Here is a 141,608-nt window from a genome sequence, read left to right on the forward strand (position 1 = left end):
CAGTTCTTCTGGATAAATACGCAGAGATGGGAATACTTCATCCTATGGTAGTTCCATTTTTAGTTTTTTGAGGAAACTCTATACTGTTTTCCGTAGCAGCTGCACCATTTTGCCTTGCCACCAACAGTATTCAATGGTTACAGTTTCTCACATCTTTCCCAAGACTTCTCTTGCTTTTTTGATAATAGTCATCCTGATAGGTGTGAGGTGATATCTAATTATGGTTCTGATTTGCATTTTTCTGATGATTAGTGACAATGAGCATTTTTTCCCCATACCTGTTGGACATTTGTATGTCTTCTTTGAAGAAATGACTATGCAAGGCCTTAGCCCATTTTTAAATCAGGTTGTTAGTTTTTTGTTATAGAGTTGTAGGAGTTCTTTGTGTATTTTGGAGATTTACCCTGTATGAGATATATAGTTTGCAAATATTTTCTCCCCATTCAGTTGGTTGTCTTTTCTTTCTGTAACCAGTGATCTTTTTAGTATCTCTGTAGTTTTGCCTTTTCTGGACTGTCATATAGTTGGAATCGTCCACAACAGCCCTTTCTGATTGGCTTCTTTCATTTAGTAATATGCAGTTAAAGTTCCTCCATGTCTTTTCATGATTTGATAGCACATTTCTGTTTATCACTGAATAATATTGCTTGTATGAAGGTACCAAAATTTGTTTGTCCATTTTTCTATGTAAGGACATCTTGGTTGCTTCCAAATTTTGGCAACTGTGAATAAAGCTCCTGAATGTTCACGTGGCGATATTGTGTGAACATCACTTCTCCACTCAGTGGGTACGTGTCAAGGAGCATGATTGCTGCATTCCGTGGCAAGAGTATATTTAGGTTTGTGAGAGACTTTCAAACTGCCTTCCAGGGACGCTATACGGTTGTGATTTCCCACAAACAATGAATGAGAGTTCTTGTTGCTCCACATCCTTTCTAGCATTTAATGTTGTCAGTATTTTTAATTTTAGCCTTTCCAGTGGGTGGGTAGTGGTATCTCGTTGGTTTTTAAATTTTGGTTGGTTGTTTACCTCGATTGCCTAATGACATATGATGTTGACCATGTTTTCATATTCTCTTAACAGTGTCTTTTGCAGAAAAGATATTTTTTATTTTAATCAATTCTAACTTAGCCAGTTTTCCTTCATAAATTGTGATTTTGGTGTTGTATCTCAAAATTTACCACCAAACATAATGTCATCTAGGCTTTCTCCTATGTTGTCTTCTAGGAGTTTTATAGTTTTGTGTTTTACATTTAGGTCTGTGATCCATTTTGAGTGCGTTTTTGTGGAAAGTCTAAGTTCTGTGTATGGATTCATTTTGTTTAGATATGGCCATTCAATTCTAGCACCATTTGTTGAATGGACTATCCTTTCTCCATTCAACTGCCTTTGTTCCTTTGTCAAAGATAAGTGGACAGTATTTGCGTGGATCTATTTCTGGGCTCCCCGAATTGTTTTTGCATCTGTTGAGATGTTCAAGGGGTGGAGTTCTTTTGTTTCTTTGTTTTGGTCTTTTATTCCCTCATATGATATATTCCATTGATTGATGTTCAAATGATAATCAATCTTGCATTCCCGGTTAGACAAATCCCACTTGCTCACGCTGTATTATCCTTTATGTATGTCGCAGAATTGGTTTTATGGTAATTTTTTATACATGTTATATCTATGTAGATAAGGGTTAATCGCTCTGTAGTTTTCATGTGTTGTCTCTGTCTCACTTTGAGATCAGAGGAATTCTGACCTCATAGAATGAGTTTAGATATGTTCCTTCTCTTTTATTTTCTGGCAGAATTTGTGAAGATTAGTGACATTTCTTGTAAATATCTGATAGAATTTCCTTCTGAAGACATTTGGACTTGGGATTTCCTTGTGGTAAGATTTTCAATAACTATTACTTAGTATAGTTCTCTGTAGATTTTCTCCCTCTTATGTCAATTGTAAGAATTTCTGCCTTTGAAGGAATTTGTACATTTCATCTAACTCATTTAAATTTGGGTAGATAAGTTGTTCATACTATTTCCTCATAATACTTTTTTTTTTGGTGAGGAATATTGGCCCTGAGCTAACATCTGTTGCCGATCTTTCTCTTTTTGCTTGACAAAGATTGTCACTGAGGTAACATCTGTGCCAATCTTCCTCTGTTTTGTATGTGCTATGCCACCACAGCATAGCTTGATGAGTGGTGTATAGGTCTGCACCTGGGATCCAAACCAGTGAACCCCGGGCTGCCAAAGTGGAGCATGTGAACTTAACCACTATTCTACTTGGCCATCCCGCCTTATAATATTTTTAATTTTTGTAGGGTCAGTAGTCAGGTGTCCTCTTCATTCTTGATTTTCTTAATTTCTCTTTTTTCTTATTTTTTGGTCGGTCTACCTACCATTAATTTCATTGATTGTTCAAAAGAAACACTTTTTGTTTCATCGCTTTTTATGGTATAGATTTTCTGTTTTCTATTTCAATGAGTTTTGTTCCACTCTTTATAAATAAAGCCTATTTATTCACCATCACCTGCATTTGGCAGAGACTCAAAGGCAAGCAGAGGATTGGGAATACTTTATAATGGAAAAAAGGTAAGAGGTCCACTATGCCCTGATTATGAAATGCTGGCATGTGAAGCAGCAGGGGGGCTAAGTAGAAGTGGGGCTCCTGTGTGATTCATTAGGAGTACATAGTTGGCTTTTTCTGGTTGGTCCTAAGTGGGAAGTGGCCAAAATTAGGGAAGATGCTAGGAATTAATCAAGTCCCTACCTGTCAACTATTTTATGATGTATTGTAAAAAGCTGAATGCAGGCCGTTGAGGGCATCCTGACAAAGGCAATATAGGAAGGAGGACCAACTCATTAAATACAGGTCGTGTCCTTGAATTGTGCCCGGATCTTCATATAGAGGTGAGTGAATGGCAATATGGAGATGTCTGGGACATTGAACGGGAAGTTGTGTTACTCAACACATCCCTGTGTTATGACTATTTTTTTCCCTGCTTTTTCTCCCCAAATCCCCCCAGTACACAGTTGTATACCCTAGTTGTGGGTCCTTCTAGTTGTGGCATGTGGGATGCTGCTTCAGCATGGCTTGGTGAGCGGTGGCATGTCCACGCACAGGATCCAAACTGGCGAAACCCTGGGCCGTGAAGTGGAGTGTGCGAAGTTAACCACTTGACCCCGGGGCTGGCCCCTTTATGACTTTCTTAAATTTACGTTTGTGAAGTGGAGCACAGGGTGCCAGATGGTGAGTTCCACAACAGACCAAGACCACAAGAGAAGTCGAAGTGGAGAAGTTTATTACTCACAGGTGGTGGAGGAAGTACATGGCACACCTCCAGGGGCCACACAGGGAGGTCAAGGCAGGGTCAGGCAGAGAGAGAGTGGCAGGACCTGGGGCACATGCCTTTCTTAGGGTTTGTGGGTGCAGTGCCTTGGGGTTCCCGGGATAAGTCCAGGTTGGTCAATTCATACCGAAAAGAGCAGAGTTTTGGTAAGCTCCAGGGGGACATGGGACACACAGGTGCTGGGAGGCAGGGAAGACTTGATCACAAGGGCTTTGGAAAGTCATGTCAGGAACTTAGATTTGCTTGTGACTCTGCGGGCTGCTGTCTGGGGCATGTGCTTCTGTGAGGGGGGTGAGTGTTGGTTTAGAGTCCCTGCAGGCTGCTAGGCCAAACAAAATGGATGCCGAGGCAGCGATACCATGGAGTAACTTAGCTAAACTCTTCACACCCTGCAAATGAGAGGCAGGGCACACCAGGGAGGCCCACATGAAATCTTGTCACATGGAGGAAGGAGGGGGCAGGGGAGAATCTGGGATTACGCCTTTGTGACTAAAGTGCCAGGGAGTACACAGGTGGTCATCCCCTAGGGCAGGAAGCCAGAACACATTAGAGTTTGTCCTTGGGCTATTTGTAATAAGTTTTGCAAGCCTGTGCAAGCTGACTTGCACGAAGGAGAAGTACACATCTTTGACTTTTAGTTTGGCCTTGTGATAAATGAATGCTAAATAGACCAATACAGAATCTAAGACGACAGAACAGTCCTTTATATGCAGGCAGCTGGCAACCCCCTTCCTGGGGTGTCCACTACTCCTGCTTTTGTGCCTGAAACCCAGAAGGTGCTCCTTGAACATTGCTTAGATCAGTAACTACAGCGCACAGCTTCCCTATTCATTTTCATTTTTCTGGCAAGTCTTTCAAAATATTGTTTCTATCCCACCAAGCATTTAACGAGCCACATTTTCAAGTATGAAAAAGAATCACATTTTGGAGACAAAAGCCTGAGTGTGGCCAAGGTTACAGCACAGCCACATCCTCAGCTTCATTCTCTGGCTTTTCAGACTTAACTGTCTCTTGCTAAAACTTGACCGAGAAAATGTGATCCCACACCTTTGTCTTGGGGACAACATGCTCCCAAGAGCACACACTGTCCTGGCAGAAGATGGTGTGTGATAAGTCACTATTCTTTTCAGATAGGTTTCAGATTCTTGAAAGATTGAAAATTATCTCATATGGAGTAAGAAATATTATTTGAAGAAATGTGTTGGTCACTGGTTTCAAACACGGTCACGGCTACAGGGACACAAAGATGTTTTTCTGGAAACTGGAGTCACAGCTTCATCCGTGATTCTGTGCCTGCTGCCATCCCTCCTCCATCTTTCCCGCCGTGGTTGTGTCTGGAGTCTTTTCTGCGCCACATATCGCAGAAGCTCATTAACTTGACTTCAGTCTACGTGTATTTGAAAGGAGACAAGATAGCTGAGGGCTGTGAGTGGTCACAGTGTCACTACAATAGGGTGGTCCCTTTGAATGTGTAACTTGCTGTACTTCATAGGCTCTGAAAGAAGTTTCTAACCTTTCGTTGACTTGCTGGACTGCTCTCCAAGAAATCTGGGTACTTTCTCTTTAAGAGCAAGCGAAATCCCGCTCCATTTTTGGAAGCCTGGAGCTCCCTGGCCCAAGACCCCTGGGCTTGCCACTTCGTCTTTATCCCGAGGGTAGGGAGCAACTTAAGGTCTAAGATTCGAGCGAGGTGCCTGTAGTGGAAACTACAATACCCAGAAGCCTCTACGGTGAGCGGCAGCAACTGAGCCAGTGAAAGGTTAGGAGTGGGACGCCTACGTGCGTTCGCATCGTGTAGGGCGGGACTTCCGGCGTTCCTTCTCGTGCACTTGGTAGCGCTCGGGTTTTTGGCCGGTTCAGGGCGTCGCAGGCGCTTTGTGGGCACCGAGGTGACGGAGCCGAAAAGCGCGACAGGAGACGTTGTCTCCGCTGCGCAGAGGCGGCTGTGAGGCCCGACGGAGCCGGTGGGGACGCGGCGGCCCTGGTCCCTGTTCCGCCCGTCCGCTGGTCGGTGGCTGAGGCAGCGCCGATGGCGTCGCCCGAGGTGGGTGGTGCCTCCCCGTGCCTCGCCCGGTCCGAATGCCGCCTCCGAGCGCTGGAGCCCGGGTGGAGGGGCGCGGCCTCGGGGTCCGGGCGGAGGGGCGGGCGTGGTGCAGTGGGAGCCGCTGGGCTGTGGTGGGGGCGGGGCTGCGGGGGCTCGGGAGTCGGCAGCCTTTGGACCGCCGGGGGCGTCCTGTCCGCAGGGAGCGGGGGTCAGGAGGAGTCCCGCCCTCAGTGGGGGCCTGAGCAGCTGGAAGCCCTGGAGGCTGTGAGGGGCGGCGGTCGGGAGACGCCCGCCTGGAGCTGGAGGTTGAAGCGGGTAAAACTAGGATGCGAATGGAGCCCAGTGTGGTCCCCGCAACAGACCGCGGAGATTTATGATCGGCTTGGACCAGGGTGGTTGCGGTCGAGGGGAGACGTGATGAGATTTTGGTTAGATCTCAGCAGTGGAGCCTATAGGTTGTCCTGATGCTTCACGTATCCTGTGAGCAAAAGTAGGGATTGAAGGATCGTCTCCAGGTTTCTTTGCCTGAATTTCCGAAAGTGTAAAGATGGGGAAGTCAGCGCAAGCAGCACGTTTCCCCGGGAAGATCATGAGTTGGATTTTGGACGTGTGATCCTAAGATGTGTCAAGATGGAGATGCCCTAAGATGGAGACATCACATGAGTTTGTGGACGTAAAGGTGTGGAGGCCCTGGAAGGGCCCTGGGATGGAGCTTTCAACGTGGTCGAGTGTTCGGAGTGGCCCGGGTAATGACCTGGAATTAGATTAAGGAGAGTGTCTTAAGGTTGTTACTTCTCATGGGTCCTCTAGTAAGTGTCAGGAGGGTTGAGACTTTGAGTGTCGGGCATAGGGGTTTCAGCATTCCTGGTGCTCCCTCTATAAAGGAGCATATCTGGCACAGGAGGTATTCTGGCCTGTGTCTGTGGAACAGGATGCCTGGATGTGATAAGTTGGTGGCCTGGATGGAGATAGAAGTGTAAGGTGGTGTAGACTCAGCCCTGCAGGTCAACTGATCTTCTGGGACAATCCCTGTGGGACAAAAAACGGTCAGGTTTGTGGAGCAGACAGATTTCAGACAAGGGCACTGCTGTCTCACCTCCACACCTCAGGGCAAGAGGAATGGAGTACTACTCTCAAGGGGCTGCTGCAAGTGCCTTTCAGAGGACTGTGTAGCAGACAGGCTTGTTTGCTGAACAAAAGTGTAGCTGAACTGCCTGCTCAGAGTCTCCCTACAACTCATTAAGTCCATAGTGTATGAAACACTTATTGATCAAAACAGCGTAAGCAACATCCTTCTAAATGTTTACGCATAGGTAGGCAGTTAGAAATGAACATCTTCAATAAATTAAATCTGCCAACACTTTATAAAAATTGATTGAAATGTTAATTTCTCTGTAATATTTTCTAACAGTGGATGTTATATATCCATTTTCTGAAAACCTTCAAAAGTAGAAGTTATGCCAACCCAGATTTTCAAAACCCTCTCCCTTCATTTGCACTGAAAACATACAAAATTGTTAATCCTTTAGAGAGTTACAGCTGATGGGTAGCGTGTACTGTTTATATTTAATACTATTATCAGCCCTATATGGTGGGAATCATTGTTATCCCCATTTTGCAGTAAAGGAATTGAGGCTCAGGGAGGTTCAGTCCTTATGCAAAGTCACACAACTGATAGTAGTGGCACTGAGGTCAAAGAAACTGAGCTTACACCATCAGGCTGAGATCATTTTGCTCCAGAGCAAGGCAGGGATGGTGGTCCAGCTTAGGCTATAGAATATTACCATGGTTACCCATTTCTCCTGGCCTCCCTCTTCCTGCAGGTTCCCATGACATTTGCAAAAATGCCTATGGACCCTGTAGAGGTGAATGGAAGATGTGTCAGACCTTCATCCACCCCAATTATCACCCCGATGGTTTTGCCACTCCCATATAAAGGGTGATGCTGTCCTGTGATTATTCACCTATTCCTTCTCCCTCCCTTGGGTCTGAAGTCCCTGTGGTCTCTCCAAGGCCCAGGGTCTTGAACTCAGTCCTGGATTCTATGGAGTAGTTCCCATTTCTGACAGCCATTGGGGTAAACTGTGGAAGGGTCCACAGCATCCAGAATTTTCAAATGATTGCAGGTGAGATAGCTGGATTGTTGAGGGAACTGAAAGTCTGATATCTGGTGGGAATACATGGCGGGGGGGGAGTGTTTGGAGGATAGGGGTGCACAGTTGTCAGGTCTAAAACTACAACCTGAGTTTCTGGGCCTCTAATCTGAGGGAAGTAGGAGCTAGGGAAGGTTTGGAGCAGAGGAGCCAGGTGATTTGACCTGGATTTTAACAGGCTATGTTTAGCTGCAGAATGGAGGAGATTCTCTGGGAGCCAAAGTGGAGGCAGAGTGACCTGGGAGGAAGTTACTGTGGCGGTGTGGGTAAGCATTGGTGGTGGCTGGACAAGTGTGGTGGCTATGGAGGTAGAGAAGTGGTTACCTTCTGGATGTGTTCTGAACAGAGCTGCCCCCCTTTAGGGACGAGGAGAGTGAGGGAGCTGGGAGATGAGATGGAAGGGGGAGTCAGGGATGGCCTCAAGGTTTTTGGCTTTCTCTGGAAGGATGGATGTCCTCTCAGTTGAGATGGGGAAGTCAGCAATAGGAGGGGTTTTCAGAGGGAATAGGAAGAGTCAGGTTTTGTCATAGATGTTCCAGAGACTCCGAGTGGAGGTGCCCAGTCGGCAGTTGGACACACAGGTCTGGAGTCCAGGGGATGTATTTAGGTTGCCGATAGCCACAATATAGTAGCCAGTGTGTGGAACAAAGTGTTGCTGTGCATCAGTTTTCAGAAGGGATGTTGTTAGGTTATGGCAGGCAGGGGAAGGAGGAGGCTAAGATTTGATTTGTATCTCTTGTTGGGATCCTGGATGGTAGTTGTTGGTGGACATCACAAAGACAGGTGAGGAAACAGAGTGGCTGTGATGGGGTGTACCTATGAGGGATAAGGGTAGAGGAGTCTGGAAGGCTTTCAAGGGGGGTTGAAGATAGGAGATAGATGTTGAAGCATCTCCATGAAGGAGGCCACATGTCAGGGCGTCTTGGGACTTAGAAATGTATTGTGGTGACTCTTGGTCAGGCTTGGATTATTTCATTCAGGCTGGTAGATTAGTTGAGGTGTGAAAGGATCAGTGAGGAGCATTGCTAGGTCTGGGCTGGGGATGGGGAGTTAGGCGTAGCTGCGCTTTTAGTGAGGGTCAGGTAAAGAGAGAATGTTCATGACTGCTTATAGGACAGCATGTGCAGTGAAGAAGGGGTGGAGGGCCAGGAGTCCATAAGGCCTTCATGTTAGGTTTGGGGGGCTGAGTGTGACACAGGGGACAGGGCCAGGTGGGGAGAACCACAAAGGGACCCTGGAGCTCTCTTGTGATAAGGAACATGGGCATTCTGGGGCAGGATGGGGCAAAATAGAATGCTGATTCCATTTGCAAAATACTGCCTGTATTCCATGTGCACAGTGGCATGTTGCGAGGCCACAGAAGTGCCTTTAGGGGCTGGCCCCGTGGCCAAGTGGTTAAGTTCGTGTGCTCCAGTTCAGCGGCCGGGGGTTTCGCTGGTTTGGATCCTGGGTGTGGCCATGGCACTGCTCATCAGGCCATGTTGAGGTGACATCCCACATAGCACAACCAGAAGGACCTACAACTAGAATATACAACTATGTACTGGGGAGCTTTGGGGAGAAGAAGAAGGGGGGAAAAAAAGAAGATTGGCAACAGATGCTAACAAAGGTGCCAATCTTTAAAAAGAAAAAAGAAAGAAATGCCTTTAGCATGGGCCATCGGGTCTCGGTAACCGAGTTGCGAAAGTGGAGGACCCAAATATGTAGAGAGGTTTAGTGTAAGAATGATGTGCAGGTGAGGAGGAATGTTAATGTTTAGCCGCAGGCCCTGGCACTGGATGCCTAAGGGAGAAAGATGAGTTCAAGTTTCCTTGTCTGGGAGGCAAGTTCTGGGGGACCTGAGGATATATACTGGTAAAAAGAGGGATAGAGCCCTCATTCCAGGCCCAGAGTTTAGATTATACTTTTCTGTGCTCTCCTCCATGTTTACTGTGTTCTGGACACAGTGGTCAGTGGAAATGAGGAGAGAGCAGACACCGGTGCCACCAGACCTGGCATCTCTTCCACACTGGGAAGTTGGGGTAGAGCGTGAGGAGGGGATGGAATTGTGGGGAGAAAGACTAAAGATCCTGGAGAGAGAAGCTGCACATTGATTGAACTGTCCTCATGTGGGCAGGGACTTGTGGTTTTTACAGACGTGGCCATACATTTCTCCCAGGAGGAGTGGGGCCTTCTTGATGAGGTTCAGAGAAGCCTGTACCGTCATGTGATGCTGGAGAACTTTGCACTTTTATCATCACTAGGTAAGGCCCTCATACCCACCCCAGTGTCCTGGACTGGGTCCTGTTCTTTCCTGCAATGAGACCATGGGTAGCACTTCCTTTCCTGGTTTGCTGGCATATGTGTTGTTGGTGTCAGGGCTGGACTGTGTGCACTGGACTTGCTCTTCCCAAGCAGACCCTTCCCTGTTGCTCTGAGGCCTTCCAAGACAGGGCTCAGGAGTGAGAAATCTTGAAGTTTGTCTGAGTGATCCCTCAAATCTGGCCTGTTCCTGCTTGGGTGACTCTGTTCAGATTGATGGAACCCAAGGCCTTCCCCCTTCTTCCTGACATCTCTTGGGGCGTGCTGGTGCGAAAAATTTCAGCCACCAATGTGGTCACTATTTGTAGAGACCACTGGTTCTGCAAGACTCTCCTCTCAAGTTCTTTTGATTTTAGATTGTGGGCTGTTGTGTGTTGGATTGCTCTGGGGGCATACTGGCCACTCCCTTGCCCTGCATTTCACCTAGGTTGGCCTCTTCCAGGTCCTATGTAGGTGCTCACCTTGAAGAAGGGAGAGGGGCCTGGGTGCCTGACAGGTGGACATTACCCCATCAGTGGCAGCAGGAAATAGCCCTAGAAGCTGGGAAAGTGTGTGTCGTCAGAGCTGGGTTCCAGTCACACTGGGAACCAGGCCTGTGCCGACCATTGCATGATGCCAGGGACAGTGGTCATACCTCATGTCTATCTTTTCTTTCTCATTGTCATTTCTAATCTTCCAGTCCCTGGGTCCCCAGCTCCTCAACTTTTGTGGCCTCCACCTCTCATCCTTTCCCTTCCATTGCTCCCTTTGTGGTGCTCTTGACATGTGACCTACACTTAAGGTGTTGTGAGGTCTGCCGATATCTTTAAATAGTCCTTGGACATCAGCTACTGTGTTGCAATCAGTGATTTCTGGGTCTGGACACATCTCCTATTCAGTGCTCACCAGTTAGCAGCAGCCATGACCTTGTTGAAAGCCATTTGCAGAGGAGTGAGTTGGAAACCCTGCCTCTCCTCCCTGCACTGTACCCCTTTCCTTGTGTCCTTCCCATCATGTGAGCTTCCCAGGCCCAGCTCCGCAGAGCAGGCCTTCCTCTCACTGGCTCTAGTTCCCATTACCTCTCAGCAATCCCATGGACTTATTTGTGGGTGTGTCTGACACATTTCTGGTGGGGGTGCCTCCTCCCACCAAGGTCAATGTGCACTTCACCAGCATTTATCTGCTTACAGGTTGTTGGCATGGAGCCCAGGATGAGGAGGCAACTTCAGAGCAAGGTGTTTCTGTGGAAGTGTCACAGGTCAGGACTCCAAAGCCAAGTCTATCCATCCAGAAGGTCCAGCCCTGTGAAAGATGTGGCTCACTCTTGAAAGACATTTTGTGCCTGGCTGAGCACAATGGAACACACCCTGAACAAAGACTGTACACTTGTGATGCAAAGTTGTACCAGCACCAAAGGCAACAGATTAGCAAGAAACTTTCTAGAAGGGACAACGGGAGGCCTTTATTTGTGAAGAAAAGCAATGTTCACATGACAGAGAGGACCTTGATGTGCCTCGAAGGTGGGAAGGGCTTCCCAGCTGGCACAGTCCTTCTGCATCCCCCAGCCCCTCACAGTTGGGGGAAGCCACACAGGGATACTCTAGGTGGAGATGCCTTTGAAAATAGACAAAATTATTACAAGTGTACTCAGTGTGGGAAAGCCTTCAGCAATAAACAGATACTTGTTGACCATGAGAAAATCCACAGTGGAGAGAAGCTTTATGAGTACAGAGAATGCAGGATGGTCTTCCTTAGAAAGTCCCACCTTGATCAGGAGCAGAAAGTCCACACTGAAGCCAGGCTTTATGAGCACCCAGAATGTGAAGTATTCTTTGAACAAATATGTGGCCTCAGTGACCACCAGAGAATTCACACCAGGCCAAGAAGGCCTTTTGAGTGCAGCCAATGTGGGAAGGCCTTCCTTAGAGTGTCCCAACTCACTGGTCACCAGAAAATCCACACTGGAGAAAGACCGTATGGTTGCAGTGAATGTGGAAAATTCTTTAGGAACCACTCCACACTCACTCGACATCAGAGAGTTCACACTGGAGAAAGGCCTTACAAGTGCAGTGAATGTGGGAAGGCTTTTACCCGCAAACATAAACTTGTTGAGCATCAGAAAATCCATAGTGGCGAAAAGCCGTATGAGTGCAGAGAATGTGGGAAAGCTTTTAGCCGCAAAGACAAAGTTGTTGAGCACCAGAAAATCCACACTGGAGAAAGGCCTTATGAGTGCAAGGAATGTGGGAAAGCTTTCAGACGCAAACATAAACTTGTTGAGCATCAGAAAATCCACACTGGAGAAAGGGCTTATGAGTGCAAGGAATGTGGGAAATTCTTTATGGACAGCTCCTCACTCATTATTCATCAGAGAGTTCACACTGGAGAAAGGCCTTATGAGTGCAGCAAATGTGGGAAATTCTTTAGGTACCGCTTCACACTCATTAGACACCAGAGAATTCACACTAGAGCAAGGCCTGATGAGTGCAGTGATATGGGAAATTCTTTAGTTGGAACTCCAGACTCATTAGACATGGGACAAATCACACTAGAGAAAGGCCTTATTAGTGCATCTAATGTGGGAAGTTTTTGTGCTATGAATCCAGACTCCTTGCACACCTAGAGTTCTCATTGATGTGAGTCCCTATGAGAACTGTGAGTATGGGAATGTCTTTACATACGACTCCAGCCTCATTAAACCTTGTTGAATTTGCAACACTGGAGAAATGCCTTATGAATGCAATGAATGTGGGAGCGTCTTTAGCCATAACTCTCACTTGTTTGGCTTCAAAAAGTTCATACCAGAGAAAGAACTTATGAGTGCAGCAAATGAGGAAAAGACTTCAGCCAAAGGTCTGCTCTGATTGGCACTGTGTAGTACTGCTATGTACTTTTGGATTTGTTTTCATTGTAAAATACACATACCTAAACCTTGCCATTTTAAGTATTTTTTTAGTGTATAGTACTGTTAAGTACACTCACATTTTTGTGCAACAAATATCCAGAACTCTTCATCTTGTAAAAGTGAAACTCTATACCCATTAAACAATGACTCCTCTTCTCTTCCTCCAGCCCCTGGCAAGCTCCATTCCGTTTTCTGTCTCTGTGAATTGGACTGCTCTAGCTTCCTCATGTAAGAAGCAGCATACAGTGTTTGTCTTTTTGTGAGTAGCTTACTTCAATTACCATAACCTCAAATTTCACCTATCATGTAGCATGTTTCAGTATTCCTTCCCTTTTAAAGCTGAATAATACTGCATTGTATATTTATACCACATTTTCTTTATCCATTCATCCACTGCTAGACACTTCCCCTGCTTCCACATTTTGGCTGTTGTGAAGAATGCCATGAGAATGAGTGCACAGATATCTCCTCAAGACCCTGTTTTCAATTCTTTTGGGTATGTAACCAGAAGTGGAATGGCTGAGTCACATGGTAATTCCATTTTTAATATTTTGAGGAACTGTTTTCTATATCGGCTGCACAATTTTATATTTTCATCAAAGGTCCACAAGAATTCTAGTATCTCCACATCCTCATCAACATCACTTTATTTTCTGTGTTGTTTGAAATCTCAGCTATCCTTATCCTTATGAGTGTGAGGTAGGATCTCACTGTGGTTTTATTTCACATTTCTCTAATGACTAATGATCATAGATTCAGCCATTTGTGTGTATTCTTTGTAAAAATGTCTACATTTGTCCATTTTTTTTAAATCCGGTTATTTTCTTATTGACTTGTAGCAGTTCTTTATGTAATCTAGATACTAACTGATTGTCAAGTATGATATGCAGATGTTTTCTTCCATTCAGGAGGTTGCCTTTTCACTCTAAATTGTGTCCTTTGATGCACAGAAGTTTGTAATTTTGATATGGTCCAATTATCTATTTTAGTTTCTGTTTCCTGTGCTATTGGTGTCATGGCCAAGAAATTATTTCAAAATCCAGTGTCATGAAGCCTTTGCCCTGTTTTCATCTAAGAATTTTATGGGTGTACATTATCCACTTTGGGTTTGTTTTTGTTTGGTGTAAGGTAAGGGTCCAACTTCATTCCTTTCAATGTGGATATCCACTTTCACCTACACCATTTGTTGAAAAGACTGTTTTACCCCCATTGAATTGTCTTGGCACTGTTGTCAGTTATTTGACTGAATATGCTGGCTTTCATTTCTGGGCTCTCTGTTCTGTTTCACTGATCTGTGTTTGTCTTTATGCCAGCACTACATGGTTTTGATGTATAATTTTATGAAAGTACTGTCTTGACTCAGTTGTGTTTTGTTTTTTGGGTTTTTTTTTTGCTGAGGAATATTCACCCTGAGCTAACATCTCTGCCAGTCTTCCTCTGTTTTGTATGTGGGTCACCACCACAGCATGGCCACCATCAAGTGGTGTAAGTTTGCACCTGGGAACTGAACCTGGGCCACCAAAGTGGAGTGTGCCCAACTTAACCACTAGGCTGCAGGGCTGGCCCCTTGACTGAGTTTTGAGTCCCTGGCTTGATGCTGGTCATTTTCTCTTTTGGAGCAGCTGATTAAGTCCATGCCCCCAGTCACTGTCCTTATCAGGCACTCACCCTCTATACATCATCCCTTATGGCCCAGAGCCAGATATTGGGTAACTAGGGGCAGCCCCTATGGCCCAGAGCCCCTGAAATTATTCAAATTAGACAATCCACAGGGAGCCTGGGGAACCTAGCTAGCTCCAGGCCACTTACAGTACAGAGGGTGCCCCCTACAGCCCCAGGTTGCTTACCATGACCCCCTCTGCAACCTGCCATGCAGTCCTGCCCAATGCCCTTCTCATTCCAAACCCTAAGTAACAGAATTCTGCCTTTTATCTATCCAAGTGTCTTTGTGTTGTGTACTGCCATCAAGAACCTTTAAATCTGCTAAAGCAGCCATCCACATGGGCCCGCCCCGTGGCCTAGTGGTTAAGTTTGGTGCACTCCCCTTCGGTGGCCCAGGTTTGGTTCCCAGGCACAGAACTATACCACTTATCAGGGGCCATACTGTGGTAGCAACCCACAGACAAAATAGAGGACAGTTAACACAGATGTTAGCTTAAGGTGAATCTTCTTCAGCAAAATAAATAAGTAAATAAAAATAAAACAGCCACACACCCAGAATAGTAGTATGTTGAGCAAATGAGCAGCAAATGTTGAGGATTATTCAGCCTTTAGCCTAACCTCAAACAGTACTAGTAATTTCAAACTAGAGAAAGACCTTAGGAGTGCAGGCTATGTGCTCTTTCGTTGTTCTACATAATAACATCATAGTAAAAGCTCTGGAGATTAGTCTTCGTGAAGGAGTTATCAGCCAGAAATTAAACCTCATACATCCAAACATCCTGGGGAGATTCTTTTAAGTACCAAGTATATTGGAAGCTTTCATAATATACCTTGCACTTTCCGACCTGCCTGTAGTCCTTGCTAGAATTAAGTCGCTGCTGGTGTCTATTACAGAAGCCTTCCCTCCTCTACCACATGGCCGGGTGCCACAGTGTGTATGTATCACCTTAAAGTGCTCTCAGGAGACAGAAAGCTCTGCTCTCTCCCTTCACCTGAAGGGTTCACCAGTCATTTGACTTTTGGGGAGCCTCAGTCCCTCCCTGCTGCCTGGTTTGGGTGTGGACATTACCCAGCTTTGGACAAGAGGACTCCCGCCAGCTTCTGCAGGCAGCATACGGAGATTTCCCTTCTTCGTGAGTATATTTGGTCATCTTGTGATGCTTGGGTAGATTTTTCCAGCCTCAAAGTCACCCAACCTGGGACTCCCCACCTCACACTGCTGGTTTTTGTGATCATAAAGTTCTTATTGATTAAGCTACATTTACTCATGGGGGTTTTATTCACTGTATGCTGTGGATTGAGATCAGCATTAGGCTTTGCCAGAATGAAAAGGTGAATGTTTTTTGTGGGGACCTCTCCTCTGTATTTGCTTTCAGGAGGGAATAGCAAGAGGATAAAGAATAGCTGTCGTCAGTCCATGTTTGGCCCAGTTTGCATTGCTGCACAGGTCCTCCTGGGAAAGTCTGAAGGACTTCTACACCAATTTCCTTGCTTGGGATATGAAGATTATTTGTTTCCCAGAGTCGGGTTGAGGATGGGGCAGTTGGCTTACTCATCTTCAGGACATTTGGCAGCAGCATGAATTGGGTCCCTTGTACACAGGGGATGTCCCATAGTTCTCAGCATAGTTGGGGGATCACTATCTCCCATGACCTGCCTAGGAGCCCTGTGTCCTGAAGTCAAGAATGTCCTTGACTGGGGCCAGCCCCGTCGCTGAGTGGTTAAGTTCGTGTGCTCCACTATGGCGGCCCAGGGTTTCGCTGTTTTGGATTCTGGGCACGGACGTGGCACTGCTCATGAGGCCATGTTGAGGCAGCGTCCCATGTGCCACAACTGGAAGGACCCAAAACTAAAATATACAACTATGTACTGGGGGGATTTGGGGAGAAAAGTCAGAAAGAAAAAAAAAATGTCCTTAACTGTAAGACATACAGGGGTCAGGAGGTAACCATATTCTGTACAGAAATAGTGATTGGATTAATAGGAAGTGGGAGAGACTGAAGTAAAGTGGAGTTGATGAGCCCCTTCTAAAGCAGCTTCCATTGAAGGTGTCAGTAACTGGCTATGTGTGATGAGAGTGCAGAGAAATTCTCCAGAACTACAGAGTTGTGTATTTCCAGTAGCCAAGGTCATTGCCAGAGCAACTAAACCAAAGGTTTTATGGATTCCTGTAGCCTCCCTGGGTTATTTACTTTAAACCATAGCTGCACAGGCAGGAACTTCAAGACTGAGGAAGGGAGATCTTAGAGTCTAGTGATGGGTCTTTTCTAATCTAGCCATCCTTCCTGGTGCAAGATGGACATGAGCTTCCTGGCTTTCCAGAGTTTGCTGCCTGGAATCAGAGTTGATCCACCTAAGACATGGCAAGAGTGTGATAATGGAGTCAGTCCAGCTTTGCAAGTCTTTTGATATTCCAAGAAGAATGAGAGATCCAAATTTTATACAGAGTGTATTTATAAAGTAACTTTGAGAGATTGACATACATTGAACTGCACATATTTAAAGTATAGATGATAATATACTGTGATACATGTATGCACATGGAAACCATGACCAAAGTCGTGATAATGAACATATCCATTGGCCCAGTAGTTCCCTTGTGCTCTTTTCTGATCTCTCCACCCCTCCCTTCCCAACTTTCCATCCCCAGGTATCTATTGATTTTATTTATGTCACTATATGCTAGTTTGCATTTTCTTGATTTTTGTATACTTGGAATCCTACAGTATACTCTTGCATGGCTGGTTTTCATTCTATTCCATCCTAGTTTTAGATAAATGGAATCCTACAGTATACTCTTAACATGGCTATTTTGAGATTTGTCTGTATTGTGTTCATTCCTTTTTATTGCTGAGTGGTATTCCATTGAGTGTACATTGCCACAATGTGTTCATTCATCTATTACTGGACATTTAGATTGTTTCCACTTTTGACATATTACAAGTAGAACTTAGGTGACTGTTCATAAATAAGTAAATACCTGGGAGTGGAATGTTGCTCATAGATGAATGTTTAACTTTTTAAGGATTGGCCAAACTGATTTCCACTGTGAATATACCATTTTATACTCCCACCAGCAGTGTATCAGAATTCCATTTGGAACACATCTTTGCCAGTGATAGGTATAGCCAGTCTTTTTTGTTTTTTCACTGAGGAAGATTGGCCCTGAGTTAACATCTGTTGCCAATCTTCCTCTTTTTGTTTGAGGAAGATTCACCTTGAGCTAACATCTTTGCCGGTCTTTCTCTGTTTTGTATGTGGGTTGCTGCCACAGCATGGCTGCCAATGAGTGGTGTAGGTCTGCACCTGGGAACTGAACCTGGGCTGCCAAAGTGGAGCATGCTGAACTTAACCACTAGGCCATGGGGCTGGCCCCACCAGTCTTTTTTTTTGTTAGCAATTTAAATAACTGTGTCATGGTTTTGTGGTTTTAATCTGCATTTCTCTAATGACTAATGATATTGAGTATCTTTTTATATGCTTATTTGTTATCTGTAATTTTTTTTTGGCAAACTGTCCAAATTCATTAACTTTTTTTATTTTTTATTTTTTATTTATTTATTTTTTTTACCTACTTTTTTTTTTTTTATTAATGTTATGATGGATTACAAGCTTGTGAAATTTCAGTTGTACATTTTTGTTAGTCATGTTGTGGGTACACCACTTCCCCCTCCGTACCCTCCCCCCACCCCCCCTTTTCCCCGGTAACCACCGATCAGATCTCCTTCTCAATATACTAATTTCCACCTATGAGTGGAGTCATATAGAGTTCGTCTTTCTCTGACTGACTTATTTCGCTTAACATAATGCCCTCGAGGTCCATCCACATTGTTGTGAATGGGCCAATTTCGTCTTTTTTTATGGCTGAGTAGTATTCCATTGTGTATATATACCACATCTTCTTTATCCAATCATCAGTTTCTGGGCATGTAGGCTGGTTCCACGTCTTGGCTATTGTAAATAATGCTGCGATGAACATAGGGGTGCAACGGACTCTTGAGATATCTGATATCAGGTTCTTAGGATAGATACCCAGTAATGGGATGGCTGGGTCATAGGGTATTTCTATTTTTAACTTTTTGAGAAATCTCCATACTGTTTTCCATAGTGGCTGTACCAGTTTGCATTCCCACCAACAGTGTATGAGGGTTCCTCTTTCTCCACAACCTCTCCAACATTTGTCGTTCTTGGTTTTGGATGTTTTTGCCAATCTAACGGGGGTAAGGTGATATCTTAGTGTAGTTTTGATTTGCATTTCCCTGATGATTAGCGATGATGAACATCTTTTCATGTGTCTATTGGCCATATTCATATCTTCTTTTGAGAAATGTCTGTTCATGTCCTCTGCCCATTTTTTGATTGGGTTGTTTGTTTTTTTGTTGTTAAGCAGTGTGAGTTCTTTGTATATTATGGAGATTAACCCTTTGTCGGATAAGTGGCTTGTAAATATTTTTTCCCAATTAGTGAGCTGTTTTTTTGTTTCAATTCTGTTTTCCCTTGCCTTGAAGAAGCTCTTTAGTCTGATGAAGTCCCATTTGTTTATTCTTTCTATTGTTTCCCTCAACTGAGGAGTTACAGTGTCCGAAAAGATTCTTTTGAAACTGATGTCAAAGAGTGTACTGCCTATATTCTCTTCCAAAAGACTTATTGTCTCAGGCCTAATCTTTAGGTCTTTGATCCATTTTGAGTTTATTTTGGTGTGTGGTGAAAAAGAATGGTCAATTTTCAATCTTTTGCATGTGGCTGTCCAGTTTTCCCAGCACCATTTGTTGAAGAGACTTTCTTTTCTCCATTGTAGGCCCTCTGCTCCTTTGTCGAAGATTAGCTGTCCATAGATGTGTGGTTTTATCTCTGGGCTTTCAATTCTGTTCCATTGATCTGTGGACCTGTTTTTGTACCAGTACCATGCTGTTTTGATCACTGTAGCTTTGTAGTATGTTTTGAAATCGGGGATTGTGATTCCGCCGGCTTTGTTTTTCTTGCTCAGGATTGCTTTAGCAATTCGTGGTCTTTTGTTCCCCCATATGAATTTTAGGATTGTTTGTTCAATTTCTGTGAAGAATGTTCTTGGGATTCTGATTGGGATAGCATTGAATCTGTATATTGCTTTAGGTAGTATGGACATTTTAACTATGTTTATTCTTCCAATCCATGTGCAAGGAATGTTTTTCCATATCTTTATGTCATCGCCTATTTCTTTCAAGAAAGTCTTGTAGTTTTCATTGTATAGATCCTTCACTTCCTTGGTTAAGTTTATCCCAAGGTATTTTATTCTTTTCATTGCGATTGTTTGAACAGTTAATTTTAGATTGTTTTAGAGAAAAACTGCTAAGATAATACAGGGAGTTTCCATATATCCCACACCCAGTTTTCCCTACTGTTAACATGTTACATCAATGTAGTAAATTTCTTGCAATTAATGAGTATTGATCAATTATTAATAGCAAAAGTCTATGCTTGATTCACATTTCCTTAGTTTTTACCTAAATCCAGTTTCTGTTCCGGGCTTCCTTCTAGGAGACCACATTACATTTAGCCCTCATGTCTCCTTTGGCTCCTCCTGGTTGTGACAGTTTCCTTGTTTTTAGTAACCTTGATAGTTTTTTGTTTTTTTTTTTTACTATTGTGATAAAATATATATAACATAAAATTTACCCTTTTAACCATTTTCCAGTGTACAATTCAGTGGCCTTGAGTACATTCACAGCTAGGATTATAACTAGGATTTACAACTAGGAAAAAACTTGGCATCTTTTTTAAATATTCACAATGTTGTGCGAGCCTCACCACTATCCATTTCCAGAACTTGTTCATCATGCCAAGCAGAAACTCTGTACCCCGTAAATAATCCTCATTCCTCACCCCATCTCCAGCCTTTGTAATCTGTATTATACTTTCTGTGAATTTTCTTATTCTAGGTACATCATAGAAGCAAAATCATACAATGTCCTTTTGTGTCTGGCTCATTTATGCATGTTTGCAAGGTTCATTCCTGTTGTAATGTGTGTGAGACTTTCCTTCCTTTTAAAGACTGAACAACATTCCATTGTATGTGTGCAGCATTTTAATTTTGCATTCATCTGTTGATGGATATGTGAATTGTTTCCACCTTTTGCCTATTGTCAGAAATGCTGCTCTGAACTTTGGTTTGAGTCCCTGCATTTATTTCTTTTGGTATATACAAAGGAATGGAATTGCTGGGAGATAAGGATCATATGGTAATTCAGAATTTTCAAGATCCACCAAAATGTCAGCACCAAAATATTAAGCTTAAATATTTTTCTTATGTCTAGTGCCCTCACATTATTCTTGGTTTTCTTTTGTTGTGCTTCTCAAACTTTAACTTCCATCAGAATTTGATGAAAGGCACAGATTGCTGGGCTGTACCCCCCAACGGCTCTGACTGAGTCAGAGGTAGAGCAGAAAATTCATATTTCTAACAAGTTCCCAGTTGATGATGTTGCTACTGTGGAGCAACCACATTTTGAGGACTACTGTCCCATTTTTATAAAATTGCACATATTCTCTATATATTCCTTGTTTCCATGTATATGTTCTATTCTGTAGTCCTTTTCATTTCATTGACTAATTTCTTCCAGGATTTACAACTAGGAAAGAAGTTGACATCTTTCTTAAACATAAATCTTTGCAAAATAGCAAACCAGAGTCCCCATGAGGCAGTTGCACACTGTATCCCTTGAGCCCTTTTCAGTGCAGTTCCTGTCTAGCTACTTACCAATGTGTAATCTTGTATGAGAATGTATTTTAGTAAGACTAAACTAAATTTTAAGGGATTTATGTTAAAGCACAAAACAGAGCAATTAATTTACTTATGCACCTGCCCCCCTCCTTGGCAGTCATATCCCTCTCATTGGAATGATGAGCTCTCACTGGCTTTGCTCTTCTTCTTCTTGACACTTCCCTGTCTTCATGTGTAATTTCCCCTGACCTTACCTGTTAATGGGTTCTACGGCAGCAAACAGAGATTATTTTATGTCCAAGTGAAATAGAATCTATCAGGTAGGATTTGTGTTGCTGTGAATAATTACACAAAACTGTAAATTATCTCATGGAATTTGGGGAATTTGATTGGGACACTCCCTTTGGCTATTCTAATAAAAAATACAGCATCAACAGACAAGTTTTAGTTTTCCAAGAATAAGCAAGACTGCATCATGTATTAGAGCTGCATCGTGTATAAATGCTAAAAGAGCTTTTAAGTGTGGACAATAACTCTGAGCATAAGAGTTCTTTAAAGTGAGGAAGTGAAGTATAAGACAAGTCACTCAAATTTAAGTTACATATGAAGAGATTGTCCATAAAACTTTATGAACTATCTGCCTTCTACACAAATATCCACCAAAGCATCATTCTAGAATTTTCTCTTCATATTTGAATACTTTTTTTTAGTGTCTTCATGTTACGCCTTTGGGTCATAAAAATTCTTAGAAACTTTTAAAATAGTTTATCATTTTTTATAGTGATATACATAATATAAAATGTACTATTTTAATCTCTTGTTAAGTGTTCAGTTCTGTTGTAATTAGTCAGAATTATCCAGAGAAACAGAACAAAACTGGTGTGTGTGTGTCTATACATACGTATATAGAGAGATTTATTTATTTTAAAGTATTGGATAACATGATTGTGTTGGCTTGGCAAGTCCAAAATCTTCAGGGTAACCTGGCAGGCTGGAGACTGAGGAAAGAATTGCAGTGAAAGTCCAAAGGAAGCTAGCAAAAAATTCCTTCTTGCTTATGTAGATCACCTCTTTTCTATTAATGCCCTCAAATGATTGGATGAGGCCTACCCACATAATGGAGGTAATCTGCTTTACTTAAAGTCTGCTGATTTTATATGTTAATCTTATCTTAAAAAAACCCTGAAAGAAACATCCAGAGTAATGTCTAACCAAATATGTGGGTGCCATAGCCTAGCCAGGTAGAAACACAAAATTAACCATTGTATGTGGTGTTTAGTCCATTGATGTTATACAGTCATCACCACCATCCATTTCCAGAACTTTTTCATCTCCAACTGAACCTCTTTTTTTTTTTTTTTTTTTTATTAAAGATTTTATTTTTTCCTTTTTCTCCCCAAAGCCCCCCGGTACATAGTTGTACATTCTTCGTTGTGGGTCCTTCTAGTTGTGGCATGTGGGACGCTGCCTCAGCGTGGCCTGATGAGCAGTGCCATGTCCGCACCCAGGATTCGAACCAACGAAACACTGGGCCACCTGCAGCGGAGCGCGCGAACCCAACCGCTCGGCCACGGGGCCAACCCCTCCAACTGAACCTCTTTTTGTACCCATTGAACACTATCTCCCCATCTCCACTCCTCCCGACCCTTGGAAACGATGATTCTACTTTCTCTGAATTTGGCTAGTCTAGGAACCCCATATAAGAGTAATCATATAATATTTGTCCTTTTGTGACTTGCTTATTCCACTTAGCATAATGTCTTCATTTTGGGCATTTTGACTATGAGTGTTAATTTCTCTTTTAAATAATATATTGCATAGAAAAAAGATCTTGAATTAAAAGATTATTGTTACTTCATTCTTTAAGGATATTATTCTAGACTTGCATTCACTGTTTTTGATCAAAACTCACGGCTCACTCCCATTCTTCTTCCAGAAGTCTCTCTTACCTTTAAACATTTGGAGACTGATGAACATAGACACAAAAATCCTCAACAAAATGGTAGCAAACTAAATTTAACAGCATCTTAAAAGGATTATACACTATGATTAAATTGGATTTATCCCTGGGATGCAAGGGTCGCTCAACATATGCAAAACAATAAATGTGATACTCTACATTAACAAAATGAGGGATAAAAATCATGTGCTCATTACAATAGATGCAGAAAAAGCATTTGACAAAATTCAACATCCTTTCATGATAAAAATCCTTAAATTAAGTATAGAAGGAATATACCTGAACATAATAAAAGGCATATATGACAAATGCACCGTTGAATGCATACTCAATGGTGAAAAGCTGAAACCCTTTCCTCTAAGATCAGGAACAAGACAATGATGCCCACTCTCTCCACTTTTATTTAACATAGTACTGGAAGTCTTAGAGCAATTAGGCAAGCAAAAGAACTAAAAGGCATCCAAATTGGAAAGGAAGAAATAAAGATGTCTGTTTGCAGTTGACATGATCTTATATAGAGAAAACTTTAAAGGCACTACCAAAAAACCTTAAAACTAATAAACGAATTTTGTAAAGGTTCAGAATACAAAATCAACATAAATTAGTTTTGTGTTTCTATACACTAACAACAAATTATCTGAACAAGACATTAACCAAAAAAATCACACAACAGCAACAAAAAGAATAAAATACTTTTGAATAAATTTAACCAAGGAGGTGAGAGATCTGGCAGTAGAAAGTATAAAACGTTGGTGAAAGAAACCAAAGACACAAATGGAACGCTATCCCATGTTCATTGATTGAAAGAATTAGTAGTTAAAATGTCCATTCTACCCAAAGCGATCTACACGAGTGCAATCCCTATCAATTTTTCCAATGACATTTTTTCACAGAAATAGAAAAAACAGTCCTAAATTTGTATGGAACAACAAAAGACCCTGAGTAGCTAAATCTTGAGTAAGGAGAACAAAGCTGAAGGCATCAAACTTCCTGACTTCAAACTATATTACAAAGCTACAGTAACGAAACCCAGTCTGGTACTGGCATAAAAACAGACACATAGACCAATGGAACAGAAGAGAGAGCCAGAAATACCCCCATATATAAAGTCAAGTAAATTTTTTACAGTCACACCAAGAATATACAGTGGGGAAAGGATAGTCCCTTTAATAAATGATAGGAAAATGATACCTACATGCAAAAGAATGGAATTGGACCCATATCTTGCACCATATAGAAATGAACCCAAAAATGGATTAAAGACTTAAACTAAGACCTGAAACAGTATAACTCGAAGAAAACGAGGGGAAGGCTCCATGACATTAGTCTTGGAAATGATTTTTTGGAATTGACACCAAAAGCACAAGCAACAAAAGCAAAAAGAAACAAATGGGACTACATCAAACTAACAAGTTCCCGCACAGCAAAGGAAACAACAAAATGAAACGGCAACCTACAGAATGATAGAAAATATTTGCAAACCATATATCTTAAGAGGGGTTAATATCCAAAGTATATAAGGAACTCATAAAACTTAATAGCAAAAGTAACAAAATCCAATTGAAAAATGGGCAAAGGACCTGAATATTTTTCCAAAGAGCAATCTGGTTTTGCCTAAGGGGCACAAAGAGCCCCAAACAACCAAATAGATGTCTTTTGTTCAAGTTCACTGTTAATAATATCCTGGAGGAGGCTTTCCATCCTTTGAGAACAAAGGCCTCCCAACCAGCAGTACTTACAGTTCAGAGAATGAGGAGCAAAAATTATTTGAGTGGGTTAGTAGGTATGATGAGGAAGAATAGGATGATAAGATTTAGTAAGTAATATTTGGCAAAGTTAAATTTGATTATTTCTAATTCCTTATCCGTATGTACACTAAGATCAAAAGAAAAATATTGCATAGGATATATTTACAAAGATTACTTGTTGTTTATCTGAAATGAATTTTAAGTATTTAAATGCTTTCTTTAGTTATATTTCTCTAATAGTTTGCCTCTCCTTGAAAGTTCCTTGTTTTGCAGAATTTGCTTACCAAACTCCTTGCAGTTATGGTTTACATTCCATTTACATTGTCACATAGCTTCTGCAGTAGTCACATCCATTTTGTTCCTTTGTCCACTGAACATTTTTTTTAAAGCAATGTTTAGAAGTTATCTATTTTATTATTTTTTTTCAGTGAGGAAGATTGGCCCTGAGCTAACTCTGTGCCAGTTCTCCTCTGGTTTGTATGTGGGATGCTGCCACAAGCATGTCTTGATGAGCCAGGTGTAGGTCCATGCCCAGGATCCAAACCTGCAAACCCTGGGCCCCCAAAGTGGAGTGCACGAACTTCACTACATCACTGGGCCAGCCCCCCAGTGAACATTTCTTAATGAGACACGCTCAACAGTAGCATTGTGAGCTGGAGGAGTAAGGATGATATACAGTGTGGAAGGCTATTAGAATTTCTGTTATGGTTATATTTTATCTTCATCAAATTTCTCTCAAAAGTATTATTTTAATCATTTTCTTTGCTATTAGTTGAGGAAATCATACATTTCTTATGTTCAACTCGGTATATGCTGGTTTATATCTGATTAGCCATCATTTTCAATGTTGAGTGAACAATTGCATACGACACAAAGACCTTTAAAAGGAGTTTTTCCTCATCTAATAATGCCGACTTTTCAGACAACTCATCACAAGTTTATACATGCATTTTGGTACTTTGCTATTCAGTAAACATGAAAAGTGGCTAACATCAACCTTCACAAGAATCAAAACCTTTGCATTTTACAAGCTTACGTCTGAGTCAGTTTATGTTATTCACAAGTCTGAACTCCTAACTAATCATAAACAGAATTGGCCAGGGAAAGCATTGCAAATTGTGAACTAACAGTCAGTTGAACTTGAAATCTGATGCAAAAATGGTGAACTCTCTTTTTGCATGAAGGGAGAGCCATAGTTGTCAGCAGTTTCCCAAAGCAGGTGCTGCTCTTATGTGAGCTTTTGGGAAGTCTGACATTCAGGGATAGGTTAACTTTCTGAAGCTGGGGTTTTAAAGACGACGGGAGTTTCAGGTGTGTTTGTGTGGTCACTACTGTTGACCTGTTGACTATCAGAAGCCAGTCACTGAAGAGAGACACTTGATGATTGGCTGTTCCCTGGCTTGATCACTAATTGGTTGAATCTTTGAAACTTGGGACTAGAAAACATTTGCCAACTCTGAGAAGCTTAATTGCTGGGGTGAGGCTTTGTTGATGGGTTCACTTTCAGGGCATGTATACTAATACGAAATGATCTCTCATAATTGGTTGATACTAGTTCACATCCTTGGACTTTGGCCAAAAATCAGGCTTTTCATTCAGTTTCATTCTCTGACTTCTTGAACTTCACTGCCTCTCGCTTACTCTTCACTGAGATCTTAACATTTTTTTTACCCATCAGATATTTTTCTCTATTTCTACCTAGTATCTTTGAAAACTAATTATTAATAAGTTTAGTACTTTCCATCTTGGAAGTGTTTTCCAGACATAATCTCCATTCCCTGTGCTGATACTGTTGCAGAGATTACAGGGGCAATGATATATCACTTCCCAACAAGGAGATGAGATTATGGATTCCCAAATCTTTATCTCAGGCATCAGATGCCCCTTTTGCACATTTGGTCCCACTATTACAATAGGACACACTGTCGTTGCAGGAAAGTCATGTGATAAGTCGTTCTTTTCAGAAAGCTTTCGGATTCTTAAGAGAGAAATAGATCAGATATACTGTAATATCTGAATAACAATATTGTTTGCCAGCTGAGAACACTATCACTGATTAAGAGGAACGAAAGACGTTTTCAGCAGGAAGGAGGCACAGCGTCACGATTTCTACCTATTTCAGTGCCTCCTGACATCTCTCCTCCACCTTCCCTGTCATAGCCATATCTGGAGTCTTCTCTTATTGTCCCCAACCGAAGCTACTGACGAGTATAAAAATGACTCCAAATCTTCAGTCTACCTGTATTTGACAAACAAGAAGATAACTGACCAGGATGAGTGGCCGCCGACGGACATGGTTTGGGAGCCCCTTTGGATGAGTACCCTTTGGAAATAGGCTCCCATTCATAGAATTTGTAAGAATAAGTCTGTAAATATTTCCGTGACGTCCTAGACTGCACCCCAAGGATATCTGGAACGACTCCTTTAAGACTCGGAGCAGCCCCTACCAGGTAGGAGCCCCGCAACTCCATTTCCCAGGGCCCGACACGGTGGCTCTTGGCCTTTGTGCCCAGAGTCACGAACCCGCTACCTTCTGAGACAGCGCGGGAAACGGCGTGGGGACCGCATCCCCCGGAAGGGTCGGCAGCGCGCGGTGAGGACCAACAGCAACAACGCGGACTCCGCCTACAGCCGGCTCTGCGCGTGCGCGGCCCGTCCGCGCTGCACTCCCGGCGGTGCCGTCGTGCTGTCGGGTGGCATAGGTGCTTTCGGGTCTTTTTAGCTGTTCTGGGACTCCGGAACCCTGGGTTGGGATCTCAGGGATGGGAAAGTTCGAGAAGGGACGTTGTCCCCGCAGCGCAGAGGCGGCTGTGAGGCCCGACAGAGCCGGTGGGGACGCGGCGGCCCTGCTCCCGGCCCCGCCGGTCCGCCGGTCCGCCGGTCCGCCGGTCGGTGGCGGAGGCCGCTCCGCTGGCGTCGCCTGGAGTGGGTGGCGCGTCCCCGGGCCTCCCCCGGCCCGACTCCCGCCTCCGAGCGCTGGAGCCCGGGTGGAGGGGCGCGGCCTCGGGGTCCGGGTGGAGGGGCGGGCGCGGTGCCGTGGGAGCCGCTGGGCTGAGGTGTGGACGGGGCTCCGTCAGGGCCGGCCGGGCCGAGGCTGCGGGGGCTCCGGGGTCAGCAGTCTCGGGGGCGCCGGGGGCCGTCTTGTCCGCAGGGAGCGGGGGCGAGGAGGAGTCCCGCCCGCAGCGGGGCGTTGTGACGCGGGAGAAGCGGCGGGACGTGCCCAGAGAGGCGCCTAAAGGGGCCAGACGGGGTGGAGGACAGGGCAGTGGAGTCCGGGGGGTGACGGAGGCGCTGGCCTACAGCCGTGGCGTAGAGCAGGTATGTGATGGGATTTGGGACCGACTTTTAGGGTCACAGCATTCTCTGCTGCGTGCAGTGTGGCGGTGAGCAAAAGTAGGGAGAGAAGCATCCCCAGTTTCTTTTTGCCTGAACCTTGAAAAGAACAGAGATGGTGAAGTGAGTGCAGGGAACGGGCTTCACGGAGAAGATGACGGGTTCCTTCTGGACGCGGTGATTCTGAGAGGTCTTGGGATGGAGTCGTGAGAAGGTGAAGACGTCGCTTGGGTAGGTGGCCATGAAGGTTCGGAGAGCAGGCAGAGGGCTGGGCTGCAGGTGTGCAAGGGTGGAGGGTGTGGACTGGACCAGGGCGTGTTCTGGGGATCCGATGGAGGAGGGAGTGTCTGAAGGTGGTGGTTTCAGATGGGCCCCGTGTTGAGGCAGGGGAGGGCTGAGACTTGGGGGACGAGGGACCGGGAGGTGGGCATCCCTGATGCTTCCTCCGGAAATGAGACAGCCTTCCTTGGAGGGTTCTGGCCCGTGTCTCTAGAAAGAAAGGTCTACATGGGTAAGGAATTGGCCTGAGATGGAGACTGAGGTGTGAGGTGGTTTCGATTCTCCAGGCTGTAGGCTGAGCAAACCCTCAGGCCGCTCCCTGTGGACAAAGGGAAAGGTCAGCCAGACTGGTGGAGCAGCTGGGTCCCAGACGAGGGCACTGCGGCCTCACCTCCTCCAGGCTTCAGAGCAAGACGATGGTCCGCAGTCCAGTCAAGGCCTCTGCAGGCTCCCTCAGAGGACTGTGGTGCAGGCAGGCCGGTTGCTGAAAGGACTAGTAGCTTGACTTGCGTGCTCAGCTCCTCCTTACAACTGGATAAGTTAAAAGCATGTGAAACTGTTATTAAGTACCGGCTAAGCAGTATTTATCTGAGTATGTACAACTGGTAGACAATTAGAGATGAACATATTCATTAAGTTAAACTTATTCAAACACTTAATGATTGGTAGGGACTTAAATTTACTTCTAGGTATTTCCTTACACTGGAAGGCTTTATATATATATCACATCTTTTTAAACATCAAAAAGTGGGAAAAATACCCAAGTTTCTAAATCCTATTACTTCATTTGCACTGAAATAATAAACAAAACTGTTAATCCTGTGGACAGTAATTGCTGATCTGTAGTGTCTGTCATGCAGGCTTGGTATCAGTATCAACCCTGTAAGGTAGAAACCATTCTTATCCCGATTTTACAGATGAGGCTCAGGGAGGTGCAGTCCTTGTTCAAAGTCACACAGCTGGTAAGAAGCAGCAGTGAGGTCTGAGGAGCTAAGCTTAGACCATCCATCCGCCTGAGATCACTTTGTACCAGGGCAGGCATAGGAGGTGGTGCAGCTCAGCCTGTAGGATCCTACTATGGTTGCCCATTTCTCATGGCCTCCCTCTTCCTATGGGGTCCCATGTCGGTGGCAGAAATGTTTATGGACCCTGCACAGGTGAGTAGAGGGTGTCCCAGGCCTTTGCTCAACTCACTATCACCTCAGTGTTTTTGACATCACCATATAGGGAACGCTGATGTTCTGAGACTCTTCGCCTATCCTTCCACTGTTGGGTGAGAGGACAATGTGATTTCACCAGGCCAGAGGTCCTGACCTCACTCTCAGGTTGTACGGTGCTGTTTCCCTTTCTGACAACTGTTGGGATAACATTTGACGGAGAGTCCTGGGCACAGGATCCAAACTGTTCAATGTTTACAGGTGAGACTGAGCTGGAATGTTCAGGAAGCTGCAAGTCTCTGTTGTATCTTCTGGGAATATGGAGCTGGCTTTGGGTGGTGGGGTGGCCCAGGGATCAGGCCTGGAATGACAGCCTCAGCTTCTGGGCCTCTAATGTGCAGGGCGATGGGAGTGAGGGAATGTTTGTAGCAGAGGAGTGATGTGATCTCGTCCAATTTGAGTAGGCTGTCTCTGGCTCAAGTGGAGGAAAGAAGTAGGGGTGAGGGTGTAGGCAGGGAGATCTGGGAGGAAGCTCCTACCACAGTGCAGGTGAGTGTTGGTGGGGGCTGGACAAGATTGGTGGCTGTGGAGGTGGGATGAGAGTTTGGCCTTTGAATCTGTTTTGAAACTAGAACTGACCACATTTTATATTGTGACAAGTAAGTGAGCCTGGGAGGTAGGATGGAATGGGGGAAGTCAAGGAGGCTCCAGGTTTTTTTTGCCTTGTTTCAACAATGAGATGGTTGAAGTAGAACCTTGGTTGAAGTAGACCAAGGACTAGGTCTCTAAGTTGGGCACGGCAGTCGTGGTGGTGGTGGTGGACATCACAAAGACAGATGAAGAAGTGCAGTGGTCATCAGGTGGTGTGCCTGTGACAGGGAGGATGGAGGAGTAAGCAAGGCCTCCAAGAGGTCATGAGGTGGGTCATAAGGTGGATGCTGAGGCATCTTATTGCAGCAGTAAAGATGGCAGTAATGTCAGTGTGGGTCTTATCATCCTTCTAATCACTCACCAGAGTTTTGTGGTAATTCTTGGTGGGGCCTGGATTAATTCAGGCTAGTAGATGAATTTGAGGGGAAATGGGATGAGCTAGGAGTTTGCTAGGCCTGTAGTGCGGACAGTGATTGGGAGTCAGTGCAATTGGTCTTAGAGTGATGTTCAGGTGGAGTGAGGAAGGTTCTGACTGCTTATGGGGCAACATGTCCAGTGCAGAAGTGGGAGAGAGCCAAGGGTCATGAGGTCCTCCTAGAGGTTTGAGTGACTGTGTTAAAGCTACAAGCAGGAGCAGGTGGGGAGACCTTCAAGTCAGGGCTAGAGGCTGCTCCAGGTGCCAAGGGTGTCCTGGGGCATAATAATGCTGGTTGCATTTGCCGTGCATTGCCTAGTTTCCATGTGCAGTGTTGCCTGTTCAGGGGCCATGGAAATGTCTGTGGTATGGTCCCAGGTGGCCAGAAAGTGTTGCAACAATGAAGGGACTGGGTTCATGGGAGTGGTACAGTTCAAAGTGTGATGTGTACATGAGGAGGTGAGTGAGTGGAAGGCCCTCAGGACTTGGCACTTGGCTCTGTAGTTCATGGATGGCAATTAGATAAATAGAAATTCAAGAAAACACAGAACAAGAAGCTGCTCATGGACTGAACTGTTCCAGTTTTGACAGGGCTGTGTGGTCTTTGAGGACGTGGCCATTTATTTCTCCCAGGAGGAGTGGGACCTCCTTTATGAGCCTCAGAGATGCTTGTACCGTCATGTGATGTTGGAGATTGTTGCACATTTGTCCTCTGTAGGTAAGGCCCTCACACTCACCCTGGTTGCTGGGCTGGGTTCCATTCTTCTCCTTTTCCTGGGACAGTTCTGTCCTTCTCACCATGAGACCACGGGTACCACTACGTTTCCTGGTTTCCTGGCATATGTGTTATTGGTGCCAGGGCTGGACTGTGTGCATTGTACCTGCTCTCCCCGCGCCCCACATCCCTGCTGCTCTGAAGAGCTTGCAAGACAGGGCTCAGGAGTCAAAAATCTTGAAGTTTGTCTGAGAGATGTCACCAGCTTGTCTCTGATCCAGTGATTCTGTCCCGATGCTTGGAACCTCTGTCTCCCAGGCCTTCTCCCTCCCTCTTAGTCTTTCTTGGGGCCAGCCTGTTGGGACCAGTAATTTCAGACACCAACATGGTCACTACTTCTGGGGACTACTGGGTTGTTTTTTTAAAGACCTTCCTCTGACCTTGTAATTTTAGAATGTGGGATGTCATGCGGTGGGTCACTCTGGGTGCGTATTGGCCACTCCCTGGTGCCTGATAGGGTGGTGCACTTGCAGGAGAACAATGGCAGGAGAAGTTCAAAACGTCCTGGGCTGGTGCATTGGAGCTAGGAAAGAACTCAGAGCTGAGTTCACATCATGCTGGGAACCTTTCCTGAGCCCACCATTGTGTGATGCAGGATCATTGGCCACATCTTACTTCTACTTTTTCTTCCTCATCATCATTTCTACCCTAGCTTCAGGCCCTGACTCCCACACAACTCTGACCTCCACCTCTCACCCGTTCTCTTCCACGGCTTCCTTTGCAGGGCTCTCCAACATTTGACCTACACTGAAGGTGTTGAGAGGTCTGTACATATCCATCCCTAAGTAGTCCGTGAGCACCAGCTCTTGGTTCACAGACATTTCTGGATCTGGACACACCTTCTACTCAGTGCTTACCAGTCACCAGCAGCCTTGGCCTTGTTGACAGCCATTTGCAGAAGAGTGAGTTAAGGACCTTGCCTCTCCTCCCTTCATTGTACCCTTTCCTTGCGTCCTTCCCATCATGTGAGCTTCCCAGGCCCGGCTCTGCACAGAAAGCCTTCCTCTCACTGGCTGTAGCCCTTGTCATTCACCAGTTCCATGGACTTATTCATGGATGTGACTGACACTCATTAGTGGGGCTGCCGCCTGCCACCAGAGTCAGCATGCACTTCACCAGCGTCTCTCTGCTTACAGGTAGTTGGCATGGAGCCGGGGATGAAGAGGCACCTTTTGAGCAAGGTGTTTCCATGTGAGTGTCACAGGTCAGCACCTCAAATCTGGGTCCAGCCACCCAGAAGGCCCACATGTGATACTTATGGCCCACTCTTGAAAGAGGTTTTGCACCTGGCTAAGCATGATGGAACATCCTCTGATCAAGGGCTGTACACTTATGGGACAAGCCTGCACCAGCATCCAAAGAAGTAGACTAGAGTTAAACATTCCATAAAGGATAATGGGAGCCCTTCCTTTGTCACAAACCATGGAGTTCACATGACAGAGCAGACCTTGACATGCACTGAAGGTGGGAAAGGCTTCCCAGCTGGCACAGTTCTTCTCTAGCACCCAGCCCCTCACAGTGAGGGGAGCCACACAGGGACACCGAGTGTGAGGAGGCCTTTGAAAGTGGACAAAATGGTTACAGGTGCACTCAGTGTGCAACAGCCTTCAGCCGCAGACATATACTTGTGGAGCACCAAAAAGTCCACACTGGAAATGGACCTTATGAGTGCAGCGAAAATGGGACATTTTTTTAGGCATGACTAGGACCTCATTAAACTTCAGAGAAATCACAGTATGGGAAAGGGTTTTAAGTGCAGCCATTGTGGGAAATTATTTAGGCTCAACCCCAGTCTCAGGGAGTTCACAGTGGAGAAAGGCCTTATGACTGTAATGAATGTGGGAAGGCCCACATTATAAGACTCCAGCTCCTTCAACATCAGACAATACACACTCAAGAACGGCCTTATGAGTGGAGAAAATGTGGGAAAGTCTTCACCTGCAGCTCCAGTCTCATTAATCATAAGAGGGTTTGCACTGGAGCAAGGCCTTATGCCTGCAATGAATGTGGGAAGGCCTTCACTACAAAGTCCATACTCCATCAGCATCAGACAATACACAGTCAAGAATGGTCTTATGATTCCAGCAAATGTGGGAAAGTCTCACAGACTATTTTGATGCCATTAATCATTAGAGAATTCATGCTGGAGAAAGGCCTTATGAGCGTAGAGAATGTGGGACAGTCTTTAGGTACATCTCTAACCTCGTTACACATCAGAGAATTCACACTGGAGAAAGGCTTTATGAGTGCAGTAAATGCAGGAACCTCTTTACAGGCAGCTCCAGTCTCATTAAGCAGCAGAGTGGAGAAAAGCCTTATAAGTGCAGTGAATGTGGGAAGGCCTTCATAAAATGTACACTTCTTGAGCATCAGCAAATCCACTCTGGAGAAAGGCTTTATCACTGCAGTGCACTTGGAAAGGTCTTTCTTAGAAAGCTTCAACTTGTTCAACTTATGAGTGCAATGAATGTGGGAAATCCTATAGCTCTAACTCCAGTGTCAATAAACATCAGAAAATTCACACTGGAGAAAGGCCTTATGTGTGTAGTGAAATGTGGGAAAACTTTTGTCCTCAAACAGAAACTTGTTAAGTACTAGAAAATCTACACTGGAGACAGGCCTCATTAGTGGAGCAAATGTGGGAAATTCCTCAGGTGCAGTGCCAGTCTATTAAAGGTAGGAGAGTTTTGCTGGAGAAAGGCCTTATGGGTGCTGCAAATGTGGACGCTTTTTTAGGGACAGCTCTAACCTTGGTATACATTAGAGTTCACACTGGAGAGCGTCCCTAGGAGGTTAGCCATTGAGGAAAGTTCTTGAGATGCAGCTCTACGCTCCTCTACACTGGAGACTTCTCACTGGAAAAGGCCTTAGGAGTTTGCTTCCACTATTTGGCTATTGTGCATAATACTAGGAGCATGAGTGTAGCGATATCTTTGAAACCCTACTTTCAGTTCTTTATAAGTATATCCCCAGAAATGAAATTGCTGGTTCATATGGTAATTCAATTTTTAGTTTTTTTGAGGAACTGTTTTCCATAGTGGCTGTACCATTTTATAGTCCCACCAACAGTGCACAGGGTTCCAGTTTCTCCAAATCCTTGCCAGAACTTTTTGTTTTTTTGATAGCTGTGCTATTGTGTATGAGGTGGTGTCTCACTGAAATTTAGTTTTGCATTTTCCTCATGGTTGGTAGTGTTGAGCATCTTTCTATGTGCTTCTTGGCCATTTGTGTATCACCTTTGGAGAAATGCCTATTCAGAACCTTTGCCTATTTTTAAGTTGAATTATTTGTTTTGTTATTCACCTTTAGTCGTCCTTGTATAGTCTGATATTATACCCTTACCACACACATGATTTGCAAATATTTTCTCACTCTTTGGGTTGCCTTTTAACTCACTTTAATTTTGTCATTTAATGTACAGAAGTTTTTTCTTTTGGTGTAGTCCAATTTATCTACGTTTGCTTTTGTTGTATATGCTTTTGCTGTCATAGCCAAGAAATCATTGCCATTGGGAATGGGATCTTTCGTGTTTTTCTTTTCAATTTACTTTACATAAGAGGATAGGAGAATGAAAAAAACAGCAGGAGTTAAAAGATGAGGGGGTAGAATAAAACGAGGAAATAATGTAAGGGCAGATAATATGATACAGAAGAAACAGGAGAAAATTTGATTTTTACTGACTACCTATCATGTGACATGTCTTGAGTTAGGGGCTTTCACAAGACCATCCCATGAAATACTCAACCTGTTGACTGATTTGAGAAAATTCAACAGGGAGTATGATACAGGACACAGAAAGAGATAGATATCTGGGAACCAATCTCAGATTTTAATCTCTGGTAGTATTTTTTAATTCCATATCGTAACATATTAGATGAAAAATTGATTAATTGTCTAAATTTAATGCTTTCTGTTCCATAAAACTCATGACAGTCAGAATTTAGATAGAGTTGCAGGCTTGAGAGAAGATGTTTATACATCTACATCTGCTCAATATTAGACCAACAAGATTTAGATTCTTATTTCGGAATATGTTTTGAAAGGCCCTGCAGATGAACTAAAGTATGATTGTATCATCACCAATAGAGGAAAGGCAGATGGCTATCAAGACTATGAATGGATGCTGGAACTCATTAGTATTAAAGGAAAGCAAATTAAATGTAAGGATATTACTGTAAGTCCTTCAAATTACTAAACGTTGGGAAGCAGGTGTGAGGTGATGTGGAAGCAATCATGTATACCTCACAGGAGGGTCTAGGGCTGCAGTGATCATGTCTGTTTTATTTTCCATTGTTAAATACCTGGGAACAGAATGGCAGGGTTATAGAGTTGGCGAATGATTAACATTCTTAAAATCAAGCTTTATATTTTGAACATGTTTGAGTTTACAGAGAAATTCAGCAGAAAGTGCAGAGTTCCCATATTCCCCTTCACAACCACCATCCTCACACTGGAAGTTTCCCGATACGGCATCTTGTTTTAGTGTGACACATTTCTTAGAACTGATGAGCCAAAGGATGATTATTAACTAAAGTTCACAGATTACATTAGAGTTCACTCTCTGTGTTCATCATTCCATGGGTTTTGACACATGCATAACGTCATACTGCCACTATTCCAGTATGATACAAAATAGTTTTACTGCCTTAATAATCCCCTGTGCTCCACCATTTACCCACATTCCCCTTTCTCCTCTCCCCTGGCAACCACTGGGTTTTGTTGTTGTCTTTTTGGTAAGAATACTTAACATGAGATCTAACCAATGTTACATTTGCAATACATTATTATTCCCTGTGGGTACAATGATGTGAAGCAGGTCTCTAGAGCTTATTCATGCTACTTAACTGAAACTTTGTGCCCGTTGATTAGTAACTCCTTGTTTCCCCCTCCCCCTCAGCCCCTGATAATCACCAATCCAGTCGTTGATTTTCTGAATTTGACTATTTTAGATTCCTCATATGAGTGGAATCATATAGTACTTGTCTTTCTGCGTCTGGCTTATTTAACTTAGCATAATATCTTCAGGGTGCATCCGTGTTGTCACATATTGCAAAATTTCCTTTTTTAAAGGCTGAATAATATTCTACTATATGTAAATATCACATTTTAATCATTCATTCATCTGTTGGTGGACATTTAGGTTGTTTCCTATCGTCGCTATTGTGAATAGTGTTGTAGTGAACGTGGAACTGCCAGTATCTCTTCCAGGTCCTGATTTCAGTTCTTCTGGATAAATACGCAGAGGTGGGAATACTGGATCCTATGGTAGTTCTACTTTTAGTTTTTTGAGGAAGCTCAATACTGTTTTCTGTAGCAGCTGCACCATTTTGCCTTGCCACTAACAGTGTCCAAGGGTTCCAGTTTCTCACATCTTTCCCAAGACTTCTCTTGCTTTTTTCATAATAGTCATCCTGATAGGTGTGAGGTGATATCTAATTATGGTTCTGATTTGCACTTCCCTGATGATTAGTGACAATGAGCATTTTTTCCCATACCTGTTGGCCATTTGTATGTCTTCGTTGGAGAAATGTCTATGCAAGGCCTTAGCCCATTTTTAAATCAGGTTGTTAGTTTTTTGTTATAGAGTTGTAGGAGTTCTTTGTGTATTTTGGAGATTTACCCTGTATGAGATATATAGTTTGCAAATATTTTCTCCCCATTCAGTTGGTTGCCTTTTCTCTCTGTAACCAGTGATCTTTTTAGTATCTCTGTAGTTTTGCCTTTTCTGGACTGTCATATAGTTGGAATCATCTGCTACATAGCCTTTTCTGACTGGCTTCTTTCATTTAGTAATATGTAATTAAGGTTCTTCCATGTCTTTTCATGATTTAATAGTGTATTTCTGTTTATCACTGAATAATATTGCTTGTATGAATGTACCAGAATTTGTTTATCCATTCTTCTATGTAAGGAGCTCTTGGTTGCTTCCAAGTTTTGACAACTATGAATAAAGCTGCTGTACATCTGTGTGGTGGTATTGTGTGGATATCACTTCTCCACTCATTGGGTACATGTCAAGGAGCACAATTACTGCATCGTATCACAAGAGTATATTTAGTTTTGAAAGAAATTGTCAAACTGCCTTGTTGCTCCACATCCTTGTCAGCATTTAATGTTGTCAGTGTTTTGAATTTTAGCCATTCGAATAGGTAAGTAGTGGCATCTTATTGTTTTTTAACTTGGTTTTTTGTTTATCTCAATTCCCTAATGACATATGATGTTGACCATCTTATCAATGTCTTTTGCAGAAAAGATATTTTTGGTTTTAATCAACTCCAGCTTATCCAGTTCCTTCATAAATTTTTATTTTGATGTTGTATCTCAAAATTTACCAGCAAACCTAAGGTCACCTAGATTTTCTTCTATGTTATCTTCTAGGGATTTCATAGTTTTGTGTTTTACATTTAGGTCTGTGATTCATTTTGAGTGGAGTTTTGTGTAAACTGTAAGTTCTGTATATGGATTCTCCCCTGCCCCCCAAGGCCGAGTGGCCCTGAGCTAACATCCGTTGCCAATCCTCCTCTTTTTTGCTGAGGACGACTGGCCCTGAGCTCACATCTGTGCCCATTAGATATAGATAAGAGTTAATTAGTCTGTAGTTTTCATGTGTTGTCTCTGTCTGACTTTGAGATCAGAGGAATTCTGATCTCATAGAATGAGTTGGGATATGTTCCATCTCTTTTATTTTCTTGCAGAATTTGTGAAGATTAGTGACATTTCTTCTTTTAAATGTTTGATAGAATTCCCTTCTGAAGGCATTGTGAGCTTGGGATTTCCTTGTGAGGAAGATTTTCAATGACTGTTACTTAGTATAGTTCTCTATAGATTTTCTGCCTCATGTCAATTGTAAGAATTTCTGTCTTTGAAGGAATTTGTGCATTTCATCTAACTCGTTTAAATTTGGGTAGATAAGTTGTTCATACTATTTCCTTATGATACTTTTTTTTTTTTTTGAGGAAGGTCAGCCCTGGGCTAACATCTGCTGCCAATCCTCCTCTTCTTGCTGAGGAAGACTGACCCTGAGGTAACATCCATGCCCATCTTCCTCTACTTTATATGTGGGACGCCTACCACAGTATGGCTTGCCAAGCGGTGCCATGTCCGCACCCAGGATCTGGGCCAGCGAACCCCAGGGCGCTGAAGTGGAACGTGCACACTTTACCGCTGCGCCACCGGGCTGGCCCCTCCTTATGATACTTTTAATTTATGTAGAGTCAGTTGTCAGATTTCTCCTTCATTCCTGATTTTCTTAATTTCTCTTTTTTCTTGTTTTTTGGTCAGTCTACCTAACGTTGTCAATTTCATTCACCATTCAAAAGAAACACTTTTTGTTTCATCGCTTTTTCTGGTATAAATTTACTCTGTTTTCTATTTCAATGAGTTTTGTTCCACTCTTTATAAATAAAGCCTATTTATTCACCATCACCTGCATTTGGCAGAGACTCAAAGGCAAGCAGAGGATTGGGAATACTTTATAACAGAAAAAAGGTAAGATGTCCACTATGCCCTGATTATGAAATGCTGACATGTGAAGTAGAAGTGGGACTCCTGTGTGATTCGTTAGGGGTACATAGTTGGCTTTTTCTGGTTGGTCCTAAGTGGGAAGTGGCCAAAATTAGGGAAGGTGCCAGGAATTAATCAAGTCCCTAACCTGACTATTTTGTGATGTATTGTAAAAAGCTGAATACAGGCTGTTGAGGGCATCCTGACAAAGGCAATATAGGAAGCAGGACCAACTCATCAAATACAGGTCATGTCCTTGAATTGTGCCCAGATCCTCATATAGAGGCGAGTGAATGGCAATATGGAGATGTCTGGGGCATTGAATGGGAAGTTGTGTTACTCAACACAACACTCAACAGCTGTGTGATGACTTTCTTAAATTAACGTTTGTGAAGTGGAGCACAGGGTGCCAGATGGTGAGTTCCACAACAGACCAAGACCACAAGAGAAGTCGAAGTGGAGAAGTTTATTACTCACAGGTGGTGGAGGAAGTACATGGCACACCTCCAGGGGCCACACAGGGAGGTCAAGGCAGGGTCAGGCAGAGAGAGAGTGGCAGGACCTGGGGCACATGCCTTTCTTAGGGTTTGTGGGTGCAGTGCCTTGGGGTTCCCGGGATAAGTCCAGGTTGGTCAATTCATACCGAAAAGAGCAGAGTTTTGGTAAGCTCCAGGGGGACATGGGACACACAGGTGCTGGGAGGCAGGGAAGACTTGATCACAAGGGCTTTGGAAAGTCATGTCAGGAACTTAGATTTGCTTGTGACTCTGCGGGCTGCTGTCTGGGGCATGTGCTTCTGTGAGGGGGGTGAGTGTTGGTTTAGAGTCCCTGCAGGCTGCTAGGCCAAACAAAATGGATGCCGAGGCAGCGATACCATGGAGTAACTTAGCTAAACTCTTCACACCCTGCAAATGAGAGGCAGGGCACACCAGGGAGGCCCACATGAAATCTTGTCACATGGAGGAAGGAGGGGGCAGGGGAGAATCTGGGATTACGCCTTTGTGACTAAAGTGCCAGGGAGTACACAGGTGGTCATCCCCTAGGGCAGGAAGCCAGAACACATTAGAGTTTGTCCTTGGGCTATTTGTAATAAGTTTTGCAAGCCTGTGCAAGCTGACTTGCACGAAGGAGAAGTACACATCTTTGACTTTTAGTTTGGCCTTGTGATAAATGAATGCTAAATAGACCAATACAGAATCTAAGACGACAGAACAGTCCTTTATATGCAGGCAGCTGGCAACCCCCTTCCTGGGGTGTCCACTACTCCTGCTTTTGTGCCTGAAACCCAGAAGGTGCTCCTTGAACATTGCTTAGATCAGTAACTACAGCGCACAGCTTCCCTATTCATTTTCATTTTTCTGGCAAGTCTTTCAAAATATTGTTTCTATCCCACCAAGCATTTAACGAGCCACATTTTCAAGTATGAAAAAGAATCACATTTTGGAGACAAAAGCCTGAGTGTGGCCAAGGTTACAGCACAGCCACATCCTCAGCTTCATTCTCTGGCTTTTCAGACTTCACCATCTCTGGCTTAACCTTCACTGAGGTCTGACTTTTTTATGTCACAGATATGTTTTCCTAGAAGTATTTCTGCTTTCTTTGGATAACTACATAATCCTTTTTAATTCCTTTCAGTAATTTCCATTTCACAAATGGTTTCACAATAATTTGAACTCCCTGTGAAGACACTATTGTTTCAGTTTTAGGTGACATGATAAGTTACTTCTCCGCAAGGAGATGAGATGATCGGATCTCACAGCTTTGTCTTGGGGAGAAGATGCTCCCAAGAGCACACACTGTCCTGGCAGAAGATGGCATGTGATGTCACTATTCTTTTCAGATAGGGTTCAGATTCTTAAAAGATTAAGAAAATATATGGACTAATATTATTTGAAGAAATCTTTTGCTCACTGGGTTCAAACATGATCACGACTACAGGGGCAGGAAAGATGTTTTTCTGGGAACCAGAGGCACGGCTTCATCCTTTCTCCGTGTTTCTGTCTGCTGCCATCCCTCCTCCATCTTTCCCGCTGTGGGTGTGTCTGGAGTCTTTCTTTCCTGTGCCACATATCGCAGAAGCTCATTAACTTGACTTCATCTACATGTATTTGAAAAGAGATAAGATAGCTGAGGGCTGTGAGTGGTCACAGAGTGTCACTACAATAGGGTGGTCCCTTTGGATGTGTAACTTGCTTTACTTGATAGGGTCTGAAATAACAGGTCTTTAACCTTTTGTTGACTGTCTAGACTGAGCTCCAAGAAATCTGGGTACGCTCCCTTTAAGAGCAAGCGAAGCCCGCCCCTTCTGGGGAGGCCTGGAACTCCCTGTCCCAAGACCCCTGGGCTTGCCACTTGGTTTTTATCCCGAGGGTAGGGAGCAACTTAAGGTCTGAGATTCGACGGAAGTGTCTGTAGAGGAAACTACGGTACCCAGAAGCCTCTACGGTGAGCGGCGGCAACTGAGCCAATGAAAGGTTAGGACAGGGACGCCTACGTGCGTTCGCATCGTGTAGAGCGGGACTTCCGGCGTTCCTTCTCGTGCGTTTGGTAGTTCTTGGTTTTTGGTCGTTTCAGGGCGTCGGAGGCGCTTTGTGGGCACCGAGGTGACGGAACTGAAAAGCGCGACAGGAGACGTTGTCTTCGCTGCGCAGAGGCGGCTGTGAGGCCCGACAGAGCCGGTGGGGGCGCGGCGGCCCTGGTCCCGGTCCCGCCCGTCCGCTGGTTGGTGGCTGAGGCCGCGCCGATGGCGTCGCCCGAGGTGGGTGGTGCCTCCCCGTGCCTCGCCCGGTCCGAATGCCGCCTCCGAGCGCTGGAGCCCGGGTGGAGGAGCGGGCGTGGTGCAGTGGAAGCCGCTGGGCTGTGGTGGGGGCGGGGCTGCGGGGACTCGGGGGTCGGCAGCCTTTGGACCGCCGGGGGGCGTCCTGTCCGCAGGGAGCGGGGGTCAGGAGGAGTCCCGCCCTCAGTGGGGGCCTGAGCAGCTGGAAGCCCTGGAGGCTGAGAGGGGCGGCGGTTGGGAGACGCCCGCCTGGAGCTGGAGGTTGAAGCGGGTAAAACCAGGATGCGAATGGAGCCCAGTGAGGTCCCCGCAACAGACCTCGGAGAATTATGATCGGCTTGGACCAGGGTGGTTGCGGTCGAGGGGAGACGTGATGAGATTTTGGTTAGATCTCAACAGTGGAGCCTACAGGTTTTCCTGATGCTTCACGTATCCTGTGAGCAAAAGTAGGGATTGAGGGATCGTCTCCAGGTTTCTTTGCCTGAATTTCCAAAAGTGTAAAGATGGGGAAGTCAGCGCAAGCAGCAGGTTTCACGGGGAGGTTTATGAGCTGGACTTTGGACATGTTGATCTGAGATGTATCAAGATAGAGATGTTCCGAAAGAAGGGAGATATCATATGTGTAGGTGAACGTAAATGTCTGGAAGCTGACAAAGGGGCACGTTTGGAGATGTCAAAGGAGTGGACAGTGGACGGGACCAGAGCATGGCCTGGGAATCAGAATGAGATTGTTATTTCTGGTGAGCTCTGCGGTGAGGGAGAGGAGGGCTGAAAGTTGGAGAGCAGGTCATACGGAGTGCGTGTTAGCATCCCTCATGCTCCTTCTAGAAAAGAGCAGACCTGACATGGGAGGAATTCTGGCCTGTGTCTGTAGAAAGGGAGACCTTGATGGGGTAAGGAGCTTCCCCCAGTGGAGCCTGTAGTGTGTGCTGGTGTAGATTCTCCACTTTTTGGCTCAGCGGACCCTCAGGACCACTCCCTGTGGAACAAAGGAAAGGTCAGCCTGGCTGGTGGAGCCACTGTGTCCTAAACCAGGACACTCCCGCCTTACTTTTACTTCTCAGGGCAAGAGGGATGATCCACTGCTTCAGGCAAGTGCTACCAACAAGCTCCCTTTTCAGAATTATTTAGCAGGCCGACCTGGTTGCTGAATGGACTAGTAGCTGACTTGCCTGCTCAGCCCCTCCCTACAACTCATTGTGAAAATGTATGAAAAATGTATTGATGTAAACACTCATTAAGCAGTATCTCTCTGTACACACAGGTAGGCAATTAGAAATGAACCTGTTCATGGAGCTGGCCCTGTGGCTGAGTGGTTAAGTTCGCGTGCTCCACTGCGGCAGCCCAGGGTTTCACTGATTCGGATCGCGGGCGCGGACATGGCACCACTCGTCAGGCCACGTTGAGGCAGCATCCCACATGCCACAACTAGAAGGACCTGCAACTAAGATATACAACTATGTACCAGGGAGATTTGGGGAGATAAAGCAGGAAAAAAAAAAAAAAAAAGATTGGCAACAGTTGTTAGCTCAGGTGCCAATCTTTAAAAAGAAAAAAAAAAAGAAATGAACCTATTCAATAAGTTAAGTTTATGCAAAACTTCGTAATTGGTTTGACGTTGATTTACATGTAAGTATTTGCTCACAATGCAGAGTTTTATATAGGATATACTCTGAAATCTTAAAAAGTGGTAAAAATAAAGACCCTGGATTTCAGAACCATAACACTTCATTTGCACTGAAAGTATATTCAAAACTATTGATCCTTTGGACAGTAGTAGCTGATACATAGTGTGTATTCTTTATATTTGATACCAATGTAAGCCCTACAAGGTTGAAAGCATTCCTATTCTCATAAGCATTTTTTTTTCCTTGCGGCTCAGGGAGGCTCAGTCCTTCTTCAGGGCCATGCAGCTGGTAAGAGGCTGCAGTCTTTTCTGAGGAACTGAACTTAGACCATCAGACTGAGATCACTTTGCTCCAGGACAAGGCAGGGATGGTGGCCTGGCTTAGCTTGTAGCATCTCACTATGGTTACCCTTATCTCATGGCCTCCCTCTTCCTACAGGGTCCCATGGCAGAGGCAGAAATGCTTTTGGACCCTTCACAGGTGAGTGGAGTATGTCCTACCTGTCACCCACCCTGTTATCACCCATTGGTTTTAGCACCCCGATATGTATACCCTCAGGAAATGGTAGTGTCCTGGGACTTCTCTCCTTCCTCTCTTGAGTCTGAAGACCATACCATGTGCCTTCACCGGGCCCAGGATCCTATATTTAGTCCCAGGTTATACGGAGTGGTTCCCATTTCTGATAACTGATGGGGTAAGAGGTGGGAGAGAATCCTGGTCACGGGATTCAGAATGTTCAAATGGTTGCAGGTGAAACTCAGCTGGAATGTTCTAGGAACTGCAGGTCTCTGTTACATCTGGTGGGAGCAGGGAGTGGGTAGGAGTGCATAGGTATCAGCCTGAAGTTCTGGGCCTCTAATCTGAGGTGGTAGGAGGTAGGGAAGATTTGAAGCAGAAGGGGAAGGTGCCACAGCCCAGATTTTAACAGGCTCCCTCTGGCTGCAGTGTGGTAGACGAGGGATGTGAGTGAAGGCAGGGAGAGCTGGGAGGCATTTCCTGTAACAGTCCAGGTTAACGTTGGTGGTAGGTACACAAGAGTGGTGGCTGTGGAGGTAGAGGAGTGGTTGGTTTCTGGATATGTTTTGAACTAGAGTTGCCCATATTTTATGATGTGGAGAGTGAGGGAGATGTGGTGGGATAAAAGGAAGAATCAAGCATGACCCCAGGTTTTTGCCCTTTTTAGGAAGGATGGATGCTTGATCCACTAAAGTGGGGAAAGTCAGCATTATGAGGAATTTTCAGAAGGAATGTGAAGAGTCCGTTTTTGTCTATGTCACAAATGATCCAGAGATGCCAAGGGGCACTTTTACACAGAGGTCTGGAGTTCAGGGGGTGGATTTAGGTTGGAGGCAGCTACAACACGGTGGCCTGTGTGTGGACTAGGCTGAAGCTGTGGATCAGATTTAGGAGGCAGCATTCTGTAGCTTATGGTGATGATGCCATTAGAGGACAAGGAATGGGAATGAAGAACCAGAGTACTGGGTCTCTTGATTGGACATCTGGATGGTGATGGTGGGCATCACAGAGACACATGAGGAAGCAGAGTTTCTGTACGTGTTTGTGATGGTGGAGTATAGCAGCGAGAAGTCTTCTAAGGCCACAGTGGACATGAGATGGATGTTGAGGGGGAAAATGGGATCAGCTGGGAGCTAGACATAGGGTAGGGTAGGAGTAGGGGTGGGGAGGTCAGTGTAACTGGGCTGCAGATGAGGAGAGAGGAAGGTTCTGACTGCTTATGAGACACCTTGTGCCAGGCAGAAGTGGGAGAGGGTTAAGAGTATGTGAGGTCCTCACACAGGGAGAGTGGCTGAGGATGAAGCAAGAAACAGGGCCTGGTGGGGAGACTTTCAAAGCAGGGCCTGAAGCTGGCCCTGGCACTAGGGGACTTTGGCGTTCAGGGACAGGACTGGGGCTGAATTGGGTGCTGGGTGCATTTGCCATCCTCTGCTTGGATTCCATGGGCAGAATGGCCTCTTAGGAGGTGAAGGAAATGCTTACGGTGTGGGCTGGGGTTGTCTGTAGGGCTGTCACTATGGAGGGCTCAAAGTCAGGAGAAAAGTACAGTCCAACAAGTGATGTGCATGTGAGAAGGAGGGCAAATGGTTGGCCCCAGGCCCTGGCACTGGGCAGTTAAGGGACAAGGATGAGTCCAAGTTTGGTTGCCTGAGAGTCAAGATCTAGGGGACTCCAGAGAAATTGGCTGGCAGGAGAGAAGGGGAGCCCTGCATGGCAGTCCCACAGCCTAGATATTCTCTGCCCCCACCCCCGTGTGTTTTATGCTGTGTGCTGGCCACAGTAATCAATGATAATGAGGGGAGAACAGGTGCTGGTGCCACCAGGACGTGGTAAGTCTTTCACATTGGGAAGTCAGGGAGGATGAGCAGGGGCGGATGTGTGAGGGAAAGACTGAAGATCCTGGAGAGAGAAGTATATCGATGATTGTCTCCATAGGATTTGAGTTTATAGAGGTGAGTGAGTGATGACATGGAGAAGCCAATGATGTTGAAAGAAGGTTTTTATTACTTATATTTCCTGAAAAGGGGGGGCACACCATGTAACGTGGGGCGACATGGGGAAGCACCATGTTTGCTGAGGAGGCATAAGCATGAGCGAAGGGAAACCTTAAGGCAGAGCTGTTATGGGACTTTCAAGGGAAATGCAGTAAGGGCAGGATGAAAAGCTTAGGGATGGCTAGTTTATATAATTCTAGTGTACCTGGGGTAATGGGGTTGTCCCTAGTTGTCTGGTACATGGCCCTGGGCTGATTTAGGGTAGGAGAAGTATTGACTTGGTATGTAAAGGTTAGTTAAGGAGTTGGTTCAGAACATGGGTTCTGGGTTGCAAGGGGGATGTAAGCAAATTTGGCCGTTAGTTTAGCCTTGTAATTAATGGATGGCAAATAGATAAATACAGAATCCACAAAGACACAATTAAAACAAGAAGCTGCTCATGAACCAAACTGTTCCAATTTTGGCAGGGCCCTGTGATCTTTGAGGACGTGGCCATATATTTCTCCCAGGATGAGTGGGGCCTCCTTGATGAAGCCCAGAGACTCTTGTACCATGCTGTGATGATGGAGAACTTTGCACTTTTGTCCTCCGTAGGTAAGGCCCTTGCACCCACCCTAGTGTCCTGGGTTGGGCTCTGTTCTTCCCTTTTTCCAGGTGCAGCTTTGTCCTTCCTACAATGAGACCATGAATATTATTTCTTTTCCTGGTTTCCTGGCATGTGGTTTTTTGGTGCCGGAGCTGGGCTTTCTGCACTGTACCCACTCTTCTACAGTCTCTCCTGTGAAGTTCTTGTAATTTTAGAATGTCAGATGTCCTGTGCTGGCCTTTGTCAGGTGCCACATCATTGCTCACCTTGAGCAATGGAGAGGAGGACACTGGGTGCTTGATAGGGTGGACATTACAACATCAGTGGCAGGAGACACTCAAAAGTACATGGCCCTAGTGCGATGGAGCTGGGAACCTGCCCTTTGTCCACCGTTGTTTGATGCCAGGACCAGTGGCCACACCTCATTTCTACCTTTTCTTCCCCACTTTCATTTCTACTCTGAGTTCTAAACCTTTTTCTGCCACACTCCAACCACACCTATGTGGACTTCACCTCTCACCCATTTCGTTTCATTGCTCCCTTTTCAGGGCTCTCCAACATTTGACCTATACTTTGTGTCATTAGGTCTGCACATATCCTTAAATAATCCTTGAACTGCAGCATTTCTGGTGTAGTCAGTTATTTCTAGGAACCTTCTACACAGTGCTCACCAGTTACTAGCAGCTGTGACCCTGTTGAAAGCTATTTGCAGAGGAGTGACTTGGAGACCTTGCCTCTCCTCCCTGCATAGTACCTCCAGTGGTCTGAGTGTTTGTGTTGCCCCAAGATGATGGTATTAGGAGATGAGGCCTTTTGGGGGGTGATTAGTCATGAGGGCAGGACCCTCGTGAGTGAGATTAGTGCCCTTATAAAAGAGACTCCACAGAGCTCCCTAGGCCTTCCAATATGTGAGGACACAATGAGAAATCTGTAACCTGAAAGAGGCCCTCACCCAACTGTGCTGGCACCGTGATCTCAGAATTCCAGCCTCCAGAACTGTGAGAAATAAATTTCTGTTGTTTATAAGCCTCCTAGTCTGTGGTATTTTGTTACAGCATCCCAAATGGAGTAAGACAGTACCTCTTCTTTGAGTCCTTACCTATCATTAGATCTATCCCATTATGGGAGCTTCCCAGGTCCAGCTCTGCACAGCAGGCCTTCCTCTCACTGCCTCTAGTTCCCATTGCCTCTCAGCAATCCCATGGACATATTCATGGGTGTGTCTGACAAACATTTCTGATGGGGCTGCCTCCTCCAACCAAAGTCAACGTGCACTTCACCAGCATTTATCTGCTTACAGGTAGTTGGCATGGAGCCCAGGATGAGGAGGCACCTTCAGAGCAAGGTGTTTCCGTGGGAGTGTCACAGGTCAGCACTCCAAAGCCAGGTCCATCCTTCCAGAAGGCCCGGCCCTGTGAGATGTGTCACCCACTCTGGAAAGACATTTTGCACCTGGCTGAGCACAATGAAATGTACCCTGATCAAGGGCTATACGTTTGTGGGGCAAATCTTTACCAGCACCAAAAGGAGCAGTCTGGAGACAAACTTTCCAGAAGGGATGAGGGGAGGGCTTCATTTGTGATGAAGAGCAATGTTCACATGACAGAGAGGACCTTGACATGCAGTGAAGGTGAGAAGAACTTCGAAGCTGACACAGGCTTTCTTCTACACCTGAACCCTCACAGTTGGGGGAAGCCACACAGGGACACTGAGTGCAGGGAGACCTTTGAAAGTGGACAAAATGATTATAAGTGCACTCAATGTGGGAAAGCTTTCAGCCAAAAACAAATACTTGTTAACCATGAGAAAATCCACATTGGATTAAGGCCTTATGAATGCAACAAATGTGGGATGGCCTTCCTTAGAAAGTCCCATCTTGTTCGACACCAGAAAATCCACACTGGAGAAAGACCTTTTAAGTGCAGTGAATGTGGGAAATTCTTTAGATACAGCTCCACACTCATGAGTCACCAGAGAGTTCACACTAGATTAAGCCCTTACGAGTGCAGCAAATGTGGAGAATTCTTTAAGTACAATGCCAACTTCATGAAACATCAGAGAATTCACAATGGAGACAGGTCTTATGAGTGCAGAGAATGTGGAAAATTCTTTAGGTACAACTACAGACTGATAAGACATGAGAGAGTTCACACTGGAGAAAGGCCTTATGAGTGCAGAGAATGTGGGAAATTTTTTAGGTACAGCTCCACATTCATTAGACATCAGAGAGTTCACACTGGAGAAAGGCCTTATGAGTGCCATGAATGTGGGAAATTATTTAGGTACAATTCCACACTCATTAAACATCAGAGAGTTCACACTGGAGAAAGGCCTTATGAGTGTAGTGAATGTGGGAAGTTCTTCAGGTACACCTCTACACTCATTAGACATCAAAGAGTTCACACTGTAGAAAGGCCTTATAAGTGCAGCTTATGCGGGGAATTCTTTATATACAAGTCCAAGCTCATTAAACATTGGAGAAATCACACTGGAGAAAGGTCTTATGAATGCAGTGAATGTGGGAAAGCCTTTACGTACCACTGCAGACTCATTAGACATCAGAGAGTTCACACTGGAGAAAGGCCTTATGAATGCAGTGAATGTGGGAAATTCTTTCGGTACAACTCCAATCTCATTAAACATTGGAGAAATCACACTGGAGAGAGGCCTTATGAGTGCAGCGAATGTGGGAAAGCCTTTAGCCACAGACATATACTTGTTGAGCATCAGAAAATCCATACTGGAGAAAGGCCTTATGAATGTAGCAAGTGTCAGAAGGCCTTCATTAGAAAGTCCCACCTTGTTCATCACCAGAAAATTCACAATGAAGACAGGCTCATGGCATTGTGAATGGGGGGAATTCTTTAGATACAACTCCAACTTCGTTACGCAAAGAATTCACACTGCTAAAGATCTTATGAGTGCAGAGAATATGGTAAATCCTTTAGGTACCACTCTAAACTCATTTCACTGGAGAAGTGCCTTATGAGTTCACATTGGAGTAGGAACTTAGGAGTACAGTACAGTGAATGTGGGAAATAGTTTTGGCACAGCTCCCCACTCCTTAGACCTCAGGCGTCCACACTGGAGGAAGGCCTGAGTGCAGTGAATGTGGAAAAGTCTTTAGGTGCAACTCCAGCCCCATTACACATCAGAGATTTCACAATGGAGAAAGACCTTATGAGTGCAGCAAATATGGGCATATGTTCAGCCAAAACTTCCACATCATTCAGCACCAAAAAGTTGACATCAGGAAGAGTATTGCAAAGGGGTAAAGACTTCAGACAAATGTCTGCTCTAATTTATACCTGGGAGCTACTGTAATACAGTTTTCTATTTTGCATTTTTAATTGTGGTAAAATACATGTAAGAAAGTTTACCCTCTACCATTTTAATTGTACAGAATAGTAGTGTTAAAAAATACACATATTTGTGCAACTAATCTGTAGAATTCTTTTTATCTTGCAGAATTGAAACTCTATACCCATTAAATAAGAGCTCCTCCTACCCCCTCCCTACAACTCCTGACAACCATGTTTTACACTCTGTCTCTGTGAATGTGACTACTCTGGATACTTCATATATGTGGAATCATACAGTATTTTTCTTTTTGTGACTGGCTTATTTCACTTAGCATAATATCCCCATGTGGAAGCAGTTTTCAGCTTTTCCTTCTGTTTTGAGAAGGAATCAGAGTTGACTCACCTAAGACATGGGGGAAGGTGCTGATGGAGTCAGTACAGCTTTGCCAGATGTTACAATATTTCTAGAAAAAGAGGAGATCCAGATTTTATATGCAATCTTTATTTCTTTACAGCTTTATTGTATTAACATACGTTAAACTTCATTTGTTAAAAGTGTAAAATATATTTTCATGTATGTATGCACAACATATCCATTGCCTCTATGGTTTACATTGGCCCCTTTGTATTCTCTCTCCCAGCCTTACCCAACTTGCCCTCCCCAGGTAGATACTGTTGTTTGCATTTTCTAGAATTTTATTTAAATAGAATCCTAGAGTTACTTTTTTTTTTTTTTTTTTGCTGGGAAAGATTTTCTCTGAGCTAACATCTGTTGCCAATATTCCTGTCTCTCTTTTTTTCCCCTCCCCAAAGCCCCAGTACACACTTCTATATTCCAGTTGTAAGTCCTAGTTCTTTTATGTGTGCAACTGCCACAGCATGGCTACTGACAGACAAGTGGTGTGGTTCTGAACCTGGGCCACCAAAGCAGAGCATGCTGAACTTTAACCACTGGGCCATCAGGGCTGGCTCCCCACAGTTACTCTTGAATGGCTGTTTTCACAAATGCACATTTATATATTTAGTATTACCCATGTTGTGTGTGCAAAAGCATGGCATCGAGTAAGAATAAGCAAGACTCTGTGTTATGTATTAGAACTGCATTGTTTATAAACAACAAAGGTGCTTTTACTTTCTGACAATTACTTTGAGAAAAAGTTGTTTAAAGTGGGAAAGTGAAGTTTAAAGTGAGTAACTTAAGTTTAAGTTGAGTTTCATTTGAATTCATTATCAATAAAGAATTTTGAACCATTTGCCTTGTACACAAGCTTCCACAGAAGCATCTTTCTAGATTTTCTATTTGACTTTTTTTCTAGTAGTGTCTTTAAGCTATTTCTTTGTGTCATGAAAGTTCTTACGGCATTTTTTGAATCATCAATCTTTTTCTTTTTTCTTTTTTGGTGAGGAATATTGGCCCTGAGCTAACATCTGTGCCCATCTTCCTCTGTTTTTTTGTATGTGGGATGTGACCACAGCATGGCTTGATGAGCACTGCATAGGTCCGCACCCAGGACCCAAGCCCGCGAATCCTGGGCTGCCGAAGCAGAGTACGCAAACTTAACCTCTACGCCACCAGGCCAGCCCCAATTAATCTTTTTTTTATTGTGGTAAAATATACATAAAATTTACCATCTTACTATTTTTAACTGTTCATTTCTGTTGTGTATTAGCTTCTCTAAAGAAACAGAACCATCAGGGTGTGTGTGTGTATGGAGAGAGAGAGAGGTTTTTTAAGGAATTAGTTGCTGTGATTATGACAGCCTGCCAAATCCAAAACCTGCAGGGTATGCCAGCAGGCTGGAGACGTAAGGAAGAGTTACAGTTCAAGTCCAAGGCAGTCTGCTGGTAGAATTTCTTCTTGATTGAGGTCATCTTTTTATCATTGTAACTCTCAAACCAGGTGGCTCATTTGAGAAAATTGAAATTTAGAAACGTCAACAGGCATTATAGAATAGGAAATCGGAAGAGAACAAGCTTTGGCGTGACACCTAGGAAACAATCCCCTATTCTGCTCTCCCCGGTTGTATTATTTAATCCCAACGTGCACAAAATATTTAGTGAAAAAAATGGATTAAGATAATTATATCCAAATTTGTGTCTAAATTTAAAACTTTGTTTTATAAAGCTCATGACAGTCAAAATTTAGAGATCTGAGGGATTGAGAGGAAATATTTAAAACATCTAAATGTGCCTAGTTTTAAATAATGTGAGACATAGAAGTTTTAGATTCATATTAAGGAATAAGAAGTCAAAGACCCTAGAAATGAACAAAGTATGAGCAGACAGAGGAACTTCCATTTTCTATTCCAGCGTGATAGAAACCCAGCAGCTGAATCCTCCCCAAGAACCCTAGTGCTGAGGTCGGAAAACCTAAACTGTAGGTGATGAATTGCCGGAAGCTCATTGTGGATGTGTCTGAGATGAAAACTCCAGGAGGACCCAGTCATTAGGTGCCCCACACTTTTCTCACAGAGAATATAAGAGAAAAATACTTTTGTGTGCAAGGAGAGGGAGAAAGGAACCATTTTGAAATACATCAGAACATTCTGTTCTTAACAAGGTCTGCTCTCAGAAGAAACTAATTAACCAGAACCTAATCAACTGGAGCTTTATCAGAGTCTAAAAGACCTGGGGGAAGAGAAATACCAACTCTAGCCCACTCTAGCCATCTTGTGCCCCTAGGTGGAGGTAGTGGAACTGGGAAGAATGCATGAAATTCACAGTCCAGAGACAAAGGCTCACTAAAAGATTGAGACCTAATCATGATACTATAGAGAATGCTTCCCTTCTTCCCACGACGTACTACCACCTTATTAAGGGCCTATTTTCAACAGTTCTTTTTACAAGACTATTAAGAAAAAATTACAGCACATACTAAAAAGCTAAAAACAGAATTTGAAGAGACAGAGCAAGCATCAGAACCAGACTCAGATATGGCAAGGATGTTGGAATTATAAGACCAGGAATTTAAAACAACTGTGACTCAGATGATATGGGCTCTGACGGATAAAGTAGACAGCATGTAAGAACAGATATGTAATGTAAGCAGAGATGGAAATTCTAAGAAAAAAACAAAAATAAATGTGACAGATCAAAAACACTAACTAGGGGGCCAGCTCAGAGAACACTAGCCAGGAAAAATGTTAAAAGAAGAAACTACACTTAGCCATATCGTTTTTAAACTACAGATGAAGATGAAGAAAAAATCCTGAAACAAGTCAGAGGAAGAAAACACTTTACCTCTACAGGAGCAAAGATAGGAATTACATCCAGAAAAGGCAGAAAGGGTGGAAGACAAAAACAGGAAAAACCAGGGCAACAAATAGAAAACAGTAACCAATATGGTAGATATTAATCCAACTCTATCAATCACTTTTTCAATGTCTAAATGCACCAATCAGAAGACAGATTGTCAGAGTGGATCAAAACACAAGACTCAGCTGTATGTCGTCTACAAGAAGCTCACTTTAAATATAAAGACATATGTAGAATTAAAAGTAAACGGAGAAAAATATCTCATGCTAACACATCAAAAGAAAGCAGGAGTAGCTATATTAATCTTAGGGCAGGCTTCAGAGGGAGGAAAGTTATCGGAATCAGGAGGTGCATTACATAACAACAGAAGTGTCAATTCTCTACAGTTTCTTTCAGAAGATAGAAACAGAGGGAATACTTCCTAACTCATTCTGTGAGGCCAGCATTACCCTAAAAGCAAAAACAGTTAAAGACATTACAAAAAGAGAAAACTACAGACCAATATCTCTCCAGGACATAGATGCAAAAATCCTCAACAAAATATTAGCATATCAAATCCAACAATGTATGAAAAGAATGACCAAGTGGGATTTATCCCAGGTGTGCAAGGCTGGTTCAACATTCAGAAATCAATGTCATTCATCATATCAACAGGCTAAGGAAGAAATATTACATGATCATATCAATAGATGTGGGAAAAGCATCTGACAAAATCTAAAACCCATTAATTGTAAAAACTCAGTCAACTAGAAATAGAGGGGAAGGTCCTCAACTTGATAAACAGTATCCACATAAAACCTACAGCTAACATACTTGGTCATTTTGATAATTTGTGTCTTACTGGGAATTTGTGCATTTGAACTAAGTTGTCTAATTTCAAGGGATAAAGATTGTTCATAATATTCCCTTATAATACTTTTAAGTTCTGTAGCATCAGTAGTCGTGTCTTCCCTTCATTCCTGATTTCCTTAACTTGACTTCTTCCTTATTTTAGTTGTCAGCCTACCTAAAGTTTTACTAATTTCATTGATGTTTTGAAAGAACCAACTTTTTGTTCCACCAGTTTTTATAGTGTTTTTCGTTTTCTATTTCAATGATCTTATTCTAATCTTGTTTCCTTTCTTCTCCTTGCTTTGGGGTTATTTGGTTTCATTTTTCTGTTTTTTTAACCTGGAAGTCTAGGTTATCTTTCTTCTTTTGTAATACAGCTGTTTAAAGCCGTATTTTCCCTCGGTCTTATCAAGTTTGATATGTAGCACTTCTATTTTCATCTGGTTCAAAATTTATGTTTTAAACTTTTCCCTTGTAATTTCTTCTTTTACTCATAGGTTGTTTGGCAGTTTGTCCTTTGACACATCTCTTCCTGTTTCCTTTGCATGGCTGCTACCACAGATCAGGGAGGAATGTTGTTCAGTCCAAAGCCCTAGTGTTTTGGTTGAGGGCTTGGAGATGGGGAGAATCTGTGGGTTATTTGAAGTACCTACGACGTCGTACTTGGTGGGTTTCTTCTGAAGAAGAGGTTGAGCAAAAGTGGCAGAGTTTAGCGATCTGTCGTGCAGCCTATCTCCTGAATTGTTTTCATCTTGCAAAACAGAAACTCTATACCTATTAAACAACAAGTCCCATTTGGCCCTCCCTCAGTCCTTGGAAACCACCATTCTATTCTACTTTCTGTCTCTATAGATTTGACTATTCTAGGGACCTCATCTACGTGGAATCATACAGCTTTTGTCTTTTGGGACAAGCTTACTTCACTTGCCATAATGTTTTCAAGGTTCATCCATGTCGTAGCGTATATAAGAATTTTCTTTCTTGTTGAGGCTAAGTAATATTCCATTGTAAACGTATGTCATATTTTCTTCTCATTTTCCACTCATCCATCGGTGGACACTTGAGTTGCCTCCACATTTTGGCTATTGTGAATAATGTTGCTTTGAATATGAGTATAGAACTACCTCTTCAATTTTTAACCTTCTTTCAATTTTGGGAGAGACGGGTATATACCCAGAAGTGGAACTGCTGCATCATATGTAATTCTATTTTAAAATTTCTCAGGAACCTACTCTTTTCAGTAATAGCTGCACCATTTTACACACCTGCCAACATGCACAAGGCTCCAATTTTTCCACATCCTCACCAACACTTCTTTTTTTTTCTTTTTTTCTTTTTTTAAAGATTTTTTTAATTTTTTCCTTTTTCTCCCCAAGCCCCCCGGTACATAGTTGTATATTGTTCGTTGTGGGTCCTTCTAGTTGTGGCATGTGGGACGCTGCCTCAGCGTGGTCTGACGAGCAGTGCCATGTCCACGCCCAGGATTCGAACCAACGAAACACTGGGCTGCTTGCAGCGGAGCGCGCGAACTTAACCACTCGGCCACGGGGCCAGCCCCATCACCAACACTTCTTGTTTTCTATTTTTTGATAGTAGCTACCCTGGTTCAATTTATTTTTATTGGAAATCTTTCAGGTATAGCTTTTAGGAGACTTTAATTAATTTTCTGGCCTTTTTTGAACCTCAGGACTATTTTGGAAAGAGGGATCCCATAGTAACCTTCCCAGATCAGTATAGTCAGCTTTTGCCATTCAGGATCTAGCAACTGAGGTTCCCACCAACATGTATATAAGTTCTGTAAGTCATGTAACTCTGGGTCATATGCACCCTAAAAAACTGTGAATTCCTCTATAAATATTTCCTGGATTTATTTGGGTTTAGGAAAATTTTTAGTTATACCTGTTAATTCAGCCTAGGTCCAAGGTTTAAATTCTACAGTTGCCAGTGTAGCAGAATATATCATCTTAAAATATGCCACTTTGATATAAGAATTATTTTGAGCTGAAGGTAGTTGAAAAGAAGAAGATACAAGAAAAGTTCTCTGTCCTTCCTCTGTTTGCCTAAAAGCAGAAAAAAAAAAACATGTAAAGGCATCCCCCATCTCTACAGGAAAGACGGAAGTTAATCTGCTGACAACTCGAGACCCTTATTAGCCCAGAGACAACTCCAGAGGAATCTACATAACAAACTTACTAACTAGCCCTTATGTTCCAGTAGTTCTCCCGTATATTTACCTTTCCACAATTTGCCATCCTAGAAACTCAAAGTCCTTTCCATTGTCTTGTCACTTCTCTGAAAATTTATTGCTCGTTTGTTAAGATGTGATATAAGCCCATGATCTAACCACTGAGTGCTCCTGAGTGTATTTGCGATGCTTATGTTCATAGATTTCTGTGGGTTTTTTTCCTGGTAATTTGTCTTTCATCAGTACAGGGCCCCAAGCCAAGAACCTGAGAACAGAGTGAACAAAAGACTACTTTTCCTCCACTACACCTGCATTCCTGGCTCATGAGACGCATGGATCTTTGGAATTAATTGGCATTTTAGGAAATTTGTTGGAAAAAGTAGGGGTTCTGTACGAAGGGAAGAGGAAGGAGGAGGTGCAGAAGGGGAGAGATCAGAAGAATAAGGGGGCAGAGAGAGCTGGGCATAAGAGGCAGCTGGAGGACAAGGAAAGGGAGGATTTACTAGGAAAATGAGTCTACTTCTGGCTTACATTTGTCGAATTGCTCGTTAGCTTTGCCTAAGGAAACTTTTACTGAAACAATTTTTGATTCAGAACTTCAATACTTGAGAAGTTACGCCAATAAAAAAAATTGCTGCCCACTGGACCTGAGAAATATTTCTTCTCACAGCTTTATGTCTCTGAAATTAACTTTTTTTTTTTCAAGGTACGCTTTTTGGTGAGGAAGATTGGCCCTGAGCTAACATCTGTTGCCAATCTTCCTCTTTTTTTCTCTCCAAAACCCCAGTACATGGTTGTATATCTTAGTTGTAAGTCCTTCTAGTTCTTCTATGTGGGATGCCGCCACAGCGTGGCTTGATGAGCAGTGTGTAGGTCCATGCCCAGGATCTGAACTCGTGAACCCCAGGCCACCAAAGTGGAGTGTGCAAACTTAACCCTTATGCCACCGGGCCAGCCCCAACTTTTTTTTTTCAACCGAAATGTTCCTCAGAGTGGCCACTGAGGCCCAAATCATCCTTGGTGTAGTTATGCCATTTAGAAATATAGGCACAAGAATTATGATAGTAATGAGAGAACATATAAGATTCAGGAGTTTTACCTGGAAGAGGAGAGAATTTAGACTTAGACGACCTCACGAAAGCTGGCAATGGTCAGTAGAAAGGTAATACTTGTGTACCTTGGGCCTGGGCCCCCAAATCTAATGGGTGGCCACCTCCAAATTCAGACCCAACAATCTGTGCCCCCTGGCAGGTGATAAACCTTAGAGAATGCTCTCTTGGGATCACTGCTGAGTTCTCAGGACAAAAAATGGAGAAAAAAAGAGAGAGAGAAAAGAAGAGGAAGGAAGGGAGGAAGGGAGGGAGGGAGGGTGGGAGGGGAACCTCCTGCAGTTTTGTTGGTAGTGACCCCACAGACTGCGAGGCTGGCGTAAACAACAGTCTCTAGGGCTCATGCCTGTGTTCTACCCTCTCATTCTCTTCCTTATGACAAACAACATGGCATAAAACTGTTCTTCAAAAGACAGCAAAAAAGCAATGGAAAGGAATGGCCTGATTTCAACCAGTATGTGAAGCTAATGGGAGCCACAAACAAACAAACCAGGGATCAAATTGAGAACAAATAGCCAAGGAACTTTTGTTGGTAAATAGAGGAGCATTCAGACCTGGTGATGACTCACCACATCGTAGCAAGCTGTGAGCAGAAAGGCATACGAGACCCCTGAGGGCAGCGCGCCTGGATGAAATCTGGGGTCCACAAGTGAGGAACAGTGAAGATCACAGCTCAGTGGGAGATCTCTGATAAGTATGATACATTGTGGTGGTCACATCCAACATATCATTCGTTTGTCCATGGAAACTTCATAATGAGAAACATCAATAGTGGCATTACTGGATTTCAAATGTAGATAACTGCGGAAATAAGAGAATACTCAAATGAGAATGAGCAAAGCCTATTTCTTCAGAGCTTGCTATACAGCAAGGGAGTCAGGCACCATCACATGCATTTGGATAAGACTCAAAGGTGGGCAGAGAAGTGGAAGAGCTTTATAGTGGATAAAAGTCATGGTATCTGGTGTGCCCTGATTGGAGGCTGTCGTCATGTGGAAGCTCAGTGGGGTTAGGTAGAAGTGGGAATCCTAAGTGATTGGTTAGTGGTGCATATTTGTCTTTCTCCAGTTGGCCTTAAATTGGAAATGTGGGCAAAATTAGGGAAGCTGTCATTTATTAATCAAGTCCTGGATGTTTTGTGCCAACTGTCACGTAGGTTATTGTTTGGCTTCCTGGTGTGGTTGCTGGAGATAGCAATCTGAATTCCCAGACTTGTTACTGTAGATATTGTGTTGGCTATTTGGGTAAGTTGGTGCAGATTGTGAGAGTTCGAGTTTAAATTTTGTGTGGCCATTGTCTATTTGTATCGTCAGTCTCTCACACCTAAACAAGGAAGAAAATATCCACAGTAGTGAGATTTCTTGTTTTCTTAAGGTCACATGTTGAACATTAGTTTAGTTTCCATTCATTTTCCATAACCCATCCTACCCCTTTGCCTCTGCCCGACTTTCAGCTTGGCAGAGGTTTTTTGTTTTTGTTTTTTTAATCTGGTGGGTGAACCAAAAATTCAAAATCAGGGGGGTCTCACACTCCAAGGGGTCCTGCCTTCATTGTGTTGCTGCAGGTTTATTTTTGGACATGAGCTTACTAACATGTTCCCCAGAGAATCCCCCAATTCCAGACCTAGTGCTCCAGGCTTCCCACCGTGAGCAGCAACTTAACTTCCTCTTGGTAATAAAGAGTAATCAGAATCACCCGAGGCAGCAGAGAATTTCCCTTTTTTCCTAAGTGGCACGAGGAGCCAAGTCGACCATAGCTGTCTCATGTTCCATTTCAGGTTTAATAATATTTTTCTTCTGGTGGAAGCTTTCTCCCTTAAGAACAACGGCCTCCCGGCTGGCTCCATGGCTGAGTGGTTAAGTTCGCGTGCTCCCTTTGGTGGCCCCGGGTTTCGCCAGTTCGGATCCTCAGCGTGGACATGGCACCACTCATCAGGCCACGGTGAGGTGGCGTCCCACAGAGCACAACCAGAGACACTCACAGCTAGAATATACAACTATGTACTGGGAGGCTTTGGGGAGAAGAAGAAGGAAAAAAAAAAAAAAGATTGGCAACAGTTGTTAGCTTAGGTGCCAACCTTTAAAAAAATAAAATAAAATAAGAACAAAGGCCTCCCAACAAACAGAACTTACCATTGAGAGGATGAGTAGCAGAAATTACGTGAGTGGGTTATTAGATATAAAAATGTTGAAAAGTAGCCTTGTGAGATTTAGTAAATAATATCTGGCCCAGTAAAATTTGAATTATTTCTTATTCCCTATGCATATGCACACGGAGATAGAAAAATATTGCATGGGACATACTGATTATAAAAATTATTTGTTGTGTATCTGAGAGAAATTATAACTATGTTTCATACCTCTTTCTTAATCTTACTTCCCTGGTAGTTTGCCTCTCCCTTAACAGTTCCTTGTTTTACAGTATTTGTTTATAAAATTCTTTGTAGTTACTGTCTGTATTCCATTTACTTTGGAAAATATCTCAGATATGGTGTAATAAATATTATCTCAATAAAAGTGTTGCTTACTGGACTGGAACACAATCATCGACTATCCAGGCAGGAAAGATAGTCCTCTTCCAACTCCCCCACATGCCCTGTCTGGGGGCTTTTCTTTCTTGTGCCTGACCAAGCATACTGAAGGTCATAAAAAAGGCTCCAAAACTTCAGTCTACATGTATTTGACAAGCAATGAGATAGCTGACAGCTATGAGTGGACGCCAAGTGTCATTATGGTATGGTGCGTTCATTCAGTTGTGTAGCCTTTGGGAATTTCCCGTGCTTCAGTCTGTGAAAACAGATCTTTATTTCTGGCACTTGACCTAGACTGCACTCCAGGGAAATCTAGGTACGTCCCCTTTAACAGCCAGCGAAGCCCCGCAGCATCCTCGGACTCTGAGAACTGCATTTCCCAGCGCCTCTCACATTGTCCCTGGGGCTTAATCCACAAAGCCAGGAAGGACCTTCGCTCCCAGATGCAGTGGGCAGCAGGAGGGAACTACATTACCCAGAAGGCTCCGCGGCAAGCGATGGCGGCGAGCTGAGCCAATGAAAGCTTAGCATGGAGCCGATTACGAGCTGACGCGCAGGTGGGGGCGGTACTTCCGGCGGCGCCCTCTGTGTGGTGGCAGTTCGGTGGCACTTTGGTCTGTTTTCGGGTCCCAGGCCCGTGAATCTGTGAGTCAGGACCAAGGAGACGGGAGCGGGAAAGTTCGAGAAGAGACGTTCTCCCGGCTGCGCAGAGGCGCCTGTGAGTCCCGACACATGATAGAATGATAAAGAAAAAATGCCTTTTGGAAAGTCCGGTGATTAGAAGGTTGGAACTTTCTGTTGCCCCCACCTCACTTCCTGATTTGGGAAGAGGGGCCGGTGGTTGAATCACTGGTGGCAGGCTTGCATAAAAACCCAAAGGACAGGCTTCGGAGAGCTTCCCTGTTGGTGAACGAGTGGAAGGTTGGGGAGAGTGGCAGCCTGGAGAGCGCGTGGAAGCTCCATGCCTTGTGCCCGACTTTGCCCTACGCATCTCTTCATCTAGCTGTTTCTTGAGTTCAGTTCTTTTATAATAAACCGGTACTCTAGTAGGTGGAATGTTTCTCTGAGTTCTTGAGCGGCTCTGGCAGATTAATCGAACCTGAGGAGGGGATCTTGAGAACTGTTGATATTTAGCCGGTTGGTCAAAAGTATAGGTAACAACCTGGGCTTGCGACTGGCATCTGAATTGGGTTGCTAAGAAGGGCGTCGTTGGAATCTCCACCCTTAGGCTGTGGGTCAGAAGCACAAGTAACCGCTTGGGCTTGTGACCGGCGCCTGAAGTCGGGGAGAGGACAGTCTTGTAGGACTGAACCCTTAACCTGTGGAATCGGATGCTATCTCCAGTAGACAGTGTCAGAAGTGAGTTGAATTCTTGCACACTTTGTTGGTGTCTCAGAATTGCTTGGTGGTATGTTGGAAGCTCCTCCCGTACACACATTGGGATTGGATCCAGGAACTTAATTTAGACGTAGACCCAGATTTGAAGTTTACAGTTGTTAAAAAGTGAATGGGAAATGCAGGCAGGGAGACCAGTGAGGTGGACACGGCAACAGACTCACAGAGAATTATGGTAGGGGCTGGACCAGAGTGGTGGCAGTAGAGGAGAGATGTGATAAGATTTTGGATAGATCATAAAGATAGAGTTGACAGAATTTCTTGCTGCATCAAATATGACTGTGAGCAAAAGTAGAGAGTGAAAGACCATCCCAAGTTTTTTTACCTGAACATTTAAGGAATGGAGATGAGGACGTTAGCATAGTGAATGGGATTCAGGGAGAAGATTATGAGTTGTATTTGGACTTGGTGATTTTTTTTTTTTTAAGATTGGCAACTGAGCCAGCCATTTGTTGCCAGTCTTCTTCGTCGTTGTTGTCGTCGTCTTTTTTTCCTCCTTCTCCCCAAAGCCCCCCAGTACATAGTTGTACATTCTAGATGTAGGTCTTTCTGCCTCTGCTATGTGGGATGCCGCCTCAGCGTGGCTTGATGAGCGGTGCTAGGTCTGCGGCCAGGATCCGAACCAACAAAACCCTGGGCCGCCAAAGCAGAGTGAACTTAACCACTCGGCCACCGGGTGGGCCCCTGGACTTGGTGATTCTGAGATGTCTCAAGATGGAGATGTCGGAAGATGGAGACATCACATGGGTAGATGGATATAAAAGTCTGGAGTCAGGAGGAGGTGGCTGGTCTGGAGCTTTCAAAAGGGTAGAAAGTGTGGCCTGGATCAGGTCATAGCCTAAAGACTGAAGAAAGGGAGAATCTTCAGGTTGTTATTTCAGATGGGCTCTGTGGTGAGGTAGGGGAGGCCTGAGACTAGAGGGCAGTGCACAGGTGCATATGCATCCCTGATACTCCTTCAGAGAGGAGCAGTCCTGGTGTAGGATGAAATCTGGCCTGTGTTTGTAGAAAGGGAGGTCCAGATGGGATAAGGAGCTGACCTGGGTTGGAGATTGAGGTGTGAATTAGTGTAGATTCTCCCCCCGTAGACTAAACAGACCCTCAAGACTACTCCCTCTGGAACAAAGCAAAGGTAAACCAGGTTAGTGGAACAGCTGGGTCCCAGATCAGGGCACTGCTGTCTTACCTCCAGCCCTCAGAGCAAGACGGATGATCGATCCACTGTGCAGTCAAGGGCTACCTGCAAGCTCCCTTCAGAGGATTATGGTGCAGGTGGGCTGGTTGCTGAAAGGATAGTAGCTGACCTGCCTGCTCACTGCCTCCCTGTGACTCATTAACTTAAGCATATATGAAACAGTCATTGATTTAAACACTGTTGAACCAACATCTCTCTAAATATGTACGCATAGGCAGACAATTAGAAATGAACATATTGAATTAGTTATATTTATCCAAACACTTCATAATTGAAATTTATTTACTTGTATTTGCTTACAATGTAAAGTTTTGTGTATCACATCCTCTTAAGATCTTAAAAAGTGGGAAAAATACACACCCAAATTTTCAAAACCCTACCACTTCATTTGTACTGAAAACATACACAAAATCGTTGATTCTGTGGACAGTAACAGCTGATACATAGTGTGATTTACTTATGTTTGATATCACTGTTGGCCCCATGAGTTGAAGCTATTCTTGTTCCCATTTTACACATGAGGGCACAGAGGCTCAGGGAGGTTCAGTTCTTCTCCAGAGTCACACAGGTAGTAAGAGGCAGCGGTGAGGTCTGAGGACCTCAGTTTTGACCATCAGGCTGAGATCACTTTGCTCCAGCGCAAGGCAGGGGTGGTGGCACAGCTAAGCTTGTAGGATCTTTCCATGGTTGCCGATTTCTCATGCCTCCCTCTTCCCACAGGGTCCTATGGTGGTAGCAGAAATGGTTATGGGCCCTGCACAGATGAGTAGAGGGTATCCCAGGCTCTCACCCACCCCAGTTACGATGGTTTAGGCACCCCAGTCTAGGGAATGGTGATGTTCTGAGACTTTTCACCTATTCTTCTCCCTCTCTTGGTTCTGAAGACTCTTCAGTCCCACAAAGCCCAGGGTCCTAAACTCAGTCCTGAGTTGTAGGAATCAGTTCCATTTCTGACAACTGACGAGGGAAGATGTGACATGCATCCTGTGCACAGGACGCAGAGTGTTCAAATACTTGCAGGTGAGACTTAATTAGGATGTTTAGGAAACTGCAAATTCCTGTTACATCTGATGAACTAGGGAGTGCTGTAGTGGGGCAGGAGGTCGGGGCACGCAGAGATCAGGCCGAGAATGACAGTCTTAGGTTCTGGGCCTCTAATCCGAGGACAGTGCGAGCTAGGGAAGGTTTGGAGCAGAGGAATGATGTGATCTGATCCCTATGTTAACAAACCCCTTCTGGCTACAGAGTGGAGCATAGACTCTGGGGGTGCAGTGAGAGTGAGGGTGACCTGTGAGGAAGTTACTGCCCCAGAGGAGGTGAGTGCTGGTGGTGGCTGGACAAGATTGGTGGCTGTGCAGGTGAGAGGAGGGGTTGGCTTTTGGATGTGTTTTGCACAGAGCTGCCCACATTTTCTGATGTAGAGAGTGAGGGAGCTGGGAGATGCGATGGAAGTGGAGAATCAGGGACGGCCCCAAGGTTTTTGGCCTTGTTTGGAAGAATGGATGTTTTATTGATTAGGATGTGTGAAGTCAGTAGTAGAAGGAATTTTCGGAGGGAGTCAGGTTTTGACCATGTCACGGATGTTCCAGAGATTCCGAGTGCATGTGTTCAGTCAGCAGTTGGACCTACAGATCTGGAGTTCAGTGGAGGTGTCCAAGTTGGAGACAGCCACAATATAGTGGTTGGTGTGTGGACCCCAGTGAAGCTGTGGATCAGATTTCAGAAGGGCATCTTATATTATGGTGGTAGTGCCATTAGGGACAAGGTAGAGGAAGGAGGGTGCGAAATCTGTGTCTCAGTTGGGCACCTGGATGGTGGTGGTGAGCGTCACAAACATAGCTGAGGAACCAGAGTGGTTGTTGGTGGGGGTGCCTATGAGAGGGAGACAGTAGACATGAGATGGATGCTGTGGTGTCTCCACAAAGAAAGTGAGATGTCATTGAGGTCAGAGCAGGGCTTATTACACCTCTATGGACTCAGCAAGGTTTTGTGGTGACCCTTGCCTGGATTGTTTCATTCAGGCTGGTAGGTTAGTTAAGGGGAAAATGGGATCAGCTAGAAGTCTTGCTAGTCTGGGGCTTTGAATGAGGGTCAGGTGGAGAAAGACGGTCAAGACCGCTTATGAAGCAGCGTGTGCAGTGAAGAAGTAGGCGAGGCGACAAACCTTGACGTCCTCACCTAGGTTTTTTGTGGCTGAGTTAAAGCAAGAAGCGGGGTTATGTGAGGAGAACTTCAAATGAAGGCTTGGTGCTCTCTGGTCCCGGGAACTTTGGCTTTCTGGGGAAGACTAGGGCAGATTAGGGTGCTGGTTGAATTTGTCATGCACTGCCTGGGTTCCATGTGCAGACTAGCCTGTTGGAAGGCCAAAGAAATGCCTATGGTGTGGGCCTGGGGATTTTGGTGCACTTGCTACCTTAGAGGAGTCAAAGTCATGAGAAAGATGAGTCCAACAAGTGATGTGCCTGTGAGGAGGTACGTGCATGGTTGGCCCCAGGCCCTGGCACTGGGCATTTAAGGGAGAATGATGAGACTGAGTTTTGTTGTCTGGGAGGCAAGATCTGGGGACCCAAGGGAAATTGGCTGGCAGGAGAGGTGGGGCTTTGCATGCCAATCCAGAGCTAAGTGGTGCTTTGCTGGCCCATCCCCTATGGTTTTTTACTGTGTGCTGGACACAGTGGTCAGTGGGAATAAGGAGAGACGGGCACCGGTGCCACCAGGACCTGATAATCCTTCCACCTTGGGAAGTTGGGGGTGAGGGTAAGGAAAGCATGGATGTGTGGACTGAAGATCCAGAGAGGAGAAGTGTATGAATGATTGTACCCACAGGATTTTAATTTATGGACGTGAATGAGTAAGTGACAAACAGAGAGACCAGTATTTCCTGAGTGTACTGTGAATGCCATGTCACACAGGTTCACGTTAGAGAGCACCAGATTTGGTCAGGAGGCAGAAGAAGGAGTGAGGGGAAACCTAGGCCAGAGTTTTCATTGGAGTTTCCTTGGAAAAGATGAAGAGAGTAAGGTGAAGAGCTTAAGATTGTCCAGTTTGTATAATTCTGCCAGGTCTTCCGGCTTAAGGGCTGTCCCTAGTTGTCTGGTGCCTGGCCCTGGGCTGATTTAGGGCGAGGGAAATGTTGATTTGGTGTGTGAGACTTGGTTAAGGAGGTGGTTCGGACAGTGGACTCTGGATCACAGGGGAGATAGAAACAAATTTGGCAGTTGGTTGGGCCCTGAAAGTGATGGATGGCAAATAGACAAGTACAGACTTGAAGGAAACACAGAACAAGAAGCTGCTCGTGGGCTGAACTGTCCCCATTTTGACAGGGCCATGTGGTCTTTGAGGATGTGGCCATATATTTCTCCCAGGAGGAGTGGGGCCTCCTTGATGAGGCTCAGAGACGCCTGTACTGTCATGTGATGCTGGAGAACTTTGCACTTTTGTCATCCATAGGTAAGGCCCTCACATCCGCTACAGTGTCCTGGGCTGGGCTCCATTCTTTGCTGCAGTGAGACCATGGGTACCACTTCCTTTGCTGGTTTCCCGGCGTGTGTATTGTTGGTGCCAGGGCTGGACCATGTGCACTGTACCCGCTCTTCCCCAAGCAGCCTCTTCCCTGCTGCTCTGAGGCCTTGCAAGACAGGAGTCTGAAATCTTGAAGTTTTGTCTGATCGCACTGGTCTTGCCTGTCCCTGGTTGGGTGACTCTGTCCCGATGCTTGGAATCTCCGTGTCCCAGGCCTTCCTCCTCCCTCGTGTTGACATACTTTGGGGCCTGCCTATGCCAGTAATTTCAGGAACTGACCTGGTCACTGCTTGTGGGGACCACTGGGTTGTTTTTTTAATAGATCCTCCTCTGAAGTTCTTATAATTTTAGAATGTAGGATGTCATGGGGTGGGTCACTCTGGGCATATGTCGGCCACTTCCTTTCCCTGTCTTTCCCCTAGGACTGGCCTCTTCCAGGCCCAGGTAGTTGCTTACCTTGACCCATAAGGAGTGCCTGACATGGTGGACATTACTTCTGCACTGTCAAGAGAGGCTGAAAAGAATGGTCCTAGTGATGGGAGCCAGGAAATGGTGAGATGTCAGAGCTGGGTTCCAGTCACACTGGGCATCTGTCCCCTGTCCATCATTGTGTGATGCCAGGGACATTCGCCACACCTCATTTCTACCTTTTCTTTCCCATTGATATTTCTACTCTGACTTCCAGCCCAGACTCTTACCCATTCCCATCCACTGCTCCCTTTGCAGTGCTCTCAACATTTGACCTTCACTTAAGGTGTTGTAACATCTGTGCATATCCTTAAATAGTCCCTGAACACCAGCTACTATGTCACAATCAGACATTCCTGTGTCTGAACATACTTTTCTACTCAGTTCTCACCAGTCACCACCAGCAGGCCTTGTTGAAAGATATTTGCAGAGGAGTGAGACCCTGCCTCTCCTCCCCACACTGTATCCTTTCCTTGTGTCCTTCCCCATCGTCAGGGGTCTCCTATCATCAGCTTCTCAGGCCCAGCTCCACACAGCAGGCCTTCCTCTCACTGCCTCTGGTCCCTTATCTGTCAGCAATCCTGTGCACCTGTTTGTGGGTATATTGACACATTTCTGATGGGGCTACCTTCACTGGCATTTCTCTGTTTACATAGTGTTGGCATGGAGCCCAGGATGAAGAGGCACCTTCAGAGCAAGGTGTTTCTGTAGGAGTGTCACAGGTCAGGACTCCAAAGCCAGGTCCATCCATCCAGAATGCCCATTCTTGTGAGATGTGTGGCACACTCTTGAAAGATATTTTGTGCCTGGCTGAGCACAATGGAACACACCCCAAGCAAGAGATGTACACATATGTGGCAAATCTTTCCCAGTACCAAATGGAGCAGAATAGAAAGAAACTGCCCAGATGGGATGAGAGGAGGCCTTCATTTGTAAAGAACTGCAGTGTTCACTTGACAGAGAAGACCTTCACGTGCAGTGAAGGTGGGAAGGACTTTCCAGCCGGCACAGGCCTTCTCCAGCCCCCGTTCCCTCACAGTGAGAGGAAGCCACACAAGGATACTGAGGGCAGGGAGACCTTTGAACATGGACAAAATGGTTACAAGTGTGGCAAATGTGGGAAAGCCTTTATCCACAAACATATACTTATTGAGCACCAGAAAATCCACACTGGAGAAAGGCCTTATGCCTACAGCAAATGTGGGAAGACCTTTATTATAAGGTTCCACCTGCTTCATCACCAGAAAAGCCACAATGAAATAAGGCTTTATAAGCACCCTGACCATGGAGGATTCTTTACACAAATGTCTGGCCTTATTGAAAACCAGAGAATTCACACTAGGCCAGTGCCTTATGAGTGCAACCAGTGTGGAAAAGGCATTAATGACAGCTCCACACTCATTATTGATCAGAGAGTTCATACTGGAGAAAATCCATGTAAATGCAGCGAATGTGCGAAATTCTTTAGGTACAGCCCCACGCTTGAGAGACATCAGAAAGCTCACATTGGAGAAAGGCCTTATGAGTGCAGCATATGAGGTAGACTCTTTAGCCAAAACTCCCACCTCATTCAGCACCAAAAGGTTCACACCAGAGAAAGAACTTATGAATGTAGCGAATGTGGAAAATTCTTTATGAACAGGTCCACGCTCATTATTCATCAGAGAGTTCACACTGGGGAAAAGCCATATAAATACAGCAAATGTGGGAAATTCTTTAGGTACAGCTTCACACTCAAAAGACATCAGAGAGTTCACACTGGAGAAAGGTCATGTGAGTGCAGTGTATGTGGGAAACGTTTTATGGACAGCTCCACACTTATTATTCATCAGAGAGTTCACACCAGGGGAAGGTGTTTTGAGTGCAGCAAATGTGGAAAATCCTTTAGGTATAGCTCCACACTTGAAAGACATCAGAAAGCTCATACTGGAGAAAGGCCTTATGAGTGCAATGAATGTGGGAAACTCTTTAGCCAAAACTCCCACCTCATTTGGCACCAGAATGTTCACACCAGAGGAAAAACTTATGAATGTAGTGAATGTGGAAAATTCTTTATGGACAGGTCCACACTCATTATTCATCAGAGAGTTCATACTGGAGAAAAGCCTTACGAGTGCAGTGAATGTGGGAAAGGCTTTAGATACTACTCCAGCCTCGGTAAACATCGGCAAATTCACACTGGGGAAAAGCCTTATGAGTGCATCAGCTGTGGGAGAGGCTTTAGCCAAAACTCGCATCTCATTAGGCACCAAGAAGTTCACACCAAAGAGAAGTGTAAACTTTTTTTCAAAGAAAATTCTGCTCTGATTTAGCCCTGGGAAGTACTGTTATGCAGGGTTTTTTTTAGTTGTAGTAAAATATATGTAACAAATTTTACAATCTTAACCATATTTAAGTGTAAGGTTTGTTAAAAAAATCAACTGAGTGAATTTGAAAATCTAATTGGAGTTATTCAATGATTCATGAATTGGGCAGCATCTCATATAGCAAACTGAGAGACACTCTGAGGAATTACACGAAGTGGGAGGTTTTTATAGGAAGGAGGTTGGGACAAAGAAATTATTAGCAAAAGAAAATAAGGGGTTATTTTTGGCCAGGACATCTTTTTGTGCGTGTGTTCGGGAGACATGGGACGGGACACACACCACGACAGTGATGACAGTATAGGTTTTATCATGCAGATTACCTCTTCTTCCTCTGCGGGTATAGAGGGGGCCCACTGGACGGATGACCTCATTGGAACTCACCAGAAAATTCCAGACTGGCTGATTAAGATTTTACATCTGAGGAACGTCAAAATTGCAATTAGGTTAGGTATTAAATCTAAGTTTGGTATCATGGGCTTTAGCACAGTGATACCATTTTGGACCTGTGGTTTTCTCTTTAATAATTCCCCCCTTTTGATTAGATCCAGCTTGACTGAGAGATGTGATCCAAATTTAAGGCATCAGCACTAGTTTCAGCTACCGCTCTGTAGTTCTCACAGCTTTGTCGATCTTTGGTGTGGCATGACGTTTTTGCTTAATCCGTGTAATGTGGGTCACTGCCTTATGTGTGTAGTGAATGTAGGAAAGCATTTATTCTCAAACATAAACTTGTTGAGCACCGGAGAATCCACACTGGAGAAAGGCTGTATGAGTGCAAGGAATGTGAAAAGGCCTTCATCAGAAAATCCCACCTCACTCAGCATCACAAAATCCACACTGGGGAAAAGCCTGAGGAGTGTGGCAAATGTGGCAAGTCCATTAGGCACCAATCCAACCTCATTAGACATGAGCGAATTCACAGTGGAGAAAGGTGAGGACAGTACATGTGGGGAATTAATTTGGTACAACTCCAACCTCATTCATCTTCAGAGAAATTTCACTGGAAAAGAGCAATTATGATTGCAGTGAAGATGGGAAAATCTTTAGCTACAGCTCCACACTCATTAGACATGAGTTCATATTGGAAGAAGTCTTTATGGTACAATAAATGTGGGAAGGCCTTTTTTTAAAAAAAAGTCTCACCTGGTTCATCACCAGAAAATCCACACCAAAGACAGGCTTTGTGAGCACCATGAATGGGGGAATTCTTTATACAAATATCTTTCCTTGTTGAACACCAGAGAATTTACACTAGGCCAGGGCTTTGAGTTGAGCAAATGTGGCAAGGCCTTTGTTAGAAAGTCTCACCCCGTGGTCACCAGAAAACCCACACTGGAGGAAAGCCTTATGAGTGCAGCTAACGTGGGGAATTATTTCGGTACAATCCAGCCTCATTAAACTTTAGAGAATTCATGCTGGGTAAGGGTATCATGAGTGCAGAGAATGTTTGAAATCCCTTAAGTACAGCTCCTGACTTCGACATCGGAGCGTTCACACTGGCTAAGGCCTTAGGAGTGAGTGCAGGGAATGTGGGGGTCTTTAGCCGAAACTCCTACCTCATTCAGCACCAGGGAAAGAACTTATGAGTACCTGGCAAATGGAGAAACATAAGTCCGTTCTCGTTGTGCAGTGGATAGCCATAATTCTCTTCATCTTGTAAAACTTCTTAGCATTCTCCCCCTAACCCTTGCAACCACCATTCTATTTTGTGTCTTCATAAATTTGACTCCTCTAGGGCCCTCACAGAAGAATCAAAGTTTTCACCTTTTTGTGACTGCCTTATTTCATATTGCTAATATCCTCAAGGTTCATCCGTGTTGTAGCTTGTGTCTGAATTTCCTTCCATTTTAAGGCTGAATCATATTTCCTTGTATGTTTGTGCCACTTTTTCTTTATCCATTCATCTGCCCGTGAACACTTGGGTTGCTTCTACCTTTTGGCTATTGTGTTTAGTGCTACTATGGGCATGAGTGTACAAGTATTTCTTTGACAGCTTGCTCTCGATTCTTTTTGTGTATATCCCAAGATGTGGAATTGCTGGATCATATGGTAATGCCATATTTAACTTTTTTTTTTTGAGGAAGATTAGCCCTGAGCTAACATTTGCCACCAATCCTCCTCTTTTTGCTGAGGAAGATTGGCCCTGAGCTAACATCTGTTCCCATCTTCCTCTACTCTATGTGTGGGATGCCTGCCACAGCATGGCTTGATAAGCAATGCATAGGTTCACGCCTGGCATGCTAACCAGTGAACACAACACCGCCGAAGTGGCGCACACAAACTTAACTGCTGTGCCTCTGAGCCAGCCCTGCCATTTTTAATTTTTTGAGGCACTGTCTTCCATAATGGTGGCACCATTATACATTCCACCAGCTGTGCATGAGGTTTCTGTTTTTTCTTTATCCTTGCTAACACTTTTTGGTTTTTTGATAGTAGCTATTCTAGGGGTGTATCTCATTGTGGTTTTGATTTTCATTTCTCTAGTGATTAGTGGTATTGAGCATCTTTTCATGTGTTTTTTTGTCCATTTTTATATGCATTTTGGAGAAATATCTGTTCAAGCCTTTGTGGGGTTTTTAGCTGAAGAAGATTCACCCTGAGCTAACATCCATGCCAGTCTTCCTCTATTTTTTAGTATGTGGGCCACCTGCACAGCAGGGCTGCTGACAGACTGGTGTAGGTCTGCAACTGAGAACCGAACCTGGGCCACCAAAGTGGAGCACAGTGAACTTAACCACTAGGCCACTGGGCCTGGCCCTCAAGTCCTTTTTTTTTTTCCTTTTTTTTGAGGAAGATCAGCCCTGAGCTAACATCTGCTGCCAATCCTCCTCTATATGCTGAGGAAGACTGGCCCTGAGCTAACATCCATGCCCATCTTCCTCTACTTTATATGTGGGACACCTGCCACAGTGTGGCTTGATGAGCGGTGCCATGTCCACACCCGGGATCCGAACCGGCAAACCCCAGGCCGCCAAAGTGGAATGTGCGAACTTAATTGCTGCACCACCAGGCTGGCCCCTCAAGTCCATTTTTTAATTGGGTTATTTGTTTTTTAATTTTTGAGTTGTATGAGTTCTTATATGTTCTGGATATAAACACCCATCAGATTTGCAAATATTCTCTCCCTTTCCATATGTTGCATTTTCACTTTCATTTGATTGTTTTCTTTGCACAGAAGTTTTTCATTTTGATATAGTCCAATTTGTCAATTTTTACTTGTGTTTGGTCTATATCCAGGAAATCATTGCCAAGTCCAATGTCAGGAAGATTTCTCCCAGTTTTCTTCTGAGTTATATAGTTTTAGATCTTATGTTTAGGTCTTTGACCCATTTTGAGTCTATTTTTGTATAATGTGTAAGTTGCTGTCCACCTTCTCCTTTTGCATGTGGATATCCAGTTTTCCCTGTGTCATTTATTCAAATGACTGTCCTCTCCCTATTGAACTCCTTTACACCCATGTCAAAAATCATTTGACCATAAATGTGAGAGTTTATTTCTGTGCTCTGAATTCTGTTCTGTTGGGGTATGTGTGTGTCATGCCAGTATCACAGTATTTTGATAGTAGTTTTAAAAAAAATACTGTCTTAACTCAGTTTTGAAGCCCTGGCAAGAGGCCAGTCACTTTCCCCTTTTGGAGTAGCCGATTAACTCCACATCCCCAAACACCTCCCTTATAGGACTCTCACACTCAGGGCCACTACATACTGGTCCTAACCACCCCAGGACCAGGGACCAGAAAACTAGAGACAGCCCCTATGCCCTGGTGCCTGAGAAATTATTTGAATTATTCAATCCACAGGGACCCTAGGGAAACTGAGCTTTCCATACATAAGCTGCCCCCCTGCACCTCCAGCTTGCTATTACCCTCTTCCTCACTACAACCTCCTGTTGGGTCCTGCCTGACCTCCTCTTCCTAGGTGTAAGCTACAAAGAGTCTAGCCTTTCACCTGTTCAAGTGGCATTGTGTTGTGACCACCATCAAAAGAACCTTTAAATCTTATAAAACATCTACACACTGGGAAGGGTACTATAGTGCAGTGAATGATGGAAAGTCCAGCCATTAGCCTGTCCTCATTCAGCACCAGGAAGTTCACACTGGAGATAGACCTTAGGAATGTGGACAATGTCCCCTTGTCGACAAATAAGCAAAGCTCTGGAGATTAGCTTCTAGGAGGGGGATATCAGCCAGAAACTACACCTCATTTATCCAAACATCCACCCTAGGGAGATTCACAGTAAGACTAGGTATGTGGGAAGCTTTCATGAACTGCTTTGCACTTTCAGACCTGCGTGGGGCCCTTGACAGAGTTCTGTCACTGCCAGTGGCATTATAGAAGCTATCCTCCACAGGGGAGCCACACTGTGTGTCACCTTAGTCTATAAAATGGTCAGGAAGGGCAGATGGCTGTGCCCCCTCACTTTATCTGGAGTATTCACCAGTCATTTGAGCCCTTTGGCAAGGCCTCATTCCCTCCCCCCTGACTGGTTTGGGTGTGGACGTCACCCAGCTTTGAACAAGAGGGCTTCAGCTGGCTTGGGCTGGCAACTGACAGAGGTTTCTCTTAAGAAGCATTATTGTCTCGTGATGTTTATAGTGGATTTTTCCAGCCGCCAGGTCAACCAGTGCAGGAACTCCCGGCTCACCCCGCTGGCTTTTGTGATAATGAAAGTCTTCTTGTTTAAGCTGCACTTACTGTTGGGCTTCTATTCACTGTATGCTGCGGGTGAGAACAGAATTAGACTGCCAGAATAAAAGGGTGAAGGGGTTTTGTTGGGCCTTCTCTTTGTGTTTTAGAGGAGATAGGAGGATAAAGAACAGCTCTCGGTTCAGATTTGGCTCAATTTGCATTGCTGCATGAGGTCTCCTGGGAGAGTTTATAGGACTTCTCTCCCAGATTTTGTGCCCTGAAGCAATGATTATTTGTAGATCTGCAGTCAGTTTGAGGATGGAACAGTTGCCTTGACAAGTGTTTAGCCCCAGAGTGAGTTGGGTCGTTTCTACTCATAAGAGTGTCGCATATTCCTGGCCTTGCTGGGGGATATCTCCCTCCCCTGACCTACCTGGGAGCCATGTGTCCTGAAGTCAGAAATCATGTAGTTATAGGTCCGTGGATGTAAGACTTAACAAGGCCCAGGATGGGAACCGTATTTGGTACTGAAACTGGTTGGAATACTGGAAGTGGGGGAGACTGCGGCAAAGCAGAGTGGATGAGCCCCTTCCAAAGGAGCATCCATAAATGTCCCATTAACTGTATGGCCTGAAGATGTACAGAACTCCTACAGGCTTGTGTATGTCCTGTAGCCATGGTCACTGCCAGAGCAACTAATCCTGAGGTTTTATGGATTCCTGTAGCCTCCTTGGGCTGTTTCCCTCCAACCGTAGCTGTACGGGCAGGAACTTGTTAGTGGGTTCTACTGAAGCAAATAGATTAACTCCAAAGGAGATAGAACCTATCAGAAAGGGTTTGTGTCCCCCTGAAAAATTACAGAAAGCTATAAATTATGTCATATCGAATTGGGGAAATTTATTGCTCTCCCTTTGGCTATTCTGTCATAGTCAAAAATTTTCCAAGTGTAAGTGAGGCTCTGTGTCGTGTGTTAGAACTTTATTGTCTATAAACAGGAATGGTGCTTTTAAGTTCTGACAACTACCCTGTGCGAAAGAGTTGAAAGTAGGAAAGTGGAGTAAGCTAAGGAACTCAAAGTTCAGTTATGCATGAGGTGGTTATCGATAAAAATTTATGAACCATCTGCCTCCTGCACAAGCTTCTACTAACGCATCTTTTAGATTTTACTCTTTTTTTTTTAAGATTGGCACCTGAGCTAACAACTGTTGCTAATCTTCTTTCTTTCTTTTTTTTTCCTGCTTTTTCTCCCCATGTCCCCCCAGTACGTAGTTGTATATTTTAGTTGTGGGTCCTTCTAGTTGTGGCATGTGGGACACCGCCTCAGCGTGGCCTGATGAGTGGTGCCATGTCTGCCCCCGGGATCTGAAACAGTGAAACTCTGGGCTGTCAAAGCGGAGCACACAAACTTAACCGCTCAGCCACGGGGCCGGCCCTTAGGTTTTACTCTGTTTGAATACTTTTCCTAACAGTGCTTCAATGTATCTGTGTGTTATAAAATTTCTTACAGCACTTTTTTATTGCTAATCATTTTTTTATTGTGGTAAAATACACATAATGTAAAAAGAGTCTGACGCCAATCGGAGCCACCATCCCACTCACCTAGATTTTGGTAATAGTCTTCTAAATGGTCTCCCAGCTTCTAACAGTTCTCAGCACGACAGTCGCAATAATTCATTAACAACATAGACAGGTTCCGTTCTGTTCAAATCCTTGTCACATCTCCCCAATTCACTTAAAGCAGAATGAGAACTCTTCAAAATGGCCGCCCGCCTGAGTGTCTGGGCCTAGAACATCCTCTAGCTCATCTCTTTCTACTCTCTTCCTCACTCACCTGGTCAAGCTTACTTTACTGGAAGGGAACAAACATGATCTGAATTTAGTGTCTTTGTTCTGACTTTCTTTGCCTGGAACTAATTCCCCAAGATATCCACAAGGATCAGACCTTCACTCCTTCAAATTTTGTTCAAATGCCTTCTTACTAATGAGGTCTTCTGTTAATAATCTATTGAAGACATTTTTTTAGTTGCAAAAATATAATTCCCCATTTATTAGCACCCTTCACTTTCTCTTTTTTATGAGTAAAAGTATTCTTTTATTTTATGAGTAAAAATATTCAAAACAAAATACTTTTGCTCATAATATGTAAAAATATTACTAATTGACTATGTTGTCATTAATATTTACTGTCCATCTCCTTTGACTAGAATGATGACCTGATGAGGGTAGGGGTCTTTGACTCTGGATCCTGATATGTCCCATGCAGCCACAATAATACCTGGAATGCAGTAGGTACTTAATGAGTATTTGTAAGGAGGGAATAAATATGATACCACAGATGCCCTGTTCGTTTTCAGCATTCTGGCAAAGCTATCTACTCTCTTTACATCTCCCTTCAAGCTGGTATTGCTCAGTGTACTAAAAAGTGATTTAAATAAATAAGCACAGTTTAGAAAGCCATAACCTCATGCGAGCCAAGTGTCCATGTAAACATGTGCTCACCTCCATTCCCTGACTTCTCAGACTTCAGCGTTCCTTCAAACTTCAGTGAGATCTAACCTTGTTCACATGGTGAAGTGCTATTTTGGTCACCAACCTTGAATAACTAAATAATCATTGATTTCAGTAATTTCAACATTTCAAATATTTTTCTGAGATTATCTCAACTCCCCATGCATTATCACTGCAACTGCAGGTGAAATTATATTTACTCCTGTCAAATGCAAAAACAAAATATCCAGTTATTCTACCAGGAAAAAGAGTATATTCAGGAATAGTAGAGGAATTGCAATTCAGGTCATGCAAACTATGGTGAACCATAGGCAAGTCTGGAGAACAAAGGAGAGGGGCTTGCTTTTAGAGAGGAAAGGAGGAAGTTAGGAGAGGCTGTTTCCAACAAAAATCCATTGGAAGACAGGGAGGGTCCAGGGTGGTGACAGTGTCTCATTGGCTGAGTGTGGTGGTTTCTCATTGGCTGGGCTGTTGCTGGGCAAGGAGAAAAATCTTCCTATCTTCATTAAAGTAAGCTTTTTCCTGTTTGGGGATGCAAGGTAAGCTGCTTTCTGGTGCAATCTCAGCAGAGAGTGGTAGTGCATGAGAGCTCCCCCTTCAGGGGTTCCCTACTCCATTTTAAATGAGGTTTCCCTTTATTCATTTTCACATTTCCCAGCAGGGAAAGGAGATCATCTAATCCAATCATTTATCTCAGGGTTCAGATACCCCATTTCCAAAAATATGCTCTGACTGTGACCACAGAGTTTCTGTCCTGGCGGAAAATGGCATGTGGTAAGTCACTCTTTTCAGATAGGTCTTGGCATTTAAAAAAGAATCAAATACATGCCAGGATAGGGAGTAAAAAAAAAAAATGCGTTGGTCCCTGAGTCAGACAGTCACTGGCTTTACATTTTTTCTGAGGAAATCAGAGACATAGCTCATTCATTGCCCACCTGCTTAGGACTGCCCCACAGCCCTCCTCGGCCTTGCCCAGCATGGCCTTGTCTGGAGTCTTTGCTCTCTTCACCCTGACCTGACACAGTGAAACTCATACAGTTTATCCTATAGCTTCAATCTACATGTATTTGATGAGTAATAAGACTACATTTATTAGATCCCAGCTGATGCGGGCTCGGCAAGCCAAGGAGTTGAAAGAAAGATTTCTTGGACTCTCAAGGTCTGGCAGTAGTGCTCTTTTATTCAGAGAATAGCATGAGGACAGGATCCATGGGCAGTGAAGAGCTGCAATGTGTTGAGGGTAGGGCTAAATTTATAAGGCATAGGTGTGTGAGTTATTTCCTTACTAGACAAAGGAAAGATCATATAAAAAAATCGTTGAAATGGTATCAGTACAGGTGGGGTCTGGTTATTGGTGGTTGTATTGAAACTGGCAGAGTTAGCTATTGATGATTAAGTAGCTGGGAACTAAAGGTTTTTTCCTTTTTACAAATGATGAGGATCAAGGCTGCCCCTGCCCCAGGGAGAGAAGTCCAAGGTGTCCTACCCTACATACTGATCTATATCATCCTCCGGGAAGCATAGGACGTCCTGATGTGATCTGACATGATTTCTATCCAAAGTTACAGGACAACCCAATATCCCTGATTCTCTATTTTCGGGGAAGCGAATTTGAGGCTCATGCTCTCATTTCCTCATGTGGCGGTGAGTAAACTCACTCTCTGCTGCAAATCTCATCATCTCAGTGTTTGCCTTTCTGGGCGACAGGCAAAAACGAACCTGGTTCATATCCAACAGCATAACCTTGGATATGAATTGGGTCAAATCAGGTCAGGACATCATGTACTTCCTGGAGGAGGGTGATAGATCGGTATATAGGCCAGGACGCCTTGGGCTTCTCTCCCTGGGACAGCCTTGGTCCTCATCACCAGCTATGGGGGGATGCACTTTATGTTTGCATAACAACATGCTATCGTGTCCCCATTTCGTTTTGTAGCTTTGGGGAACATCTGAAATATGTTTCTGTGCATTTCCGTGATCACCGCAGACTGCAGTCCCCAGAAATGTGGGTGCGTCCCCTTCAAGAAGAGTGAAACCCCGCCTGGTCCTCATAGCCTCCAGACAGCCCTTCCCACACCCACAGCGGCGCGGGCGGGAGGGACGGTAACGTAAGATTCAGAGCGCCCCGGCTGCCGGCGCCACCGGCGCTGCGCGAACTACATTACCCGGAAGGCACTGCGCCGGGTGCCGGCAGCCCTGGGCCCCGGAGGGCTCAGGAGAGAGGCGTTTCCGTGCGAGAGGAGGGCGTCTGGGCGGGCCTTCTGGTGTCGTCCTTGGGCGACGTCTTGTAACCTCGTTTTTGTGCGCCGGTCGGAGGCTTCGGGTTGCTGGACTGCCTGGGGTCACGGGCCGGGAGAGCGCCGTGTTCCCTGCTCGGAGGCGCGTCAGGCTCGGCGCGGCGCGGCCCCGGGCTGACCCGGTCGCGGGGCCCGGCTGGGGGCGGCGGCGCCTGGGCCCCCGCCCTCTAGCCCGCGTCTCCGGGCCGCGCTCCCCAGGGACGCCGGCGGTGGCGGCCGCGCGGGCTCCGGTGACTGCCGCGCCCTCCGGCCCGCGCTTCCTGTGCTGCGTCGGCGGTTACGGTTTCGTGTTTTCGCTCCTGTGAGCGCCTCTTAACGTTGTCTGTATTGGCCCTAGTCGTTTGGTCTTCGGAGCTTGGAGTCTGAGCGCGCGGCCCCGACGGCCGGGCTGAGAGCTGGAGGAGCGTGTGACCCCGCGGGCGGGCGGGCGGGGCCGCGGCGCCGGCGGCGCCGGTGTCGCAGGTGAGCCTAGCTGTGCGTGGTGCTTTCGCCGCCTGTGTGGGGGATGCTCGACGCACGTAGTTTCGCCTCTTTAAACCTTGAACGGAGTCTTGTGGTGCAGAGTGTGGTGTGTTTTACTTCACTTACACAGTGCATCGTGATCTTACCCATGTTTTCCACGGCCATGCAGTTACTTTTTGCGCAGTATTCTATTGTATGAATAGAGGAATAAAATGTCTTTATTCTCCTGATGAAGGCCTTTATGTTTTTCCCTGTATTTTCCGCATGTATAAACATTGCTGCTGCAGCCGTCGCTGCTGTGCCTTCTCGTTTATAGAAGCACACATTTGTTGACCATGTATATTAAAGATAGAATTTTTTTCCCCACAGGTAGTCAAAGGTGTAAATTTACTTTATAATACCAAACTGTTTTCCAAAATCTTACCAATCTGTACACCCACTAGTAGTTCACGATATTTACTAAATTCTACAGTTGGCGATGTTAGCCTTACTGAGTTTTGTCAATCTGATCAGTTTTGTTGTAATTTGCATTTTTTTGATTAACATTAAGATTAAATTTGCATTTTCAAAAAAGTGTTGTTTGCCATCTGGAATTCTTGTGTACACACAAGAGCTTTGTACTCTGAGTTGATTTTTTTTTGTCATTAACTATAAAAAATTTTTAAACCATTTACCAAGACTTGCTTTTTTTTTTCTTTATTCAGTGAGGAGATTGGCCCTGAGCTAACATCCATTGACAGACTTCCGTTTTTTTTTTTTCCCCTCCCCAAAGCTCCCTAGTATGTAGTTGTATATCTAGTTGTAGGTCCTTCTAGTTCTTCTGTGTGGGACACCTCCACAGCATGGCCTGATGAGTGGTGCCAGGTCCACGCCCATCATCTGAACTGGTGAACCCCAGGCTGCTGAAGCAGAGTGCATGAACTTACCTACTTGACCATGGGGTCAGCCCCAGGTTTTTACTTTAGTCTAAGTCTTTTAGCACTTTGAATGTGTTGTCTCTAATCCTGCACTTTTTATTTTGAAAAGTCTGAGTTTTATCTTTGCAGATGATAGGGGTTTTCTGACTCCAGTTTGACAAATTTATTTGTTCGTCCCTCATTCTTTTCTTTTCTTTTTTTGCTAAGGAAGATTGTCCCTGAGCTAACATCTGTTGCCAATCTTCCTCTTTTTGCTTGAGGAAGATTGTCCCTGAGCTAACATTTGTGCCAGTCTTCCTCTACTTAGTATATGGAGCACCACCACAGCATGGCTTGATGAGGAGCATGGCCCCCAAAGGTTTTTTTTTTAAGTGGTTATCCTCATCTAGTAACATTTATTTTACTGTTAAATCACTTTCCTCTGGTAGTATTGCCAGAGAAGGTGATTAAAATATTTTGGTAAAATAAGCATTGTAAGAATAAAAAGTAATAATGCCTCAGAACCCTAACAGGATGTTTAGAACTAAAGAAGATATTTCCATTTTTATGTAATGAGGTTGTAACAGAAGTTAGGTCCTAGCTTGTTTCTTTAAGGTGAAACAGAAATGAAGTCTGGTTACCCCAAACTGCTAGAGGCCAAGTATCTTTACTGTGATTCCAGCAACAACCCCTTTATTGGAGATTTATTTTGAATGTGTGGTTGGTATATGGTGGTTCACTTCTCTACCACAGGAGAGCAAAACATATAGAAAATTAAAGGTATGAAAAAGCATTCACAGTAGCAAAACAAACAGAAAAGAGTATAAATAACATTTATGGAAAAATTCGAACATCAGAAAGTATGAATAAGTATAGAAAGTACATATTCTTGAATTCTGTCATTTAATGTGTTATAATAATTTCAAATCTGTCAGAATTTAGGTCAAATTTATGATTTAACTTATGAATTAAGCTGGAATGTTGAAGATTTTCATAAATTATTCAAAATTTTTTACAAAGCAATAGTTTATTTAAAAAACCACAGTAAAATTTGAAAAGCAAGTATGAAAAGGAGTCACATGCCTGACCAACAAGCTACAGGAAGAGAATTTTGATACATGTGGCCTAAGACTATGATAGTGTTATATGACCTTCTACAACCATTTCCTCCCCAACACCATGCCTTATCCTTCTGGCCTGATGCACTCCAGCTACACAAGTTCATAGATGCTGCTCAAACATACCAAACATGACCCTTCAGGACTTTGCACTTGTTTTTCCCTCTTCTGGAAAGCCTTTCTTTGAAATACCCACATGACTTTATGGTACAACTCCATAACTCTGAAACTTCTTTTAATATGGTTTGTTTTTCCTTTCAGCGTTTTTCTTCACCTAAAATATTAAATGTTTCACTCATGGATTTTCTTTTTTGTCTGCATACCTGATGGGATTAAAGTAACGTTGCCCTGCTCTTGCCACAGGTTCCGCTTTCAGCAGAAGCACTTATGGACCCTGCACTGGTGAGTGCAGGTGTCCTAGAACTCTTGCTGCCACTCTTCCCGCCTCTCCTCTGGTGTCTGGAGAACCTAGAGAAACCTTCAGCCCAGGTTCCTTGGTCCAAGCCAGAGGTTAAATGGGGAGATTCCCATTTTTGGCAACCATTGGAGTGAGGTGTGAAAGATTGTCTTAGGTACAGGGATCAGTACGTACGAATGCTTGGTGAGACTGAGATGGTGGAGTCAGGCTTGGAATGGTAGCCTGAGAAGTTGAGTTTCTGTTCTGAGAATGATGGCAGCCCTGGAATTTTTGGAGCAGAGGAGAAAAGTGATCCGACTCGGGTGTTAACAGGCTACTCCTGGCTGCAGAGTACAGAACAGACTGGGGGAGAGGGAGACCATCCAGGAGGATACTGCAGTCATCAGTCATCCAGATGAGTATTAGTTGTGGCTGGACTAGAGTGGTAAATGTGGAGGTGGAAGAAATATTTGGCTTCTAGATTTGTTTTTAAAGTAGGGCTGACCAGATTTTTGAATGTGGAGAGTGACAGAGAAGTGGAGGAGGAGTCACAGGTAACTACAAGGTTTTTTCCCTTAGCATCTGAAAGGATGGAGGTGCCATCAGCTGAGATGGGGAAGTCAGTGGTAGGAGTGCTTTTTAATGAGAATATTAGGAATTAGGTTTTGGCCATGTTGAGTCTGAGATGTTCCAGAGACTCCCAAGTATAAGTGACGAGTGGACTGCTGGACATGAGGGTCTGCAGTGCTAGGGAGAGCTTCAGGATGGAGACATCCAAAGTGTGGCATCTAGTGTGTGGACCAGGGTGGAACACTGGGTCTGATAATAGGAAGGGGCATGTTCAGGTCCTGGTGGCATTGCCATTAGGGGACAAAGGAGGAGAGGCTGGGGGCTGTAGACAGTCTCTTGCTTGGGCAACTAGTGAGGGTGGTGGACAAGGAAGAGTAGTGGTTATCAGTGGGAAGGTATGGGAGGGGAAAGTCCAGCAGGTGGCCAGGTTTTTGTGGGAGAATGAGCATGAGATGGATGCAGAGGCAAAGCAGTAATGGAGGTGAGGTGGTAGTGAAGTCAGGCTGGTGCTTATTCACCCTTCTATGCACTCACCAGGTTTTTGTGGTGGGTCTTGTGCGACTTGGGGAGTTTCTGTCACAATGTCAGATTAGCTTACCTAGAGTGTATCAGTGAGTATGGGTTTTGAATATGTTACAGGACAAAGATTGAGATGTAGGTGAAGAGATATAATGTGTCATATAGAAGTGGACTGTGACCAGGAGTATTTTGATCTGCATGTGGTTCTGGGTGACTAAGGTTGAAGCCAGGAGCAAGGCCAGGTGGATAAGCCTTCCAAGCAGGACTGGAGGCTGCCATTGGAGGTTTAGGCTATAATGGGGTCCTTTTGGATGTGCCAAGCACTTTCTGGATGCCGTGTGCAGAAGGGTATGTGAGGAGGCCAGAGAAATGCCAGTTTTGTAGGCCAGGTGGTGGTAGTGGTGGAGATGTGTTCCAATGAGTGATGTGCATGTGGGGAAGGAGTGTGAATTAATTGCCCTAGGACATTGGTACTAGGAGTTTAAGAAGGATAGGCCCAAGTTTGGTTGTGTCTGGGAGGCATGATCCTGGGGACTCATAGGCTATGGTCCTGCAAGAGGAATGGGGCCCTGCATACCAGGTTGAGAGCTTAGATGGCATCTATCTGCCTACCTGCCTCTTGTTGCTGATGGTTGGAACCAGTGATCAAGGGAGCATGGGGAGATACTGGGTACTACTGCCCTCTAAGTTGGGGAGCTAGGGAAGATGATGAGTAGGGAGTAAATGTGGGTTGGGGTTAGGGGTAGTTATGCAGTCCTGGAGAGAGAGGCTGCTTATGGACACAACTGTCCCTACCTTCACAGGGCTCTGTGACCTTTGAGGATGTGGCTGTGTACTTTTCCCAGGAGGAATGGAGGCTTCTTGATGAGGCTCAGAGACGTCTGTACCGTGATGTGATGCTGGAGGTCTTCGCACTTGTTGCCTCACTGGGTAAGGCCCTGACCCTTATGTCAGTGTCCTGGGCTGGTCTCTGCCTTTCTCCTTTTTGTTGTGTGCCCTCCTTTCACAAGTAGCTCCAGCACCAGCTGTCCTGCAGCTTTTGTGGGTAAAGAGACTTGGAGTTTGTCCAGTGGATCCCATTTGTCTTGGCCACTCCCTGCTAGGAAGACACCTCTGTGCTCCAGGTTCTGCCCCTTCTAGCTGCCATTTCCTAGGCCTGACTGTACCAGGAGTTACAGGGACCCAACATGGTCACTCTTTGTGTCACCACCCAGCTCTTTCTGCAAGACCCTCCTCAGATATTCCTTGTGTGATATTGTTTTTCATTCCTGAGGTTATTATGGGGTTGATTGCCTTGGGCTGGTGCTGACCACTCGTGTCCTATCTTTCCCTTAGGACTTGCATCTTCTAGGTCCCATGTTGTTGTCCTGCTGGAGCTGGGAGGAGAACCCTGGGTCAGTGACAGAGTGGGCATGACTCCAGGCACAGCAAGAGGGCCTCAGAGTGGGCCTGGCCTTGGTGGTTGGCATCAGGGGGAGGGTGTGTTATTACGGCTAGGTTCAGGTCACTTCAGGAACATGTCCTGTGCTGAGGCCACTGGCTATATCCCTCATTTCTGTCTTTCTTCCCCATTCTTGACAGTTTGCCCGCTTGTCATTTCTACTCTTGGGAGTGACCCAGGATTATCCCTCACCTCTCTGCTTTCCACCACTCATTAGTCCTCTCCACTGCTTCCTCTGCTGTGTTCTCCAATATTGGCCTACACTTAATGTGTCACAGGGTCTATACGTATCCTTAAAATAATCCTTGAACACCAGCAACTCAGTGACAGATTTTCCTGGGCCTGGACATACCTTTCCACATAGCACACATATGTCACCAGCAGTCAAGGCCCTGGTGAAAACCATTCCCAGAAGAGTGAGGTGTGGACTCCGCCTCTCCTCCCTGTGCTACCTCCCATCCTTGTGTCTTTTGCCTGGTGAGTCCTCCCTGTTCTGTGTTGTGTAGAGGCCCAGTACTGCACAGCAGCCCTTTCCTCAACCTGCCCTCAGCTCCCTTGTCCTGAAAACAGTCCCATGGATTTATTCCTCATTATGTCAAATATACATTTGTGATGGGGCTGCCTCCTCCTGCCACAATCTCCACAAAGTTCAGCAGCATTTCTCTGCTTTAAGGTTGTTGGCATGGAGCGGAGGATGAGGAGGTACCTTCTGAGCAGCGTGTTTCTATAGAAGTGTCACAAACAAATATTCCAAAGGCAGATCTATCCATCCAAAGGTCCTTTCCCTTGGAGATGTGTCACCTGGACTTGAACGGTGATTTGCATCCAGCTGAGGACCTGGGAACAAACCCTGAGCAGAAACTGTGTGGGGCATGTGGGAAATTTCACCGGCACAGAAACTGGCTCGGTGGAGAGAAACTCTTCAGGAGGAACATGGTCAGGGCCTCTTGTATGAAGAGCTGTGTCGTCCATGTGTCAAAGAAGCCCCTCATATACTGGGAGGCTGGGAAGGACTTCCCTGATAACTTGAACCTTCTCCAGCACCAGGTTGTTCATAGCCAGGGGAAGCCACAAAAGGACACTGAGTGTGCAGAGGCGTTTCACATTGGGCAGAGGCACTATAAGTGCAGTGAATGTGGGAAAGCCTTCTGCCGCAAATACAGACTTGCTCAGCACCTGAGAATCCACACTGGAGAAAGGCCTTATGAGTGTAGTGAATGTGGGAAAACCTTTAGCTACAAACACATACTTGTTCAGCACCGGAGAGTCCATACTGGAGAAAGGCCTTATGAGTGCAGCGAATGTGGGAAAGCCTTCAGCAACAAACCTACTCTTGTTCGGCACCAGCGAATTCACACTGGAGAAAGGCCTTATGAATGCAGTGAATGTGGGAAGTTCTTTAGCCAAAGTTCCAGCCTTAGTGAACATCAGAGACTTCACACTGGGTCACGGCCTTATAAATGCGGTGAATGTGGAAAATTCTTTACCTCCAACTCCAATCTAATTAAACACTGGAGGGTTCACACAGGAACAAGGCCTTATGAATGCAGTGAATGTGGGAAATTCTTTAACCAAAGTCCCAGTCTCATTAAACATCAGAGAATTCACACTGGCGAGAGGCCATATGAGTGTAGTGAATGTGGGAAACTTTTCAGCCAAAGCTCTACTCTCATTAAGCACCAGAGAGTTCACACTGGAGCAAGGCCTTATAAGTGCATTGAATGTGGGAAACTTTTTAGCCAAAGATTTGGCCTCACTCAACACCGGAGAGTTCACACTGGAGATAGACCATATGAGTGCAGAGAATGTGGAGAATTCTTTAGCCAAAGCACCCAACTTACTCAGCACCGAAAAAGTCACACCAGAGAAAGACCTCATGAGCGCAGCAAATGTGGCAAAGTCTTCAGTCAAAGGTCTGCTCTGATTGAGCACCAGAAACTTCACAACCCAGATAGACCTTATGAGTGCAGCGAATGTGGGAAAGTCTTCAGCCGAAGGTCTAACCTCATTCAACACCAGAAAGTTCACACTGGAGAATAGGCCTTAGAATGAGATGGGGATGGCAGGGAATGAGCTGTCTCCCTATTTTAATACAACATGCTGGAGAGCCTTTATGAGGGAGCCATCAACTGGAAGTTGAATGCGATACATCTGAACAGCCATAGTGTGGAGATGACCTGTGACTGCCAAGTTTGTAGGAAGCTTTTAAGGAGCCATGTTGCCCTTTCTAACCTCCCCAGGATCCTTGCCAGATTTATGTCGCTGCCGTTTCTGTGATAGAAGCCATCTTACCTCTCCCAAGTGGCAGATTCACACTTTGTGTGTCAGTCACCTCAGTGTGATCAGGATAGGTAGAGCTCCGCTCTCCCATCCCCTGGAGGAAAGCATGAATAACATGAGCCCTTGGGTGTCATCATTCTCTTCCAACTGGCTAGGACATGGACCTAACAAGCTTTGAAGACCTAATTTGGGTTCTGCTGGTGGCTTGTGAAGGTTTGGGTTCATGTGATGCTCATAATTTTATTGGTCTCCAAGTCACCCTGTCTGGGGACTATCTGCCTCACTTTGCTCTGGTTTGTGCAGTAATAAAGGCTTTGTTTAAGCCAACTTTCTTGGAGTTTCCATTCACTGGTGGAGTAGGGTTGAGAACAGAATTGGACTCTACCAGGATGAAGAGGTGAGCAGATTTTGTGGGTGTTCCAAACTGTATGCCCCACTGGGGATAGTATTATGGCAGAGAATGATTTTCACTCCAGTTTTGGCCTAATTTGCATTGTTGTCTAAGGCATCCATGTGACCCAGATGTCAGAATTTTTTGTGGGTCCTGAGAGGGCAGTAATGTGAACTACTAGGACTTTTTTGAGCAGTGTAAATTGATTCTCTTTTTCATGTGGGATGTCACATAATGTCCCCAGCACTGTTGAACAGTTGCTCTCTAGGGCCTGCAAAAGAGCCATGTGCCATATTGTCCAGAATTTGGCAGGGTGGTGTCACTGATTCTTAGATTCCAGGCATCAGGTGGGAACTGCATTTGGTATAGAAACACTGGGTGAGTCAATAGGGAGTGAGAGAGACTAGCAGACTAGAGGAGATGTGCCTGTTCTAAAGTTGCAGCTACAAATGTTCCTTATGGCTGTTGAGGATAAACTTTTTGCAGAAATTCTCAGGAGCTACAGGGCTATTTCTATCCTATGGCCACAATTGCTGCCAGACCAAATAAATGTAAAAAGACACTTAGGATTCCCATTGCATCTCCAAATTGTTCATCTCAAGGCCATTGCTGCAAAGTTAAAAATAAAAAGGACTGAGTGGAAATTCTGTAGTCCAGGTATGTGATTTTTATGACCCAGACAGAGTTCCTGGGTAACTTAAGTAGAAACATCTTTCATTGCTTGCCAGTCTTTGTTGATACTGCAGCAGAACTCCCCTCCCATGAGGTGGAGGGAGAGTGTGGAGTAACACTTAGGGCTGCCAAATTTCTACTTCTCCAAAAATGAGGAGTTTCAGATTTTTATGTGAAATCATTTCTGTTCAAACTTTATTGATTTATAAATTGGCATGCAGTAAACTGAACATATTTAAAGTGTACAGCTTGGTAGGTCTTAACATACATAAACGCATGAAACTATCATCATAATCGTCAGTGAATGTGTCCATCACTCCCATGTTTATCTTGTGACCACTCTCTCCCTGCACTCTGAGGAAACCATTGATTTACTTATACAGTTAGAATAATTGGAATCTTAAAGTGTTTTGCTCATTCTGTTATGGTGCATAATTATTTTGAGAATCATCCAAGTTGCAAATGTGAATTTTTTTATTCTTGAAAAATATTCTGATTGGATATACCACTATTTGTTTATCCATTCATCTAGTAATGGACAAATGGGGTTTTTGGATCCGTTTCCAGTTTGGCTTTCACAAAAAGGCTTACCATGAATACATACATACAATTCCTTATATGAATATGTGGCTTCATATTTTTTGTTTTAAAACCTAGGAGTGTAATGCCCGAGTCAAAAGGTAGATGAATGTTTAGCTTTTTAAAGAAATAGGCCAAACTTTCTAAAATGGTTGTACCGTTTGACATTCTACCAACACTAGAGGAAAGTCTCAGTTCCCCCATAGCCTCACCAGTGCTTGGTATGCTCGGTCTTTTTAATATTAGCTATTTAGAGAATGTGTAGTGGTATCTCCTGTAACTGCATTTCCCTAATGATTCATGATGTTGAACGTTTTTAATGTTTACTTTTGCCACCTGTATATTCCTTGATAAAATATCCAGACTATTTGCTGACTTTTTTTGTAATGAGTGTTGACTGATACTTTCCTTTTTATTGATAATGAAGACAACGGAAAAAATATGTTGAAACTTCATTCTTCAGTGACTTTGCTGAGTGGAATAAACGTTTTTGAATACCAGAAGAGTATTCCCTCAATTATTTGTGCTAGTTACAATGTAATGGCTACATACACTTTAAAGTTTAGTCTAGACAGTTAATAAGATGATTTAGTAAGACAACTAATCAACCCTTGTTTGTAGTGTTTGCCAATTTCCCTCCTGTAAATGCTCCAGCTGTGGCCAATTTCAAGCTGCGAACCTGAGGTCACCGAACGTGGATTTGGGAAGAGATGTGGAGCAGCGCGCCGTTGTATTCTCTTTCCATCATGCAGGTAGATAGCCATAAATAAACTGGAGAAGACAGATAAGAGTAAAATACTTAGGAAGAGACAAGTTTTGAGCATTACTGTGCAGTAAAAGATTAAGTCAGCAGACTTGACATGTCTAACCTCTGCACATGTCTAACCTCTCCAAAGAAAGGTTGAGCATTTGCCTGGCCCCTGGGAGACAACCTTTAAGCCCTTGAAACATTCTGCCTGATAAGTGTCTTTGTTTACTTCTGGGGCCTTGGCCCATGCCAGACAGTTTATGCTTAATGATGTGACTTAGTCTCTACCTTCTTCAGAGGGAAAACGAGGGTCAGACACACAGGTGCTCCTTGTTTACGTGACAGACACTCAAAAAACCTGGACACTGAGGCTTGGCTGCGTTTCCCTCGTTAGCGGTACTTTGTGTGTGTTGTCACACATCATTGCTGGGAGACTTAAGCGCTGTCTAGGTAACTGCACTGGGAGGAGACAACCGGAAGCTGGTGCCTGGTCTCTATGTGCTGTCTTTGCTGATTTGATTTCTATATTTGTGTCCCTTCACTATAATGAACTGCCACCATTGCTATAAAAGAACAGCTTTCCTAAGTTCTGTGAGTCTTCCTGGTGACTCAGTGAACCTGAGGGTAGTCTTGGGGATTTCAGAACTAGTTACCTTTTTAAAAAGCTTTGTTCAACTATAATTGACTTAAACGGCACTTAAAGTACAGTTTGACAAGTTTTGAGACACACTTACACTTCTGAAACCAGAAGTTTTCCTCATGCGATTTGTAATCCATCCCCTTTTAATCTATAAAATAAGGTGCTAAATCCTAGAAATATTCTTTCTTTTGTAATGGACATTTTCAAATAGATACAAAAACCGAAAAGCCTGTGCTCGAAGCCCATGGAACCTATCTCCAATTGTTCATCATTATTCCTCATTTCTTGGTTGGTCGTCTTTCATCTATTGCCCACCCACATTACTGAGCTTTTTTACATAGACTCCCCAGATGTCACTTAATTCTTAAGTCAGAATACGTTTTAAGAATGTGAGCACTTTTTCATAAACATCAATCAACACAAAATAATCTGTTGTATTCATTTTCTATAGCTGCTGTGACAAATTGTCACAAACTTGGTGGTTTAGAACACATTTTATTCCCTTATTGTTCTGGAAGTCAGGAATCCAAAGTCACTCACAAGAATGTCAGGGTGGCAGTAGAGGCACGGTCTTTCAGAGGCTCGAGAGTTGAGGCCTTGTCCTTGCCTTTTCCCCAGTCCAGAGCTGCATCCCTCGCTTCATGACTGCTGCCCCATCTTCAAAACCAGCATCTTGTTTCAGTCCTCAGATTGACTTCGTTTGGTGTAGTTGTGTCCCCCTCTACCTGCCTCTTTGTAAGGACACTTGAGATTACATTGTGGGGCAGTAAACATAGATAATGGAGGCTAACCTCGTCTCAAAATCCTTAATCTCATTGCAAGGTTCTCTTGCCATATAAGAACATTCACGAAGTCCAGGGATGAGGACGTAGACATCTGAGGACATTAACCAAGCTGCCACAGGTTTAATGCCACTGTCTTAAATGTGTTTTTAAGGTATATTCATTGCAGTCAGCATGCAAAATGTATCCTTATAAACTTGCAGTAGGTGTGTCTAATAAGCCTGTAACCTATAGGTATGATTATTCGTTTTTATTATAATTTGTTAAAATTACTAGGTCGTTTACCTGTTAGGATTTGCCACATTCTAGATTTCGCTTATTGGATCTGATAAGGGTTAACCTGCTGACTGTTGGGGAAATTAACAAACACTGCCAAACCAGAAAGTCTCCACAGAGGAGGAAAAAAACAGCTTTATTATTGAATTTAGCACAAAACTAGAATCTGATGCACATCACAGACAATCCAGTAAAGAGACTGTAAAAATAGGAATCTCACCTTTTTATATAGCCAAGCAGATACAGCCCGTTACATACAAGTTCTCAAAATAAATGATAACTGCAAGTGAGAGGACTTGACAGCACCGTTTGTTACAGTTTATCCTAAACGTGCCTGGCAATTTGAGTGGTCCTCTGTGGTAGCTATTTGCCTTTATCCAAAGAAATAATTTCTCCTACCTGACACATAGGTAGCTAGGTACCGTGTGTATGTAGACCCGGGCGCCTAAGTTAAACTCCCTAGGGCCGGGAGACGGGGCGCTATCTTCCTTGGTGACTACTTTTCCAAGACCTGGCTCCAGGCCTTTAGAAAAACATTCCTTGGTTATACTACGTGTGCTCAGAATATGTACTGGCTACTTGGCATCTTACTCCTAACCTTTCCGTAAGTCTCCTGACTCCCGGGACCAGACTACCGACCAAAGTTAGTAACTTCTCTCCTACAAGTCCGCTTCTGTGGAGCAGGCGTCCGGGAGGGGTGGGGGCTTGGGCTGGGGCGGAGACACGGGTTTGCGCTTACAAGCCCGAGGGCCCAGCAGCCAGTCCCCCTCCAGGATGGCCGCCTGCCACCTGCCGTGGTGGGAGGACGGGGCCCAGCGAGGGAACCCCGGCCCTCGCCGCAGGGGGGCAGCACACCCAGGGGGGCCATCGATCGTCCAGCAGCACTCAGACAGACGTAGCCCCGGGATGAACCCGGGCCCGAAAGTGCGAAGTGTCCATGACCCATGTGTCCTGCAACTCACACTGATTCTCGTAGCTATTTGCAGTCTTCATCGATGAACCAGCCAAGGAACGCACCGCTGAGTCGTTTGCGTTTATTGGCGGGTCCCCCCAGAGGGGGAGCTCCCTGGCACAGCACGTCCCCAGGGCGGGGGGCGGAGTGTGTGTGTGTGTGTGGGGGGGGGATGATGCCTGTGGCCTTCCAGGAAGAGAGAAACCAAGCCACGAACGTTTGTCGACGGGGCGTCTGGCACCGCTGGGTAACGCCCTCCCGACGGCCATGGGGGCCGTGGCGCATGGCCTGGGGTGACAGAGGATGGGGAGAAGGGTCAGGCCTCCAGACTCTCCGCGGGCCCAACCGCCCCGACCCAAGGCGAATGGGCAACCCCCAAAGGTCTTTAAACCTCTGCACTGTGTCATGCCAGGTACCTGCACGGGGCCACCGGCTAGAAGGGCCACACAGGCATAGTCTGAACGCCAACCCGTCCGAAGGACACAAACCTTGGCGCTGCCAGCAGTGACGGGGCCAGCCTACCAGGCGCCGCCGCCACCTAGACCCGCTGCCTTCCGCGCCACCCCACGGGCGGGCCCTCCTGGCACGCGCAGCCCAGGCCCCTCGGCACCGAGGGCGGGGCGATGGCGGGAAGCGGGGGGGGGGGGGGGGGGGCACGGGGGTGAAGAGTTAAACGGGCAGAGGCGGGGAGGGAGGGGAGAGCCTTGCGGGACGAGATCCGGGGGTTAGCCGACGACCTGGGAACCGTCCAGGGCGGGCATCGGGTGCCCCATGTGAGCTTGACCCGGGGACTCCGCGGGGGCCGCCGCAGATGCGCCAAGGACCCCTGAGCCTCGACCTGCCCCCCAGGAGGTTGGGACACGCCAGCCTGGACAAGAGACACCGGACCAAGGCGGGTAGCAGGTGACAGGCAGAGGAGAGCACAGAGCCCCAGCTGCGCCACCACCTCCAGCCAACCGCCGAGGTCACGGCGGGTTCCCGCCTCCGGACTGCGCAGCTGGCCCGCACTGCACTCCCGCCTGCGCCGGGTGAGCGCCCGGGAGCGGTCCTCGCTGGGCGCCGCCGTCACTCTCCCTAATGACCCTTCCCCGCGGGTTCACCCAAGGGGAAAGCTTTGTATGACTTTTCCCTCCCCTCTGAAGTTCTGCTGTCTTCTCAGCGCTCCGCGAGGGTCATGGGCCCATCCTCCGGTCTCACTAAGCTGTTCCCTCCGCAGTAGCAACGGCAGTGTGGACAAAGGGCAGGGACTTATGACCCTCACTTACTGGGAATTCCTCAGTCACAGGGCATAACTGCACGCCCCGATTCCCATCACCAATGGGTTTCCTACACCGCTGGCATTGAGTAGGCACCCACTGAGCCACTCAGTGTACCGAACACGCAGCCCCCACCTCTGAGAACATCTCAGACCTGTTATAGCTCAGTCGCAGGTGGCTGACCACCACTGTCCCCCTAAGAAGTTGGGGGATGCAGACTGCTTGGGAGTCACCTAACTAGTTAGCATGCCGGAGTCTCGTTTATCACAATTCACCAGACAAAATCGCTTCACCAACTAAAACTGGCCATACCCCACCCACCCACGCAATGAGAAAGAGCTATCAACCCTGTCCACGTCCAGACCGTTCTGGCCGGAAGTATGACGGTATTTGATCGTCTTCCATCCTCTGACTTTGGTTCTTGATTAATGAAGACACAAGTCACCCCTGGCAAATGCTTTCGCTCTGGTCCATCTCACGCTCACCCAAGTTTTATCTCCAGCAATTCGAATGCCCTCAGCTGTCCCTCTGAATGATGTCCTCAGTCCCCAAAACCACCTGACAGAACGGTGGTCGGTCCCCTTTCCCTTACTCCAAGCTGTGGTACCCAGGCGACGCGGGCGTGTTTTGAACACTATTTTCACAGTAATGCTCAGGCCCCCACCAGACACTCAACTAAGAGCACCAAGGCACCGACCAGAGGAAATGGGCGGGACGGCCCACCCATTCTTGAAGGTCCGGCAGCAATTTAGTATAAAAGTTATTGAAGTTTGCGTCACTGCGGCGGCCGGCTCCAGACTTGCTCTCCAAAGGATCCTCGTTTAAAGACCTAAAGCGCACTCCTTTGAGGGCGGGCTTCGACAGGCTTGCATTGTTTGTGACTCTCTCTCTAGATCAAGAGTGGGTAATTTTCATACCGCTGCCATCCTTGGATGTGGTAACGTTCTCAGCCTTCCTCTCCAGAATTGAATCCTGATTTCCAATCACCCGTGGTCACTGGGTAGGCACGGTGACTGCCACTAAGAGTTGATGAAGCGGACATTCGACTAGGTTGTCGCTGCCACACGGGGCGGGGGGTGAGGGGCGTGCGATCAGCCTGAGGTTATCTGGTCACCAAAGCTGTAGCTGGGGAAGGCTGGCCAGGTCGGCTTTGGTCAGACAAACACACGTCCCTGGGGGTGGCGCGGCCACAGCAGTCACGATGGCTGGTCAGGACCTGACTCGCGCCCGAGCGCGTGTGCCCGAGTGCAGCGTGGCGGGGGACAGTTCGACCCCACGAGCAACGTCACTGTTGGGCGTTTGCTGACAAGAAGGGGCCACAGGAAGCGACACGCACGGGGCGCGGCCCCATTCGACAGCTGGACGGGAGGGTGCGAGGTGGCGGGCGGAGAGGGCAGAGGAAACCTGGGACACCAGTGGGTCGCCGGGACCCACATGGGGTCTCACGGAGAGATCTTCACCAGCGCAAGAGCGGCGCCACGGCGCCCAGGACGCTGACCGGCCTCGGTGACCCCCGCACCTCACAGGTTGGGTCCTGCACCACTGCGGTCACAGCCCACGCCCAGAACGTTCTCCCGCGCACACGCCCGCATCCGCGAGCTCGCCCGCCGCGCGGGGCCCATCGGGTCCGAGAGGACTTTGCCTGTGGTGGCCAGGGCCACCTGCGCGGCGAGGACGGCTCTGTTCCCAGGCGGGGCGCACGGTCAGTGTTCCGGCGGGGCCCGAACGGGCGGTGACGGGAAGGGAGCGCACACGGAACGACCGGCGCTGGCGCACGAGGAAAAGTGGAAGATCGCGTCTGAACGCAGTGGAGCCCCCTGGATGAACGTACGGGCCGTCGCCGCCACTAACGCGGGGGCGGTCCCCTGACGCCTGGAACGCCGGCGCTCTCAGCACGCTTGAGCCTCCCAGGCCGCCCCTCCCGGGACCCCCCCCCCGCCCCAACCTCGGGCGGGGCCCACTCTCCATCCATCTGTTGGTCGGACCCTCCAGGATCACGTCTCAGGAACGCTCCCAAGCCAGGCGCCCAGACCGGTGCCCGCGCGCTGCCGGCTAAGGCTCCGACGGGAGGGGGCAGACAGCTGCTCCGGGCGGAGGCGGGCTGGACGGGTCCTCTTGCAAGGGGGACCTGAGTGCACTGCAACGCGCGCCAAACGCCGGTCCCGCAGGACCCTCCCCGGACTCAGAGGAGGTGGGCAAGGGGCAGCGATCAGCCCCACCGAGGCTGCCTGATCCTCGGGCAAAGGAGAGAAACTGCTCACCCCCAGTGGAAGTCGTGTCAATGACTCCGTAAAGGGGACGGTGGGTGGAGGATTCGGGCCTCCAAGGTACCGGCAAGATGCGCTAGAAAAGGCCTACTTGCCAGCCTGCCCACCGTCCCCTTTGGCCGCAAAAGTTCAGAGAGCCAGGGCTGTGGGCTCTGCGGTGCAGCACGCTGACCTGAGCTCTCGGTCGCCGGGAGCCTGCACTGCCTCTCGTCTGCACTGCGGGCTCGTCTGGCTTACGGAGCACGAGCGTTGAGAGCAACCTGAAGTGAGTCACTCGTCGAGCAGCCAGCCAATCTCTGACACCGGCTGTAGTGGAAGACAGTAGGAATTTTATTGCAAGGTGCTGAGCTAGGAGAATGGGCAGCTCACGCTATAATCCCAAACTCCGGAAAAGCTACAAGCAAGGGTTTTATTTGGGGTTTTAGGTGGGGGAGGGAGAGCATGAGGCCTTGGGGACTGAAATTCTGGGTCTTTCGCACAGGTATGATTGTCTGTTCTATGTGTTGGGTGCGGTGGATTTTTAGTCTTTGACATCTGAAGTTTACAATCAGTCATTTTCACTTCTCAGTCGTGCTGCAAGATGTTTAGTCAGGCGGGGCTGTCAGCAAGGTCCTCTCTTATCAGTGGTCCTCCTGCTGATCTGCAAGGCGAGCTCAGAAACTTTGGTTATTTTGTTTCCGGCGTCAACCTTGTATAAATCCACTATTTCCTTGTAGACTTTCTGTCTGGATGATCTATCCATTGATATAAGTGGGGTAGGTTCCCCCAGTATTATTGTGTTGTTTTTAATATCTCCTTTTAGGTTTGTTAGTAGTTGCTTTATGTACGTTCGTGCTCCTGTGTTAGGTGCATATGTAAGTGTTATATCTTCGTGGTGGAGTGTCCCTTTGATCATTATATAATGCCCCTCTGTCTCTCTTTGCCTGTTTTGTATCCAAGTCTACTTTGTGTGATATAAGTATTGCAATACCTGTTTTCTTTTGCTTGCCATTTGCTTTTTGGAGTATCATCTTCCATCCCTTCACTTTGAGCCTGTGTTTGTCTTTAGAGGTGAGGTGGGTTTCCTGTAAGCAGTGTATTGCTGGGTCTTGTTTTTTAATCCACCTCCCACTCTGTGTCTTTTGACTGGAGAGTTCAATCTATTTGCATTTAGAGTGATTATTGATATATGAGGGGTTAATGCTGCCATTTTATTGCTCATTTTCTGGTTCTTCTCTTTTCCCTTGTTTTTCCTCCTGTCTTTCGGACTAGCAATTCAGTTTGGTAGTTCTCTATGATGCTTTTCTTAGTTTTCTCTTTATCATTTGTGTCTCTGTTCTGATTTTTTATTTAGTGGTTACTGTGAAGTTTGTATAAAAAATCTCAGAGATGACACAGCCCATTTTCTGATAGCCTTTTATGTCCTTAGTCTAAGCTGATTCCATCCCTTTCCTCTTCCCCTTCTAAGTTATTATTGTCACAACTTACTCCACCTTGTATTGAGTTTGTAGTTAAAATGACGAGATTTATTTTTGATGTTTTCCTTCCCTTTGCCTTTAATGTTTTAATTGTTTGCTAACCTGTTCTGATAGAGAGCTGCAATTTTCTGATTTTTGTCTACCTATTTATGTCCTTGCTCAAGGCTTTGTAAACCCTTTCTTTTTTTTCAGGCATGAGGGCCTTCTAGAGCATTTTTTGTAGGGGGTTCTTGTGGCGATGAACACCCTTAGCTTTTGTTTATCTGGGAAAGTTTTTATTTCTCCATCATATCTAAAGATAATTTCCCTGGATATTATTCTTGGCTGAAAGTTTTTGTCTTTCAGAATCTGGAATATAGCATTCCTAGCCTGTAAGGTTTCTGCTGAGAAATCTGTGGAAAGTCTGATAGGGGTTCCTTTGTAAGTTATTTTCTTCTGCCTTGCTGCCCTTAATATTTTTTCTTTGTCATTTACTTTTGTCAACTTTACTACTATATGCCCTGGAGAAAGTCCTTTTACATTGATATAATTAGGAGCTCTATTGACTTCTTTCACTTGTATTTCCATCTCCTTCCCCAGGTTCGGGAAGTTCTCAGCTCTTACTTCTTTGAACAAGCTTTCTGCTCCATTCTCCTTCTCTTCTCCCTCTTGAATACCTATAATCCTTATATTGCATTTCCTAATTGAGTTGGATATTTCTCAGAGAATTTCTTCATTTCTTTTTAGTCTTAGTTCTCTCCCCTCCTCCATCTGAAGCATTTCTATATTTCTGTCCTTCAGAATGCTAATTCTCTCCTCCATAATATCAGCTCTGTTATTCATAGAGTCCAGATGTTTCTTTATCTTATCATCTATTGTGTTTTTCATCTCCAACATTTCTGATTGTTTTTTTCTTTATAATTCCAATCTCTTTTGTAAAGAATTTCCTGATTTCATTGAACTATTTATATTTTCTCGTAACTTGTTGAGATTTTTTTATGATAGCCATTTTGAATTCTCTGTCATTTAGATTATAAATTCCTATGACTTCAGGATTGATTTCTGGGTGCTTGTCATTTTCCTTCTGGTCTGGACTATTAAAGTATTTTTTCATATTTTCTGATGGTATGGATTTGTGCCTCTGCATAATGATAGTATTTGGTTGCAGCTTCCACCTGCTGCCACTGGGTGGGGGTCAAGAGCTGTGTATTCTGAGCCCAGCATGACCATGGCTCACTGTCTCACAGCTGCTGCTTTTATAACATATGCCTGGGTGCTCTGCCTAACCGGCTGAGCTGGAGCGCCAGGCAGAGGGCAGGGGCACTTTCTTTCTCCTGCAGGACCTCAGGGGCTTCTTGCTCTGAGCTTGCTTTCTGCTCTCCTGGGGTGCTGGCTTGATGAAGACACCACCGCAATAGCTTAGCCACCTCTGTGCAGGGCTTTTCCATGGACTGTAAGGGAACTTGGAGAACAAAGGTAATTCTGCAGAGGGCCACTGCTCCCCCCTCTCCTCTCAGAGCCACCCACATCCTGCACCCTGGGTCACTACTCTTGGGGGAGGGAAAGGAGATCTCCTTACCTCCTTCCACTTCCTCCAGGGGGTCCAGCACCTCCACCTTCAGACGTATGGCTATGTGGCTCTTCAGACGTCTTTTGTGTTGTACGAATGTCCTCTGTTGGTTTATGAATGTCCTTTTCATTGTATCCTAGTGGGGAGAGTCTAAGGGAAGAGCTCACTCCACCAAGATGCTGACCTAACCTTGTGGATATAAGGCACAGATTCATCCTAATCCAAGGAAATTTTAACTCCTTCATTCTCAGTTTCAGCATGTTATTTGTATACAAGTTTACATTTTCATCAAATAATCAAAATTAAACTGTTTATGCCTACCAAACATCATGCCAATGATTTTACCTCTGTGTCCCTGGCTTGGCCCACTCGGCTTCCTCATGCCCACGAGCAGCCTGACAAAGGAAACAGCGTGCACCCACCAGTCAGCACCCCTGGCACACAGTGGGACTAGGAGGTGGTCCCCCACAAGAAAACGCATGTTCCTTTACCTCAGACACCACAGCACTGGCTGAATGGGGGCTCTGGGAACTGGAATTACACCACTGCTCAGTCTCAGGCACCTAGGGGAGAACATGGAGCACTCCGGTGGCCCCACAGAGGGCCAAGGGGTGCACAGCTTGCAGCAGGACAGCCTCCCCGCCGTGGGGAGAGCTGCTTGAGACACAGGAGGCAGGCGACTGCTGCATCAGGGATCCCAGCCCTGTGGACCCCAGGAGATAGAGGGTGGGAAAGCCAGGTTGGGCTGAGGACCATACTTCTGCCTTCCACAGACCATCCATGGGCAGGAGGCATTCAGGGCCCAAGGGCAGAGCAAGAAGAGCGATCCCATTTGCCATGAATCTCTGTTTTTCACTTGGTGCAGTTTAGCCCCATCCCAGGAAGGCACCATCACCACACCAATGGGTACCAAGAAGCCCCAAGGGGCCCAGCAAAGACACAACTGAAGGAAAGTATTTCAATTTTGCCAACACTTTTCTCAAACAACAGCCAACCACCTCAGGAGGAGGGTGACTGCTACTCGTCACAGAGCCTGGTTTATTAATTACAGATCCCAGAATGCGGATGTAATGAGCCAGGGGAAGGGCAGGCCTCTATCCCAGGTCACAAGCGAGCAGGAGACAGAGAGCAGGGTGGCAGGCACCTGTTACTCATAAGGTGGTGGGGTGGAGGTCACTGACTTTTCTCAGGCTCAACTCTGAGTGGTCATTTTAAACAGTGCCTGGGATAAGCAAAGGGGAACTGAGGTGGGCGTCCTGAGCTTAGATCCTTATCTCAGTGTCCAGACTCGGTGTGAGCAGAGTTGTCGAGTTGTCATACCATAAAATGCCTTGGCAGCAACTCAAAATGGTTGTATTTCTCATCACAGGGCTGAGTTGTGTTCCCCCGAAATTCACACGTTGAAGCCCACTCTGGTAGCTGAGCCCTGGGGTCCACGAGAGTCAGAGAATCCACTCTCAGGAAACACTGCTTGGTTCAAAGCAGTGTTATTCTTTCCAAACCTGAGAGCTCTTTGGTGCAAGGTAGCGCACAGAGACCCCGGCCCCAGTCAGAAAGTGAGTGTACTGGGAAATAGGGCCTTTGAAGAGGTAATTAAGTTAAAAGGAGGCTATTAGGATGGGCATTAACCCAATCTAACGGGTGCCTTACAAGAAGCAATTAGGACGCACACAGACACTAGGGGCACATGTGCACAGAGGGATGACCAAGTGAAGAGGCGGCAAGAGGGCCGCCATCTGCAAACAGAGGAAAGTGGCCTGAGGGGAAAGCAACCCTGCCAGCATCTTCATCTGGGACTTCCAGCCTCCAGAAGCATGAGAAAACAAATGTCTGTTGTTTAAGCCACCCAGTCTTAGGTAATTTGTCGATAGCTCTAGCAAATGAATACAATTACCCATGCACCCATGGGTGCACATTTGTAGAATTTTAAAAATTTTGTTCCTAGTTACAGTATTGACTTTTATCAATAAACCTGCTGTTGCTGTGAACATTCAAGTACAAATATTTCTGTGGACACACATCTTTATTCCTCTTAAGGATATACCTACAAATGAGATGGCTGTGTCACATGATAAATGCACGTTTAGTTTTATAGAAATTACCAGTGTTTTCCAAAGTGAGTTTTAACATTTTGCATTCCCACCAGCAACTAATGGAAGTTCTGTTTCATAACTTCACTGACTTGGCATAGTCAGTCTTTGAATTTAGCCACTCAAAAGAGTGCTCTTGCGTCTTATTGTGATTCTTTTCTGCATTTCCCCAATGCTTAATGATGTTGAGCATATTTTCACATGCTTATTTATCATTTGTATATCTTCTTTGGTGAGATTTGTATTCAAAATGTCCCTTTTTTGTTAAATTGGGTTGTTTTTCTTATTATTGTTGTAAAGGTTATTTTAAAATTTTGGATACCAGTTATTTATCAGACATATTTTGCAAATATTTTTCACCAGACTATGACTTGCATTTTTCTTAAATTTGTTTTTAATTTTGATAAAGTCTCAATTTATTATTTTATTTTCTTTGGGTTTTCATTTTTATGTCCTTTGTAAAAAAGTCTTTGTCTAACTCATGTTCAAAGAGTGCACCGCATATGTTATCTCCTAGGAGATGGACATTTTTTCTCTCAGACATTCAGGTTTGTGATCTGTTTCAAGTTAATTAGTAAATGGCTTAAGTTTTGAGGGTTTTTTCTTACTTTTTCATAAGGATGTCATAATTTTAGAGAAATATGTTGAAAACATTATCCTTTCAGTTGTGAAGTACTTGGGCAATTTTACTGAAAATAAAATGACAGTATGTTTGGGTCTATTTCTGGACTCTATCTTCTTGCTCTGTCTTTCACCAATATTATAGCTTTTATTAGTATAGCTCTATAGTAATTTTCAAAATCAGATAAAACCTTTTAAATTTGTTGTTCTTTGCAAAATTTGTTTTGGGTATTTTAGGTCTTCTGAATTTCCATATGAATTTTAGAATCAATTTGTTAGTTTCTACCAAAAAAAATCACTGGGGATTTGATAGTTTTGTGAACCTACAGAACAATTAGGGGAGAACAATTTATTTAGTCTTTAATTCAGAAACATGGTATGTCTCAGCAGTATTTTGTAAATTTGCTTTACAGATCTTGAAGTATTTTGTTAAATTTATTCCGAAATATTTCATATTTTGATGCCATTGTAAGGGATATAGTTTTTCAACTTCTAAACATTCATCGTATATTGACATTTTATCCTGGGACCTTGGCTAATCTAACTTAGTAGATCTATTAGCTTTTTAATTAGATAACTAGGAATTTTCTAAATAGATAAGCATGTCATCTGTGAATAATGACTGTCTTGGTTCTTCCTTTACAATTTGCACACCATTTAGTTCCTTTAATTTTCTTATAGCACTGGCAGAGACCCTCAGTGTAATATTATATAGAAGTAATGAGCGGACATCACCGCTTATCACTAATATTAGGTGGAAAGCATTCAGACTTTCACCATTAAGTGTAATGTTCGCTTTAGGTTTTTAATAGCTGCCCTATATCAAGTTAAGTGAATTGGTTCTGACATGTTTTCTGACACCAACTACGCAGAGTTAGCATCAGTCTCCACATCTTTAATGCCTCAGTCCTGCACAAGAAAGCCCTGATTTCAGAAGTGAGCTGCAAGTCTCAGGGCTCATGTGCACTTCTGACCAACTGGCTATAATTTCAGGAGTTCCCATGATCCGCTCAGGTTCAATAATTCGCTCAAATGACTAATAGAACTCACTAAAAGTGCTCTACCTAGGATTCTAGTTTTGTCATAAAGAATACAACTCAGGAACAGCCAAATAGAAAGGATGCATAAGGCAAGGTCGGGGGCGGGGCAGGGTGGCCTGGATGCAGAGCTTCCCTGACTCTCCTCAGGGAGCCAGGGCACTCACCCTCCTGCATATCAATGTTCACCAACCAGGAAGCTTCACCAACCTTTCGTGTCGAGTTTTGACCAGGGCCTCCTGACATAAGCCAGATTATTAGATCCTGAAGCTTTCTAGGGGCCTACCATGAGTCACCTTATTAGCATAAGAAAGACTCCATCACTTCAGGAATTCTAAGATTTTTAAACCTCTGTGCAAACCTGAGACAAAGAGCAGATATAGTCTTTATTATATCACAGCTGCTAGTTAATATGGATTCAAGTAATGCATTTCCAATTGTTAAACCGACCTTACATGCCTCATAAATCTCTCTAGATTAGGATATTATCAGGAATATAAGATTGGCTTAACAATTGAAAATATATTCATTTTATACACACACACATCCAGACTTAACTCTCTAAAATTTTAAGGATTTTTTTGCATCTATGCTCATGTATTGGTATGTATTTTTTTTTTCTTTTTAAAGATTGACACCTGAGCTAATTGTTGCCAATCTTCTTTTTTTTTTTTTTGCTTTTTCTCCCCAAATCACTCCAGTACTACAGTAGTATATATATATATATTTTTTTTTTTTAAAGATTTTATTTTTTTCCTTTTTCTCCCCAAAGCCCCCCAGTACATAGTTGTATATTCTTTGTTGTGGGTCCTTCTAGTTGTGGCATGTGGGATCCTGCCTCAGCGTGGTTTGATGAGCAGTGCCATGTCCGCGCCCAGGATTCGAACCAACGAAACACTGGACCGCCTGCAGCGGAGCGCGCAAACCTAACCACTCGGCCACGGGGCCAGCCCCGTATATATATATATATTTTTTAAAGATTTTATTATTTCCTTTTTCTCCCCAAAGCCCCCCGGTACATAGTTGTATATTCTTCGTTGTGGATTCTTCTAGTTGTGGCATGTGGGACGCTGCCTCAGTGTGGTCTGATGAGCAGTGCCATGTCCATGCCCAGGATTCGAACCAACGAAACACTGGGCTGCCTGCAGCGGAGCGCGCGAACTTAACCACTCGGCCACAGGGCCAGCCCATGTAATTTTCTTTTAATATCATTATCTGGTTTTGCGGCAGGGTAACACTGGCTTCATAAAATTAGTTGGGAAGTGTTCCATACATTATTACTTATTTTTTGGAAGAGTTGATAGAATCTTAATTATGTCTTGATTAAATATTTGGTAGGATTCATTAGTGAAGCCATCTTGGTCTGAAGTTTTTAGTGAGAAGGCTCCTTACATTATCCACAGATGAGCACTACTAGCAATCTGGAAACACTAATTAAATGTGTGTATTGGACAAAGGATTTTTCAGATTATCCACTTCTACTTGAGTGAGGCTGGTTAGTTGGTATCTTTCAATGAGTTTTTGTCCTCCAAATTTCCATTTATTGGGAAAGAGTCACTTAACTACACATTAGCCATTACATGTTTCAAAAATATCTAGTGCTATACCTTCTTTCCTTACTCATATTTGTAGTATGTGATGTCTGTACCTTATTTTCCTGATGTGGCTGGAGATTGTTATCAGGTTTTTTTTTTCTTTTTAAAGATTGGCATCTGAGCTAACATCTGTTGTCCATCTTTTTTTTTTTTTCTTCTCCTGCTCCCCAAAGCCCCCCAGTACAAGTTGTATAGTCTAGACGTAGGTCCTTCTAGCTGTGTTATGTGGGATGCTGCCTCAGCATGGCTTGATGAGCGGCACCATGCCTGTGCCCAGGATCCAAACTAGTTAAACCCTGGGCCACCAAAGCGGAGTGTACGCACTTAACCACTTGGCCATGGGGCCAGGCCCTGTTATCAATTTTACTAATTTATTCAGGGTGTCTTCTTTAGGGAGCTGATAGATTTTCTTGAAAAAATAATCAACAAAGTATATGAAACTGACTCTCAACACACTGGACATCAAGCAAACAGTGAGCTATCAGAGAGGGCAAACAAGTGATGTGAACCACATGACTGTCCCTGAGTTAAGGAGATTGAGCTTGGAGTCTGGGCCTGCCAAGGTGGCTGGAGTTCATAGAGCACAGTACAGGAGACAGAAAACTTTGGAGACATACAGAGGGTCATCCTCAAGTATTCAGCTGAGCAGTAATCTGTACATGCACATATGAAACCACCAGAGGCTGGGCAAAGACACACCGAAAAGGATTAGATGGAACAATTTCCAAGGGTAATGCAGAACATGGAATAGTGCTTGTCCCAACCAGTTTAAGTGGGAAACCTCATGAATCATCAGGTAGAGAATATAGAATGGTTGTGCCTCAGCAGTGGGAGGGAAATTAGCCTTAAAATCGATGCTTTGATAATTCCACCTAAAAATATTTAGAATTAAGGCAAAATTGAGCGTTCAATCAAAATTACACTATGTGAACAGTATCACTACAACAGCACTAAAAGACAACAGTCTCAGACAAGATAGATTTTAGACCAAAGAATATTACTATAGATAAAGAGGGCCACTTCTTAATGGTAAAGAGGTCTACTCATTAAGTGGACATAAGAGCAGGAAATGTTTATTCAACCAATAAAAAGACTTCAAAATAAAGCAAAAACTGACAGAACTACACAGAGAAATAGGCAAATCTACTATTATACTCAGAGATGTCAATAATCTTCTTCAAATAATTGATAGAACCCTTCCCCAAAAATCACTGAGGAAACAGAAAATTTAGACATTATCTACCACCTTAACCTAGTTGACATTTTATAGAACACTCCACCAAACAAAACACAATATACAGTCACTTCAAATTAACATGAAACACAAGATAGCCCTTATTCTGGGCCATAAAGCAAGTCTCAATAAATGTAAAGAATTCAAGTCATAAAGCATGCACTCGACTGCAATAGAATTAAATTAGAAATCAATTATCAGAAAGATAAGGAAAATCCCAAATATTTGAAATAACACATTTCTAAAAAGAGCTACATGTCAAAGAAGAAATTTAAAAAGAAACGAAAATATTTTAAACTTGATTAAAATGAAAAAACCTATCAAGTTTTGTGGGAGGCAACTAAAGCAGTTCTTACAGGATGACTTTTAGTATTAAGCACCTATATTAGGAAAAAAAAAAGGTTTCAAATGAAGGATCTCAGCCTCCATGTTAAAAAATAGCAAGAGAAATGAAATTCAATAAAAGCAAAAAGCAATGGTAAAAGTCAAAATGGAAAAAAAAAGTGAAATAGAAAACAGAAAAATAGAAAAATCAATGAAACTAAGTGCTTTAAGAAGATCAATAAAATTGATAAACTTCTGATAAAAGAAAAAAGAGAAATATAGACATTACCAGTATCGGGCATAAGAAAGGTGGTATAATTACAGATTCTACAGGTACTAAAATAGTAAGTGAACAGTAGGAAAAATGTGACTACTTAAATAAAATGAACAAAATCCTTGAAAGACACAAACCACCAAAGCTCACTCTAGGAAGAAAAAAAGGTTAACTTCATAGACCTATATCCCCTGTGAAAATTGAAATTTTTAGTTAGAAACACTCCTGTAAAATAAACTCTAGGTCCTGACACTTCACTGGTGAATTCAACCAAACAACTAAGGAAGACATAATATCAACTCTTCACAAAATCTTCCAGAAAATTAGAGAGCAGGGAGCACTCAACTAACTAATTCTGTAAAGCCAGCATTATGCTGATGCCAACCAATCCCAGGCATTAAAAAAAATTAGACTAACATCCACTATGAGCAGAGATGCAAAAATCTCTCAAAAGAAAAAAACCAGCAACTAAAAATCCAACAATACATAAAAAGAACAATATATCATGACTAAATAGGGTTTACCTCAGAATTGCAAGATTGTTTTAACTTTTGAAAATCAGTCAATGAAATTCATCATTAGACTAAAAAGGTAAAGAAAAAGAAAAATGACTATGATTGTGGTCACCAGTGTCCAAGAACCCATCCCACAAATCACTACCTCCTTCTACTCTCACTGTTATGGAGGCCCCTTCCACCGTGTACCAGGATGAGTCTGTTACCCACAGAATAAGTAAAAAATGATAGCACCAGGTTAAAGTTATAACAGATACTGTGGCTTCTTGTGTGAGTTCTCTCCTGGATCAATTGCTTTCGAACTATTTCTCAAAATGAAATACTTTCAGAAAAGTATGGATGAAAAGGAATGAACTACTGATACACAGAACACTGATGAATCACAAAATAATTAAGTAGAGTTAAAGAAACCAGATGCATGAGTACAGATTAAATTATCCTACATGTTTATAAATAAAATTCTGGGAAATGCAAACAAACCTACAGCAACTAGAAGCAAGATGAGCAGTTGCCCGGGAATAAGTGAGAGGGCAAGGGATCATAAAGGGAATCAGAAAACTTGGTTTCACAGGTGCAAACGTATTGAAACTTATCAAACTACACTGTAAATATATGCTATTTATTGAAGAAAATGTTTAGATTGATTGCTCTGACAGTGACTGTAGCTATAAAAGAGACACAAATATGGGAGTCCCGAGAATTTCTGCAACCCCCTCACACCAAAGCCATCGTGACGGAAACGTTTGCGGATCCACCTTTAGAAGAGCCACATTCCCTACAGTTGGCTGCAGGCTCCCAAATCCCTACTAATCAGTGTCTGTACCAATTATGACTCCTACCTGGTCCTTTAAGGGGACACTGACATCTTCCTGCCAAATAACAGATTTCAGGGATGTTGGCAGGCCCCAGGGGATCAAGTTCTCCTCAAGAGAGCTGGAGAATATGAAACATCCCCTGGGAACAAAGGACCCAATTCATGCTGCTTTTGGATACACCAGAGGTGTCACAATGCCCACTGCTCAGGGTGACCTTGGTCACACAAATAATCTCAGCATACAGGTCACAGCCCACAGCTCTGGAACAGCAATGCAAGTTAGACTGAAACTAGAATGAGAGCTGTTCTCTGCGCCACTGAGACCCAAGAGCTGGAGCTCTCACAAAAGCTGTTCATCCCTTCATGCTGGCAGAGCCCAATTCTGTTCTCAACCCAATCCAACAAGTGAACAGAACCCTCAAGGTTAAAGACAGTTTAAAAACTAAGGCATCTGTTGCAAAAGCAGAGCAATAGGAAGCAGGCAACTCCCAACTTAGGTGACTTGGAGCCTGGACAAATCCATCACAAGTGCCACATGAGACCAACAGTCCATGAAAAATGGAAACCCTCTCCGCAAGCAGCCAGCAAAACAAAGCTTGCATCCTCCTGGCCCAAACTGGGTCATGTCCGTGCTTAAACACGTTGGGGGAGCAGGAAGGAGTGAAGATCTTCTCAGGCTACTGATGATTCCCTCTGGGAATGGAGGAGGAGCAGAGGTCTGCCTATCAAAGCATGTTGGGGTGACTTACACACAATGTGGGATAACAACCTGCCATTGTGCAAATAGACGGCATCTTTCAGAGATGCTGGCAGTGATATAATTCTGGCAAGGGTCCTGGGCACGTTACAAAGTGCACCATCGCTCCAGAAACGTTCCCACATAGCTGGCACTCAGAAGAATCTTCCCAGCGCGGGTGTTTAAACGTATGAGGTTCAACTTCCAGCTGACGGCTACCCATGAAGGCTCCTCTGAAAGCTTCTCTCTGGCGTCAGTCACTATGTTGAACAAGGAGATGACATATTTCCTGCTATTCTAAGGCCTTTCTCCAGTGTGAACTTTCCAATGTCTGATGAGGGAAGCCCTTTGCCTGAAAGCCTTCCCACATTCACTGCATTTATAAGGCCTTTCTCCAGTGTGAATTCTATGGTGCTGAACAAGCACATGTTTGTGGCTAAAGGCTTTTCCACACTCGCTGCACACATAGGGCTTTTCACCATTGTGAACTCTTTGGTGTGCAATAAGGTCGGAACTCTGGCTAAAGAACTTCCCACATGCGATGCACTCATAAGGCCTTGCCCCCGTGTGAACGCTCCAATGTTTAATGAGTCTGTATTTGTGACCAAAGTATTTCCCACATTCGCTGCATTCATAAGGCCTTTCTCCAGTGTGGATACTCTCATGCTGAACAAGTGTGGATTTGTGACTGTAGGCTTTCCCACATTCACTGCACTTGTAAGGCCTTGCTCCAGTGTGGACTCTCTGGTGTACAATAAGGTTGGAGCTATGATTAAAAACTTTCCCACAGATGCCACACTCATAAGGCATTTCTCCAGTGTGGATTCTCTGGTGCTGAGCAAGTATGGGTTTGCGGCTGAAGGCTTTCCCACATTCACTGCATTCATAAGGCCTTTCTCCAGTGTGGACTCTCTGGTGCTGAACAAGTGAGTCTTTGCGGCTGAAGACTTTCCCACATTCGTTACATTTGTAATGCCTTTGTCCACCGTGAAAGGCCTCTGCACACTTGGTGTTACTGCGTGGCTTCCATTTACTGTGAGGGGCATGGTGCTGGAAGATGTTTGAGCTAGTTGGGAAGTCCTTACAACACTCCCCTGTCATAAAAGACATCTCCACTGGCTGGACAGGGCAGCTGTTCACAAGAAAGGTCCTACCCTTGTCCCCTCTGAAGGGCTTCTCTCCACTGTGCTGCTTCTGGTAGTGAAGGTTTGTACTCAACCAGAATTGTTTCCCACATGCCACACACATGTAAGGTTTCTGCCCAGGGAGTGTTTCCTGGTGCTTGGCCAAGTGCAAAATGTCTTTCAAGACCAGGCCACATGTCTCACAGGGGTGGGCCTTCTGGATAGAATGGCCTTCCTTGGGAGTCCTGGTCTGCAACATTCCTACAGAAATGTTCTGTTTAAAAGCTATCTCCTCATCCTCCATTCCACGCCAACAACCTGAAGGCAGACAAATGCTGGTGAAATACAAACTGACACTGGTGGGAGGGGGCAGTCTCAGTACATGTGTCTATCTAATAGAACTAAGACCAAGGTCATGGGACTGCTGTCAGGACAAGAGGCCAGAGCTCAGGCTGAATAATGGGCTGCTATGCAGTAGTTGGCATCTAAAGGTCACAGAATGGAAGAGGCCTTGACTGGGAGAGGACACAAATGTGGGGTACAGCCCAGAAAGAGCCAGGGTCTCCAATGGAGTCATCCACAAAGGGATTTCAGTGAGGTCTTGGCTGCTGGGGACAGGTGAGAGCTGAGCAGGAGGGTGTGTTCCCTGAATAGCTAGTATTTAAGGACTATTTGGGATATGTGCACATCTGATTGCACATTAAGTCTGCTCCAGTGCTGGAGAGCACTGCAGAGGGAGCGGTGGGGAGGACTAGGTGAGATGTGGAGGCAGAACTGGGGAACAGCCAGAGGCCAAAACTGGGGAGCACAAAAGACAAGTGTGTAAATGGGAAAGTCAAGACAGAAATGAAGTGTGGCCAGTGGCCTTGGCACTAAAACAACTGTGGGCACAGAGAGGTTAGGGAATGACTGGAACCCAGCCCCGATATCACATCTTCCCCCAGCCTCCACTCACCAGGGCCACACCCATGCTGAGCTTCTCTGGTCATGGCTGGAGTCCCATCCACCCAGTCAGGGACCCAGAGCTCACTGCCCAGCTCTAGTGGGGTGACCTCACGGGACATGGAAGATGCATTTCCTAAGGAAAAGACAAGACAAGCAAATGGTCAGCACTGGTCTGAGTGACCCACCCCTCAGAGAAGAAAATTAAATATTATAAAAGTAACCTCAAAGTAGAGTTTTGCAGGAATAGCCCAGGGGTCCCAAAAAGTAGTGACCATAAAGGTCCCTGCAATTTCTGACAGAGGCAGACCATCAGAAGTGTCAGCAAGAGGAAGGGGACAGAACCTGGAGCACAGGGGTCATGGATCTGGACAGAGGCACTCAGTCAGGGAGAGGACAAGCTGGATATGATCCACTGGCTGACTGTAAGATGCCTCAGTCCTGGATCCATCCATGCAAGCCTACAGGGCAGCAGCTGTTAGGACTGCTCAGGAGTCAGAGGTGGCAGTGGACACAGCTCATGCCTGGCATCCACAGCATATACTCCAAGGAACCTGAGAGGGAGACAGTATCCGTGGCTCTAATACAGGAAGGGCTGTGCCACCCCTGGGAAATGGGGGAGGGGCGGAGCCCAGTCCAGGACACTGGGGTAGGTATGACAGCCTTACCCAGCGAGGCCATCAGTGCAAAGTTCTCCAGCATCACATCGCGGTACAGGAGCTTCTGAGTCTCATCAAGGAGTCCCCACTCCTCCTGGGAGAAGTACACGAACACATCCTCAAAGTTCACCTGCCCCTGCCACAACGGGGACAGCCAAGTCCATGAGGACGTCTCTCCCAAGGATACCCATCTCCCCCGCCCTCCAGCTCCCTCCTGCATTCCTTCCTGCCTAACTCCTCAACTCAAGAGGAAATGCCAGAACTGGGTGCCACAGGTGTCTACTCTTTGCTTATGATCCCTTTGATTACCACAGCAACAGGCAAGTGGGCAGAAAGGAACATCTAAGCTCTGGGCCTAGCATGCAGGGCTGAACACCCCCTACATACACCTCCTGCCAGCTAGTTCTTCTGGGTTGCTAAGATCATGCTTACCAGACAACCAAAGTTGGGCTCACCCTTCTTCCCTTCAGCCCCCAATACCAGGACCTAGGGACCATCAGTTCATACTTTTTTACACATGCACATCACTCTTTTGGATCACTCTCTGTCTCACAACCCTGGCCCCCGACCTAGTCATTGGCCTCCACCATCACCTTCCTGGCTCACTAATTGCACTGCCGTTGTGATGTGTAGATTTTCTCTCCTAAACCTGCCTATACACCATCTTCTACCTTTTGCATGTCTCCATCCTGAACTCCTAAAGAGAACTCTAGTCCTGTGTCCAGCAACTCACCTGCTACCTCCACTCAGTGTTCTCTGGAACATCTCAGAATCTTCACGTGACCAAAACAAATTCCTGAGATACACACAGAGTTACTTCTACCACTGACTTGCCCATCTCAGCTGATGGAACCTCTACCCTTCCAGCTGATGAGGCCGAAAACCTTGGGGTTATCTCTTTCTCTCACACTGAAAATCTGATCCAATCACTTTTCCCATCTACACAGCTGCCCCTCTGGCCCGTCCATTACCACCACTCACCTGGAATATTCAAGCAGTCTCCTCCCTGGTCTGGTCTCCACCATAACTCCCTCAACCCTCACCACACAGTCTGTTCTTCACTTAGCATCCAGACAGACAGATCAGATGACCTCCCTCCTCTGCTCCACACCTCCCGTGACTACACCACCCTCAGAACAGATGCCTAGCTCATCAGCTGGCCGTTTCAGGCCTGATTCCTGCCCACTCGCTCTTGATTCCCACCAGACATGGTGGAGACCTTTAGTTTCTTGAAAATTTCCATCTCAGTCTCACCTTCAAGTATTTGCACCCACTGGTTCCTCTGCCGGAACAACCTTCCACACCTCATTCCAAAGGTTACCAGAAATGGGAACCCTTCCATATGATGCCTGGCCTCGACTTAGAACCCTGGGCTTGGTTCCCCAGGGTCCTCAGCCTCAAGACCTGGGAGAATACAAGTAAAGCGTTCTATGACACTACAATCCTGACAACCACGTGGCTGGGGGTGGGACTGATGACACAGGAACATCCTTCCTCCCCTCACCTATATAGGGTCCATAATTACTTCTGAGTTCATGGGAACCTGTGGGAAGAGGGAGGCTGTGAGAGACAAGCAACCACGGAGGAGCCCCAAGGGCTCATGCCTAGCCCCTATACCTGCCCTGCCACAAAGACCCAGGGATGACCTCTGCCCTCTGTGCGTCAGTCCTCAGGGCCACCTAACAGCTGTGTTACCTCCGACTAGGTCTCAATCTTTCTGTGCTCATCATCTCCCATCCCAAGTCTGTTCTCCCCTGAGCAATCTATGGAATACTCTTCAAACCCTCAGATCGTGTCCCTCCTCAGTTCAGAACCATCCACGGCTCCCATCATCCTCAGAACGAGAGCACAGCAGCTCAGGCTGACACTCCAGGTGTAACTCCTCACACCCTCTGATTCTGTCAGACACCAAAGGCCCCAGATTTCCCGAATACTCCGGCTGTCGCACCTCCGAGCCTCTGCACATGCTGGCCCCTCTGCCCGTACCGTCCTTCCACATGCCATCGTACTGGCTGTCAGAGGTGGGACCGAACCAGCAGCGCCCCACCGTCTGGTCACAGGGCCCTGAACTGCAGGGAGCCGAGGCGGCCCTCATTCGAGGCTTGAAGATTTAGAGACGGAGGTCAGGGGAGGACCTGGGCGCAGCACCCACCTGCGCCGGGCCCGTGCGCACGGCCGCCGCCATCCGAACCTGCGGACTGGGGAGGGAGCGCAGACGGGGAGTGGCTGGCGGGCGACAAGTGTGAGGAGGGGCTCCAGCGGCCGGGTGACCCTGGCAGCGCCCCTGCCAAGCCTCAGGCCCGCCTCCGTTCAGGAGAGACAACGCCTTCCCTCGCGTTTTCGCTCTCCTGGGACCTCGGGCCTAACCTGCGTTCCCGAGACGGACCTAGCCGATTAAACCTAATTCAAACAAGATGTCCGCCTAAGACGGGAACAGGAAGTCCCGCCTTGTCTTCCGCACGAACGGAAACGCCCCTTTCCTTGGGTCTTCATTGGCCGAGCGCCGCCAAGGCTCCTGGGTAATGTAGTTCCTACAGCACCAACGATGGATTGCGGAGTACTACGCCGTCTCCAGAGCAAGGGCCCAGCCACACAGCTGGCGGCGCCTGAAAAGGGCAGCTCGAGTCTTGAGGACCAGGCGGAGCTTCGTTTCCTCTTAAAGGAGCCGCACCTATATTTCTGGTGAACGTAGTATGCAATATATCACAGAAGCGTCTAGAAACATTATTTTAGGTTTCTTTATGCAGGGAATGCTCACCAAAAATCCAAATGAACACACCACATATTAATGTCACTCAGACCTCCATAGCTGGAAGCTAATAAATATTATGTTGTTATCAGATAAACACAAGTAGCCTGAAGCTCTAGAGTTAGTTTTGTGAACCTCAGCATTTTGGGTCAGGAAGAAGAGAGAAAAGACTCCAGACAGGACTACGACGTGGAGCCCACAGTAGGGATGTTGGGCGCCTCTGAAGCACGTGGACAATGCTCGTGTCTCTGGTTACCACAGAAAGCATTTTTCCTGCCTGTATAATCAGTGACTGTGTCAAACCCAGCAAGTAGCACTCTGTTAGAAGATAGTATTTAGTACTCTGTATACAGAGATGTATTTAATTCCTTTTAGGTATGTTACACATATCTGAAAAGAAGGGCGATTTATCAATTGTCATTTGGCAAGTAGGAGGGCACAAGAACCATTCCTGTGCAAAAGAAATAACCGTGAAACTAACTTTCTATACGTAGTCAAAAGATCTTTTAACAAAATGTGACATAAGACTATCTGAGGCCAAAAATGATGAATGTAATGGAAAATAAACCCACAGAAAATAAAATTCTAAACATAATATTCAAGTCCAAAGAAGACTGATCCCAGATGAAATGTCTGCGATTAGAGAAGAAATGAGGATAGAGAGAGAGGGGCATCTTTTGATTAAAGTAACTGCTCATTATCTGTGTAAAACGTGAATGTATCTCTTTCTGGAGTTAAAAGGATGAAATTGCCATGCATAACCTCAGAACATTTACATTGAGAGGAGGCTAATTGCTTAATGTTCTAAACCCTTTATATTTCCAAGTGAGAACTGAATGAATTTATAACCTTACACTCTAATGTATCGTTTCTAACTTTTGCTTAAATATAATAAATAGGATCAGAGTATATACTTTTCAAACTAGAAGAAGAAAAATTTGGATTATAAATAAATAATCTATAGAAAGGTAAAAACAATGGTGAAAGAAATGGAACAAGTGAGGTAAAGAAAAACAGAATGTAGGATATATTTGAACCTAAATGAGTTTAGGTTTATATTTAAACCTAAATGCTCAAGTAAGCAGTCAGTAATTTTTGATGGACCAAAACACTCTTCACAAGGGCGTCTCTTTTCTTCAGTTAATTTCCACAGCATATTTTAAATTTTAATTGAAAGCATAGCTAACATTACGTGGTATTTTCCCCTACTCCCATCCCGCAAGTGGGAAAGGAATCATGAGGTGATGGGGAATCATGGGGAATGTCCAGAATTTGCTTTAGAGAAGCCAAGACCTTATGCTTGAAGGTTACCATGCCCTTGACCCAAACCAAACTGGCTGGGATGTCATCAGAAATCTGCAGGCTTACTGGCAGCTTTCCTGGTTAGTAAGGTGGAGGTGGGGTAAGGACAGTGTAAAGAGGTAACACCATGAGTGACAATAGTTATACCAATAATTGATATTTATTTACCATTTCCATGCCCTGAACATTGCATCAGATGCTTGACAAATCCTGTGCCCTTTTACCTGCACGACAGCCCTGTGAGGTGCATTTGTCACCCAGATTAATATGAGGAAACTGAGCCTGCAAAGGGTCCATGACTTGCCCTCAGTCATGGCTGTCATGTAGCACAGCTGGGAATGGAGTTCACGGAGCCCCAACTTTAACCACTGCCCAACACGGCCGCCTACCCAATGTCATCTATCTGGACCCTTCTATGTTGGAGAAATGAGGCTGCAGAAAATTCAAATGCCCAGGTAACTGACTTGAGGACAGGGATGAATCTTGCTTTTTCTGTGTCCCAGAAACATTAGCCTTCAGCCTTATTTATTCTTTAAACGTGTTTCCTGGGAAAAGCCCTGCCGGCCCATAGATACAGAGGGTTTGAGGGGGTAACTGTCATTGCCTGAGCCTTGCCCTGTCATTCCAACCATCCGCGTGTCCTGTCACCTCTGCTTCCCAATCCCTCCAACTCCACCCTGTTGGCCAGTCTGCCAGCAACACATTTCCGGACTACACAACAGCCTCTGCCCCATCTCCAACACCAGTTCTTGATCTGCCTTAGCTCACTCTCCACACATCAGGCAGAAGGTAGTTTCAAAACAAATCAGGTTCTAGGGACTGGCCCCGTGGCCGAGTGGTTAAGTTCGCGCGCTCCGCCGCAGGCGGCCCAGTGTTTCGTTGGTTCGAATCCTGGGCGCGGACATGGCACTGCTCATCAAACCACGCTGAGGCAGCGTCCCACATACCACAACTAGAAGAACCCACAACGAAGAATATACAACTATGTACCGGGGGCTTTGGGGAGAAAAAGGAAAAAATAAAATCTTTAAAAAAAAAACCAAAAAACAAATCAAGTTCTATTTGGCTAATTTGGGTGGATCAGAAGAACATTGGTAGCCAGCGGGGAAAGGGTCTCAGTCCTTCCTGTGACTCGCCCTTCAAACTTGAGCTCGAGGTTAGTAACATCTTCCCCATTGTCAGTTATCATCGTTCATGCAGGACCTGGCCCTGTGGTCAGCCTCACTGTATCTATGACAAAATCCAGGAGAGGCAAAGCAGCTCCCTGAAGTTCCACACAGCCACCGTGAAGCAGACTCGGACATGCAGCCCATGTTCTCTGCTCAAGTGCTCTCCTACAGGTGAGTGGAGACCTCTTTCTTCTTCTTGGAGTAAACAAAACATTGACACTTTCAGGAACAGAGCTGTATATTTCACCCAGAAGGAGCAGCAGCTGATGAGTCTTACCCACCACCCCTACAGCCAGAGTCCACCAGAGTTACTCAAATTATCCAATTCCACCCTTACTCAATGTACCTACCTGCCTCGCCCATTGCTTCCGGTGACAACCCCAATAATGGCTGTAGGCCATGCTTTTCCCTCTCTCCCTTCTGCCTCATGATCCACCTTGGTCCTTCCCCATGTGGCCCTGCATGACATGCCATGCCTCCTGTTTCTAGAGGTCTGAGTATAAACATCTTCCTTCATGAAAATCATTTCTGTGTCTCTGTGTCTTACCATATCTGATTAAAAGAAATTTCAGGTATATTTTCTGACAGTAGATAATCACTTTACCTAAACTAAATGATTAGATGTCTGTTCTTTACTCACTGACCATGTTATTTCGAATTCCACACCCATGTGAAGCTATTTTAGTCTGTTGTAATCATCCATTTGTCCATTCCTGTGACTAAACTAAACTGTCTACATAGTTTTTTTTCTTTATTTTAAAAATTGTCATACGTTCAGTGGAATGTTCACAGTAGATGTGCAAATTGATTTTTTCTTTTATAAAGACCACACCTAGAAAACCATCACCCAGCGTAAAACAGAATATATAACGTTTCTTAGGTGTCCCCATCCCTTTCTCATTTTACATGTTTTTCTGGCCCACTGGAGGTCACCTGACATTTTGATAATCATTCTCTTGATATCTTTATAATTTTGCCATTCATCTATATTTCCCTAAATGATAGACTGTCTAATATTGCCAGATTCTGAATTTTCCACAGATTGTACTATAGTGAATGCATTCTGCTACATTTTGTAGATTCTGTAACATGTTTGCTAGATTCATCCACATGGTTCATGGTATGGTGGTCAGCTCATTTTCATAGCCCATCAGTAATCCATTGGGTGAATGATCCAGATCTACTGTTCTAAGATGTCATTTCAAGGAAGTGATACATGTCTCCCTGTGTTTGGGTTAAGGGAGGAGTTTCTCATCTCACACCTGTTGATGGGTTTATCTCTCCTGTTTCTCCTCCCTCCCTTCCGTTCACATGCCACATTGTGGCCTTATCTGAATAACTCAGGTCCCTTGGGTCTCACTCTATCATCCTATATTCTCTACTCCAATATTGAATCCTCTCCTCCTTTCCAGAATCAGTTAGTACTGAAAACCTAGTTCCAGAAAATTCCAAGAAGGAGTGAATGCTTCATCATCTTTTGTCCTCATGAGTCATTCCAAGGCTGTGATGAAGTTGGTCACTGCTCAGCCCACAGATGAAAGGGATGGAAGAATGGGGGAAGTGAAGATTGATATGAAAGAAATGGAGTCAGTGGTAAGGGAGGTGGTGGGAGAACACATAATAAAGTGTTGGCATCTTTTATCAACAGTTGCCTGGTGTCAATGACAGTCCAGCATCCTTCCCACCTGAAGGGAGTTGGCTTTGTATCTGGAAATGAAAGGGCAGTGGGAACACGGATTAGGAAGAGATGAAGAGGAGAAATCTCGGGGGAGAGGAGTGTTGGCTTATAGGTCTGAGGCCTGTTGTCCTTCCTGAACCCCAATGTTGGTCCCTCAGGAAGGGAAAGGGCACAAATGATTGTGGGGAGAGGGAGGAAGGTGAACACTTGGGATCCCCAACTATCTCACCACCTACATCCAGAACTCAGAGTCTTTTCTTTTTCTCACACAACTGGTATTGTTTCACCATCGTTGTCTTTGATGTTGGGCGTCCCCTTGCCAAGGGAGATTTGGTAATATTTGACTGGTTCAGTCCAAGGAAACCGCTTTATTGTGGCCCTGAAGATCCTCTTTAAGTCCTTCAGGAGAAGGAAAGACTGGAACACCATCTGCGCAGGGAAACTGAAATCCAGGCCCACCTACAATAAGAATAGTCTCTGAATGACAGTCTGACGGAATTCTTGGCCCTGACTGCCCCTCCACCGGCGTCTCTGGAGTGCTGTCCACTTCCTCAACGTTTGGCGCTGTGGGAACTACATTACCCAGAAGGCGCTGCGCCCTACTGGGCGGGACTTCCGGCTCCGCCTAAGGGGCGGTCATTTTGGGGGTCTCTTGGGTCGGCCAGTCTCTTCGAAGGCTCCGGAAAGCTGGTTTTAGACTCGGGTGACGAGAGCGGGAAGGCGCGAGAGGAGGCAGGCGCTGTCCTCGCTGCACAGAGGCGGGTCTGAGGCACGGCAGCGGCGCCCGGGGGGACCCTGAATCTGAGTCGTGGACGGGGATGCCCGGGCCCTGACCTGGTCCTCGGCTCCCGGCCCCGCTCCGCCCCCCGAGGCCGATGGCGGCGGCCGCGCGGAGGGAGTTGGCTCAGGTGAGCGCTCGGCTCCGGGCCGCCCTTCCGCAGCGCAGCCCGACCCCAAAGCCCCGAGTGCGCGACCCGGGCTCAAGCTTCTGGTCTCAAGCTTCTGGTCTCGGACTGTGGGGCGCTCGTGGGTGGGGGTGTGTGGGAGAACTGCAAGCAGAGGGACCAGCCCATGCAAAGGCACAGAGGTGGGACTGAGCCCCGACTCCTAAACCTGAGGTTTGTCTCCGGTCTGCAGGGAACAGCTGTGACGGGACGAGTCACACGTGGAAAGGCAGTCATAGCGGTTGGGCCTTCCTTCTGAGGGCGCTGGTGGCTACGGAGGGTTGCGAACAGGAACTCCATCTGTTTCTCAAAGTGTTCCAGAGGCTTCTCCGGAAAACAGACTGGGATGGGGTGATGAGGTTGGAGACAAGGAGACCTGTGAGGAAGTCAGTACAACAGACTAATAGTTCTGGTGGGGACCGGACCATGATGGTAGTTGTGGCGGTGGGGAGGGGAGGGGAGGAATGATCAGATCTCTGATGGGTTGTAAAAACTGAACAGACAGGATTTCCTGCTGCATCAGATGTAGCTGTGAGAGAAAGTAGGGAATGAAGGACCATCGCGTTTTTTTCGATTTGCATTTTTGTCTGTTGTTTCCTTACTATCTGGAAGGATGGAGATGGGGAAGTGGACACAGGGAGCAGGTTTCAGGGAAAAGATTAGGAGTGGGATTTTGGACATGGTAATCCTGAGATAACCTAGAGGAGTGAGTGAGTGAGCAAGTGAGTAGTCTGCTCACTCACATCTGGATTTCTCCGGAGAGGGCTGGAGGTATCCAAGGGATGGTGGGTAGTGGCCTGGACCAGGGCAAGGTCGTCGGGCTCATATTTAGGAGGAGAATCTTAAAGTTTTTATTTCAGATGGGCCTGCAGGGTGGGGCTGCCTCCGGAAGGCTGGATTCCTGTGGTCCAAAATGGTTCTAGCTGGTGTGTGCAGGAGTGGAGGGTTATAGGGTGTAAGGATCCAGGGCTGGGATGGCGACTGAGATGTTCCGTGGTGTAGATTTCCCACTCCAGGCTCAGCAGGCCCACATGTCTACGCTTTGTGGAGAAAAGGAAAGCTCAGCCAGGCTAGTGGAGAACCCCCTTGGTGCCTAAGTTCCCGCAGCCTTCAGGGCAGGAGGGATGAGCAACTGCTGCAATGGAAAGGCCTCCAGCAAGACTGCCTTCAGAATAGTACAGCAGGCAGCCACATTGCCAACAGGACTAAGATCTGCTCGGGTTCCTCAGGCCCAAGCTCCCAGTTTATTAACTTGTGAGTTTATGAAATACTTAAGTACTAATTAATAAAAGTATATATATATATGTATTTGCATATACATATATACACACAAATGTACGTATGTATACACACAGGCAATTAAAATAACGTGGATTTAACAAGTTAAGTTGATGTAATCACTTAATAATTGGTTGAAATTTTAATATACTGCTAAACATTTTATTAAAATCAAATGTCTTAAATATCACATTCTCTTAGTTAAAAGGCACGTAAAAAAAAATCCACGTTTTCAATACCTACCAGTTCATTTGCACTGAAAATGTTGACAAAAGTGTTAATTATGGGGACAGTAAGGGGTGATACTTAGTACTTGGCACATAGGAATGAGTTTGATACAAACAATAGCCCCAGTGGGTGGGCACCATTATTATCCCCATTTTACAGATGACAACACTGAGGCACAGAGGAGGTTGAGTACTCATCCAAGGTCATGCAGCTGGTAAGAGGTATCACTGAGGACACAGGCCCAGATAGTGTGAGGGGCTTGGATGAGCCTTTGGGGCCCAACAGGGTTGCCTGCTTCTCACGGCCTTGCTTTCCCACAGATTCCTGTGGCTGCGGAATCACTTCCATACCATGCAGAGGTAAGTGGAGGGGGTCCCAGATCCTCACCCTCTTCATGGGCTCTAGGATTGTGATGTCCTGGGACTCTGTCTGCTACTCTCCCTACCTTTTCATCTCAGATCCCTGGAAGGTGATCACCCAAGGTCGGGGCTCTGAGTCCAGATCAGGGATTATATGGCTTGGTTCCCATTTTTGGCAATCAGTGGCATGGCATTTAGAAGATAGTACATTCACAGTGATCAACATTAGAAAATACTAGAGGTAAGATTGAGCTGGGCCTGCTCAGGCAACCTTAGGTCTCCGTTATGTCTGATGGAAACAGCAGGAAGCAGGAGTTAAGGCTAGAATGGTAGCCTGAGGAGCTGGCCTCTATTCTGAGGGTGGTGGGAGCCATGGAAGGTTTGGAGCAGAGGAGGGAAGTGATCCAACCCAGACTTAAGCTTTTTCTGCTGCAGAGTAGAGAGCAGATTGCTGGGTTGCAGGGAGAACAGGGAGGCGGTTACTGCGATAGGCAGGTGCGTGTTGGTGGTAGCTGGACCAGATTGGTGGCTGTGGAAGTGGGAGATGTGTTGGAGTCCATGTCTGTTTTTTAAGTAGCTTCGAGCAGACTTTCTGATGTGGAGGACGAGAGAGAAATGGAGGAGTCGGGGTGACTCTGATCTTAGGAGCTAGGAGGGAAGTACCACCATGTCAAACTTGGTGGTAAGAGCATTTTCAGTGGGAATATTAGGAGTCAGGTTTTGGCCATGTTGAACTGAGATGTTCCAGAGACTGTTGAGTGGATTTGTCAAGTGGGCACCTAGACAAGTGTGGAGTTCAGGTGTAGGCTTCAGACTGGAGACACCCACAATACGGATAGTGTGTGGACCAGGATGGAACTGTGAATAAGATTTGGCAGGGGGCATCTTCAGGTCCTAGGAGGTAACGAGGGAAGGGAGTGTGGGCCAAGGACTGGGTCTCTTGCTAGACACCTGCATGGAGGTGGTGGGCTTCACAAAGATACATGAGGGAGAACAGTGGCCATGGGGAGGGGGTGTAGGAGTGAGGAGGATCTGGCTAGCAGCCAGAGTTTCCATGAGGACTGGACATGAGATGGATGTGGAGACAAAGCAGTGAGATGACAGTAAAGCTGGCGCCACTGCTTATCCCCCAACTCTGGGCTCTCCAGGCTGTTGTTCTGACCCTTGCTGGGACCTGGGGATTAGCTCAAGGTCAAATGGGATCCTCTGGGAGACTCAGTAGGCCTGGTGTCAGACACAGGTGGGCCTGGATCAGAGGAAGCTGAGACTGGTGAGGGGACACCTTCGCAACACAGAACTCGAAGAGGGCTGAGGGTGTCTGAAATCCGTGTGGTTCTGGGTGGCTGAGGATGAAGCAAGGATAAGGGCCAGGTAGGGAGGCCTTCAAAACAGGCCTGTGCGTTGCCCCTGGCAGTCAGGGCCGTTGGAAGTCTGGGACACGATGGGATTCCGACCCCATTTGCCAAGCACCCTCTGGATATCATGTGCTCGTTGGCATGTGGTGAGGCCAGGGAGATATGTGATATGGTGTAGGGGGTGGTGGTGGCAGTGAGGGGTCGGGGATGTGAAGGGAAGTGTACAAATAGTGAGGTGCATGTTGGGAAGGGAGGTCAACAGATGGCCCCAGGCCCTTGTACTGGTGCTGAAGGGAGAATGGCGACCCAAATTTTATTGTGTTTGGGATGCATAATCAGGGGGACCCCAGGTGAATTGTCTGGCAGAAGGGTGAGGCTCTGCATGCCAGGCCCAGAGGTTAGATGACATCTCTCTGCCCACTGCCTCTTGTTGCTGAGGGCTGAACACAGTGATTAAAGGGACAACAAGGAGAGAACAGGCTTCAGTGGCACCAGGGCCTGGTATCTGCTCTGAGGTGTGGAGTCAGGGAGGAGGGTGGATGTTTGGGGGGATGCCTAGAGTCCTGGGAAAGGAGGCTGTACATAAACTTAACTGTCTCCATCTTGGCAGGGTCACGTGACCTTTGAGGATGTGGCTGTGTACTTCTCCTGGGAGGAGTGGGGGTTCCTTGATGAAGGCCAGAGACTCCTATACCACAATGTGATGCTGGAGAACTTTGCACTGATGGCCTCTCTGGGTAAGGTCCTCACAACCCTCTCCAGCATCCTGGGCTGGGCTTTGCTCTTCCCCTTTTTTCCAGGGGCGGGTGTGTCCTTCCCAAAGCTGGGCCGCGGGCCCTGCTTCCTTTTCAGTGTCCTGGAGTAGGTGCTGTGAGAGCCTGGGCTGTGTGCACTGCCCTTCCTCTCCCCAAGCTGCCCCAAAGCCTAATGCATGACACCGTGTTGGCCTCTCCCTGGCCTGGCGATGCCGTGAAGATCCGTGGCAGTTCTGTGCCCCGGCTTCTGCCCTCTTCCTCTGGCTGACATATGGGATCTGCCTCTGCCAGGAATTGAGCCACCAACATGGCCACTGCTTGACTGGATTGTTTCTGCAAGACTCTCCTCCAAGGTTCTTGCTGTCATATTTAGTTTTCTTTCCTGTGGTCTGTTGTGGGGTGGGTCACTTTGACCCACTTGTCTTGTCTCTCCCTTAGGACTTGCATCTTCCAGGACCCATGAAGTTACCCAGTGGGAGCGGTGGGGAGAGCCCTTTGTGCCTGCCTGTGGAGTCATGACTGCAGCAATGCCAAGAGGTACTTGGAGGGAGGAGAGGAGAGATGTGAACTCAGGGTTGGGTTCAGATCACACCAAGAGTCTTGCTGGTGGGCCCTGAGGTTTGGGGGCCACAGCTGGTTTCCAGCTTTCCTTTCCCAGTCACCCACCTATCCTGTCTGCTCTGCTTGCTGACCCAGGGCTATCCCCCACCTCCCTGCTCTCCACATCTCCCCTGGCCTCCCCACTGTTCCCTCTGCAGCCCTCTCCAACAGTGGCCTTCTTTTGTATTCTTTTATGACATGGTCCGTGAGGTGCAGTCACAAGAGGAAACACAGGAGAAGCTCAGGAAAAAAACCAAAGTTTATTATGGTCAACAGGTCCAGAGAGACAGTCACTGTACACTGAGAGGAGGGTGATGTGGGAGCTCCTAGGGAGTGGGCTCAACCAGGCGGGGGGGAAGCAGAGAGAGTGTGGGGGCCTGGGGGCAGGTGCTTTTTTGGGGGTCAGTGGGGAGAACAGAAGAATAGGCATGAGGGGATTTCACTGGAATGTTTGAACATCACTAGGTCACAGTCATGGGAGGGCAGGAAGGGGAAAGCGTGGCAGGGGCCAGCCTTCACACTGGTGCACCTGGTCATCTGGGTGGGGTGCTCACAGCCTGTTTGTGGGGATGTTGAGGCAGCAGGAAGATAGGAAGGTTTAAAGGTTATAATATACTTGACCCTGTGGTGCCTCAAGACCATTAACAATACTAATTGAGATGGATAACATTTGCCACCTGGGTAGTGGATGTTAAAGGTGACTGGAATAGCTTGGTCTAGCCACCGAAGGCAAGCTTTGACAAAGGTGACAACTAAGGAGTCCTACTATGCATTTGATGGGGTCAGGCGACAGCCAGGCACTGCATTTAATAGGGGAAAGCCAAGAGAACAGGACAGGCACCTCTGGGGTTCAGGGAATCTGGTGGAAGGTTTTTGTTATGCTATGAGGGATTTTTACCTCTTGGCCTCATCCTCATAGCTTGGCCTGTAGCTGCAGAATTAATGTATGTACAGCAGGAAGCACCCTGGATGGCACGGACGCTTCCTTTCCTGGCTGGTAAACAGTCAAGAGCCTGTCTGTTATCCATGACCATTTGGGCTTAGATGCTCATGGGCTTGTTGCACAGGTGCAGCCTTTGTCTGTGCTCTGAGAGGGCTGCCAAAAGGTGCTGGTTGGCAGTCAGGATTTGACCTTGTTTGACAATGGCTGCTGTACTGGCACCATTGCTGGCGGCTCCTACAGCTATGGCAAGTCCTATTAAGATGGGAACAAATATTGCCCGTTTTACTGGCCTCCTTGGGTTGATAGAAAAGGGGAGGTACTGGTGGATAGAGAACTGTGGGGACCCTCAGTGTAACCACTGCCCACTGGGGTACAGTTTCATTGGGAGTTGGCAGGGAAAAGTATGTAAGAGGCTGTGTCCATGAGTTTGGGCCACAGTAGAATCCAAAGGTGCTGTTATTTAAGGCATAATGTGCCGATGAGGTGGCTATCGTAAGGAGGGTGAAGGCCCTCACCTGGGGGATGGCCGAGTGTGGCTGGCTCCTGGGCACAAGCAGTAAGCCTGGGGGTGACTCGATTGTAATGTGCAGCCATCCCAGTGAGTCGGCTGGGAATGAAGGTGGGTGGTGTAAGCGAACGAGGGCTTGGGGGGCCCTATCCAAGTCCTGGCAGTACAAATTGTGGGCAGTGGCCAGGCTGTTTAAATTACTCACGGACAACTCGGTAAATGTGTCGGGTTCCTTTAGATGTAAAGGGGAACCAGGACTATGGCTGATCGGTAATAGGCAATGAATAAAATATATTGGCCAGATCTGCATGTCACTGGGTGCCCTTTGGATATCTTCGGTTACTCTGATTATGTTAGGTACTAGAGCCTTGATGGGGGAACTTGAGCTCAGGTTTCAGTAATCCATGGTTAAGTGCACTGTTGGTAGAAGCCTTTAAGCCCCTCCACATAGGACTACTGAAAGAAAGAGTGGGAATAATCGCCCTGTCTTGTAGTAGATCTGGAACAACTGGCTGAAGGCCAGTAGTACCTTGTTTCAGGTGATATCGTGGCATGTTTATTACCGTCACCACCAGCAGGGGCAGCCCCACAGGTTCTCACTTTGTAGTTCTGACCAGCAGGGCCAGGAACTTAGACTTGTCGCAGCATTGTCCATGGCCTGCAATGGCATCTCTGTCTGTAGGAGGAAAACTCAAAGCATTATGGGTTACTGATGGGCAGCTGTTCAATATAGGTTGTTGCAATATTGACATCTATTCCAATTTGTTTGCCATGAATAGTTTTACCGGCATTACCCTGTCATTTAAAAGGGGTATCTCTAAATTTGAATGGGTTGCCTGGAATGATGGTAACGTGGGCTCCTGTATCCAGTAAAGATAGGAAATGTTTGTTTTTAGAGTTCCAGTCAACTACTAGAGTTGTATATGGGTGACTGTCCCTGGGTGGTGCGACAAGGCCTGGAGACTGGCTGAATTCCATTGGAGAGGCCTTGGCTTTGCTGGTTTCGGAGCTGGAGGCCTCCTTGGATGGACTAGGAGGAGTGGTTCCCTCAGCCACCAGACCTGTGGGTAATGGGCGAGGATCTTTTAATATTATCTCCTTTAGTTGTAATTTGGGGATGGCTTGCCTAGTAATTGGTTCATGAGGCACACTGGGGTCTCTCAGTTGTCAGTAAGTGGCACGAGTTGAATCACCTGGAGGCAGTAGAGGGTGTCACCAAATAGGGAAAGAAGGAGCAGGCTGAATGCTGGGGTGAGGGGGATGGCTGAGCAGCAGGAGGCAGCTGCGATGTGAGAATTTGAGTCAGGGTGGGCAGAGCTCTCATGGCACGTCAGGAGATCAGTTCCATCCAGGGCCTCCTGTTTGGTGTGGGACATGCTGACAAGCAACGCTGCCCTGTACTGAGAAGGGTGCCTGCAAGAACTACTCCTGGAATCTGTGACAAAGGGGTTTCCTCTAGATTAGAAACATGTTCAGAGTTTTCCTTGAATGTCTGAATGTCCAAAGAACTGAATGATCCATTGAACCAATCCAGTTTTTGCAGAGGAACATTTGTGCTTCCTTGATAGTTTTCCACTGGGCATCTCAGGGCCATGAAAATCCAGGTCAGTAACGGCAGGGCTTCTGAATCCCGAGGGGTGGTAGAGGTTCCCGGTTCCTTGTCCGAGGCTTTTACAATCTTATCAAAAGTTTTGGCCTCTGTCATGCCTGCCCTGGTATTTGGGATGCACTCTTTCCTCCTTGGGTGCCTTCAGCCCCAAAATATGTGAGAATTGAACTTGGAGAGCCAGAGGGGCTTTAAGTAAATTAAGTATCTTAGGCTCTTTAGTAATGCTGGCAGCTGCCTCATCTCTGGGGCTGTGAGCAGGAGCTGCAAGCCTGTACTACGCACGCTCAGTAAAGCTCCCATTTCCCCATCTCTTTGAATGAAATCTTTACGAATAATTTGGATTTCTGGTCTCATGAAATCATGAATTTCAGTTTTTAACTCTTTGTGAACTCCCATGTTCTTCACCCTCTGGGTCTGGAAAGACCCTGAATGCTTCCTTCTTGTAGCCCATCTCATAGGCAGCAGCCTCCCTCTCTAGAGTGACCTCAGCTGGGTCGGGGTCCCTTTAGGGGAGCTATGGTGGCCCGATCCCCTTGGGGGATTGCTCCTAGACCTGGGGAGCTGAGCAGTAGTTGGCATGTTGATAGGCAGCACCACTAAGTGGAGCCCTGAAATGCTGCATTGATGTTTTATCTTTCTTGAACAATTGGCTAACCTCCTCTGGTTATTGGGAGATGCTGAAATTAAATGTTCCTGCTGAGATCCAGGGCCATAAGATCTTGAGCCACTGATCTCTGGGGATGGGACCCAGGATACCCATAGGATCAGGAGACAAAGAGCGACAGCAACAAGACATGTAGTGGAGAAGGAGTTGCCAGCACATCGACCCTCACAGGGTGCCGTGGTGGACTTCTCTTGAGGGGGATGCAGCACCCCAGGTTAGGACTGAGGAGGAACATGAACATGAGGAAGCTCCCAGTCGTGGTGCCACTAGTTCACAGGAGTGACCTCCCAAAGGTTACCCAGCCCTCATCTGTTGACAAATCAGCTAACAGCCTGCACCTGAGACCCAGTGTTGCTTTACTGGCTGCAGGGAGGTCACTCGTCCATTCTCAGCAGAACCTTCATAATATTTTTAGCTAATTATGCCAGTCTGTCCCTTAGTCAGGGAGTGCTGGGATAACCTTTCTCCCCATCTTGTTGAGTCAGGGCTGGCCAGAAGTGGAGTCTTGGGGTAATCTGGAGGATGAAATCCACAATCAAGGAGGGAACGCCTTGGCAGTGCCTAAGAGAGACAACCCAAAGCAGTCAGAGCAGCACACGCGAGTGCCAACGTGACACTGAGCCTTCCCAGATGGTAGAACCCAACAGGGACAGCCAGTTCATAAGCCAGGCAGTTTAAGGGGCATCTCCTGTGTCCACCCTTGCTGGTGACTAAACTTTCCTATTCATGATGCCAATCTTTTTCTTTTTTTTGAGGAAGATCAGCCCTCAGCTAACATTTGCAGCCAAACCTCTTCTTTTTGCTGAGGAAGATTGGCCGTGAAGTAACATCTGTGCCCATCATGCTCTATTTTATACGTGGGACACTTGCCACAGCATGGCTTGATAAGCGGTGTGAAGGTCCACATTAGGGATCTGAACTGGTGAGCCCCAGGTTGCTGAAGTGGAGCACACAAACTTAACTGCTATGCCACCAGGCCAGCCCCTCATTTTTTTTCTTTTTTTAATGAGCTGGTCAGTTAGGTACAGTCACCACAAGAGACAGAGGCGAGGCCTGTTTATTATACTTACAGGTCCCAGAGACACAAAGAGAGTCATTGCATGCCAGGAGTGGGTCACCTGGAAGGAAGCAGGCTCAACCAAGCAGGGGAAAAGTTGAGAGGACCTGTGGGTAAATGCTTTTATTGGGAGTCAGGGTAGGGTACACAAGAAAAGGTTTGAGGGGATTTCATTAGTGAATTTGAATGGCACTAGGTGTGAGTCAGGAGGGCAGGAGGGAGAACTTGTGGCAGGGCTCCACCCTATCACACTGGTGCACCTGGTTGCATAGTTCACAGCCTGTTTATGGGGATGTTGAGGCAGCAGGAGAACATGAAAGGTTGTGATACAGGCTTTCACTGAATGTGTCATGAGATGGGCATATCCTTAAATAGTCCTCAAATACCAGCCATTTTGCATTCTATTTTTTTCTGGGCCTGGATACACCCCTCTGCACTGTGTTCCTCTGTCACCAGCAGCTAAGGCCCTGCTGACAGTCATTTGCAGAGGAATGTGTTGGAGACCCTGCCTCTCCTCCCTGAGCTGCACTCCATCCTATGTTCTTGCTGCTCCTGAGCCCCCCACTGATCTGTGAGCTTGCCAGGTCCAGCACCACACAGTGAACCCTTCCTCATCCTGACCTCAGGTCCCTCATTCTGCCAGCAATGCCAGGGACTCATTACTGGGTGTGTCAGACACATTTGTGAGGGTGCTTCCCCCTCTTGCTGAAGTCTACCTACACTTTATCAGCATTTCTCTGCTTTCAGGTTGTTGGCATGGAGCAGAGGTTGAGGAGGCACCTTCTGAGCAGAGTGTTTATGTAGGAGTCCTCAGAGCAAAGCTTCACCAATACCAGAAGCTGCACTGTGGAGAGAAACTCTTAAGAAAAGAGACAGAGGAGGGTGAGAAGGACTCCCCAACTACCTCTGGTCTTCTCAGGCATCAGCTGGCTCACAGCGGAGGGGAGTCACACAGGAGCACTGAAAGCGAGGAGGCCTTTCACCCTGGTAAAAGGCATTACAAATGCGGCGAATGTGGGAAAGCCTTTGGTCAGAAATACTTACTTGTTCAGCACCAGAGACTACACACTGGAGAAAAGCCTTATGAATGCAGTGAATGTGGGAAACTATTTAGCCATAAATCTAACCTTTTTATACACCAAATAGTTCACACTGGTGAAAGGCCTTATGGGTGTAGTGAATGTGGAAAATCCTTTAGCCGCAATGCCGACCTCATTCAACACCGCAGAGTTCACACTGGAGAAAAGCCTTTTACGTGCAGTGAATGTGGAAAAGCCTTCAGGCATAATTCCACACTTGTTCAGCATCACAGAATCCACACTGGAGTAAGGCCTTATGAGTGCAGTGAATGTGGGAAATTCTTTAGCTTTAACTCAAGCCTCATGAAACATCAGAGAGTTCACACTGGAGAAAGACCTTATAAGTGCAGTGAATGTGGGAAATTCTACAGCCACAAGTCAAGCCTTATTAATCATTGGAGAGTTCACACTGGAGAAAGGCCTTATGAGTGCAGTGAATGTGGGAAATTTTTTAGCCAAAGCTCTAGCCTCATGCAACACCGAAAAGTTCACACTGGAGAAAAGCCTTTTAAGTGCAATGAATGTGGAAGATTCTTTAGCGAGAATTCTAGCCTCGTTAAACACAAGAGGGTTCACACTGGAGCAAGACCTTATGAGTGCAGGGAATGTGGGAAATTTTTTCGCCACAGCTCCAGCCTTGTTAAACATCGGAGAATTCACACTGGAGAAATGCCTTATGAGTGCAGTGATTGTGGAAAATCGTTTAGCCAGCGTTTCAACCTCATTCAACACCAGAAAGTTCACAGCGGAGAAAAGTCTTGAAGACAGCTAATGTAGAAAAGCCTTTAACCAAAGGTCTGCTCTGATCCATCAACAGAAACTTCACAACTCAGATAGGCCATAAGAATACAGTGACCATGAAGAAGGGCTTCAGCCAAAGGCTTCACCTTGTTCAGCACCATAAAGTTCAGACTGGAGGAAGGCCTTAGGAGTGCAGAGCATGGGCTGTCTCCTAGTCAGCCTAACTTAAAACAGAGAAGCTCTGTGAGTAGCCTTTATGAGGGAGCCAGCAAGTGAACATCATTCATCCAAATATGCACACTGGCTGCAGGATGAGAGTTGCTGACATCCTGCCCCTCCTCAGAAGATAGCGCTCTGCCTGGGACCTCTAGGGAGAGAGAGCCCTGTGTTCTTGGCTGTATCAGGCTGGAGTGATGTTTTCATCTGTCTGAGTTTGGAGGGAGGAGAGAGGGAGTGGTCTTGGTTCAAGTGCGACTGGTGCTTGCTGTTTTTACTGAATATTAGGTTTTCTTGAATAAATGTTTCTTCATCTGCTGTATACCCTTAGGACCATTTCCAGAGACTTTAAATTGTGTTTTATAATTTTCACCAGTTTTAATGGGCAGCAGGCCCACAGAGCATCTCACACTGTCATGCTGGAAGCTGGTCCAAATATTTAACTTTTTAAGAAACTGCCAGATTGTGTTCTAAGTGGTTATGCCATTTCACATTTCCTCTTGGAGTATATTAGATTTTCAGTTTTTTCACATCCTTGTTGACTGTTGTGTGTAAGATGTGGGCTATTCATTTTAGCCATTCTAGTAGATGTATAGTGGTAGTTCATTATAGTTTTAATTTGCATTCTCTAATGGTCAGTGTTGAGCATTTTTCCCTGTTTACTTGCTATCCATGTATCTTCTTCAGTGAATTATCTGTGCATATTTTTGCCTGTTATTAAAAGAATTGTTTTATGATTTTTTAATATATTCTGGATAGAAGTTCCTCATTTGATATATGCTTTACCAGTATTTTCTCACAGTCTATGGCTTTTTTTTTTCATTAAAAAAAAATATATATATATATATATAGTTTTTTTCTTTACTCCCTCCCCAAAGCCCCAGTACATGGTTGTATATCCTAGTTGTAAGTTGTTCTAGTTCTTTGTGAGCTGCTGCCACAGCATGGCAACTGACAGATTGCTGGTGTGGGTCCATGACTGGGAAGTACACCCAGGCCGCTGAAGCGGTGAGCACCAAACTTTAACCACTAGGCCATCGGGGCTGTCTCTTTTTTTCAGTTCTTAATATCTTTCTTAGAGTAGAATTTCTTAATCTTCATGAAGTCCAATTTATCCATTTTTTTCTTTTATTGATTGTGCATTTGGGATTGTATTCTTTTTCTCTTATGGTACTTTATCTTTGCTGGTAAATAAAAGCCTTATCTGAGTGTGCTGTTGGAGGCTTGTGAAGCCTTTTAAATATCCAGTCTTGTGAAATCTTTGTAGATTTAAAATCAGATAAAGAACTCAAAGTATTTAACATTGCACTAGAGATGTGTTTGTGACATAAGGAAAAAAAGTCTAAAAATTGTAAAGATAGAACCCAAACTGTCTATTCACATACATTATGTTGAAAATTCTAAATGATTCATTAAAAAGCTCCTACATCTAATGATTGAACTTAGTAAAGTCCCAGTATAAAAAAGGCTAATATACAAAAATTGTTTCTATATACTAGCAATGAATGTTTGGAAATTGGAAAAAAAAATCCTTTACAAAAGCATCAAAATACAAAGTATTTAGAAATAAATGTAATATGTTCAAGAAGTGAAAGGAACTATCATACATTGCTGAGAGATACTAAAGGCCTAAGCAGTTTCACCGGTGAGTTCTAGGAAACATTTACAGAATAAGTAATACAATAAGACGTCCTTTCAGAAAATAGAGGATCAAACGTTTTCCAACTCATTTTAAGTGGCCGACATAACTTATGTAAAAACTTAGCACAAGAAAAAAACTACAGAACTATACTCCTAGCTAACACAGGTGAAAAAATCCTTATACAGCAAATCAAATTCAGAAAATAGGTAAAAATAAAAGATCAATTATTGGGTTTTATCAGAGGAAAATATGGCTAGTTGAAAACCAGGGAAACAAACAACCCTCACCCCCACAGTCTGTTTTCCCCTCTGCGCCAGAGGGAGCCTGTAAAGACCTGAGTTAGAGTGCCTCCCTCCTCAGCTCTAAACATTCTATGGCTCCCACCACCCTCAGAATAAAGGCCCAGCACCTCACGTGCCATTCCAGCACTGATTTCTGCCCACCTGCTCTCTCGGCGCAACAGACAGCAGAGATCTGCAGTTTCACGAACACTCCCGTTCCGTGCCACATCCTAGCGTATGCACGTGCTGGGTCTTGTGCCTGGAAGCCTTTCCTTACCTCATCCTACTGGGTTTCACAAATAGGAAGCGCTCCGTATAATTCCTGGTCTTGATTAAGGACCATAGGCCAGAAGTGACTCACCTTTGGAGACCCCAAACTCAAGCGCAGGGAGACGGGAAGGCGAAAAGCCCGAGGGTAACAGCCTCCTCTACATCCGGGCCCTAGGACCATTAGGGCGCGGGTCCCAGCGGCTTAGCGGCCTGAAGCCAGTCCACCTACCGGCGCCCGGACCAGCAATGTGACCGCCATCGGACCCTGTGCACTGCGCGGGGACCCGGGTGGGTCCCTCGACCTTAGCCGACTCCCCATCTCGCCCGGCGTGACCTTGGCTGACCCGCACTCGGCTCGGTTTCCCTCAGGTGAAAGACACACAGGCCCAGGCTGCCACCTCCCAGCGGAAGCAGAGCAGGCGCGGGGCCCAAAAAGTGCGCGGCCAGGCGGCGGTCGCGGTTCGTGCAAAGGCGCTGAGGGCAGTCCTATTCTCGTCTCCTCCTTCACTGGGTCCCAGGAGCAACCCGGGAAGCCGCCCCAGCCCAACGCCCCAGTCTCCACCACCTGCGCGGACAGACCCACCACAGCCGCTATGATGTCATCGTACGTCCCGCTCCACCCTCGTGGGCCCCAGGAGACGTCCCTCCCCTAGCTCGTCATTGGACGAGCGCCCGCCGCCATCGGACACGCACAGCCTTCTGGGTAGTGTAGTTTCTGTAGGTCATCCAGTTACGTTTGGGTGGGCCTTTCCCATTCTCTCCGGCAACGGCCAAACAGCACCTCGAGGGAGAATGGGAAATAATACTCTATGGTTGTAAGTACAGGGACCACGCCCAGATTTCTGTGGCTACGTTGGGCAAAGCCCCATCCAGAGAGATCTCCCAACAGGAGACCTCTGCCAATAGGAGGCAGCCTTAGGCAAGCCTCTCCAACCTCTCAGATCCTCAGGGAAAAAACATAAGTAAAAAACATAATATATGTAAAATAAAATAAATGAGTCCTGGGGATGTAATGTACAGCATGACTGTGGTTAATAATACTGTATTTAAAAAACATAATAAAAAGATTTAAAAATAGATTATAAAAAGATGATAACTTGCTTGCCAGTGTCTAAGTATACTCACTTTAAATGGTGCTCTAATTCAGTGGTTCCCAAACCAGTAGCATCAGCATCACCTGGGAATTTGTTAAAAATGCACGTACAAGGCCCCACCCCACAGGCCATTAGTCCCTAGCATGAACCTGCAGCTCCTAAGAGAGCACTAAATCCTGGGCAAGTATGGAAACTCAGATCACCAAGGCCAAAGAGATACCCCACCGAGCAGCACAACTGAGGAAGCACAACGAAGACAGAATTCCACAATCACTTCTGCCTATATTCTGTGCCCAAAGCTCATTTAAGGGAGCTTGACCCATGTAAGCAAAGCTGGGTGTCCATAAAGAGAGAATTGGATTGGAGAGCATTTACCCAGATTCTAATTTAATCCATCAGATATCCATTTTATTATGCCTCCTACACATTCACCATTACCCTTGGGTGATAATCCCAAACCCCATGCCTCCATCTTAGTGTATTTCTGTTCCTGACCTAAGACCAGAAAGCTACACGACAAAATAAGTTACTTGTTGCCATTCACTCCCAATATCATTACGGTTCTGGAACACAGTGGAAGGACCTACTCAAGGATCTGAAGAATAAAACCCTGCCAACCTAAATTTCTATAAATTTCAAAACTGTCTTTCAAGAAAGAGTATGAAGTAAGGCATTTCAAGCCCAAATGAGAAATCTAATGGAAGATTAACACATAAAATGAAATCCTAAATGTTCTACTTAAGGACTTTGGAAAGAGATCCTAGATGAAATATTTGCAATGATAGAAGGAATGAGGAACCCAAGAAGGGAATGCGTATGTGGATTGATATAACTGCTTATTATTGCATTAAACATGAATAATATTTCCTTGTGGAGTTAGAATGGTGGAATTAACATGCATAGTCTCAACACATATACTGAGATACAACATATTGATTAATCTTCTAAGTTCCTTATATTGCTTGGGAAGAAGGAAAAAGTATTTATAGCTCTGTGCTGTACTGTTTTAAGTTAAGTGTTTGTAGATTTTAGCTTAAACAGCAAACAGAATCAGAGTATATGCTATGCAAACTAGAAAAAGGTAAATCTGGATTGTAAGAAATTAATAGAAAGTTTACTTTTAAAGGACCAGAAAAAGAACAGGTGAGGCAAAGAAATCCACAAGATGACATATTTAAACCCAAATATATCAACTATTACATTAAATAAGTATGGAATAAATTAACAGTTAATACTTTCTGATGGCTCAAAATTCCCTTCACAAGGGATTGAATTTTCATCAATAAATTTTAAGTGCAGGTTTTGAATTTCCATTCAAAGTACAACTAACATTCCATGGTATCCTCAGCCACCCCATCTCCACCAATGGGAAAGAAACCAGGGAGTGGAGAAGAATGCCCCGGCTTTGGCTGGTGGGGAACAAGACCTTAAGCTGAAGGTCACCAGAACCCATGAGTAAGCTTCTTAAGGCCGAAAATCAGCTGAGATGTCATCAGGACCTGCAGTTATTTTTACCAGCAAATTCCATCAGCACATCTCCCGATGAGGAAGGAATAGGATGGCACAAAGGGGTAACATATAAGTGACAATCAGTTTAACAATAGCTGACACGTAAGCATATCTACCTACCCAACACCATGACAGGCATTTTACAGCACTATCCTTTAACCTGTACAACAACCTGGTGAGGTGGGTCAGTCAACACTCTCTTGTTTCATAGATAATGAAGCTGAGGCTTCCAATGGTCATTAGATCGCCCAGTTTACAGAGAAGGAAATCGAGAACTCAAAAGGTCCCTGAGTTGCCCTGAACCATGACCACCGGTAAGGAGCCAGCTGAGAACGGGGCCTGCAGTGATGCAGGTCTCATTGCTGTCCTACACGGCCTCCTGCCCAAAGCCATCTAGGCTGGGCAGGGTCAGGGCCCCTTCTGGGTCAGAGAAATAAGGCCACGGAAAAGTCAACTGCCCATGTAAACATCCTGGGGGCAGGAGGAGCCCTGCCTTTTCCACATCCAAGAAAAGGAGCCTTCAGCTTTCACTCCCTCAATCAACACACTCACCAGGTGCCAATCGAGAAACTGGAATGCAGTGACAGGCCATGTGTCACATTCCCACAGATGCAAAGGGCTCTCTCTTGAGGATTGAGGGTGGAAAGTCATTCCCTTCATCCCGATTACTCACAGATCCTGTTGGCTTTGCCTCCTAACATGTCCCAGGTCATCCTCTCCCCACCATCTCCAATGCCACCATCCCGGGTCACTCCACTGTCAACGCATTCCTGGAACACACAATGGACTCCATCCTCTCTCCCACATCAGTTCTTGACCCTCTTCAGTCCATTCTCTGCATAGCAGCCAAACGGAGAGTAATAGACAAGTAAGATCATTCCACTGTCCTGCTGAATCCCTCTTCAGTCTCTGAGAGCAGTTAGAATAAAATTCACATTTCTCAGCATGGCCTACAAAGCACTGTGCATCTGGCCCTGCTCCCTTCATTTCACTGCCCACCACATATCTCCTTCAGACACACTGGCCTTCAGCTCTTTCCTCCAACAGGCCTAGCTCTTGCCTGCCTCAGGGTCCTGGCACATGCTGTTCCCTCTATCCTGAATGCTCTTCTCCATCTTTGAATGTGGCTGGGGCTCCTCCTTCCCTCGTGGGTCTTCATGGTATCATCCTGTGTATGCCGTCTGCTCCTCTTTTGATGCTTTATAGTTTAATGTACATCTTCTCACCACTATAGACAAGAAGAGAGGCCTGTGGGGAAACATGACCAAGGTCACGCAGCAGATGAAGGGCACAGCTCAGAAGCATCCGAATCCCAATGTTCTGCAGAGTCCAAGCTCTTAGTCACCAGACCATGGCCCCCAGTGCACATCTGTCCTCCATGCCTAAGTTGTAGCCTGCTCTTCATCACGCCGCACGGCAACCACAGACACATTATGATCGCTGCAGCAGAGGTGCTGCCCCATACCTCTGCATTATCATGTGTGCTTCCCATTCTGGATAGCAAGGCCCACGTCTTAGTCATCCACGTATCTCCACAACTCAGGATACTGTGCGGGTAATGGGGATGAAGGATGGGGTTCTCACGACTCCTGCCCATCATCCCAGCAGGAGCACAGCAGGCCCCTCTGAACACAGAGAATGGGATGGGGAGACAAGGACCATGAGGGAAGGGGGTCCTTCATCCACTGGGATGCACATCACTCCTGTTTTGGGATAAACTGAGGCCCAGGTCTCTGAGTGGGCCACGTGATAGCCAAAAGCTCTCACATGTGAAAAGAAGGTCACTCTCTGAGAACTAAGTTGTGTTTTGGGAGAGAGTGGCCTCCGGCCTCCGCAGTGCAAGGGCTCAGCTAAAGGTAAAGGTAACGCCACAGTCACAGCATGGACTGTGCATGGGAGGGAGGACACGGTTCTCTTAGGTATGAACTCTCAGTTGCCAAGTCACATTTTTCCTCTGGCCACACAATTTGCCACAGTCGTTACTTTAAAAAGGTCTGTCCCCAATGTGAGTTCTTTGATGTTGACTGAGGCCTCCTTTCTGATAAAAGGCCTTCCCACATCTCTTACACTTGTAGGATTTCACTCCCCTGTGAATCTTTTGATGGGTAGTAAGGGTTGAGCTGTAGCTATAGGTCTTTCCACACTCAGTGCACTCATAAGGCTTCTCCTTAGAGTGACACTTCATGTGTCGAGTTAACGAAGAGCTGTCACAAAAGGCTTTCCCGCATTCTTTGCACTCAAAGGGTTTTTCCCCAGTGTGGGTTCTATTATGCCGAATAAAATCAGAGGGGTGTGCGAAAGCCTTCCCGCATTCACTGCACACATAGGGCTTCTCTCCACTGTGAATCCGCTGGTGCTCTGTGAGATGTGACCTGCGGCTGAAGGCCTTCCCACACTCCATGCACTCAAAGGGCTTCTCTCCAGAGTGAATCCGCTGGTGCTCCGTGAGGTGTGACCTGCGGCTGAAGGCTCTTCCACACTCGATGCACTCATAGGGCTTCTCCCCAATGTGAATGCTGTAGTGTTCAGTGAGGTCTGCCTTCTTGAGAAAGGCCTTTCCACACTTTCTGCATTTATAGAGTTTTACTTTAGTGTGAATCCGCTGATGTCGAAGGAGGAGGCGATTCTTGGTAAATCCTTTCCCACAGTCCTTGCATTTGTAGGAGTTCTTGCCTCTGTGAATCAAGGGATCTTTCCTGGATCCATGTGATTCACACTCATGCAGAGTGTCTCCTGGAGAGGCGAGCTCCTGGAAATCATTAGAGCACACACTGTCACCTGTTCCCAAATCATCACATTCAGGGCTCATCTTTCCAAGGGGGGTTTCCTTGAGCGGGACCAACCCTGTCCTCAAGTGCTCTTCCTGCTTTTCTGATGGCTCTTCCTGTTCCCTGGCTTGCCCCAACATGGAAACCCTGGAGTCTTCTTGAGTCAACGACCTGTGGAGTGAGCACCCCTCAAGCAGGGCTGGCTGAGAGGCAGTGGGCTGAGTGGTCTTGAATTCTGCTTTGCCGCCTGAAGGAAATCCAATACACAAAAGAAGCCTATTAGTGACACCAAATAGAAGAAACAAAACCACCAAGCCCGTGGGAAAAGCCAGGGGGCAGCGGTGCTGCTGATACTTGTGGGGTTTTCACATCTCTCAAACTCAGGTTGGTATTTTTTTTTTTTTTTGCTGGTCCTTGGATTCTTGACTCCTTTAAAGGGACAACCTTGAGGAGAATCTGGGGCAGAGGCCAGAGAGGCAGAGTGGAGGCCCTTCCTCAATGTCTAGAGGGGAGAGAAATGGTAAGAGTGTGTGTGCTGTGTTTGTTCTAAGAAAGGACATCACGTGGTGCTATGAGGACACAGCAAAGGGGGCATCTAACGCAGCCCCGATGAGAGAGAGAAAGACATCAGGGGAGGCTTCCCAGAAGAGGTGTCTTGAGATCTGAGTCCTAAAGAAGCAGGATGAGTTATCAGATATATAAAGTGAGAGGGCGATGAAGCCAAAGGAGGTGGAGTGGACGAAGGGGCAGAGTCTGGAGAGAATCTGGACACCTGGGGAAGTGCAGGGCATGAGAGGATAGTGAGGGGTAGACAGAGACCCAGACAGGGTTCAGAGGCGTGACAGTGAGCACAGCCACGGCCACTCCCAGGACAGGGCCTACAAGGCTGAGGGTGAGGAGGACCGGGGGGACACATTAGATCGACTATGCATGAGGAACAGCTGGGTGACTATAAAACAGACAAGATCTAGAGAGAGAAACCTGAAATATTTACTACAAGATATTAAAGAGAATCTATGCAAATGGAGAAATTAATAACAAAGTTATCAATTCTCCTTAAATCTATCTGTAAGTTCTTACCACTGCAGAGAACAGGATTTTCCCTGAAACTTGACAAGTGGATTCTAGAATTTACATGGAAGAGTAAGGGGCCGAGGATATCACTGAAAAAAGAATAAGGAGAGGGGACTTGCCCTGCCCAGGTAGTAGGGTCACAATGAAATTACAGACATCAAAACAGTGTGGTATTGGCACAGATAGAAAAACAGGCAATAGAAAACAAGAGTACTCAGAAACAGACTCATGAATATATAGAGGTTTCTTATACAGCAGAGGGCGCATAGCAGATCAGTGGAAAAGAAGGGACCATATCACAAATGGAGCAAAAAATTGGTTTCCCTCAGGGGGAAAAAATTGTTGCATTTCTACTTCACACCATACAAAAAGATAATTCCAGATTCATTACAACTTAGATGGAAGAAGTCAAATTTTAAAATATTTTCATAAGCAATGAAAAATGAGTATCTTCTTGACCTTGGTGTAGGGAAAGATTTCCTAGCAAGACATGAAAAGCAGAAATCATAAAACAAAAGATAAATTGATCTGACTAAACAAAATATAAACTTCCTTTAATCAAAAGATACTTTAAAGAAAATTAAAAGACAGGCTAAACTCTAGTAGAATACAATTGCAGCCCATATAATGGGTAAAAGATTAGTATCACGAATATATGAAAAATCTGACAAATCAAAAAGAGAAGAGCAGCCATGTTAACAGAAAAATAGGCAAAAAAATCATGAACTGGCACTAAGGAAAGAAGACAGACGTGTGGGCACTAAACAAATGAAGATCTGCTCAACTGTCTGAGTAAAGAAGGGCTGCAAAACACAACTACAGTGAGATCCTCTTTCTCCCTATTTGATTGGCAAAAATAAAGGCTCCTGTCAGTATCAATTATCGGAGAGGATGTGGGTCAATGGAATCTCACAGACACTGCTGGGGGAAGAGAAAACTATTATAACCCCTTCAGAAAACAACTGGATATCATCTTAATATTCTAAGTACCTAGTTATCCAAAATTCCACTCTTGGGAACATTATCAAGAGAAACTCCTGCACATATGCACAAGGAAACATGTATATGAATTCCCATGGTAGCACTGTTTCTAAGAGTGAAAAACTGGGGAAAAGTCAATGTCCAAGAGAATGAATACTTTGTGGTATATTCATGCAAAAGCATATGTACAAATGAAGAACATGAGTGAACCAGAGCTATATCTATTATAAACATTAGTAACGTAAGACTGAATGAAAAAGCCAGTCCCAGATAATTATAGGATACTCTTTTTATAAAGTTTGAAAAAAAATCTATACAATATATCGTGTAGGTATACACACATACATACACACAGGTATGATAAAACAATTTTAAAAAGTAATGGATTGACCATTTAGATGAAGTGGACTGACGGAAAGACAAAGCATACCAAAACTGACACAAGAAGAAATAGAAAATTTGAATAGCCCTATATCTACAAGGATATTGATTTTCTAATAACTTCCCACAGAACAAGTAATGAATAATAAATCCAAATTCTGGAAAATGGTTATCTCTGCGCTGGAGGTATGGGGATAAGAAAGACGCACATCGGTTTCAGTGCTGTGGTCCTGAGAATCCCCTCTAAAGTGCCACAAAGAGTCATGATGTGACACCAAGCACTGACGAGAATGTGGAGCAATGGAACTCACACACAGCTGGAGGAGCATGGGACAGTCAACCACACCGAACATTGTTTGGTGGTTTCTCTTACAGCTTAATATACACCTCTCCTATGTCCAAGCCAGTCCCATCCTGGGTATATGCCCAACAGAACTGCTCATGCAGTGATGTGCATAACACCCAAAAACGGGAAACAGCTCAGATGTCCATCAACAGAAGAATGGATAAATAAATTGCAATATATTACCAGAATGAGACATTACACAGCATGAAGGTATCAAACTCCAACCGTCTTCAACCACATGGATGAATCTCACACACATACTGATGATCAACAGAAGACAGGCAGAACACATACTGTGAGGGTCCATGTACACCCATCTAAGAACCGTGAGAACTCACTGATGGTGTTCGAGCATCGGTGGTTACCTTTGGAGGAGGCAGTCTTGACTAGAAGGGCTTACAAGGAGCCCCCAAGGGTATGTGTCTTGACATGAATGGTGATTACTTCGATTTATTCATGTGTAAAAATTCATCAAGCTAAACCCTTAAGATTTATGCACATTAATGTGTGTAAATTACTCCAGTTAAAAAAAATAGAATAAAAGAAATAATGAGTAAAGGGGATGTTTGGAAGGCCCGTGTAGACATTTCTCCCAAGAATGAACCATATCCTCTAAGAAGTTGGTTGTACAGAGAGTCATGCCAATCAGAGGCAATTCAAGAGCTAAGGAAAGAAATAAGAGGGGCTAGCTCCATGGCCAAATGGTTAAGTTCACACGCTCCAGTGCGGCGGCCCAAGGTTCGGATCCTGGGCGCGGACATGGCACCACGTGTCAGGCAGCGTCCCACATCCCACAACTAGAAGGACCTGCACCTAAGATATACAACTATGTACGGGAGGTTTGGGAAGATAAAGCAGAAAAAAAAAAAAAAAGAAAGAAGAGAAGAAGAGAGTTCCCAAGAAGGCGGGAGAAAGTGTGACCTAGACCCTGGTGCAGGAACGGGTCACTGCTGGGGCGAGACCTCTTCTGCAGAGGTGAGAAGAGAGGCTGCAGGCAGGAATCCAATGCAGAGGAGTCTGAAAGGGTTGAGGAGCAAGAAGAAGCAAGCAGTCTTTATTTCCAACATGAACTTGGTTGTAGGCCGAGACCTCACTGGTGGGGGGAGCGGGGATGATCTGGAGGTAGGTGAGTGGCTGGGGGAGCTGCTGCAGGAGACAGAGCTGGGCAGAGGCACAAGCAGATGTGGGGAGACCACAGGCTGTGTTCGCACCAAGCAGAGAAGAGATGACGAGAGAGCGGGACCAGGGTGCTGGGGGTGGAGCTCAGAAGGGCCTTGCAGGCTGGACTCAGGGGGCATGGGTGATGTAACCTGGCAGGACTCGGGGCTGGCGGGATGAGGGGTCTACTGGAGACAGAGGTACTGAGGGGTTGTTCAAGGTTGTTTCTGGCCCTCTCAGCTTCTCAGATGGCAGGGCCATTTACTCGCGTCCCTAGGGAGGTCCCAACAAGAAGCTTCCGTGGGATTTCAGAGGCAGCGGTCCCCTCTGGGTCTGCAGGCTGCAGCGACCCCACTGCCACCCACCTGAGGAGGTGCTCTGGGAGAGGCCTCCTTCTACCGCCTGTGGCTCCTGCGCAGGCTCCGGCAGGGAGATCAGCTCTCGTGTGGGCGCAGGAGACCCTGTTCATGGAGATACAGGACAAAGGCATTTTGTAAAGATGAAACAGAACCCCACCCCCTCCCCAGGCAGAGTGTGTATTCAGGACAGGGAAGGTGTCAGAATGAGGCTGCTCCCCACATGCAAAAACAATGCTGACCTATGACCTGGAACCCAGGCTCCAACACCATCCTTGGGTGAAAAGGCTGAAGAGGGTCGTGCTGGCTGTCTACACAGCACCCTCCGTCCTGCAGACCCACACTGTGCAGGTGCACACCCCTTTCACGTGCAGCCGTGGGGCCCTGGGAAAGGGAGCCCTCCCCCGACAGCTGTTTTCTAATTAATCTCAGTCAGTGGGTCCCACTCTCCCTGTGTCTCACCAGGGGATGCCCGGTTCTCCCCACAGACAAGTTCAAACCTGATCTCTGGGGGGAGGCCTGGGCATCAGGAGTTCCCAAAGCTCCCTGGGTGATTCTCGCGTCCAGGGAGCAATGAGAGGCCCAGTCTCCCTCAACTTGCAAAGGGTACCCCCAATCTTCAGCGGCCTGAGGCACAGTCCACAGGCAGCTGAGCTGAGATTGGACACCAGGCCTCCTGGCTCCAAAGCCTGGCCTGCTGAGCACTGGGGAGAGAAGGGCTCACAGGCCCCGTGTGGGGCTGGGAGAAAGTGGGCATTGAGGTGGGGTGGCACATTCCTGAGGCCAACCCTGTTCTCTGCTTTCCTGCCCCCTCCTCCTGGTACAGGGGCCTGCTTTGGCCTCATCTGGGTCCCTCACAGGCCCCAGGAGGCTGCAGCACTGAGTGGGCAGCAGAACCCGTTCCTCTTTTCTTCCCTCCTCAATTAAGGCTGCTGCTTCTGAGTGAGTGGCAGGCTTAAGTCACCGTCTGCCTCAGACCACTGACGATTGGGGGTACTAGCAGGTATATGGGCAAAACATGCACTGGGCTAGATACTTAAGACTGTGCACTTTACTGAAATAAGATCAGGAATATAATAATATCACTGAATAATACATAGGTGAATTAAAATAGTCATAATAAAAGTTTTTGCTCCAAAATCTGATTGCTGCCTTTGGGCAGGAGGTCCCCAGAGAGGAGAGAACAGGTTTTGGAAAAACACCACACCTCACAGGATTCAATGAGAGGAGCTGAGCAAGTGCCTGGAACAGGTCTGACGCACTGTCAGTGCTCAGGGGACATGAGCTGTGACTAATTGTTATTAAC

At 45.5% G+C, this 141,608-nt stretch overlaps 6 protein-coding genes across 30 annotated transcripts; 5 read left to right on the forward strand and 1 right to left on the reverse strand.

Annotated features, from left to right (window-relative positions):
• The first annotated feature begins 5,141 nt into the window (after positions 1-5,141).
• On the forward strand, positions 5,142-12,435 carry LOC106847395 (zinc finger protein 547-like). The gene is made up of 3 exons (XM_070498668.1): positions 5,142-5,379; positions 9,691-9,775; positions 11,003-12,435. The coding sequence occupies exons 1-3, from the start codon at positions 5,365-5,367 to the stop codon at positions 12,433-12,435; spliced, it is 1,533 nt and encodes a 510-aa protein (XP_070354769.1). The 5' UTR covers positions 5,142-5,364.
• A 424-nt stretch (positions 12,436-12,859) lies between these two features.
• Positions 12,860-54,106, forward strand: LOC106847389 (zinc finger protein 548-like). Of its 6 annotated transcripts, none has more exons than XM_070498658.1 (5): positions 12,860-12,976; positions 13,118-13,213; positions 38,358-43,784; positions 46,282-46,408; positions 47,701-54,106. In XM_070498658.1, exons 3-5 carry the CDS (start codon positions 43,722-43,724, stop codon positions 49,248-49,250), a joined length of 1,740 nt encoding a protein of 579 aa, XP_070354759.1. In that variant the 5' UTR covers positions 12,860-12,976; positions 13,118-13,213; positions 38,358-43,721; the 3' UTR covers positions 49,251-54,106. The 6 variants fall into 6 exon arrangements, with proteins under 6 accessions (XP_070354759.1, XP_070354757.1, XP_070354760.1 ...); XM_070498656.1 differs by lacking the exons at positions 12,860-12,976; positions 13,118-13,213 and adding exons at positions 18,121-28,105; positions 28,229-28,351; XM_070498659.1 differs by lacking the exons at positions 12,860-12,976; positions 13,118-13,213 and adding an exon at positions 18,121-28,351 and having other exon boundaries at positions 38,358-41,658; positions 43,743-43,784; positions 47,701-54,093.
• LOC106847392 (zinc finger protein 548-like) lies at positions 46,394-87,819 on the forward strand. 8 transcript variants are annotated; one of them, XM_070498670.1, is made up of 4 exons: positions 46,394-46,408; positions 80,831-80,869; positions 82,757-82,883; positions 84,068-87,819. In XM_070498670.1, the coding sequence occupies exons 2-4, from the start codon at positions 80,855-80,857 to the stop codon at positions 85,432-85,434; spliced, it is 1,509 nt and encodes a 502-aa protein (XP_070354771.1). In that variant the 5' UTR covers positions 46,394-46,408; positions 80,831-80,854; the 3' UTR covers positions 85,435-87,819. The 8 variants fall into 8 exon arrangements, with proteins under 8 accessions (XP_070354771.1, XP_070354773.1, XP_044615965.2 ...); XM_044760030.2 differs by lacking the exon at positions 46,394-46,408 and adding an exon at positions 60,183-60,330; XM_070498669.1 differs by lacking the exon at positions 46,394-46,408 and adding an exon at positions 78,318-78,453.
• Positions 60,390-71,374, forward strand: LOC123281104 (zinc finger protein 17-like). Its single transcript, XM_070498667.1, is given in 1 exon segment — positions 60,390-71,374. A coding segment is annotated over 1 exon segment (1,539 nt). The 5' UTR covers positions 60,390-66,965; the 3' UTR covers positions 68,505-71,374.
• A 17,719-nt stretch (positions 87,820-105,538) lies between the features above and the next one.
• ZNF772 (zinc finger protein 772) lies at positions 105,539-111,654 on the reverse strand. Of its 11 annotated transcripts, XM_070498664.1 has the most exons (7): positions 111,361-111,654; positions 110,713-110,751; positions 110,463-110,612; positions 109,942-110,004; positions 109,218-109,344; positions 108,563-108,685; positions 105,539-107,925 (listed from the first exon to the last, which is right to left on the reverse strand). In XM_070498664.1, the coding sequence occupies exons 5-7, from the start codon at positions 109,249-109,251 to the stop codon at positions 106,781-106,783; spliced, it is 1,302 nt and encodes a 433-aa protein (XP_070354765.1). In that variant the 5' UTR covers positions 109,252-109,344; positions 109,942-110,004; positions 110,463-110,612; positions 110,713-110,751; positions 111,361-111,654; the 3' UTR covers positions 105,539-106,780. The 11 variants fall into 11 exon arrangements, with proteins under 11 accessions (XP_070354765.1, XP_070354764.1, XP_070354763.1 ...); XM_070498663.1 differs by lacking the exon at positions 109,942-110,004; XM_070498662.1 differs by lacking the exon at positions 109,942-110,004 and having other exon boundaries at positions 111,157-111,654.
• A 5,060-nt stretch (positions 111,655-116,714) lies between these two features.
• LOC106847393 (zinc finger protein 773-like) lies at positions 116,715-131,485 on the forward strand. 3 transcript variants are annotated; one of them, XM_070498678.1, is made up of 7 exons: positions 116,742-117,014; positions 117,244-117,436; positions 118,877-118,915; positions 120,881-121,007; positions 121,317-121,378; positions 121,464-121,562; positions 127,154-131,485. In XM_070498678.1, exons 6-7 carry the CDS (start codon positions 121,541-121,543, stop codon positions 128,245-128,247), a joined length of 1,116 nt encoding a protein of 371 aa, XP_070354779.1. In that variant the 5' UTR covers positions 116,742-117,014; positions 117,244-117,436; positions 118,877-118,915; positions 120,881-121,007; positions 121,317-121,378; positions 121,464-121,540; the 3' UTR covers positions 128,248-131,485. The 3 variants fall into 3 exon arrangements, with proteins under 3 accessions (XP_014722140.3, XP_070354778.1, XP_070354779.1); XM_070498677.1 differs by lacking the exon at positions 121,317-121,378 and having other exon boundaries at positions 116,736-117,014; XM_014866654.3 differs by lacking the exons at positions 117,244-117,436; positions 121,317-121,378 and having other exon boundaries at positions 116,715-117,014; positions 127,154-131,483.
• Positions 131,486-141,608: the final 10,123 nt, after the last annotated feature.

Source organism: Equus asinus, chromosome 26 (assembly GCF_041296235.1).
Source record: "Equus asinus isolate D_3611 breed Donkey chromosome 26, EquAss-T2T_v2, whole genome shotgun sequence".
In the NCBI taxonomy this organism is placed as follows: domain Eukaryota; kingdom Metazoa; phylum Chordata; class Mammalia; order Perissodactyla; family Equidae; genus Equus; species Equus asinus.

What these genes read in the sequence shown, in the direction of transcription:
- LOC106847395 (XM_070498668.1), top strand. An exon ending in TGCACTTTTATCATCACTAG is followed by an intron (nt 9,776 to 11,002) that starts GTAAGGCCCTCA and finishes ATCTGCTTACAG; the next exon opens with GTTGTTGGCATGGAGCCCAG.
- LOC106847389 (XM_070498658.1), top strand. Translation starts at nt 43,722, where the DNA reads ATGGCCTCCCTCTTCCTACAGGGTCCCATGGCAGAGGCAGAAATGCTT. An exon ending in TGCTTTTGGACCCTTCACAG is followed by an intron (nt 43,785 to 46,281) that starts GTGAGTGGAGTA and finishes CAATTTTGGCAG; the next exon opens with GGCCCTGTGATCTTTGAGGA. An exon ending in TGCACTTTTGTCCTCCGTAG is followed by an intron (nt 46,409 to 47,700) that starts GTAAGGCCCTTG and finishes ATCTGCTTACAG; the next exon opens with GTAGTTGGCATGGAGCCCAG.
- LOC106847392 (XM_070498670.1), top strand. An exon ending in CGCACTTGTTGCCTCACTGG is followed by an intron (nt 82,884 to 84,067) that starts GTAAGGCCCTGA and finishes CTCTGCTTTAAG; the next exon opens with GTTGTTGGCATGGAGCGGAG.
- ZNF772 (XM_014866646.3), bottom strand. Translation starts at nt 111,303, where the DNA reads ATGAGGGCCGCCTCGGCTCCCTGCAGTTCAGGGCCCTGTGACCAGACG. An exon ending in TGCACTGATGGCCTCGCTGG is followed by an intron (nt 108,686 to 109,217) that starts GTAAGGCTGTCA and finishes TCTTTTCCTTAG; the next exon opens with GAAATGCATCTTCCATGTCC. An exon ending in TCAGCATGGGTGTGGCCCTG is followed by an intron (nt 107,926 to 108,562) that starts GTGAGTGGAGGC and finishes GTCTGCCTTCAG; the next exon opens with GTTGTTGGCGTGGAATGGAG.
- LOC106847393 (XM_014866654.3), top strand. Translation starts at nt 116,982, where the DNA reads ATGGCGGCGGCCGCGCGGAGGGAGTTGGCTCAG. An exon ending in TGCACTGATGGCCTCTCTGG is followed by an intron (nt 121,008 to 121,463) that starts GTAAGGTCCTCA and finishes TCTCTCCCTTAG; the next exon opens with GACTTGCATCTTCCAGGACC. An exon ending in GACTGCAGCAATGCCAAGAG is followed by an intron (nt 121,563 to 127,153) that starts GTACTTGGAGGG and finishes CTCTGCTTTCAG; the next exon opens with GTTGTTGGCATGGAGCAGAG.